General features: G+C 37.8%; 5 protein-coding genes, 3 long non-coding RNA genes and 1 other non-coding gene across 11 annotated transcripts; 5 read left to right on the top strand and 4 right to left on the bottom strand.

The window, feature by feature from the left end:
• Positions 1–20,955: 20,955 nt before the first annotated feature.
• Positions 20,956–22,385, bottom strand: LOC133801799 (uncharacterized). Its single transcript, XM_062240041.1, has 4 exons — positions 22,297–22,385; positions 21,892–22,212; positions 21,723–21,812; positions 20,956–21,648 (listed from the first exon to the last, which is right to left on the bottom strand). The coding sequence occupies exons 2-4, from the start codon at positions 22,147–22,149 to the stop codon at positions 20,980–20,982; spliced, it is 1,017 nt and encodes a 338-aa protein (XP_062096025.1). The 5' UTR covers positions 22,150–22,212; positions 22,297–22,385; the 3' UTR covers positions 20,956–20,979.
• A 9,062-nt stretch (positions 22,386–31,447) lies between these two features.
• LOC133800737 (uncharacterized) lies at positions 31,448–33,833 on the bottom strand. Its single transcript, XR_009876590.1, has 3 exons — positions 33,294–33,833; positions 31,793–31,861; positions 31,448–31,690 (listed from the first exon to the last, which is right to left on the bottom strand). It is a non-coding gene; the product is annotated as an uncharacterized LOC133800737 (long non-coding RNA).
• Positions 33,834–54,505: 20,672 nt separating this feature from the next.
• Positions 54,506–55,287, bottom strand: LOC133802078 (glutathione S-transferase 3-like). The gene is made up of 2 exons (XM_062240324.1): positions 54,967–55,287; positions 54,506–54,853 (listed from the first exon to the last, which is right to left on the bottom strand). Exons 1-2 carry the CDS (start codon positions 55,285–55,287, stop codon positions 54,506–54,508), a joined length of 669 nt encoding a protein of 222 aa, XP_062096308.1.
• Positions 55,288–61,234: 5,947 nt separating this feature from the next.
• On the top strand, positions 61,235–62,492 carry LOC133801044 (uncharacterized). The gene is made up of 4 exons (XR_009876714.1): positions 61,235–61,444; positions 61,525–61,635; positions 61,715–61,827; positions 61,911–62,492. It is a non-coding gene; the product is annotated as an uncharacterized LOC133801044 (long non-coding RNA).
• A 123-nt stretch (positions 62,493–62,615) lies between these two features.
• Positions 62,616–82,145, top strand: LOC133799405 (uncharacterized). Its single transcript, XM_062237426.1, has 5 exons — positions 62,616–62,901; positions 63,248–63,421; positions 63,503–63,607; positions 63,694–63,728; positions 81,904–82,145. The coding sequence occupies exons 1-5, from the start codon at positions 62,720–62,722 to the stop codon at positions 82,143–82,145; spliced, it is 738 nt and encodes a 245-aa protein (XP_062093410.1). The 5' UTR covers positions 62,616–62,719.
• A 4,959-nt stretch (positions 82,146–87,104) lies between these two features.
• LOC133803057 (small nucleolar RNA Z247) lies at positions 87,105–87,240 on the top strand. The gene has a single exon (XR_009877788.1). It is a non-coding gene; the product is annotated as a small nucleolar RNA Z247 (small nucleolar RNA).
• A 7,418-nt stretch (positions 87,241–94,658) lies between these two features.
• LOC133801136 (mannosyl-oligosaccharide 1,2-alpha-mannosidase MNS3) lies at positions 94,659–100,176 on the top strand. Its single transcript, XM_062239289.1, has 6 exons — positions 94,659–95,039; positions 96,085–97,010; positions 97,597–97,858; positions 98,944–99,141; positions 99,287–99,435; positions 99,566–100,176. The coding sequence occupies exons 1-6, from the start codon at positions 94,956–94,958 to the stop codon at positions 99,822–99,824; spliced, it is 1,878 nt and encodes a 625-aa protein (XP_062095273.1). The 5' UTR covers positions 94,659–94,955; the 3' UTR covers positions 99,825–100,176.
• LOC133801135 (potassium channel KAT3-like) lies at positions 100,177–105,651 on the bottom strand. 3 transcript variants are annotated; one of them, XM_062239286.1, is made up of 12 exons: positions 104,764–105,651; positions 104,380–104,637; positions 104,054–104,269; positions 103,766–103,924; positions 103,596–103,653; positions 103,188–103,505; positions 102,275–102,514; positions 101,911–102,009; positions 101,785–101,817; positions 101,431–101,616; positions 100,662–101,325; positions 100,177–100,452 (listed from the first exon to the last, which is right to left on the bottom strand). In XM_062239286.1, the coding sequence occupies exons 2-12, from the start codon at positions 104,553–104,555 to the stop codon at positions 100,310–100,312; spliced, it is 2,292 nt and encodes a 763-aa protein (XP_062095270.1). In that variant the 5' UTR covers positions 104,556–104,637; positions 104,764–105,651; the 3' UTR covers positions 100,177–100,309. The 3 variants fall into 3 exon arrangements, with proteins under 3 accessions (XP_062095270.1, XP_062095272.1, XP_062095271.1); XM_062239288.1 differs by having other exon boundaries at positions 104,949–105,651; XM_062239287.1 differs by lacking the exon at positions 104,764–105,651 and having other exon boundaries at positions 104,380–104,659.
• On the top strand, positions 101,602–102,251 carry LOC133801137 (uncharacterized). The gene is made up of 2 exons (XR_009876752.1): positions 101,602–101,638; positions 101,889–102,251. It is a non-coding gene; the product is annotated as an uncharacterized LOC133801137 (long non-coding RNA).
• Positions 105,652–144,179: the final 38,528 nt, after the last annotated feature.

Here is a 144,179-nt window from a genome sequence, read left to right as displayed (position 1 = left end):
TCTTTTGTTTGATTTTCTTCCTCATTTGCTCTTCGAAGAAGAAGCTTAAGATAATTTTTCCTTGAGCATGTTTGATAGTATTAGCCTTATTTCCTTTGCTTGGTCCACCATCAACAATCCTACTTGAAGGATTCGGTGATCATTGCATAGGAAAAATAGGAATATCTTTGATTATCACGAATTTGATGTTGTCCATAATTAACACTATGTTGATGTTGGGCAAACATTCCGTGAGGTACTCACCATAGAGTAATTTTTTAGAGATTAGAGATAGTATGTGGTGTTAAGCTTAAAGCTACGATAATCAACTAAGTAGAAATTAACTCATTACTTGACAAGCATTCATTCATCAAATTTTATAAATAGCATAACATACAAAATGTTTTGAGATAAGCATAATACTAAAACACTTATCTTCTATTTCTTAGGTACTTTAACTAGCCATGAACCCATGTGTCCCATTAGGCAAGAGTCACAGATATTCACTTAGTTAAATAGTGAAACATCTCAACTAATAAAACGTCCTAGAATTTTATTAACAACCTATCCATTCGATCAATGTAACGAAAACTCGTGTGTCCTGGTAGGCGAAACTCACAAATATTTCTTACTTTATGAGTGACCCACGATTTCGATTATTATAGACTTAATTCATATAGTAATTGTAGGGATGAGTCTATAGAATGTCCATCTATAAACATCTATCCTAAGAAATTTAACCATGTTAAGAAGTCCAGTGAACACCTTCTATAGGGAAATGAAATAAAAGTGTCATGAGGCCCCACTGAACTCTAACCTTGTTAAATCAACGGTGGAGATTGAATTCAAATTTTAAACCTCATTATTAAATCTTTTAGTATTTTATTTTTTTGAAAATTACCAACTTAGGTTTTCCAAATTATTAAAATAATCAATAAACCATAGTTTATAATTTTCCTATTAATTCTAAAATTACCATTGAAAATTAATCCAAAAATTATAATTAATTTGTTTCTAATAAATTATTAGGTGCAACTAAAAAGATTAATCTAATACAATTAAGTCCAACTTAGGTAAATGTGCCTTAACAATTCGAGTTTGCATGGAAGATAGTTGGGTTCAATATGTTGTACCCACTACGAAAGCTCCATAACTTCCACACAAAGCTCTAAAAGACAAGAACTTGAACCTTCATTTTATTAATTGTTATTCAATTTATTAGACCCAATCTAGTAATGCAAATCAAATGGTCATTCACAAGTGAAACCACCCACAAGATATGAATTTTAAGTTTACATGTTGAATTGGGCCCAAATAAAACCTATCAAGATTATGACCCATTTTATTTTATATTTGAGAAAATTATAGAATACACCGTATAAACAAAAAAAAAATTGAAATATACGATGCTTTACATTTATACAGTTTCTTATTTCAATTTTACCCTAAATTACCATTATTTTTTTTAATACAATTTTAAACCAAATGAAAGTTAAATGTAAAAGAAACTTCTAGTGTTTCCTCTCTCTTTTTATGATACCCAGCAAGTTCTCTCTCTCTCTTACTTTACTCTCCCAACCTTTTCATCTTTCCCTTTTCTTATTTTGATTTTTTCCACTCATCTCTTCTAATCATCCATGGCAGTGAGGTTGATTATTTGTGTAATGCCTTAAACTCCATTAACCGTTACGGTACACATTGCAAACAATGCTAAACTCGCTAATCGAGCCATTTGGCCATAAACGTGTAACTAAGTATGATTAGCGGTTTAGGGATTAAAAAATTTGGTTAAGATATAACGTTTCATTAGAACGTTTACTGTATGCATTGGGATCCCAAAACTATAATTTAAAGGTTTATTACAACAAAATATTTACAACCAGCCGATCTAAGCGGCAAAATAGGGTTTAACCCTAGTTCCTCTCCTTTAAACCTCGGCCGTGGCAGTCGAGCAGCTGCATATGTACACGTTGTCACCTAAGCTCTCCAACTCAAGGATGGTCCAGCTTTCTTTTGCCTTTACCTGCACCACATAGCACCCGTGAGCCGAAGCCCAGCAAGAAAACTCAATATGCTCATGAACAGTCATATCACGATATCAAATCATACCTGGCATGCCTAGAAAACATAGCTATATTCAAGCATGCAAATAAATTCAAACAATTCTGGGGAATCGAGGATAAGAAATCCTGCCCTCCTGATTGGATGACTATCAAGTCAATCCTAATCAGATGAGTGGTTTAACACTAGAGGTTCTGGTAAACCATACTGAGTGATTGACAAGCAAGTCACTACGGGGCTCAGCACCCAAAGCCATGCAAATGATGATCAAAATGATCATACTGAGCTTATAGCCCTGAACAGATGAGTGAATATCACTTTGAGGTTCTGTTAACCATACTGAGTGACTGACAAGCAGTCACTATGGGCCGATAGCCGTGTAACGAAACCGTTACCTGGGCTTTCCTGCAATGGCTCTGATCAGATGAGTGACTGATGGGTAGTCGCTAGCTTAAACAGATGAGAGATTAATGGGTAAGTCTCTAACTTAACAGATGAGTGACTGCTGGGTAAGTCACACAAGTGCTTTTAGTTTTCGTCGAACTTGAGGTCGGTCCGGCATTAATGCTCTTGTTGAGTCATCTAATGCAAAATGTCGATTAGATCTAATCTTTTATCGGCCATGCGTTCATGACTCTTATGCTGTTACTAGCTCCCAGGTCAGTAACACACGACCAATGCCAAATCTGAGTGATCAGGGCCATGCGCAAGTAAGCAATGCTACCAAACATATATCATATGTCTAATATCCAAATACAAGGCATTCAGCATGCTTACTTAACAATTACTAGCACAATTAAGATCATGCATACACACAGATGCTCAAGCTCTGAACAATCTCATATTCAATATTCATGGCATGCCCTAATCACATGTTTCTCGTGCATCACATGCATCATATTTAAACATCCAACATGCATGAAGAATAACCATGCATGTCACATATGGGGTGCAGTTTTCTTACCTCGGGTTCGAGCAAGAACTAGTAAAAGAACAACCCTTGAGAACGATCAATCCTTTGATCCTTTAGCGGTCACCTAGTCATAACCAAATATGGAATCCCATCAATAAAATAAATCATAAAAAGGTTTATAATCTAAAACCACACTCCCGGGATCCATCCCGCACTCTCGGGACTCCTAATCTACCCAAACGGGGTAAAGGAACCAACCCCCGAGCCTTAAAAATAGATTGCTAGAAAATTCACTAGCGCTGGGGCGCCATCAGCAAACTAGAAACTTTTCTAGTCTTCTCCCCTGCGATTTCCCTTGAAAAACAAACCTCCGAACCAATCCTAAACATCATCAAAACATCAAATTCAACCCCCAAACCTTAACTACATCACACCCTCATCAAAACCCAAGCAACCAAACTCAAGAACTTCCATTAATTCCCAGCTAACACATCAAAATCCTCAACTGAAAACTTATTAGAAAAACAGGGTATAACAAGATTTTCATGGCTGAATTTCCTTACCTCAAGCTTGATCTAGACCCCCTTCAATGATTGAACTAAGTTCCTAAGCTCTCACCTTTGATCTCCTAGCTTGTTATCTCAAGTTGACTCTCAAAAATTGAAAGGAAGAAGGAGGGAAGAACATGTACGGGAGGGAGAGAAAGATATGTGGATGATGCTCTGTTTTCTTATAATTCCACAGCCTTCTAAACTCAAAGGGCTGATATATATCTTAGGGGTGAAAAGACCATTTTGCCGCTAGGTCAAATAAAGGCTTCTAAAGACTCTCAAGGGTAAAATCGTCCTTTCCTGCCTATCTCGTTAGTTATAATTAACACCCTCCAATTCCCGTTATTCTCAAACACCAATAATTCATATCCCGTTACCCTCTAATTCTCGGAAACGTTCTATTCACCAAATTACCCCGAGGCTCACTCCAAACCCCGAACTTAATCCCGTTATGACTAGACCGAAAACTTGCATTCCATGATCGTCTCATGCCGAATGGCCCGAACCAATCCACATATAATGCAGTACTATTTATAATCCACCCACATGCATGAAAATACACAATCACACCCTCAACGGGCCAAATTACCAGAATGCCCTTATAATTAAAACGAACCCATATGCATGCATTTACAATCATATAATAATATAATTCACATAAACATGCATATAATCATTAAATATTATAATAAATCAATTATGGCCCTCCCGGCCTCCTAATCAAGGTCCTAAACATGATTAGGAAATTTGGGGCATTACAATTTGATTGTCAACAGGTTTCTTCTGTCATTTTCATTTTCCTTTGTTATCCCTAAAATGGCAGTCACCCATTCAGGATTTGCATGTCATGCTATGAAGGAAGGGGGTGATTGGTGGCTCAGGCGAGTCTAAGGAGGTTGACATTGGTGGTTCCGATGAGTCGAAGGAGAAACACTTGCATGGGTCTATCAAATTGACTGATCAAGTGTTGAGTACTTGATAAGCTATTCAATTACTACACATATATATATATATATATATATTTCTTGTTGGGTCTATGAAAGTGTATAGTCTTTTATGATTTTTGCTTGCTTTTAATTGTGATTTGTTATGGCTTGTTTTGATATTATATAGGATGGGTTTGTAACAAGACGTTTCAAATTTGTTAATAAATATCATAATTTGATATAAATATATTACAATATTGTTAATGTTTGTTATTATATTTGCTCTATATTATTTATTGCATATCATTTTGATTTTCCATTGCATCATTTAAGTATGATGGGAAGCTTCACTGTGTTTTTGCATTATTGTAATCTAGGGATGCTCATGCTATATTTTTTGTGTTTTTGGATTCTTTGTGCAAGTATTATGATTATTTAGAGAACATGTACTCTCTATTTCAATCTTATTAACAGGTTTTATGGTTATATAGAATCTAGGTGCTATTTGTTTCAAGTTTAACATGCATTATGGCTTGTTAAAATGTGTTACAAGTTTGTTAATATACTGACTCAAGCTGCTAGATCATGGTTCTACAAATGCTAGGTACTATTTATTTCAATCTTGTTAACACATGTTATAATTATGTAAAGATATGTAGAAAGGGGCACGGTTAGCCAATCACCTGGCGTTACAAACTTGTTAACACATATTTTGGTTCTATAAAGATATGTTACAAGTTTGTTAATATGTTATGTACAGTTTTGTAGTTATAGTATATTAAGTCTTACCAAATCTCTTTATAATCGTTTCATTGTTCTATAACAATCTGTTTCAAGTTTGTTAACACCTATTTTGAATGTGTAACAATCGATTACAAGTTTGTTGATGTGTTTGTAGTTGCAGAATGTTAAATCTTAACATATTTGTTTAATATAGAATTTAGTTACATTTTAACAATAGCAAAGTTTTGTTTTTTAAAAATTATATAATTAACAAAGTGAAAGTTCTCTCAAATATTTATGAGTATAAACATTTTTCTAAATTTTTATAGTTTAATATCTGAACAATTAAACTGAAGAAGACCAGTATAGAAATCGTGATCAAACCCAGTATACAAGACCAATTATGTAAATGATGGTTACGATATCAAAACAGTTTGTTTCAAGTGAAGCACTTTGATGTAGCTTCATCAATATACAATTGCAAGCATGTTTTTTCCAACTGTCGTTGGTTGCTATAAATTCAAAGATTTTATTTTTTCGACAACCTTCATTGGGGAAGCTTCATCGTGTAGTTGGTGTGGGTTTGTGGTTATTAATTTTAGGAATATGGATTTGGAATGGATGGTCTTTACCGTGTAGATTGTGTGGTTTTAGTGTGGGCTTTAATATATAATGGGCTGGGAAGATTCCATCGTAAAAATGTAATTAGTTGTAGTTACCGTATATTTATATATATATTTTTTAAATTTATTGTATATTTGAAAATTTCCCTTGATATTTTTCCCATTATGTAAAATAATGGACAATCACTATAAGCTCATCATCTAAGTACAAATTTACAAAAATGACAATTATAATGATGCATGACATGTTAATTAATTGGATGGGTCTAGCATACAATCTATATGTCATGTTACTAATTTATACATTGTTGACGCCGTTTTTCGTCAACAGATAAAAGAAGAGAGCACGTAAACAATTAAAGACAATGGCCAAAAGAAACAAACGAATCAAACACACGGTTTTTTACGTGGTTCAGCAGTTAAATCTGCCTAGTCCACGAGTCTCTGTTATTAACCTCAAGATTATCTCTGAACAATTCTTTAGCATGAATTCTCCAGAGTTTTCTCTCAAGGATCAGAATTTCGGTCCTTTACAATGGTGCATGGCTTCTCTATTTATAGAGAAGGATGCAGAATACTATCCCACATATTTTGGGTAGTTACTCTTTTGTGAATAAAATAAATGGCTTTAAATGCCTTTAAAAAAGGAAACGTCCATGAAGACCAGGGAACGCATAACTGACTAAATAATATCCCACGATTCTTGGGGATTTACATCAATAAATGAGGATTACATCTCATGTTTACAATACTTGTAGATATTCAAGGTGGTTATAGCATATCTCCAAGGCTTTAGCATCTCAGGTTTCATGTCATTGTGCGAGCCACTGACATCTCCCGAGCTAACATTGCTCTCGAGATAGTACATCGAGCTCAATACCCATGCTCCGAAGTTCCTGAAGATGAGGGTGTTCTCGGGGCTACCTTTCGAGATCGAAATCATTTCGAGATCACCGCATTCGAGATCATATATCATACTTTACAGGCTCGACTTACAATCCTAGATCACTCTAATCCTCGCGAGACCATTTGCTGCGAACTCAGCTTTCGAGGTCATATTTACTATGGCTCGAAATCTGGGTATAACATCTTGCCCCCTCAAAAGTATTTGTTCGAATCCTAAGAGAAGGAAACTTTTGAACTTACTCTTTCTGGGAACCATACCGTCACACTCTTGAAAATGGACACGTGCCAGATGGGTATTGCTCACTTTAGGTACTTGAGTACCTTGGGAACACGCCCACGATCGTCCGTCTGACAACTTTTCGGCGCCATCTTGTCACCGATCCCCATCCATTCGATCTGTTGAGGATTTTAATCAACGCTCCTGATTAATTTAGTTTTCCCACCTATATATACAAGACCCCCCTCTTCGTCTTCTTCTTCACGTTTGTTCATCATAAACAAGAAAAGAAAAACAACCAGAAAACCAGACTCTCTTAAGAAGCTTCTGTCCTGCGCATGTTTTCTCGACCCAAGAAACAAAGAAATCCTGGTCTGTTCGAGTCAATGAGTTCTTTCTTGCAACCTCTTCTCCACTCGACGATTTCGCTGCAATCACCATCACTGTGTAAGTATGCCATTTTGTTTTTAGCTCTTTTTTTTTTTTTTTTTTTATTCATATCGTATGGGACCAATGATTATAGGGACCTTTCGAGGTTATCACCAACTTATAGGGAAGGCACTCCCCCCGCCTCTTCTGAAGACGGGGGAATTTCATGGTCCCCAAGCTCAAGCTCGGGGGAAAGTTCCAGTTAGGTTTTTTCTACCACCACTCTATACGTGATACTGAAGTAACTTGTACACCTCTTTTACTGACTCACTGTGTTGACTTGTGCAGGCGATATGGACCCCGACCTCGACGCCCTTATCGACAATGCGGGTGCCAAGAGGAGCAAATGCCCCAGGGCAGGGGGACTGAAAACCAGCCAGCCTGGGAAAGGCTCCAAGAGATCTAAGAAAACGCCTCCTCCTCCCCCGCCGGCTTCGAGCTCTGCTGCTGCGTCGACTGGCCAGACTAACGCCCCCACGACGATGCCATCCTCGCAGGCCGTCGTCTCTGTGGTGGCACCGGCCTCGCAGGCTGGTATCCCTGCCGTGGTCGAATCCCAACCTCCTGTGGCGGGTCAAACGTCTTCTGCTCAGCTCGCCAAGAGACCTTCTGCTTCTCGAGCTCAGAAGCTAACCATCTCCACCCATATGGACTCGTATGTGGTGGATAACGCTGCCGGACCTCATGGATCTACGCTGATTTCGGATGTCATGTCCCGGATCGGCCAGAGCTACGGCAGTTTCGAGGCTCCTCAGTGGCAGTGCCTAACTGGCACCCGAGACCGCACTGTCCTGTACGAGAAGAGTATCGAACACACTGCCGCGGTAAGTATCCTTCTATATTCCTTTTGCTTACATTCATACTGTCTCGAGGCTAATGGTGGTTTTTTCCTTTTTTCAGGCTCTTGCTTTCACTGCCCAGCTCAATTACGAGCTGAACAACGAGATCCATTCGAGCAGGACTCACGCCCAAGAGGAGAGGGACCTCCACCTTAGAGCGAATGATGATCTGAAGGCGGCGAATACTAAGCTCGAGGCAGTGGTTAAGGAGCGTGAGGAAATGGCCAAGGAGCTCGGAAAGCTGAAAACTGAACTCGAGGAGCAAAAGAAAGATAACATCCAGCTTCGGGAGACCAATAAGAAGCTCGAGGAAGACAAGACCGCCACCTTCGACCTTATAGAGGATGTCAAAGCTCGTCTTACTGCCGAGTACAAAGAAAAGAAGAAAACGGCGGTCGACTCAGCCATGTACCGGATGTGGGCTTATAACGAAGAGCTGGACACCAGCTTTTTGGGTCCCCACGAGGCGTCGTTCCTTGAACGATGAAATGCTCGGCTCGAGGAGGAAGAAGCTGATCGGCGTGAGAAAGAGAAGGCTAAGCAGCTCGAGAAGGAAAAGGCTGCTCCGGGTACCGTTTCGGAGGAAGCTCAGGAGGATAGCCATGCTATTCGTCCTGAGGGGTCCGGTGCCACTGATGCTGAGAAGGCCAAGGAGACTCATCTTCACTGAATCTGATCTCGGGGAGATCAGTTATCGGGGCTGCGTCCCCTTATGTAATTATTGTAATTTATGCCCATGGGGCTGATACAATTTCTTTAACTAATTCTTTTACATGCTTTACATTTCTTGGCTCGAAATATTTTGCACATTTTTATAATTGATGAACCGGTTATGTTTATTTATGCATACAAACATAGTTTGGATTTAGGCTCGAAATTCGATGCATTCATGCATAGTTTATTCGAATTATCCGTTTCCGACCTCGTTACTTATCAAGGTCGGATATTACTTTAACCATGAACTCGAAAGTACTTATATGGTATGTAATATGAATGATTTGGTTATCTTTTAGTCACTTTTCCTCATCCTTAGTATCTTAGCTCCGAGGTTATGAGTTCGAAACTATTTTTCTTTAAGATGTTCCAGCCTCGATCTCGACATATTTCGTGATGGGTTTAGGCTCCCATTTATCATCGATCGATAATTTGGCTGGTTTGTTCCAAACCTGTTAAGCTTACACATCTGGTTAACTCCAAACGTTTTTGGTTTTTGGTAGTTCGGTAATGTCCGAACTATCTAAGCCCGCGTACTTGGTTATTTCCAAATACTTAATGTTTTTGATAACTCGGTTAAGTCCGAACTATCTAAGCTCGCTCGGTTGAGTCCGAACTATCTAAGCTTGCGTATTTGGTTATATCCAAATACTTTTTGTTTAATAATTCGGTTGTGTCCGAACTACCTAAGATCGCGTACTTGGTTATATCAAAATACTTTATATATTTTTTATTTTTTAAGCTGGAGGTATGTATACCAATGATGCCCCCTTAATATCCTATGAGTGTGACCATAGGTTATTAAATTAAGAGAGATTGCAAAAATAAAAATAAATTACATGTGAAACAAAGTAGACATTTTATTTGATGAAATTCAAAAACAAACTAACGTGGATAGAAAATCATGGTTACAGGCAACACTTTTCCTATACTATTGATAATAAGGTCTAAGGTGTTCGCCATTCCATGCTCGTGGTATGAGGCTCCCATCTAATCTCGCAAGTTTGTATACGCCAGGGCGGATGACTGATTCTATCTGGTATGGTCCTTCCCAGTTTGGCCCGAGTACTCCTGCTGTTGGATCTCGGGTTGCTAAGAATACGCATCTCAATACCAGATCTCCTACTCCGAACTTTCGACTTCGAACCCTTTTATTGAAATATCTTGTGGTTCGTTGCTGGTAAGCAGCATTTCTCAGCTGAGCCTCCTCCCTTTTTTCTTCGATCAAGTCTAGGGTTTCTTCGAGCTGAGTATGATTGGAACTTTGGTCGTAAATCTGAGTTCGAATCGTTGGAATTTCGACCTCAATGGGCAACATTGCCTCGTAGCCGTATGCTAGAGAAAATGGGGTATGTCCAGTTGATGTCCGAGCTGTAGTTCTATATCCCCAAAGGACTTGAGGTAATTCCTCAGGCCATCGTCCCTTTGCCTCTTCCAACTTTTTCTTCAAAGAACTTTTGAGAGTTTTATTAACAGCTTCGACCTGACCATTCGCCTGAGGGTGAGCCACTGACGAAAAGCTCTTTATTATACCGTTCTTGTTACAAAAGTTGGTAAATAAGTCGCAATCAAACTGGGTTCCGTTGTCAAACACAATCTTTCTTGGCACTCCATATCGGCATACGATGTTCTTTACCACGAAATCTAGGATCTTCTTCGAAGTTATGGTCGCCAATGGTTCAGCCTCCGTCCATTTTGTGAAGTAATCAACCGCGACCACAACATACTTTACTCCTCCTTTGCCAGTTGGGAGCGAGCCTATGAGGTCAATGCCCCACACCGCAAAAGGCCATGGGGATGTCAACATGGAGCTCGGGGTATCGTGGCGAATCTCTGGCATTTGTCGCACTTTTTCACGTACTCGAAAGAGTCCGTTTTAATGGTTGGCCAGAAATATCCTTGGCGTATAACCTTCTTGGATAGGCTATGCCCCCCGGTATGGTCTCCGCAGAACCCTTCATGAATTTCTTCAATAATCTTCTTTGCCTCGGGAGGAGTTACACATCTGAGCAGCGGCATGGAATACCCTCTTCTGTATAGCCTTCCGTCCAGGATGGTGTAACGAGGAAGTTGATACATTAGTTTCCGAGCCTGATTTCGATCTTTTGGAAGAATTCCATTTTCGAGATACTCAACTATCGGGCTCATCCAGGTCAGCTCTGTCTCGATCATACACACATCTTCCTCGTCAGGCTCAGTAATGCTGGGTGCTGACAGGTGTTCTACGGGTACAACATTCAGCTCCTCATTTTCGGCGGAGGTGGCGAGCCGAGCTAAGGCATCTGCATTTGAGTTTTGTTCTCGGGGAACCTGTTCGATTGCATAAAACTCAAAAAACTCTAATGCGGACTTTGCCTTCTCCAGATAAGCTGCCATTTTTGTGCCACGAGCCTGGTATTCTCCCAAGATTTGATTAACCACGAGCTGGGAGTCGCTGTAGCAATGTATAGCTTTGGCCTTGAGCTCTTTTGCTATTCGTAGTCCCGCAAGTAAAGCCTCGTACTCAGCTTCATTATTAGATGCTTTAAAGCTGAACCTTAACGCAGAGTGAAATTTTCTCCCTGCAGGAGTGATCAGAATAATTCCTTCCCCCGCTCCATTTTCATTTGACGACCCGTCGACGTAAAGTTTCCACAGCTCGTGGGCCGTGGTTGTTACCTCGTCGTCGTCTATACCGGTGCACTCCACTATGAAATCCGCCAACGCTTGTGCCTTAATGGTCGTTCTCGGATGGTAGGTGATCTCGAACTGTCCGAGCTCAACAGCCCACTTTAGGAGTTGACCAGACGCCTCTGGTTTAGACAAGACTTGCCTTAGTGGTTGATCTGTTTGTACATGGATAGGATGTGCCTTAAAGTAAGGGCGGAGCTTGCGAGATGAGTGGATCAGATTGAGGGCGAGCTTCTCCATCAGTGGATATCTTGACTCTGCCCCCAGTAATCTTTTACTGATATAGTAGACGGGTTTCTGTACTCTCTCTTCTTCTCGCACGAGCACCGCGCTTATCGCGTGTTCGGTAGTTGAGAGGTATAGGAACAGTACTTCCCCCGTCTCAGGCTTTGATAGGATGGGCGGTTCGGCTAAGTGCTTTTTGAGCTCCTGAAAGGCTAGCTTGCACTCATCTGTCCATTCGAACTTCTTACTTCCTTTTAATAAGTTGAAGAATGGGAGACCGCGGTCCGTTGACTTCGAGATGAACCTGCTCAGAGCTACCATCCTGCCAGTCAAGCTTTGAACATCCTTATGCTTCCGAGGTGAAGGCATATCGATCAGGGCCTTTATTTTGTCGGGATTAGCCTCGATCCCACGAGAATTGACAATGAAACCCAGAAATTTTCCTGAAGACACCCCAAAAGTGCACTTCTGAGGATTAAACTTCATGTTGTACTTTCTGAGCAAGCCAAAGCACTCTTCGAGGTCATCAACATGGTTCTTGTTAAGTTGAGACTTTACAAGCATGTCATCAACATAAATTTCCATGTTGTCCCCTATTTGCTCTGAGAACATCATGTTTACGAGCCGCTGGTACGTGGCTCCGGCATTCTTGAGTCCGAATGGCATGACATTGTAGCAGTAGAGCCCTTTATCTGTGATGAAGCTCGTATGCTCTTGGTCGGGGGCGTGCATGGGAATCTGGTTATATCCAGAATAGGCATCCATGAACGACATCAGACCATGTCCCGCCGTGGCGTCTACAAGTTGGTCAATTCTCGGCAGGGGAAAACAGTCTTTTGGGCAGGCTTTGTTGAGGTCCGAGTAGTCAATGCACGTTCTCCACGTCCCATTGGGCTTCGAGACCAACACTGGATTGGCCACCCAGTCAGGGTAAAAAGCGTCCCTTATGAAATTATTTGCTTTCAGCCTGTCCACTTCCTCCTTTAGTGCTTTCTTTCTGTCTTCATCCAGCTGCCTTCACTTTTGCTGCTTCGGGGGAAAGCTTTTGTCTATATTCAATGCGTGGCTCGCTACATTAGGGCTTATTCCCACCATGTCAGAGTGTGAACACGCGAAGACATCCTGGTATTTCTTCAGAAAGCAAATTAATTGCTATTTTGATTCGTCTTGGAGGTGTTTCCCGACCTTCACCTTCTTTGAGGGATCAGCTTCCTCGAGCTGAACTTCTTCGAGCTCTTCCAAAGGTTGGAGGTCAACCTTTTCCTCAATCCTCGGATCGATCTCCTCATCAATTTCTAGAACTGTCCCATCTTTATTTTGTATGACAACGAGTGCTTGAGCGCTCGTTTGTTTCTTTCCCCTCAAGGAAATGCTGTAGCACTCCCTTCCTGCCAATTGATCTCCTTTCAATGTTCCGACCCCGCTCGGAGTTGGGAACTTAAGGGCTAGATGCCTTACAGATGAAACTGCCCCCAGCCCGACCAGGGCGGGTCTCCCGAGCAATACATTGTAGGCAGATGGTAACTCTACTACCACGAACTCCATCATCTTGGTCACCGAGACTGGATAGTCTCCCAAGGTCACAGGGAGTTCGATGGACCCCATACAGGCGGTTCCTTCTCCAGAAAATCCGTACAAAGTGGTTGCACAAGCCTTCAGGTTGCGAAGGGAGAGTCCCATTTTCTCTAGTGTTGCTTTATAAAGAATGTTAACTGAGCTCCCATTGTCTATGAGAACTCGGCGCACTCTTTTGTTGGCAAGCTGCAGGGTGATGACAAGTGGATCATGATGAAGGAACTGGACATGGGAGGCATCTTCCTCGGTGAAGGTTATAGGCTGAGTTTCAACCCTTTGGCTTTTTGGTGCCCTTGGTTCGGGTTCATAAGGAGACCCGTCCCCTGTCTTCAGCTCATTCACATATCGCTTTTGAGCATTTCTACCCCCTCCTGCGAGATGAGGACCTCCCGAGATGGTTATTACGTCCTCTCCATCTATCGGCGGAGGCCTGTCTTCTTCCCGAGATCGGGAGTTATTATTCTATGCTGCTGGAAGCGCGGCTACTCTCTGGCTGGCAGTAGTCTGTCCAGTATTCTGGTTTTTGACATAGTGCCGGAAATAACCTCTCGAGATCAACCCTTCGATCTCGTCCTTCAGCTGTCGGCACTCATCAGTTGTGTGTCCGGTGTCCCTATGAAACCGGCAATACTTGCTGGAATCCCTCTTGGACTTTTGATTCCTCATAGGGTCCGGACACCTGAAGGGGACCTGGTTTTCATTAGCCAGGTAGATATTTTCCCGAGACTCGTTGAGCTTGGTGTGTACTTTATATACGGAGTAATACCTTTCTCCTTTCTTTTTCTTTCCCCCTTCAACCTCGGGGTTATTTCCCTCGCTCTTTTTCCTCTTAGAGGGATTCTCTGAGGTAGGCTGTGAAGTTACTGGATCAGCCGAGGTTGAGGCGGAGTTAATGTTTATCGTTGTAGTTTTGGTTTGCGAGGTTGCTTTTAGCGTTGACCTCACCTCCTCTACATTGACAAATCTCTGCGCCCGCTTGTTAAACTCGGTTATTGACCTCACCGGTTTCCCTTGCATGTCATCCCAAAGGGCACTTCCAGGCAACACACCAGCTCGGATAGCCATCAAGTGTCCACTGTCGTCCACATCTCGTGCCCGGGCGACCTCTCGATTAAATCTTGTCAGGTAGCTTTTCAGTGTTTCACCCGGCTGTTGCCGGACGTTAGTCAAAGTGGACGCCTCTGGTCTGACTCCCATCATAGCCCGGAACTGCTTCTTGAAGTCTCTAGACAATTGATCCCACGAAGTTATCGAGTGTCTCTTGTACTTCTCGAACCAACTCTTGGCAGGTCCGGCCAATGATGTCGGAAACAACATGCACCTGAGCTCGTAACCTACGTTACTGGCTCTCATAATAGTGTTGAATGTACTTAGGTGGCTACATGGGTCGGTTTTTCCTTCAAACGCTGGGACGTATGGAATCCAGAACCCTTGAGGAAACTGAGTGTTAGAAATATTGGGAGCAAACGGCTCGAGCTCCTCATCAGAGTCCTCGTACCGACCACTCCCTCGTTCATTCTTCAAAATCCTAAAGGCTTTTTCGAGCTGATCAATCCTTTCTTGGACTGGGTCCTTAGGTGATGCCTGGAATTGATAGTCATTAATCGCGATCCCAGGCTCGCGTCTCCGTGAGGGATCTCTACGCCCATTCAGATGATTCCTTAGATCCGGATTTGTCTGATCTCCTTTCCCCCTGCTCTGATTCAGATGATTTCGCAGGTCAGGATGACTCTTGTGATTTCCAGTATTTTTACGACCTCGGTCGTGTTTACTGACGGACCTAGTTTCTCCGGACTCATCACTGGTGAAACTCATTGATCGGTCATTTCGTGGTGGATCCTTTCTACGTCGCCTTGTCTCCGCAGTGCAAGATCGGGACGTCTGACTTCTCTCAGATGGCGCGCCTCTCCGCTCCTGGAACGTCTCCCTGTTTCCTTGTCTTTCCCCTGTACGCCCTTGATCCTGATCTCGACCAGGTTGAGCGTTTCTGCGGGGAGGTGAAGGATATCTTATGGGAGACAGAGGGAACCGTATAGGTGACGGTGGTTGTCGTCCTTGCCTCGGCCTAGAGGGTCCAGAATTTGCCCGAGATGGGCCAGTTGCGTTCGGTGCACTACCAGGAACCTGAGTCCGAGGCTCGGCAGGAGCTCGGTTGTTCTCAGTTCCTGCAGGCACTTCCACAGGTGGATTAGGCGGGACTCGAGCTCGAGTATTCCTCTGAGGCCTAGAAGGAGCAGATGGCTCTGCTGGTGCTGGAGGTTGTGCCGGCCTCCTTGTGGCAGCATTTTTTCGTGGACGTCCACGGGGCCTCCGGGGAGGAACGTGCACGTCCCTTGGAGGAGGGACTTGGTCTTCGCGCGGAGGCGGGGGCTGAGCCACCTGCGCCTCTGCGGCTATCCTAGTCAACTCCTCGTTACGTTTGTTGGCTTCTGCCAACAACTGTTTCAGCTGCCGATTCTCCAATTCTACAATAGGGACATAACGTTCAGGATTATAGTACATGTCCTCATCCCTTGGTTGTGGAGGTGGTCCCCGGGAATCAGAGGACCCACTCCTTTCATCAGCGTCCGGGTTCTCCATTGGCTGTTTTCCAGGACGCCTTGGGTAATTTTCTTCAGGAGTGTTCTGATTGTTTGCAGCCATGAATCTCTTAGGGATGGATGCTTGAGGCTCTCAATGAAAGCACCAAACTGTTGACGCAATTTTTCGTCAACAGATAAAAGAAGAGAGCACGTAAACAATTAAAGACAATGGCCAAAAGAAACAAACGAATCAAACACACGGTTTTTTACGTGGTTCAGCAGTTAAATCTGCCTAGTCCACGAGTCTCTGTTATTAACCTCAAGATTATCTCTGAACAATTCTTTAGCATGAATTCTCCAGAGTTTTCTCTCAAGGATCAGAATTTCGGTCCTTTACAATGGTGCATGGCTTCTCTATTTATAGAGAAGGATGCAGAATACTATCCCACATATTTTGGGTAGTTACTCTTTTGTGAATAAAATAAATGGCTTTAAATGCCTTTAAAAAAGGAAACATCCATGAAGACCAGGGAACGCATAACTGACTAAATAATATCCCACGATTCTTGGGGATTTACATCAATAAATGAGGATTACATCTCATGTTTACAATACTTGTAGATATTCAAGGTGGTTATAGCATATCTCCAAGGCTTTAGCATCTCAGGTTTCATGTCATTGTGCGAGCCACTGACATCTCCCGAGCTAACATTGCTCTCGAGATAGTACATCGAGCTCAATACCCATGCTCCGAAGTTCCTGAAGATGAGGGTGTTCTCGGGGCTACCTTTCGAGATCGAAATCATTTCGAGATCACCGCATTCGAGATCATATATCATACTTTACAGGCTCGACTTACAATCCTAGATCACTCTAATCCTCGCGAGACCATTTGCTGCGAACTCAGCTTTGGAGGTCATATTTACTATGGCTCGAAATCTGGGTATAACATACATGTACACATTTATTACCAAAATAAATGAACTGCTAAAAAAATAATTAATCAATCAATTTCATGAAATCAATCAATTAATTAATTACAATCAATTTTAATTCAATCAATCTTCAAACTATTAATCAAATTAAAACTAATTCAATTGTTCCAAAAAAAAAAATATTTATTCTCTTTTTAGAAAAAAAATATTTACATGCACAGAAATATACCATTTATTAAGGAATTAAATATGCAAATCCAAAATAAATATATTTTTTTAATTTCCCTCCATATAAATAAATATATTACAATATCTCTTCTATATAAAAAGTGTGTAGATAACGGAAATTCTTGGTTTTAACGGTTTTTTATTTTTTTTCCGTTAACTTTAACGGAATATTCGTAATAATTAACAGAATATTCTTATATTTAACGGTAGACTGTAAATATGACTTAAACTTAAATAAAATAAAATAAATAATTAAATTAGGACATTTTTGAGAAATTCTACAATAATGATTATTTAAAAATAATAAAACTATACATGTTGTACACCCTAAATATCCACGGGTTATTAACGAGCTGGAAAAGGGCATAATCCTATCAGCCACGTAGAAGCCACCTGCCCGGAGCAGCTGTTACGAGTCTCTACCTCTTTAGCTCGAGGTAGCCAAAGGTTTAGTAAGAATACTCGAAGGCATCGGGTAAGCAGTGTGGGCACCACGAGCTAGGACTAATCAAGCTTGAGATACGACCTAGTGCTTACACCTCCAACCCTTTATAAAGTCAACCACGCAATATAAACGTGCACGTATCAGACATCACGTGTCTACTCCATTTCTGAAATCTCGGACACGCAGCATAAACGTGTGTGTTCAGGCACCCCACGACTGGTTTGGGCCATGCGGCCCATTATCCCCCTTACCTATTGATTAGACCACACTTCACTGTCAGTTTTTAGGAATTAATCATCAGTGTCACAGAAGTGACATGATGAGTAAGAGGGTCACGGGTGACCCCCTTTGCCAATACCCAGGTGTCCTCTCTCTATAAATATGGAGACTTTGGGCATTGCAAATGGTTGGCTTCTAAATTGTAAAGAACACCCCTGTAAGGAATACCAGAGATATATCAATAATATTGACTGGTGGACTAGAGAGATTTTAACATTCAAACCACCTAAAAAGAGTAAACGAGTTATAACCTTCCTTTGAGATTATTCACATATTACGGTTCATCATTTAGCATTAATCCATCCCTTTATTCATATAATTATCTGTTGCCGAAAAACCGCGTCAACACATGTTATAGCTTAAATAAAATTTAATTAAACTTAAACTTAATATTATATTAAACAGATAATATATAATCATTTTTTTAACTACCAAATTAAAAAACTAGAACAAATATAAACTTAAACAAAAATAAATTAATTAATTAATTAATTAAAATATGATATTTTTAAGATATTTTATGATAATTTGAATAATTAAATAATATTTATTTAAAAATCATAAAGACATACATATCATTTTTTTATCTTATAAATTTGTGTGATAGTTTATTTTTTATCAAGTGATTGAAGTTTTTTTTTTCTTCATCAAATTCACCAAAGGACATTGTGAGATACATTAGAAACTAAAAATAGTTGGTGCATGTATACTACTGTCTACACTATGACTTTTTATATTCTTATTTTATTTCTATTATTAATTTCTTTTGAAATATTATTGTATTTTATATATATGTCATGTAGCCATGTAAATATATATCTATGTCAGTATTGTGTTTCGATGTCATATATGTAGAAATTATTGATATAAATATTTATATCTACTATAAAACTATAATCCATTCTATTATAAATATATTTTTTAAAACAGTGAATAAGTTTTTATTAAAATTATTGACAATAATTACAACTTTAAAACTATCTACCTAATATATATACTAATTCCCAAAAAGTGCCAAAAACGCATATTACGTTTTTTTATACGTTATATATATATAACTTTAAAATATAATTAATAATAATTATTTATGTACAACCAAAAACAAAACAAAACGTATAGCTAAGCCCAATAATACATCCAGGGCCGACCCTGAAAAAAAGTGGGCCTAAGACAGTTTTAATAAATTTGAAAAAAATGGGTCATTTTGTATATGTAATTTTTTTATGTAATTTTAAATAAAATTAAACTAATATTTAGTAATATAAATACATTCCAAACTAATAATTCATTACATGATATTTTTGGGCCCTGGGTAGGGGTGGGCCCTAGGCACGGGCCTAGCCCGCCTATGCCCAGGGCCGGCCCTAAATACATCTTCTATATAACCTATCTAACATGTCACACATACATGTATATTCAACTCACCTAATGCATTCTATAATACTAGTATATATAAGTAATTAGCTAGGACATAAAATAGGTTTTAGTTACCCATTTTATTTTAATTATTTAATAATTATAATTAATTAAATACTTATCAAAATTAATCAATTATAATTTTACCTTTATTTAATTTATTTTATTAATATTAATATCAATCTATCATTATTAACAAAATTGTCTCAATTGACTATAATATTCTCTTTTTGAGACTTTGCAATAAAATCCTCAAAGTTTCTTCTATTTCTTTTCTCACAAAATATCAATAAATAATTTAATATTATTTATTTCCATTGAACTAGTCAATATGATATTTTTATAACTAATAATTAAATTAATTATTCAAGACTACTAGGTTCATTTTGATAAGAGATGACATGGGAAATATGGATCCATGAATTCAAGCTCCAATTAGTTTACCGTGAGTTTATTTATAACAAATAATCTCACTGCCTTATTAATTTCTCGTGACTCCACTATAGACGCAGAATTACACTATTGAATTCATAAAATGTTTTACACCAAATGTAAATACGTTATCCATTGTTATAACCATAAACGTCATATAATCCTCTATAGATAATCTACTAATGAGACAGGTGAAAATTACAATTTTACCCCTCATTGGTATTTTATCCTTAACTCACACTAAGTTCCTTATAAATGATATTTCCGTAAACGTAATTACAGAAATGAGTACTCTATCATTTAGCACTTGAACCAAGCTATAAGGACATTATCGTTTCACTTCTTAAACAAAAGTTATAGATTTCATTCATGTCTATGATAAATACTCTCACTCAATTATACTACAAAATCTCAAATATCTAAGTATGAGTTAGTCCGTAAGGTAAGCTGGTAATGAACAAATCAAAAGACTTGAATAATACAATTAGCATAATATTAATCACTCAAAATTAAGATTGAATTGACCTATGATCAACATTGTGATATGATTAGATTAGATAATAAAAATATTTATTTTATCAATAATCAATATCGGTCCAGTCCAATGTAACAAAATACATCTGATCTAATCTACTTGCACTACAACAAAAATGAGTTTTAGGGGCGACGCATGTTGCCCCTAATAACCCAAAAAGTCGCCCCTAATATGTATCAGGGGCGACTTGTCGCCCCTGATTAGTCGCCCGTGGAAAAATGTCCCTGAAGGGTACATTAGGGGCGACTATAGGGTCGCCCCTGATATTCAACTATATGTGTCGCCCCTAAAAGTTGAAATTTCGCCTAAAAAATTTGAAAATTTTGAATTATTTTTGTCGATATGTCGCCCCTAATACTTAATTATTAGGGGCGACGTGTCGCCCCTAATATTATAATATGTCGCCCCAAATGGTTACACGTGGTATATTATTAGGAGCGACATTGTCGCCCCTAATACTTCTTTATTTATATAAAAATAATAATATTAATTAATTAAATAGTATTAGGGGCGACAAGTCGCCCCTAATACTATATCCTCTCGCCCCAAATAGTGCACGTGGCATATTATCAGGGGCGACATTGTCGCCCCTGATACTACCTTATTTATAAAAAAATAATAAAATTAATTAATTAAATACAATTTTAAATAATTATTTATCGAAATAATTATTTAAAATTTAATTAATTGAAAACAAATATATTAAAAATAAAAATATTATATTAAATATGCAAATTAGTATATTAAAATAACAATTGTAAATATTCATAATACATTAACATAACAAATATTCATATTATTCATCAAATTTAACAATAATTAATAAAAATATAAACTTAGTCTCCTAAGTCAGTTGCCTCGTCCTCCTCCCTATTGTCTTCTTGTTGTGGTTGTTGCGGTGGCTGTGGTTGTGATTGCTGCGGTGGCGGCATCGGCCAAGGATATTGGGGAGGTAATGTGGACGATCCAGCTCCATATATGTAGGGATACGATGGCTGGGAGGACGGTGGAATCGGACACGGATAAGGTGTTGCTCCGTACATATATGGAGGTACCATATGATAAGACGGCGCTGCCCCGCACATAGAAGGATGAGTTGGAGCTGGAGGTTGAGAAGACGAAGCCCTAGAAGTATTGTCACTATCAGGCACATGCGGCATCTGAACGTTTGGTGGACGAAATGAAGGTACAAAATATTGAGTTAAGAAATTAACTTGATCAGTCAATTTCTGTAAATTATTCTCCAGATTTTCTATATATTCTCTTGAATGATGAGGAGGAACTTGAGACTCGCTGAAGTGAGAGTGTTGGGTAGATGATGACCTCGACCCCGACCTCGACCCCGACCCCTTCAATTTGCGGCCCACTCCTCGCTCATGTCCACGCCTTTGGCCTAATACTTTTTGTAGCACCTCCTCCTGATCAACTGATGACGGACTATCATTATTAGAAGCATCAGTGGATGTTTGCTGAGTTCGTAACTCAAAATCAGCCTTCAGTTTTTCCTGTTTTCAAAAAATGTTAGACACTAACATTAAATATAACTCTATTAATATTAAAAAATATAATTCAAACTTACATAATATTGGCGAGCATCATCGTTCACGAAATCATTTTTTGATTTCTTCCAATGATAATCCTTCCATGACTCAATGAGGTCCGGGTTCGTCTAAAAAATATAACCAAAATGTTAGATAACATATAATTTAAAATAACATAATTTTGATAATATTTTATCTTTTACTTACTTTTTCAAAACGGACGGCTGCCAGCGATTTTGTACCCTGTGTTGTAGAATACTTTTGTTTCTTCCGATTTTCCTTATTCTTTATGGAGCGCGCAATAAATTGTGGACTTGTAAATAACTGACAAATCTGCTTCCACTCCTCCTTGTTAACATCATTGGTTGGGTTGTTTAGAACCTTATCCCAATCCTCCGGTCCATTGTAGTATTTCTCAAAGTGTTCGTGTCTTAGTGTTTTCCTATTGCGGTATCGGTCTTTCATCTCTCGATCGATACCATTTAAACACTTTAAGAAATCCTCGCGGCCCGCTATTTGATAATAGTACTAAATTGAAAATTAAACATATTAATAATATATGTACTATATTAAAGACAAATTTTAAAAAAATATATTTAATACTATTTTTACCTGAATTATGGCAAGGATCTGATCCTTGTATTGTTGAGGCACTAATTCCCATGAACCGTAATGTCCGGGAACTTTCGTTTTAATTTGGGTTCCCACAAGACGGAAAAAAGCAGCGTGCTCGCTCCCAACAACCTTGTACGTTCGTGGGCAAAACGTTACTTCCAGTGGTTTTCTATTTTTACGTCGCCTCTCCTCTAGATCTTTTCCAATAGCTGCGCCACGACCCTTTCTCTTAGTTGGGATTCCTGTATTTTTTTTATTAATAATACATAGAATATTAGTATATACATGATAAACATATGTGTAAATAAAATAACAAAAAAATTACCTGAGTCGCATGTAGTCGGGATCCTAGTAGGATCCGGTGGAGGATCACCGCCAGCGTCTCCACCGTGAGCTCTAGCCACATCTGCTGACATCTACTAACACGACAGTAATTTAACCTATCTATTTTAATATTTAATTATTATTTATAATTAATTTATTGAGTATTATTTCAATTGATTAGGTAATTTGAAACATGCTATTTGGAAACGAACTTTTTATTTCTCAATATGTATAATACATTGAACACTAGATACAAAACTAAGTAGAATAGTCACTCTCCTCACTAATTACATCAACATTTATCGGGCACACATCATCAGTATTATCATCACTAAGGTCGAAAATTAATTCATCCTCATCTTCTGCTTCTTCTACACTGTCTGCCATATCATCTTCATTGTCATTAATAAATCCATCATCTTCTTGAACAACTAAAGAAAGTCGCTGGTACATCAGATTGCTGAACAACCAACTCTCCGAGATCCACAGTCAAAACAAAATTCGATGAGTTGGTGTCATGTACAACATCAACATCAGCAATCATATCTGAAGCATCTGGAAAGTCCCAAACTTGCCGATGATTCACTTCTTGGACAACTTTCCAATATTGTCCTCTAACGAGATCATCGATGTAGAATACTTGTTTTGCTTGACTAGCTAGTATGAACGGTTCATCTTTATGCCATTCACCGCTAACATTGATACTAGTAATATTATTTACAGTGATGGTTTTCTTTTTTTTCGGATCTGTATTGAACCATTTACATCGAAATAATACCACCAAATAAGAACCAGTAAAAGACAGCTGGAGTATTTCTTCAAGTTGCCCGTAATAGTTAAAACCTTCTGTTCCAGCAACACACACTCCACTATTTTGTGTAATTCGATTCTGATCTCGATTGTATGAGACAAATCGAACTCCGTTCACTATACATGCTTGGTAGGAGTAAGCCAATAGATCTGACCCAGATGTTAAAGCTAGTAATTCATCAGCATGCTCTAATGACCCAAGTTGGTGCAAGTCATATATCTAATAATAAAGAAATATATTAGAATGAGAATGTAATTTGTAGTATGCAATTTGCTAAGTACAAGTTACCTTCTTATGAAACCATGAACGAAACTCTTTCTTATGTATCAATTTATGATTGGCAGCCATATCTCTTTGTTGCACCTCAGTTAGGTGTTCCCTGTTAATTAATTAACAATGTCAATATTGTTAATTAAGGAGTAGATTGAACAAAGAATAAAATGAATATTAATTATGTACTTACTCTAAATACACTTCAGTTTCTGGAGAATTATCCAATATGAACCACTCAGCTTTATTCCGAGTATTTTCATCGAGGGGAACGGGAATTCCCTTACTAAGAGGACGACATTGAGATTCAAACACTGTGAGGTGTCGATTCACATACAGTGCATCTTCGTTACGATCAGGCTGATTAAATTTTGTTTCCACACCTTTGAAATACATTGAACAAAATGTCAAAGCCTCATCTGCAACATATCCTTCTGCTATAGATCCTTCAGGACGAGCTTTATTCCTAACATAGTTTTTTAATTTTTTCATGTATCTTTCAAAAGGATACATCCACCTCATAAATACAGGTCCTCCCAATATTGCTTCATTAGGCAAGTGCAAAACCAGATGGATCATTATGTCAAAGAATGCTGGAGGGAAAATCAACTTCATCTTACATAAAATAACAATCAAGTCATCCTTAGCTTTCTCCATATCAAAAACATTCAGTGTCCTAGAGCACAATTGTTTGAAGAAATTACACAATTCAGTGATGGTAGTGGATATAGATTCTGGTAAAAACTTGCGAACACCTACTGCAAGTAATCGTTGCATTATCACATGACAATCATGGGACTTCAACCCAACAATGTTTGAGTCATTGTCTGTGACTTTTTTCTTTAGATTAGAACAAAAACCATCGGGCAACTTCACTCCTTTAAAAAATTGACAGAAATCTCGCCTCTGTTCAAAAGTGAACACGTATGGAGCATGCGGTTTCATTAACCTTTTATTGCACTACTACAAAAAAGGCTTTTTAGGACTAGCATTGCGAGTCCTCTATTTGAGAGCCTTAAAAACTAAGGTTTTTTAGGACTCGCAACGCGAGTCCTAAAAGAATGTTTTTAGGACTCGCAATGCGAGTCCTTAAAAATCCCATTGAGTGCCTTTAAGTAAGATTTTAAGACTCGCAACGCGAGTCCTAAAAGAATGTTTTTAGGACTCTCATTGCGAGTCCTAAAAGAATGTTTTTAGGACTCGCAATGCGAGTCCTAAAAAGTCTTATTTTTAATTTTTGCGAGTCCTAAAAGAATATTTTTAGGACTCGCAATGCGAGTCCTAAAAAGTCTTATTTTTAATTTTTAAAAAATTAATTGATAGCCAAAGCTCCCACCGGAGCTCCGACATTAACGGCGGTGCCACCACCCCACAGTGGTGGTTCGGGAAAATGATCAATCATTTAGTGGGTTTTGATTCCCAAAGCACAAGGAATGTATTGGTGGTGTTCGTTTGGGTCGGGGTGGCTCGAGGTGGTCGGAAAATACTCGGAAGACTTTGGGAAAAATAGCACCACCGCAACTTCGAACGACTATAGACGGCGGAGGGCGGCGCGTGAGGGCCTGGGCTCGTGGGGGTCGAAGGTCGCCGACCTTCTGCGTCCATTGCGCCGGCGCGTGTAGGAGAGGGGTGGCCGGAGCACCGCCGTTCGTTGCTTGGTTGTGGAGTTCTTGAGAGAGAGAAATGGGGGAAGAGAGCAAGGAGAGAGAGAGAGAGAATGGGCTGTTGTGTTTTATTTTTCTTAGTGAAGTAATAAATAGTAAAATTTTAGTTAAAAAAATAGGAGGGAATTTGAAATTTTTTCAAATTCAAACTTTTAGGACACACATAAGTTTTTAGGACTCGCAATGCGAGTCCTAAAAACATTATCGTAATTTTAGTTAAAAAAATTGGGGGGAATTTAAAATTTTTTAAAATTCGAATTTTTAGAAGACACATAAGTTTTTTAAAAAACACAATGTGAGTCCTAAAATCATTCTTTTAGGACTCGCAATGCGAGTCCTAAAAACATTCTCGTAATTTTAGTTAAAAAAATTGGAGGGAATTTGAATTTTTTTTAAATTTAAATTTTTAGAACACACTAAGTTTTTAGGACTTGCAATGTGAGTCCTAAAATCATTCTTTTAGGACTCGCAATGCGAGTCCTAAAAATATTCTCGTAATTTTAGTTAAAAAAATTGGAGGGAATTTGAAATTTTTTTAAAATTCAAAATTTTAGAACAAACTAAGTTTTTAGGACTCGCAATGTGAGTCCTAAAATCATTCTTTTAGGACTCGCAATGCAAGTCCTAAAAACATTCTCGTAATTTTAGTTAAAAAAATTTGAGGGAATTTGAAATTTTTTAAAATTCAAAATTTTAGAACACACTAAGTTTTTAGGACTCGCATTGACATTATCGTAATTTTAGTTAAAAAAATTGGAAGGAATTTGAAATTTTTTAAAATTCAAATTTTAAAACACACATAAGTTTTTAGGACTCGCAATGCGAGTCCTAAAAGCATTCTTTTAGGACTCACAATGTGAGTCCTAAATACATTATCGTAATTTTACTTAAAAAAATTGGAAAGAATTTGAAATTTTTTAAAATTCAAACTCTTAAGACACACATAAGATTTTAGGACTCGCAATGTGAGTCCTAAAATCATTCTTTTAGGACTCGCAATGCGAGTCCTAAAAATATTCTCGTAATTTTAGTTAAAAAAATTGGAGCGAATTTGAAATTTTTTAAAATTCAAAATTTTAGAACAAACTAAGTTTTTAGGACTCGCAATGTGAGTCCTAAAATCATTCTTTTAGGACTCGCAATGCGAGTCCTAAAAACATTCTCGTAATTTTAGTTAAAAAAATTTGAGGGAATTTGAAATTTTTTAAAATTCAAAATTTTAGAACACACTAAGTTTTTAGGACTCGCATTGACATTATCGTAATTTTAGTTAAAAAAATTGGAAGGAATTTGAAATTTTTTAAAATTCAAATTTTAAAACACACATAAGTTTTTAGGACTCGCAATGCGAGTCCTAAAAGCATTCTTTTAGGACTCACAATGTGAGTCCTAAATACATTATCGTAATTTTACTTAAAAAAATTGGAAAGAATTTGAAATTTTTTAAAATTCAAACTCTTAAGACACACATAAGATTTTAGGACTCGCAATGTGAGTCCTAAAATCATTCTTTTAGGACTCGCAATGCGAGTCCTAAAAATATTCTCGTAATTTTAGTTAAAAAAATTGGAGGGAATTTGAAATTTTTTAAAATTCAAATTTTTAGAACAAACTAAGTTTTTAGGACTCGCAATGTGAGTCCTAAAATCATTCTTTTAGGACTCGCAATGCGAGTCCTAAAAACATTCTCGTAATTTTAGTTAAAAAAATTGGAGGGAATTTGAAATTTTTTAAAATTCAAAATTTTAGAACACACTAAGTTTTTAGGACTCGCATTGACATTATCGTAATTTTAGTTAAAAAAATTGGAAGGAATTTGAAATTTTTTAAAATTCAAATTTTAAAACACACATAAGTTTTTAGGACTCGCAATGCGAGTCCTAAAAGCATTCTTTTAGGACTCACAATGTGAGTCCTAAATACATTATCGTAATTTTACTTAAAAAAATTGGAAAGAATTTGAATTTTTTTAAAATTCAAACTTTTAAGACACACATAAGATTTTAGGACTCGCAATGCGAGTCCTAAAAATATTCTTTTAGGACTCGCATTGCGAGTCCTAAAATGTCTAGGAGGTGTTTCTTTAAAAAAAAACTCAAACTTTTAGGACACACATAGTTTTTAGGACTCGCTCCGCGAGTCCTAAAAGAAATTTTTTAAGGACTAGCAACGCTTGTCCTAAAAAGTCCAGGAGTTTGTTTTTAGGACTCGCATCTAGGTGAATGCCCTAAAAAAGTGTCCTAAAAGGGTGTTTTTGTAGTAGTGTTGGCATCCTCGTAAATCCACAACGATTTCCTAACCCCCATATTCTTTAAATCATGTCTTGCGTTAGTGGTGTCCTTAGATTTATCATTATCTAACAAAGTCCCAAGGATGTTGTCGCACACATTCTTCTCAACATGCATCACATCTAGGTTGTGTTTTAACTGATTTGAACTCCAGTAATCAAGTTCATAGAAAATACTTTTTTTCCTCCAATTACTTTCCCCTGCACCTCGCTTGCGCTTCACCCCCCCAAATCTGTCATGTTTACCAGACACTTGAAGCGGTAAAGCATTAATTTGATCTAAAACTTGTTGACAAGTAAACTGTTGTGGAGGATTTCTTTTCTCAACTTTGCCATCAAATTCCTTGTCCCTTCTATACTTATGATTACTCCTCAAGAATCGCCTATGACCGACATACGATGTCTTACCAATCACTCGAATGGAAGTGGTGTCTTCATTGCACGTTGGACATGCTTTATACCCTTGCCCGCTCCAACCAGACAAGCTACTACGAGCAGGGAAATCGTTAATTGTCCACAGAAGGGCTGCACGCATCTTGAACAATTCATTCCTTGTGCCATCTCTTGTGTCGACTCCGTTAATCCACAATTGTTTTAACTCATCCACCAAGGGTCTTAGAAATACATCAATGTCTTTACCCGGTGATTTTGGCCCAGGAATAAGCAGAGTTAGCATAAAATACTCTTCCTTCATGCATAGCCAAGGGGGGAGATTGTAGTTCGTCAAAATCACAGGCCACATGCTGTATGATAAGCTCATGTTGCCAAAAGGATTAAACCCATCAGCAGCCAAGCCTACACGAACATTTCTAGGATCTTTTGCAAAATCAGGATGGGTGGCATCAAAGTCTTTCCATGCAGACCCGTCAACCGGATGACGCATCACCCCATCTTCTATTGATCTCCCAGTATGATGCCATAACATGTCATTAGCTGTATGTCTTGAACTGTACATTCGCTTTAATCTGGGAGTCAACGGAAAGTAACGCATCACCTTGTGTGGAACCTTTTTCCCCTTCTTCTTTTCATTGACCCATCGGCTACTCCCACACACATGACATGCATCTTTGCTTGCATGCTCATTATAAAATAAGGAACAATCATATTTACACACATGGATTGATTGATATCCCAACCCTAACTTACTCAGCTTCTTTTTCGCCTCATAGTGTGTTGGGGGAATTTTATTATCTTTCGGAAATGCAAATTTTAGTAACTTCAACAATTCATCGAAAGAGTTATTTGGCCACTTCCCTCTAACTTTCAAATGCATCAAATTCACCAAAAAGTTTAAGGATGATATCCAATCACAACCCGGATACAACTCAGCTTCAATCTCGTCGAACAACTCGTCATAATACTGTCCCATTCGACTGCCAGACACACCATCTGCTTCCTCTGCATTTGTCGGTAAGAGGAAATCATCAACGACGTCAACCATCTCGTCTACATCTTCATTCTCCTCAACTACCTCATTGGCGACACTAGCTTCCACCTCACCGTGGTAAACCCACTTTTGATAACTCTGTTGAAAACCCTTGTCAAAGACATGAGCCTCCACTGTATCTATAGTTTGTAGTTTAACATTCAGGCACCTCACACACGGGCATAAAATTCTCCCATCGCAGTCTACGTGTTCTTTTGCCATTCTCAAGAAGGCTTGGAGACCGTTCCAATAAGCATCACAGTTACGCTTCCTTAATGACGTCCAACTCTTATCAATCGGCATCTATGATACAAGAATAAACAATAATTAAAACTTATTGACTATGTGTGTGTGTGCCCTAATCCACATTTTCACTCCACTTCTATAAGGGTAAAGAACCTATCCCATTCAGATTTGTAGTATACATATAATTTAATCTACACTCTTAAAATTGTTTCGTTTATGTAAAAATTTCGGCAGCACCTCCCTATAGTTCTCATAAGTGGGTATACTAAAATTAAGTTTGCCCACTTACGAGAACAAATAAGGAGACACATATTGAAATCTCTATTAACGAAACAATAAAATGAGTACTAGATCAAATTATAGGTACACAACAAATCCAAACTATCCATGCGGACACATACCGTCCTGGATAATTCGGAGAAGCATATTTAAGAGTTCTTACTGACTCAGCTTCACCGAACGGGTCTAAGGCTTTTCGTGATTGAAAATAATTAATAAAACATTATCACTAAGTGATAATATATAAAACGTCTATCCAATCTTTGGTGATCAAATTTTATCACCAAAGAAAAGCAACAAAAAAAGAAATATTTTTTAACACTAGATGTTTTATGATGTCTTATTAAATCTTATGATATTAAATTATAATTTTGTAATTATAATCTTATGATGTCTTATAATGTTTTATTAAATCTTATGTTTTACTATTAAATAAAATTATAATGTTTTAATTCATTTATCTAAAATTTTAATTTATTTTGAAATTATTTATCTAATTTTTTAATTTATTTTTTAATTACTAAATTTGTTAATATTAAATTAAATTAAAATTTTGTAATTTATTTTGAAATTATTTATCTAACTGTTAAATTATTTTTAAATTATTTATCTAATTATTTAATTTATTTTTAAATTACTAAATTTGTTACTATTAAATAAAATTATAATTTTTTAATTCATTTATCTAAAATTTTAATTTATTTTGAAATTATTTATCTAATTTTTTAATTTATTATTTAATTACTAAATTTGTTAATATTAAATTAAATTAAAATTTTGTAATTTATTTTGAAATTATTTATCTAACTGTTAAATTATTTTTAAATTATTTATCTAATTATTTAATTTATTTTTAAATTACTAAATTTGTTACTATTAAATAAAATTATAATTTTTTAATTCATTTATCTAAAATTTTAATTTATTTTGAAATTATTTATCTAATTTTTAAATTTATTTTTTCATTACTAAATTTGTTAATATTAAATTAAATTATAAATTTGTAATTTATTTTGAAATTATTTATCTAACTTTTAATTTATTTTTAAATTACTAAATTTGTTAATACTAAATTATAATTTTTCACTTTATTTTAAAATTATTAAATTATTAATATTAAATTAAATTATTTATCTAATGTTTTAATTTATTTTGTTAATTCTAAGTATTCAATGTTTTATTTATTATATTATTATTTATTTAGTACTCTAACTCTACCAAAATTTCGACAGCATAACATTTCTATTATAACATATCCCAAAAATTTAAAACCCTACAAAAAACACTCAGAAAATTCCCAGAACATTCACAATATACATATTATTAATCAAATTTAAATACTAAAACATGCTACAATTTTATACACATATATAAATATATCACTAAACACATCTTACTTTGTACACACATTCACATATTAATTAAAATAATAACATAATTAAAAAATAAATACCTTGATGCCACAAAATTATAAATACTCTAGTGACCAAATTTCCAATAGATACTCCTTCAATTTCTACACAAAATCAACCCAAAAAATTAAATTTAAACAAACTTAAACCTTGACTGAGTAAAAGTACAAAATTAAACTAATAGACATCTGTAATTTATGCTCAGTATAAAATACACAAAACCTTGATTGAGTATATATATATATATTTATATATAAATACACAATTATAAGCCAACTATGAGTATTTTGGCTTAATTTGTCACCATAGAAATATGGTAATGAACGTAAAGTCGTATATTTATTTGTTGTTGTTATAAATATATATACTTAACCATTCTGTCTTGTACATTTTTTTGCTTTTTTTTTTTGTTATATGTTGAAAATAAAAAAGTCTTGATATGACAAAGTGGTTTAAAATATTTGCTTCTATATGAGTCCTACAGATTTTGAAGAAACATTAAATTGATCCTTAAAAGAATTGACAGAAAACTATTGCTAAAAAAGTCTTACATTTTGACACTACCATACTATATATTACACATTTATATATTAGACTTACAGCTCCCTGAGCGTTCTAATGTTACCAATCTCTGGAGGAATGGAACCACTGAGTCGGTTTCCCAGTACACTCCTGCACCAAACCAGCCAACAGTTAAAAAATGATGACACATTTGAGAGATACATTGTGATATTGATATAAATAATTGATAAGAAGAGAGCACAAGTAACTTACAGAATGCGCAGGAGTGCACGAGAAAGGCTTGGGGGGATTGATCCATTGAGGTAGTTGCAAGAGAGATCACTGTGTTTAGTTAAAGAAAACTGAGTCTTCTGACACTCTATAATAATATTTATTATCTAGTAATAAACTCTGAAAACCATGCTTCTACTACTACTGGAACTACCATTCAACTCTGAATGCATTGCCGTGTTATTGCATGAGTAAATTCTGAAAAGTACTATCTGATTTATATATGTGACTATGGGAATGTTTAATAATGAAGTTATGTCTCACATGCTATTTTCCATATTTGATATTGTCCTGTATGTAATAATTAACATGTTCTAGCACTTTTCTATCAAATTAAAATCCAATGTAAATGTGCACTTAAGTTTGTAATCCAATGTAACTTTTTCTGTAAAATATATATAATTCCAATATAATATGAATGTGCACTGAACTATATCAACTAATTTGAAAAACCTCATATCAGAAGTAAAAAATATAACTTTTAAAATCCAATATATTTAAAAGGTTGTTATAAGCATCATTACTTACATATATTTTATCTCTCTCTATATATATGTATATATATACATATACATATTTAAATACTTACAAACTGTACACTATGATTTGGTTCCTTCAATAAAACACATTGAATTTACAAATACAAAACTCAAACCTCAGGTTCATTTTTCAATGATCAGATATATCAACAACATTTCACAAAAGGCAATCAACATAAAAGACCAATAAAAGAATCAGACCCTTCAACAAAGCTACAAAAACTCACTAATAGACATCTGTAATTTATGCTCAGTATAAAATTCACAAAACCTTGACTGAGTAAAAGTATCAAATGCTAAAACAAGAAAAATTCCAAAATTAGGAATAGCTAAAATTAAGGCATATTTGAATCTTTCAACACAATAGTCCAGCAAAATAAATCAGAGATAAATGCAAATATCAAAGGCCCTTTAGTATATATAGCAAGTCTCAACAAATAATCCAGACCCATTCTCTGACAGACTAGACAAACACAAAGGAAGGCAGCGATGAACTTTCCTTCTTCAATATGCATATAGCCGATGATTCAAAAAATTCTTAGAACAGAATATGTACACGGTAGCTCAAATATCTAAAGACTTGAAGACTAGATTAAAAGGGGAAGAATAAAAAAGACCTTCAAGCTGAATGATTGAAATACCAGACCCCAGACCGAAAGAAGCATAAAACCCAGAAAAACCATTCCTTGACTTTCCCTCAATTCTCTCAGCAGCCAAACAGAAGACAATCAATCTTCCAAATAAACAAATATATACATATATATATATAAGAAAATAAAGAAAACAAACCAAAAAATGATCACAGAGAAAGCTCAAATGTTTATAATAGCTAGAGAAACCAAAACCGTTACTTGCATTTCCATGTGTATTCTTTTCCTCTCTTCTCAAAACCAAAACCTCAAAACTCATAACTCAAACAAAAACTTGGGTGGGTTTCGGGTTACCTGTGTTTCGGCAGAGAGAGCAACTCGTAGCCAAGAGGGTGTCGCCGACCGTTTGGAGAGAGAGCCGAGAGGGAGTCGCAGACCGTCGGCGTCAGGGAGAGAGACCCGAGAGTGAGCAGACCCGTCGGTGATCGAAGGTGAAGCTGAGAATGGCCAAGATCGTCAAAGTACGAGGCTGGCAACCTGAGAACGCCGACTGTCGTCGAAGTCGATGGCTGGCGAACTGAGAACGCCTACTAAGAACCCCAAGATCGTCGGAGTCGGAGGCTGGCGGACTGGAGACGATGCAGAGAGCGGAGAGAAGCTGGGGAAATAATCTCCTCTTCGATTTTGGAACGAAGATGCAGAGATCTCAAACTGAAAAATGCAAAAAACGAAACGAGGAGAGTGGAGGAGATTAACGATTTAGGGTTTTATTTCTTTTTTATTAAATACTGAAATATAATAATAACAATGAAATGGCAAAAATATCCCTACAACCATTTTCCATTTATTTTATATTACGGTGTATATACAATATTGTTACACCCCCAAATTTGGAGATTCATTTGTCGAATCTCTTAGCTCGCGAGATTGCAGACCGAATATATAAATTAAAGAAAATATGACCATTTATACAAATGAATATATATATCCAAAAGCTACATCATTGGTCCGGTTTGAGCATGAGCTAGGTGCGCATCACTCGGTCGCAAGTAAATCGCGTATACCTTTCGGGGGCCGCGTTCCGCCCCCGAACCCCCAAAACTAGGGCGTTTCACCCCTAGACCCCGTGAATAATTACTGAAAGGGGTAAATAGAGTCAAGGCATACTCTAATAATTTTCTCTAACCATGGGGAAGTTGGATAAACACGATAGAATTTATTTATTTTTTACTCTTTGATAAAGAATGAATTCCATACCAAAGAGTGAGGGACAAACTGTAGTGGGCAAAATCAGTGACCTTAATAAAAAAGAATCCAACAAGCAATCACTCAGCCCAATGAGATAGCCTAATTAGCCAACAAGACCCAAACCCATCCAAACGCCCAAAACCATACCCGAACATGAACCCGGATACGCTCAGTCAGCCAGGGACCTTGAAACAGTCAAGGCTCCCACCACATTCGCCAAGAATATTTCGGAAAGAAACCACTTGGAACGAGTACAACTTTTTCTTAGTTCAAGAGTAGTAGCTGGTTACGATTTTGAAACCAAAAGAAAAAAGTTTTCCCAAACTTGTAACCTGTTACCAGTTTTAAACTTGTAACCTGTTACCAGTTTTAAACTTTAAAAAGTTGTAACCAGTTATAATTTATCTCATTGCTGGTTACCTGAATAAAATTTTGAAAAAAAGGACAATTTCATATTCAAACTCTCAACTAATAAATCAATTGTTGGTCTCAATTTTTTTAATAGAATTGTAGATCGACTAATATTGATCTTGAGTAGCATAAAATCAATCGAAATTGTGAATGAAAGTTTACAATATGTGGGAATGTGGAAAATTTTGAAACTTAATTGCCAACAAATAAGAGTATAAATCCTGTAAATTTTTTGGTAGAAAAAGATAGTGATCGAGGTAGAATGACATATGAAATTATATTATTACATTAATTATCTCTTTAATTAAAATTTTAAGATGGCATATATGTAAGTTTCACTATAAATAATATTGTTTCCATGATTACAATAAAATTTGTGACTAAAAATATATTTAAAAGTCCGTAGCTAAAAGTATTAGCAACAAAAATAATAATTTATTGTGACTAAATATATTTTTGCTCAAGGACAAATTGTTACTGTATAATACTTTCAGTCACAAATAATTATTTGTTAAGATTAAAAATGACATATAGTCATAAAAAATTTATGTTATGACAAGAAATCATCAATGATAATTTATGTTATGCATGGTAGGTCGGTTCCTTAAAAACCGACCTGCCATGCTTCTCTTTGACTAACATGATAGGTCGGTTCCCTAAGTACCGACTTATGAACATATATTAAGTCAGTTTCTGCAGAATTGACCTACCATGCCTGATGTCCAGATTGTAGTAGTGATTGGCCGCAGCCAACTTGATATCCTGGACGCGGCCTCCGCGCGAACATGGCCCAGAATATGACCCGTGGCCGCGGCCATCAAGAATCACTGGCCGCGGCCGTGCGACAAATTTTTCTTTAAAATTTAAATTTTAAATGTAATTATTGGGGGCTATAAAAGGGATTAGGGTTAACTTTAATCATAACTTTGGATTGCGATTTTTAGAGCTAGAGTAGCAGAGGAGGAGGAAAAAATATCATCATCTATATTCTTTAATCTAGTTTTTCATTCTTCTCAAAACACTTTTATTTTCATTGAATATTTATGTTTATGAATATGAAATATGATTATTTATTAATTATATTTTTAGATTTTTTTATTTGAATTTCTACGACATTTTATAAGAGATGTTTACATAAATATGGGGAAAATATAAATAGTTTCTAAATTTATGGGAAAAAAAATAATTGTACAAAATATAGTAAGTTTTGGAAAAAAAGTTTAAAATATGGTAAATAAATTACCATAAACTTAATTCTCTTCTCTCCTCACGATCTCTGTCTCTTCTTCTCATTTCTTTCTTTCTCCTCTCCCATTTCTTCCTCATTTCTTATTTTCTTTCTCACGATCTCTCCTCAGATTTCTTCCGGCGATGCTACCTCCGCCGCTGCCTCCGACGACGGCAACGACGAACTGGTTTTTCTTCTTCTTCTTCTTCTTCTTCTTCTTCTTCTTCTTCTTCTTCTTCTTCTTCTTCTTCTTTCTTTCTTTCTTTCTTTCTTTCTTATTTTTCTTCTTCTTCTTTCTTTCTTCTTATTCTTCTTCTTCTTATTTGGTCTTTCTTATTCTTCTTTTTCTTTCTTCAAATCTAGTTTTATTCTTTTTCTTATTTTTCACATCTGATTTTGAACTTCATATTTTATTTTTCTGGGGTTTTTTTTTAAATCTGTTTAAGTAACTAGGTACTTGACACTTGACTTCATATTTGATTTTTTTGGGTTTTTTTTCTAAATCTGTTTAAGTAACCAGGTACTTGACTTCATATTTGATTTGATTTAAGAAATGTACTGAAGAAAAGTTGACTGCTATTATTTAATGTAGACTAGAGTAGTATAAGAAGCTAGGTAGTTGAATATTTTAGGGTACTTTTAACATATGAAAGCTTAGGTTAGCTGATTAGTTTTTTTGGTTGAAAATGGCAAAAGTTGTCAAAAGGTTTTTCCCTGTGATGTTTAGATCAATTGGATATAGCTTTAGCAGCCAAACATTCATCAAAAAAGGTTCTAACATAAATATTTATGTGTTTATTAATTATTTAAAGAAATAGAACTAGAATGTTTGCTCAAAAAATGTATCGATAGGTTTACAAAATTTATTCAGAATACAAGTACAAGAAATAAAAAAACAAGCAAACAAAACTTTTAATTTTTCTGGGTTTTTTTTTTCCAAATCTGTTTAAGTAACCAGGTACCATGACGCCTGATTCATTTTATTCATATCAGATTTTTTTTAGACCTAGGTGTAACCAGTTACAATAGCGATTAATTTAGATTCTTTTGTTTAGATTTGATTTTGTTTTCACACCTGACTAAGCAACCAGGTACCATAGCAATTGGTTCTTTTTTTTAGATTTGATTTTTTTTTCTTAAGTTTTTTTTTTCGAATTGTAAATAATATTATATTTGTAAAAAAATACAATACAAGGTAATTAATAAATAATAATTAGTATACTTAAAAATAACATATCAAGAAAATAGCATGGTAGGTCGGTTTATAAAACCGACCTACTAAGTACCTACTAAGTTGCATAATAGGTCGGTTCTATCATTGATGATTTCTTGTCATAACATAAATTTTTTATGACTATATGTCGTTTTTAATCTTAACAAATAATTATTTGTGACTGAAAGTATTATACAGTAACAATTTGTCCTTGAGCAAAAATATATTTAGTCACAATAAATTATTATTTTTGTTGCTAATACTTTTAGCTACGGACTTTTAAATATATTTTTAGTCACAAATTTTATTGTAATCATGGAAACAATATTATTTATAGTTAAATCTTGGATTTGAATTTTTTTCTTCCAAAATATGTAAGATCCTATCACAATTACTTTATTACAATGATAAAAGTAGTAATTAGTTACAACTTTTTCTTAGTTCAAGAGTAGTAGCTGGTTACGATTTTGAAACCAAAAGAAAAAAGTTTTCCCAAACTTGTAACATGTTACCAGTTTTAAACTTGTAATTGTTACTAGTTTTAAACTTGTAACTGTTACCAGTTTTAAACTTGTAACCTGTTACAAGTTTTAAACTTGAAAAAGTTGTAACCGGTTATAATTTATCTCATTGCTGGTTACCTGAATAAAATTTTGAAAAAAGGACAATTTCATATTCAAACTTGTTATCCAGATTTCCAGATAGCGTTTAGATTGATGACCTCGGGGAAGCAGAATTATCGATGTCTTTCACGGTAGGTGACCAGAGCTCGCGGATGAACAGAAAGGCTTCGCCTCTCCCGTTTAGTGTCCGGATTACTCTTCCAAGCAAACACAATACGGAAACTCGTCAACTCTCCCGGACTCCCGAAGGGGTATCCTTCGGGGAAGCTCCTTCCAGGAGAAGCTCTTCGAGTGGTCTCCGCAGAAGCAGTTCCGTGCCTCGCACGGAACAAAGCCAAGCGATCGAGTCCTGGAGGAGGCATATTTGGAATGATATCCGCCTGACACAGGATCCCGCCTGACACGCCCGTCAGGTCAAAGCCGCACACATCCCAGCACGCCTAAGGGTACCTTTTCACCTACTGTTCCGCTGACAACTTGGAAAAGACGGCTGACTTTGTGTGTTCCCCATACTTTCACGTAAATATACCCACATAGAGTCTTGTAGCCATGCTACTACAGTAATTGTATCCCTATTTATGGCTGGTGTAATTAAGACTCATGTACGTAGAGAAAAACCCTAATCCAAAACCCTAGCTATAAAGACCCCTTCATTTTACAAGAAGAGGGACGGAAAAATCATATAGCAAAAACTCTACTAAAATCTCTCTAGCTTCATCTTCTTCAAGAGAACCCGAGAGAAACACTGTGAATGTGTGAAGTTCCTGTGCACCAGCCATCTTACTGTAACCTTTCCCAAGTATAATAACATCGACTCGTGGACTAGGGCTTGTTAACGCCTGAACCACGTAAAAACACTGTTTGTTTAGTTACATTTCAGCATTTCTACAGTTCTTATCTTTTTATTATTCTGTTAGTTATTCGTTTCCGAAAAACTCGGTAAACATTTTGGTGCTTTCATTGAGAGCTGTAGGAAGTTGTTAGTCAGCTCTTTTTCTGTGTACGTTTTTTGTATTCACTTCGTGCTAAAGAGATGGTGACTACGAGAAAATCCGCTGTTGACAAAAATGCTACGGTCAACCCCGATACCGTGATGGAAGATGTGGTGCAAAGCGAACCCTTAGACTACCAAGGTGAAGACCCGACATCCCGCCAGGATCGGGTCAGTACCGAAGATACAACATACTTAGAAGACGAAGAAGAGTATGTCCAAGACGGTTATTACAAGGACGGCTACTACTATGAGAAGGACCCAGAACTGGTCCAAGTAGCCGAAGAACTGGTGGCCACTAAGGCCAAGCTTGCTGAGCAGGAGCGCGTCTCCGAAAGAATGCAACGCATGATGGAACACCTCCAAAGTAAGTTCGGAGATCTAGGCGACTCGGACGAGGATGCCTCTGTTCTAGGTGGTGCTGATGCCCCCATGCCGGATCCAGCCGCTGCTGGACCATCCAAAGCCGCCCCTAACAAGGGCAAAGAAAAAGTTGGAGAGCCTGTGCGCGCTGACGCCCCTGCACCTCCTAAAGGCGTGAATCACCAGGCTGACTGCCCCCCCCCCCCCCCCGCGCGCAGAAGGTCTCTGGCGCTCCTAAGCCCAGACGTCCTTCAGCCCCAAGGGGGCACTCTGTGCCTAAAGGGCCCGGTGCTAAGGCACCCAGGCCTAGGGGAAGGAGCAACCGCCCCAGTGATTCCGTCAATCAGGACGGTCGGGCTGCGAACTCGCACTCCGAAGATAGCTGGTCCACGGTGGACCTAAGAAGAAGGTTGGAGGCCAAGTATGAAAAGGCCAAAGGAGAAAAGGCCCGGCCTCGCGGAGATGACCTCCGAAATCATATTAATGACAAGCTCCGGGGACGTGACCTCCCGGAAAGTGATACAAAGAGGCTCGAGGAACAGATTGCTGCCTTGACCAAGCTGGTCCGGAAGCAAAGTGGGGCCCTGTCAGACTCTGAGGAGGAAGACCCGGAACCATGTATTAGGAGGATCGCGGAAACGTCCCTCCCGGATAACTTCAAAATGCCTCACATAGAATTATATGATGGGAGGACAGACCCGCGTACCCACCTAGCTAAATACAATAAAATGATGCAAGTGGCGCGTGTCAGTGAGGACGCCAAATGCATGTGCTTCTCACTCACCCTTACCAAGTCCGCGGAGGACTGGTGGAAAAGATTAGCTCCCGGATCGATCCACAGTTGGAAGGAGCTACAGTCCGCGTTTAGGAGGCAGTTTATTGCTGCCCGCGACCACGACATGGAGGTTGGTTCCTTAACCAACATCAAGCAGCAACCCACTGAGAACCTCAAAGCTTTCATTCAGAGAATGATGGAAGCTGCTGCAAAAACCAAGGTCAGCGATGACATGAAGCTGATCGCCCTTCAATCGGGCCTTACTGTCGGCTCCCTGCTATGGGGGGAAATGCAAAGGAGACGGGCAGAAACGCTGTCCGAATTCATGTCAAAAGCTCAGGGAATCATCAACCTTGAGGATGCCTACCAGCAGGCCTTTGGAGTTCCCCCAGCTCCAACGCCTTCCGTGACTGCGCCGAGCTTTGCTTCGCAAGCTCCCGCACCAGCCCTCACGCTTCCAGGAGCCCGATTCACTCCAAGTGTGTATGGGCCTTCCGCGTCTGCTCAGACGCCGAGTCAAACCCATTTCTCTGGGTACGGAGCAGTACAAACCGGATGTAGTATCGCTCCTGGCATGCCGCAGCCGCAAGCGGAAGCCCCAGAACGAAATTTGAGCCAATCGCGGAGCAAACGAAGCGGAAGAAACTCCAACCGGGGAGACCATTCAAAGAAACCCCGGAAGGACTATGAGCCCAAGTTCACGGAATATACCAGTTTGATAGACTCGCGAGAGAATGTCTATCGGGCGACCTGTAATATGGTCAACTACAGGAAGCCCCCGAAAGTGTCTCACGGAGGAAGGCGTCCGCGAGACTCCAATAAGAGGTGTGAGTTCCACGGAGACGTGGGGCACACCACGAACGAGTGCCTTCAGCTGAAGGATGAGATCGAGTCCCTGGCAAGAGCGGGACACCTCGGTCAGTGGGTGAGGATACCCATTATCTATCCCGGACAGGGGATAGTTCACGGAGCTGCATATTCCCCGGGACAGAGGGGGGCCGCTAGCGCTCCTGGAGCCGGTCACCCCCAAACTCCCGGGTCTCAGTTCCCCGCACTTCCTGCTCCACCCGCTCCGGCGCCCATTGCCTTGTTGGCTCCAGGACCAGGCAACCCATATCCGCCCGGCCTTGCTCCGCCACCCGTTGACGGACACGTCGCCACCATTTCCGGAGGACCACACCTTGCCGGAAGCACCCGCAACTCCCAGAAGAGGTACTTGAGGGAGTTAGAGCACGCCGAGGAGATGTGCGCCTTGGTTCAATCACCTGCTCAACGTCCCCGAATGATGGATCTTCCCATCACCTTCACGGAGGACGATGCTCGACATGTGCACTTCCCCCACAACGATCCCCTCGTGGTGAAAGCCCAGATTGCCAATAAGAAGGTCTCACGGATCTTGGTCGATAACGGAAGCTCCGTGAACATCCTCTTCAAAGCGGCCTTCCACGCGATCGGATTGACCGAGACAGACCTGGCCCCATGCCCCATCCAGCTTCAAGGTTTCAATGGGGACGCACTCATGCCATTAGGGAAAATTCAACTGTCAGTCACCCTCAGAGGAGAAAGCGACGCTTGTGCCTTCAAGCATAGCACATTCGTGGTGGTCGACTGCCCCACGGCGTACAATGCCATCTTAGGCCGACCGGTCCTGATCGATTGTGGGGCCATAACCTCGATACGCCACTTATGTTTGAAGTTTCCATGCGACGATGGGTGTATTGGCACCCTCCGAGGAGACCAAAGAAGTGCACGGAGCTGTTATAACATCTCCGTCTGATCCGTCTACACGGTCCAAGAGACGTTTGCTGCCATTCCTTTGGCGGAAGAATTGCCAGAAACTGGGGGTGCTCAGGAGGCATACTTTGACGAACTCGACCCAAGAGTGGGAATCGAGAAAGCAATAGAGCCGATGGAGGAAGTCGAAGAGGTGATCCTCAACCCAGGAGAACCCACCAAGGTCATTCAGGTGGGGAAAAACCTGCCGTCGGCCGTTCGAGATAAGATCGTAGCCACTGTGAAGGATAATCAGGATATCCTGGCATGGTGCCACGCTGATATGACGGGGATTAATCCCAATGTTGCGTGCCACGCACTCAACATAGACCCATCTGCAACTCCAATTCGCCAAAAGAGGAGGCCGCTGGACCCAGTGAGAGCCGAAGCCGTCAAAGCTGAAGTGGACAAATTGATGTCCATAGGCTTTCTCCAGGAGTCGCACTATCCCGTGTGGTTGGCCAACCCAGTTCTGGTCCCGAAACCCGATGGGTCCTGGAGAATGTGCATTGACTTCACGGACCTAAACAAGGCCTGCCCGAAAGATTGTTTCCCTCTCCCGCGAATCGATCAGATGGTAGACGCTACTTCCGGGTACGAACTCTTATCCTTCATGGATGCGTACTCCGGATACAACCAGATCAAGATGCATGTCGCGGACCAGGAACACACCAGCTTCCTCACGGACAAGGGTGTCTACTATTACGTGGTCATGCCTTTCGGTTTGAAGAATGCTGGGGCGACGTACCAGCGTCTGGTAAACAGAATGTTCAAGGACCAACTGGGGAGGAACATGGAGGTGTACGTGGACGACATGTTGGTAAAGTCCAAGACCTCCGGGGACCACAATGACGACCTTGAGGAAGCTTTCGCCGTGATCCGAAAGTACGGGATGAAACTAAATCCAAAGATATGTACTTTCGGGGTCTCGTCTGGGAAGTTCCTCGGTTTCATTGTCAGCTCCCGCGGAGTGGAAACCAACCCTGAGAAGATAAAGGCGTTCATAGATATGCCTTCCCCCCGGAAACATAAGGATGTCCAGAGCGTTACCGGAAGGATAGCTGCTCTTAGCCGCTTCGTATCCAAGGCCACTGACAAGTGTATCCCCTTCTTCAATGTGTTGCGAGGAAACAAGAAGTTCGAGTGGACCCCCGAATGCGAAGCAGCCTTCCAACACCTCAAAGAGAATTTAACCCGAGCTCCCATTCTGTCCAAACCTGTCGAAGGAGAGGCGTTGTTCTTATACTTAGCTGTGACTGAGCACGCAGTAAGTGCCGCTCTCGTCCGGGAAGAGGGCCGTATCCAGCTCCCTGTGTATTACGTAAGCAAGAGGTTATTGGACGCCGAGTCCAGATATTCGATGATCGAGAAACTCTCCCTCTGCTTGCTGATCGCTTCACGGAAGCTGAGGCCATATTTCCAGGCGCACACCATCAAAGTACTCACCAACCACCCTCTCCGACAAGTCCTGCAGAAGCCCGAGTCTTCTGGCAGATTGCTTAAGTGGGCCATGGAACTGAGCCAGTTCGACGTCCACTACCAACCACGCGTTTCCATAAAAGTTCAAGCTCTCGCGGACTTTATTGTGGAATGCTCGGGAATGAATGACCTCCCGGAAGATCCTGTCCCGGAACTTCCCACCTGGAAGGTCTATGTAGACGGAGCCTCAAATGAAAAAGGAGCTGGAGCGGGGGTCATCCTAATATCTCCCCAAGGGCATCAGCTCCAGAGCGCCATTCGTTTCGCGTTCCCAGCATCCAACAACGAGGCAGAACACGAAGCCATGTTAGCTGGATTACGACTGGCCAGAGAAGTCGGAGCCCAAAAAATCGAAGTATACAGCGACTCCCTACTTGTGGTAAACCAAATATCCGGGGAATACCAGACGAAAGGCGAAAGGATGGCTGCCTACGTGTCTCTCTCCCGCGACCTACTGCAGCATTTCAAAGGCTACCAAATCCGCCAGGTCCCCCGGGACCAGAACTCACTTGCGGACACGCTGGCCAAGCTTGCAACGGACCCGGAGATTGAACAGTATGGCTTAGTCCCCATCGGGCACTTAGAAGCCCCCAATACTGAGACACGAAGGATAAACGCCATCATCGACCATTCCCACTCCTGGATAGGACCCATCCTCAGATTTCTCACCACCGGAGAGCTCCCCACTGATAAAGCTGACGCAAGGAAGCTCCAATATCAAGCTCCCCGATACGTGGTTATGGAAGGAAAGCTTTACCGCAGGGGGTTGTCCATACCCTTCCTTAGGTGTGTTGCCGGAACCGAAGTCAGCACCATCATCCATGAGATTCACGGAGGCTTCTGTGGCGATCATACCTCCGGGCTGAGCCTCTCCAAAAAGATCCTTCGACAAGGATACTTCTGGCCCACCATGAAGAAGGATTGTGTGGATTATGTCAGGAAGTGTGAGCAGTGCCAGAGGTACGCCAAGGTTCCGCGAGCGCCGCCTACAGAAATTACCCTAATGACCAGCCCCTGGCCGTTCGCCGTTTGGGGCATTGACCTAGTAGGTTCCCTCCCCACTGGAAAGGGTGGAGTGAAGTACGCCATAGTCGCGGTAGACTACTTCACCAAATGGGCTGAAGCTGAACCTATGAACACGGTCACATCTAAAAAAAGCACTGGATTTTGTCATCAGGAATATAGTGTGTCGTTTTGGGCTTCCACGGAAAATTGTGTCCGACAACGGAAAGCAGTTTGACAGTGAACACTTCACGAACTTCTGTGCTTCGCATGGAATTATCAAAAGCTTTTCCGCAGTCGCCAGACCCCAGGCTAATGGGCAAGTGGAAGCTGTAAACAAAATATTAAAGACCACGTTGAAGAAAAAACTCCAAGCCTGCAAGGCTCACTGGCCGGAAGAACTTCCGCGAGTACTTTGGGCCTATCGCACAACAGAGAGAACTTCGACGGGGCACACGCCTTATTCCATGACCTTCGGTTGCGAGGCTGTCATCCCAGTAGAAGCTATGATCCCCTCTCACAGGCAAGACACCTACGATCCTACCCGGAACCATGCCCTCCTCCAGGAGTCCTTGGACATGATCGAAGAGCTCCGGGAGCAGTCGCAGGTCCAACTAAAAATGTACCAAGGCAAGATAGCCCGACACTTTAACATGAGAGTCCAGAGCCGTACATTCGAAGTTGGGGATCTTGTCCTACGGAGAGTATTTCCTGCTACGCAGGATCCGGGAGTAGGAGTCCTCGGACCCAACTGGGAAGGCCCCTACGAAGTCCAAGAAAAAGTGGGCCATGGGACGTATCACTTAAAGAGACTCGACGGATCTAATGTCCCGTGCGCCTGGAACGCGGAGCACCTCCGCCGTTACTACCAGTAGGCCCCGGACCATCCAGTCGGAAGTCCTTGGTGAAAATAGCAAAAGTGAAAAATGTGGAAATAATCCTCCCTGTTGTAAAACTCACGCCTAGCAGGCTAATTTAATGAAACACGGAGAGATTCACTCCGCTTTTACTGCACTTTTTATCCCTGTGTTCAAAGCTGCGTTTTAACAAGTGACCACGCGGTCCGGAGACGTCCGGACCCCACACTCACTTGGGGGGTATACATGGCTAAGGCATAGCCATACGCCCCTTGAACAAAACGTACATAGAACACCACTTATGTGCTAGCATTGTGTTTGAAAATTTTAAATTGTTTGAAATGTTTAAATTGTTAAGCTTAGGTTTATTTGTTGCCATGAACATGCTTGCATTACGTGTCATATGTGCATTATGTGCTTATGTGAAAATTGCCATGGAAATGCCTGCCATTATGTATCATGAGAATTATCTCCTGTGTAGCCCAGCGATGGACGGGACTGGGGGTTGAGGCACGTTCATAGAGCTACACCAAAACACCCCTAACTCCCTGACAAGTCCTTTGCAGAATTCTCCGCGAGCGCTGTAGAGCTTTGCTTCGCAAGCTCCAGCCCCGGGTCCCGCAAGGCGAAAGATGGCTAGACCCGTGATCGCTGTAAAGCTCTGCATCGCAAGCTCCAGCTCCGGGTCCAGCGAGGCGAAAGATGGCAAGATCCGCGACCGTTGTAAGCCTTGCTTCGCAGGCTCCAACTCCGGATCTCACAAAATAATGCATGGCAAGCTCCATGGCCATTGCAAGTTTCAGCTCCAGAAGCAGACATGCTCGATCCCCCCACTCACAGCCGGCTTTGCTTCGCAAAGCCCCTGCTCCAGGATCACACCTGGTGGGCGTGGCGATTTCCCCGACAACAATAAGCCTTGCCTCGCAGGGCTCCGTGCCAGGTCCCTGAAGTCAGCCACCATGAGGTTCGCAACAACAGTTAGTTTTGCTTCGCAAAGATCTAACCTTAAGTCTAGCGACGCTCACCAAAAGAACTCCCGTTCCAAACAATGGAACGACTCACCTTAGCAATCCCAGCGAACAGTATAACTACAAGTCCCGGGATTGGCTATTTGCCTCAGGAAAGCTAAAGTACGGTGAAAGGAGCCTGGTCGTTGGAACCAGGAAACCTTCGTAACCTAGAAACTACATGGGAAAAAGACATCATCCGTTAAAGCTTCAAGTGGGAAGTGCATAGGTTTTGGCCGTTGGAACCAAAACCCCATACGCCCCTACAACAGTTTCTACCGTATAAATGTCTACCCTAAGCGCAAAGATAAATAAAGAACTCGGCAGAAAAAGAAAGGAGAATGCTATGATTATGGCAAAAATGTCCGCAATGAAAAACTCAAAGTGAAAAATAATTAAAGATAAAACCCCTTCAAGCATTGGGGGTAACTACAGCTTCCACGACCGCAGCTTCGGGGGCATCGGTTTCAACTGAGGCTGGCGGAGTCGGCTCATTGGAAGGAGGAACTTGGTCATGAGAAGGTTCAGAGGTCCCCGCCTCTCCGGGATCTCCCGCCTCAGGAGCTTCAGCACGTTCGTCAATGTTGTAAGTTTGGACGTACGCCTCTGGGCCCTGATCCCACACGAGTAGCTTCTCCCTCATGGCTTCGGCATCATCTCCCAGATAGCCTAATACCTCCGGGTTCACTTTCCAGAGTTGATGCATGAGGACCACATGCGATATATTAATCGTCCTGTTCAGTATCACCTCAGCATCCTCCTTCTCCTTCAAGCGCTCCGCCTCGGAGGTTGCCAGCTGTGCTTCCGCGACAGTTAGTTGGGCCCTCAATTTTTCCATTTCGGCCTTGGAGGCATCCCGCTCCCCCTTAAGAGAATCAATCTCCTTGCGCTGCTCCCTATTTTGGTTCAGCACGGATTGCTTCTCGGTCACATGCCCCCTGGCAGTGAATTGCAAGGCCCCGATCTCTTTATCCTTCTCGGCGAGCCCCAACTGCAGCATAGACACGAGATCCCTGCTCCTCTTATGGAGTTGCTCCTCCTCGTGCAGCTTACTCTGAAGAGTGGAATATTCCTCTTGCCGCTTAAGGAGGAGATCGTTTTTTGATTGCAAGCGGGCTTCCAGGGTATCCTTCTCCACCTTGGCTTGGGACAGCTCTTCCCGGAGCTTGGAGTTTTCGGCCTTAATCCCATCCGACCGCTGTCTAAACTCATTCTCTGCCTTGGCCCGGTACTCTTGATAATTGGCAAGATATTTCTTCTCCGCCTCTTCTTCAGCCGTGCGCCGGGCCTGATCAATCTTCTCCGAAGCCCCCAAGGCCTGTTGGGTCAGTTTCTGTTTCTCCGCCTCCAAGGCCTGGCGAGCCAGTTGGCTCTCCTCCAGCTGAACCAGAGCTGCACCAACCTCCCGGAACGAGCGTTCCGCGATCATAGAGGCCTGCAAGGAAAGACAACAGAATGAGCTAAAGCCGGACCAAAAGACAGGTGATCCCAAAAAATAACAACTGACGGCTTACCCCGGACAGTTGCTGCTTCACAGCGTGTGTCAGCAACAGCGGATCCTTGCTGCTACTGATGGCCCATTTCTCAGAATTGAGCTCGCATAAGCTCAGGGCCATGTCCTCCATCATCTCAGCTCCGAACGGCGCCAATGCACGTCCGAGCCTAGGCACCAGCCTCTTCTCCAAGGCTGGACCATCCAGAACCGCTCCGGCCGGGTGAAGAGATCTCACCCCCTCGGCCAGCTCAGCTCTCTTCACGGCAGACAAGTTATCTGCCCTTCCCTGAGTAACAGCCTTCTCCGCCTCTAACCGCCTCTTCAAAAAACTATCGGCCCGTCTTACACCCTCCAGGAGGGCAGCGGGGAAACTGGTTGGCTTCCGTGGGAAGTGGAACTTCAGGCCAGGCAGAGGAAGGTTGGTTGTCTGAGAAGAAGGAGACCCCGGAAGGGTGGACCCCCTTTGAGCTGGGGGAGGAGGCAGACGGGGTATTAAGGCCCCGGTCTGTTGCTTTTGCTGCTGCGGCATCAGAAGTAATTGCCCTTGTTGCTGCTGCTGGTTTGGATGTTGTGGTTGCTGCAGCTGTGACGTTGGTGATTGTCTCTGTTGTTCTTGTTGCTGCTGTTGTTGTAGTTGTGCTTGCTGTCGTTGCTGTTGTTGTTGCCTTCGACCAGGAGAAGAGTGTCTAAGGCGTTTCTTCTTAGCACCCTCAGCATCTTCTCCCGGACGCTTGCTCACCCCAGTTGTCTTCACGGGGAACACAAGCCCTTCCCCGTCGCTGCTGCTACTCGAGACCATCATGGTATCAGAAGGCCCGTCAGCAGGAGACTTCTCTACCCTCGGAGACACTTGCGCCTCGCCACTCGTCTTCTTGGGGGAGGCAGTTTTACCTCCCCTACCAGCCTTGGTCTTCCGTCCTTTCCCCGTGGACGGGTCTTGGCTAGTGGCAGCCTTCTTAATGAGCAAAGTCACTCTCCCCAACATCTCGGCTTCCGGATACTCTGCAAGAAACGTACAAAGCAAGGTTAACGAACCAACGAGCAATGAGAAAGAAAATAAGTAAGAAGCGGCAATCAAAAAGCACAAGCAAGCGCGCCAGCAGGGAACAAGAAACGAGAAAAAGAAAAGTTTGAAAGGGACGACCATGCACGAGAAACGTGGATGGCCTTCCCCGAGCAAAACAAAACATCGCTTCCTGCTCCAGGAAACTCCCGTACTCCTTGAAGTCCGGGAATGACATGCTGAGAGAAGAAGGGTCAACCATGATGACACCTTCTGGCAGACTACCGTCACTCAGACACCAGAGGAGCTCATCTACCCTATCGCAATACCTGTCGAAAGGTATCCTACGCGGATCTAGCCTAAGGAAACGGGGATCAAACCCCATCTGAGAGGTCCGGGAAACCTCAGACAGGCTGGGGGTGTGAATCAACCGAAAACTAGTCTTACCTCTCCCGGAGGTACTAGCCCCCGGAGCCCCTATGTTAGGGTAAGCCGCGGCATGGCGAGCCTCGATCTCCTCTTCCTCCGGCTGGGGGTCGGGGAACCTCTCCGCCCAACTAGGAGATAAAGTATTTTCGTCCCGGGCTGCTTGGGTGATCACCTTAGACAGCTCCAGGGCAATCTGCTCCCGGATGTCAGCCGACACCTGAGTCTGCCCCCTGCCACTCACTGGCTCGATATTTTGGAAGGAGGCGAGTAACCCATACTCCCTCAACGATTCGGAGGTCACAAGTCCCTCCACTTTCAACTCTTCCTCAGAAAGCCCTTCGTAGAACTTGGACCTCCTTATCATCTCCGCGCAGCGAGGTGTCCGCGGAACGACTTCTGCAAAAATCAAGCACAAGCGTTAGAGATCCTCCCAAAAGGCAAATCAAACGCAAAGAAACAAGGTTGAAAAGGAGAGGAAGGAGCACTTACCAGGGATTTTGAAGTCCAAAGATAGGGCAGGCACCCTCTTTAGCGGGAAGCCAGTCGTCAGGAACCAGTATTCCCGGAGGTCTGGAACCCTCACGGTATGACAAGTGGGGCACATCACGTCCGGGTGCCTTTCTAGCCTGTAAAACCCCACCTTGTCTGAATGACCCCTCATAGGCTGAGACTTCAACCCGTAAAAGTACAGCACCTCCTCCGGGGTAGGAGCTTCCAGTCTCCGGGACTTGCAAAAGATGAACCACCCTGCTAAGAGCTTGTAGCTGGGAGGAATTAACTGGAAGGGGGCAATCCCCGCCTTCACACAGAAATTGGCAAAGTAACTCCTTAGGGGCAGGTGCGCCCCACACACTATGTGTGCCCAGCTCCAGGCACCAAAGCCCTCGTGACTCTGGCTAGCTGACTCGCCCAGCACCGACAGACGGTGCCACATCAGACCTGGGATGTTCTTCAGGCCTGCCTCAGAGGAATACAGCTCCAGCATGCCATAATTCCTGAAAAGGTTCGGCTTTTGGTCCATCTCCCAGATGGAACTATTGGAGGTTGGTGGGCTAGCCGCGACCACTTTCGCCTTTCCTTTCCCCTTTCCACCAGCGACAGGAGAGCCCTTCTCTTGGGCAGAATCAGCCTCCCCCACAGCAAGGAGTTGTTCCTTTGAGATGTTCGTCACTGGACAAAAGAAAAGAAAGAAGAAAACACTCTAAGCAGTCAGCACCCTTGTCATACCCTAGTGGTATCAAAGGCGTCGGGGAGACCCTCCCCGAAAACTGCTTGGAGAGGCTCCCACCGAGCTTACCGAGGGATTGGCACCATGCCACCCGAAGGGCAGCAAGGAACCAGACTCAGACCCCGAGCCTAAGCCCACCAAAAGAAGTGTTTTTCCAGAGAAAGACACCCTAAAGGCGTTCATGCTTATGCCCTAAAACAGCAAAACAAGGGACGACTTTCCAAACGCAAATCGCCAAAGCATGCAGAAAAGGCTACTTATCGACTCACAATCGATCACATGCCTACCAAAGCCCTATTCACGCATGCACATAAGCAATAATGGCAGAAACCTCTACTCTAACAACTACCAACAACCTAAGGTCTGGGAGGGAAAAGCAAAGTAGAAATACTTACTGATATTCGGGTAGGTGGAGGTTGAAGGAGTAACTGGATCACTGCACAGCACGATCGCGAGAAGTAAAAGCTGCAAAGACGAACGGCGATTCAAACCAGGAACTTCGGGGAATAAACCCACTGCCAAATCAAAAAGAAAAGTTTCCAGATACTTACCAAAAGAAATGGCAAGTTCGGGGGAACGTAAGCCGGGAAGCCTGAGAGTTCGAAGGTTTGGAAATCTGAAAATCCTAAAGATGGAGAATCTGAAAGCGTAAAGAGGAAGAAAGGTCCTTTCCCTCGTTTTTATAGCAGGGAAGAAGCCGTTTCGAATTCCTCAAGTGGACGGTCCCGATCTTCCCATTCCGTGTGCATCAGATCCAACGGCTGGAGAGGAAGCGACGATCCTATTTATGACTCCTCGGATGGGAATAAAGTATTTATTTCCCATCATTACACCACCTCGGGCCCTGAGTAACATTAAAAACCGTCAAATCATTAGTCAGATGACTGACGCACGCATCCTCAACCAGTCGCCTCACGCACACGTCTTGGTCGCAGAACCATTCCCAGAATGACACGTGGTCCTTGCCGCACTTGAGTACTTGATCTCAAACAGAAGAAATTCCCTTTCTTTTTCATACTAACACTCAGGCGGGAAAAAGGAACCCTTCCGGGAACACAGAAGGTGCCCCCTCGCCTAGTCTAAGAAACCGATTGTACAAGCTCCCGAATCTCTCAAAGCTCCGTGACCTTGGGGGGTAAATGTTATCCAGATTTCCGGATAGCGTTTAGATTGATGACCTCGGGGAAGCAGAATTATCGATGTCTTTCACGGTAGGTGACCAGAGCTCGCGGATGAACAGAAAGGCTTCGCCTCTCCCGTTTAGTGTCCGGATTACTCTTCCAAGCAAACACAATACGGAAACTAGTCAACTCTCCCGGACTCCCGAAGGGGTATCCTTCGGGGAAGCTCCTTCCAGGAGAAGCTCTTCGAGTGGTCTCCGCGGAAGCAGTTCCGTGCCTCGCACGGAACAAAGCCAAGCGGTCGAGTCCTGGAGGAGGCATATTTGGAATGATATCCGCCTGACACAGGATCCCGCCTGACACGCCCGTCAGGTCAAAGCCGCACACATCCCAGCACGCCTAAGGGTACCTTTTCACCTACTGTTCCGCTGACAACTTGGAAAAGACGGCTGACTTTGTGTGTTCCCCATACTTTCACGTAAATATACCCACATAGAGTCTTGTAGCCATGCTACTACAGTAATTGTATCCCTATTTATGGCTGGTGTAATTAAGACTCATGTACGTAGAGAAAAACCCTAATCCAAAACCCTAGCTATAAAGACCCCTTCATTTTACAAGAAGAGGGACGGAAAAATCATATAGCAAAAACTCTACTAAAATCTCTCTAGTTTCATCTTCTTCAAGAGAACCCGAGAGAAACACAGTGAGTGTGTGAAGTTCCTGTGCACCAGCCATCTTACTGTAACCTTTCCCAAGTATAATAACATCGACTCGTGGACTAGGGCTTGTTAACGCCTGAACCACGTAAAAACACTGTTTGTTTAGTTACATTTCAGCATTTCTACAGTTCTTATCTTTTTATTATTCTGTTAGTTATTCGTTTCCGAAAAACTCGGTAAACAAAACTCTCAACTCATAAATCAATTGTTGGTCTCAATTTTTTTAATAGAATTGTAGATCGACTAATATTGGTCTTGAGTAGCATAAAATCAATCGAAATTGTGAATGAAAGTTTACAATATGTGGGAATGTGGAAACTTTTGAAACTTAATTGCCAACAAATAAGAGTATAAATCCTGTAAATTTTTTGGTAGAAAAAGATAGTGATCGAGGTAGAATGACATATGAAATTATATTATTACATTAATTATCTCTTTAATTAAAATTTTAAGATGGCATATATGTAAGTTTCACTATAAATAATATTGTTTCCATGATTACAATAAAAATTGTGACTAAAAATATATTTAAAAGTCCGTAGCTAAAAGTATTAGCAACAAAAATAATAATTTATTGTGACTACATATATTTTTGCTCAAGGACAAATTGTTACTGTATAATACTTTCAGTCACAAATAATTATTTGTTAAGATTAAAAACGACATATAGTCATAAAAAATTTATGTTATGACAAGAAATCATCAATGATAATTTATGTTATGCATGGTAGGTCGGTTCCTTAAAAACCGACCTGCCATGCTTCTCTTTGACTAACATGATAGGTCGGTTCCCTGAATACCGACTTATGAACATATATTAAGTCGGTTTCTGCAGAACTGACAGATGCCTGATGTCCAGATTGTAGTAGTGATTGGCCGCGGCCAACATGATCTCCTGGCCGCGGCCTCCGCGCGAACATGACCCAGAATATGACCCATGGCCGCGGCCGTGCGACAAATTTTTCTTTAAAATTTAAATTTTAAATGTAATTATTGGGGGCTATAAAAGGGATTAGGGTTAACTTTTATCATAAATTTGGATTGCGATTTTTAGAGGCTAGAGCAGCAGAGGAGGAGGAAAAAACATCATCATCTATATTCTTCAATCTAGTTTTTCATTCTTCTCAAAACACTTTTATTTTCATTGAATATTTATGTTTATGAATATGAAATATGATTATGGAGTAGTTTTCTTTATAGTTAAGGGTTATTTCAAAACCCTAGACATGATATCTTGAATGCATTGATGAATTTTTTTTTTATTCCCTTATATTAAATTGCTTCTATTTTTCTATTTGAATGTCATGGATCTTGTAAAATCTTGTTTAGATGGGCATTCTATAATAATTTTAACAAATGGCAAAAATTTCAAAACATCAGGGGCGACTCATACCAATATCAGGGGCGACTAATGATGTGTCGCCCCTGATTCTAGAATATTAGGGGCGACATATAGTCGCCCCTAATAATTTTCACAAGTGGCAAACATTCAAAACATCAGGGGCGACTCATACCGATATCAGGGGCGACTACTGATGTGTCGCCCCTGATTCTAGAATATTAATTTTCACAAGTATCAAAAATTTCAAAACATCAGGGGCGACTCATACCAATATCAGGGGCGACTAATCATGTGTCGCCCCTGCTACTAGAATATTAGGGGCGACATATAGTCGCCCCTAATAATTTTCACAAAAGGCAAAAATTTTCAAAATATCAGGGGCGACTCATACCAATATCAGGGGCGACTAATGATGTGTCGCCCTTGATTCTAGAATATTAGGGGCGACATATAGTCGCACCTAATAATTTTCACAAGTGGCAAACATTCAAAACATCAGGGGCGACTCATACCAATATCAGGGGCGACTAATCATGTGTCGCCCCTGATACTAGAATATTAGGGGCGACGTGTCGCCCCTAATAATTTTCACAAATTGCGAAAATCTCTCAACATCAGGGGCGACTCATACCAATATCAGGGGCGACTAATGATTTGTCGCCCCTGATTTTTAGAATATTAGGGGCGACATATGTCGCCCCTAATAGAGTCGCCTCTAAAACCAATATTTCTTGTAGTGTTGGTCAATGCCTTGAATAAGACATTACACCCTGAATGTGTAAGTAGATCATATTATAGATTACCAGATCATTAAAAATCCAATGTACTGACTTATTCTTAGGACTTGTTCTTTTGAACATATAATTAAAATTATAAACCACTGTGACCTAGTCACTATAATTGTAATTATTTATATGTTCAGGATTTTATAAATGTTTGTATTATTCCAATAATCATGTAACAAAATAAGCAAACAACACGATTGTCGCTCTAAATAATTCATACTTTTTTTATTGACAATATAAAATTGCGTTACATGTCCGACATGATATTATAAAGGCATAAAACCCAACATGTATAAGATATCATTTTGATAATTATTAAACAAAATAAAAGTGTAAAATGATGGCAAACAAGAAAGTAGTCATAAAATGATATAATCCTTGTATTTTGTGTCGATCGAGGACATCGACACAAGGAAACAAAAAGAAAATAATAATAAAGTGCTGACAAGGATTATATATCTGTCTATCTCTTTATTCAATTCCTTGCATCTTCCTCAACATGGCAGCAAATTCATAGATCTTTACTGGGTCAGGACTAACTTTTGAAACAGTGTCTCTTTGGTAACACCTTTTGATCCAAGCTGAGAGTTTGGGGCAGTGGTCCTCCACTTTAAATCCTCCATATTGCTCAAAAGTATAGAACCAACTTGTTAGGGCGATGGCCAAGATGTCAACGTACCCAAACGAGTCTCCACCGAAGAAGGGTTTGTCGGCTAGGGCTAATTCTTCCAACTGTTTCAGAATTTCTATAAACTCCTTCTTAGCCACCTCTACGGCTTCACCTTGGCCACTCCATATGTTCCTCCCAGCGTCAAATACCTTCTCATCATATTATAGAATATTAATATAGTTAACCATAACAGTACTTTGCTAAGAAATGAGGTGTTATAAGAAAGTGTTATGCTTTGTATAGGTATATATATTAAATGAACCTTTTTGTCTATGAAGTCAGCCCAAAACCTAGCTTGAGCTACATCGTATGGAGAAGATGGGAGTAATGGAGGAGAAGTCCAAGTCTGATCGATGTAGTCAACGATGATGGTTGACTCTGCTAAGGATTTTCCATGGTGCAATAGGACAGGGACTTTTTGGTGAATTGGGTTGGATTTAAGCAACAATTCACTCTTTCCTCCAAATAAATTTTCTTCTCTGTTTTCGTATTCAATGCCTTTCTCATTCAGAGCTATCTTCACTCGTACACAGAAAGGGCTTGCCCAACAATCCAAAATTACAACTTCACCTGATTTGCTCATTTTTTTGGAGTGTACTAAATACTACTTTCTTAATGGATATATCTCTCTATATCTTCTTTTGATGGTATTCATAAAACAAAACCAGGTTATTTTTATAGTGAAGATTTCCATATAGAAGATGAGAATTTCAATGTCTTTAATCATTAATGTCATTGGAGATGCAGTCTATAAGTTCTTGTTATTTTCACAACTTAACATGTAGTGTTATATTAAATAGGATTTTTTTTAAATTAATATATATATATTGTATAGTGACAATTTGTTCTCATAGAAATTATATAGTTTATTTTCTTGGAAAACAAAAATTGTTCATATAGTTATAGTCGGCAGCCGGCGATTAGTAGACTATATATATATACATAAATTAAATGTTGTACGTTATTAAGATAAGGGAATTAGATAAAATAATTAATGAAGGTGTTATAGTGAAATAAATGAATAACTTAATTATGAGGGTTTTTAATTTGCTTTCATTGCGCTGGGAAAGTAATCAGAGAGATAAATATTTATGGCATATATATTTGGTTGGTGATATTGATAAGAATTTAAATATATTCATGCATTTCACTCCTTTATGTATATAAAAACATATATAATATTAATCACAGACTACTACAAATATAGCATTTCTCTGCGGTTTTTTTTAAACAATAAATAAAAAGCGCAGTGAAAAGGTTTGAAAGAGTCAAAAAATGTATATTTAATGTCCGCGCCCTGTTTTATTGCGGTTTTTAAAAAAAACACAGTGAAAGGTTTGAACGGGACACTTTTCTCCGCGGTTTTATACCCAAAACCGCAGAGAAAAGTGGACATTTCTCTGCGGTTTTGAGTATAAAACCGCGGAGAAAGGTGGTCTCCACCCACTAAATCCCAAAAAACCTATTTTCCCACTCATTTTTCCCATCTTCTTCTTTGTTGAAGGTCACGGCCGAAGCTCTCTCCCCACGCCGTCCCTATCCACGGTACCCACATTGTCTATTTCTTTTTGTTTTTTTTTCCATTTCTTTGCATATTAATGCTTGAAATCATGTATATATAGTTAATCTTGAGTTATTTTGAAGTTTTAGGGTAAAAATGAAGAAATATTGTGTGGGTTTAATGGTGGTTTCTATGTATGATCATATGGTTATTTTTTGTAATATTTTTGAAATTTTATATAGGATTGGAGGACATTTTCATTGTTTAAAACGTGTATTGATCACTAAAACTTGATTTATTTAATGTATATTTCGGTTTAGGGTATTTTTGTATTATTTTATTTAGAATAATGTTGTTTACATAATTTTTTATATTAAAAATTAGTGCTTGCATAATTTTGTATATTATTTAGGTAATGATTTTTTTAAAGTATATTTTTGTTAATTATATTATTTTAGGATAAATTCAATTACCATATATTTACTAATGTTTAACTTTTTATTGTAGGAAATATTTGTTTGAGTGTGAGCTCCCACTCAAGGTTGAAATATTTGTTCGAGGTTGAAATTGGTGAATATTAATTTTTAAGGTAAGTAGTAATTACTACTTAATTTTTTTTTTTTTTTTTTATATTTACAAACTATTGTTAGAGGAGTTTGAATATATTAGATATTCATCCATAGTGAAGTAGGTTCTGAGATAAAATTGTGTGCTGCGGAGATAACAGAAGGTTGAGAACATGTGTGCCTTAGTGAAGTAGGATCTGTGAATTTTCTGTGTGCTGCGGTGACTTATGGTTGAGAACATGCATGTTGTTTGTTATATGTTTTGTTTGATGTGAATTTATAGGTAGATAACTTGGGAGATGCTATAAATACAGAGGAAACTCTGCCCAATTTTTTTTTGATGATATTAGTTGAACATGTTTTATAAGTTACTATATATAATAATAATGTTTTTGTTTTTGTTGAAATTTTAAATACATATGAATTTTGGATATGTCATAGAAATAAATGAAACTCTGTCCATTTCATTTTATAATTTAATAATTGAACATAATTTTAGAGTATTACTATACTAATTTTCTTTTCATTATCAACTTAGGAATTAGGTAGATATTATCATTATGGATAAGTCATGGATTCTTGAGAATAGAGAAACACAACAATTTCAAGACGGATTCAACCAATTTTTAGAATTTTGCCAAACAAATTGTAGTGATCCGGAAAGAATTCATTGTCCATGTATAGATTGTGGTAATGGAACAAAAGGAAATATTACCATGATAAAAAATCATGTATTTTGTCGGGGATTTGATACAAGTTATCGTACATGGTATTGGCATGGGGAATCATTGAAAAATAATAATCCATATCCATTCGGGAGGCGAGGGGTTGATGATTTGGGTTATAGTGATTTTGACGATCATCCTATGGAATTGCTCGATGAAGCACAAGAAGAGTTTGTTGATGATCCTTCAAAATTTGATAAATTGGTTAGAGATGCAGATAAACCATTATTCAATGGTTGTCTGAAACAAAGATTACCAACGATGGTAAAATTTTACAACATAAAAGCAGAAAATGGAGTTAGTGATAAATGTTTTAGTCAATTTTTAGCTGCTTTTAAAGAGATTTTGCCGTTAGATAATTGCTTCCCTGAGTCTACGTATGAAGTGAAGAAAACTTTAAATTGCATAGGCTTGAAGTATGAGAAGATCCATGCATGTCCGAATGATTGTGTGTTATATCGTAAAGAGTATGCAGACATGGACACTTGCCCAGAATGTGATTCACCCCGCTACAAACCTAACAAGAGTAAGGAGATCAGGAAACTTATTCCTCAAAAAGTGATGTGGTACTTGCCCTTGATTCCGCGGCTAAAGTGATTATATCGAAGTGCAGAACACTCTGAAAACTTAATATGGCATGAGACTAGGCGAGTGAAAGATGGTAAACTTCGACATCCTGCAGATTCGCAGGCTTGGAAAAAAGTTAATAACTTAAATCCAGAATTTAAAACTGAAGCAAGACATCTTCGTCTAGGTCTAGCTGCCGATGGTGTAAATCCACATAAATCTCTAAGTAGTAGGCATAGTTCGTGGCCTGTCTTCCTTGTTATGTACAATCTTCCTCCGTGGTTAGTGATGAGAAGAAAGTTTTTGATGCTCACGTTACTGATTTCAGGCCCAAAACAACCGGGACACGAAATAGATGTTTATTTGGCACCATTAATTGATGATTTGAAAGATTTGTATGAAAATGGTGTTGAGGCATATGACAGTTTTAAGAAAGAAGTCTTTAACTTAAAAGCTGTTTTGTTGTGGACTGTTAATGATTTCCCAGCTTATGGTAATCTATCAGGGTTAAGCACAAAAGGTTACCATGGATGTCCAATATGTTGCACTAACACAAAGGCTATTCGTCTGTCTAATGGGCACAAAATTTGTTATATGGGTCATAGACAAATCATCATTATAGGGACAAAAAAAAAGCATTTGATGGTGATAAAGAACAAGGTGTTGCTCCTTTGCCACTTTCGGGGCAACAAATTCTTAAAGAAGTAGAGAAAATTAATTTCAAGTATGGAAAAATGCAGAAAAATAAGAAAGTAAGTGGATGTTTCCAAAGGAAATCAATTTTTTTTCGTCTCCCTTACTGGAAAGATTTACTTGTTCGACATTGTTTGGATGTCATGCATATAGAAAAAAATGTGTGCGAAAGTATTATAGGTACATTACTTGATATTCCCGGTAAAACTAAGGATGGTTTAACTAGTCGTTTAGATCTTGTTGAAATGGGTATACGAACTGATTTAGCACCTGAATAGAAAGGTAAACGCACATATTTACCTCCTGCTTGTTTCACGTTGTCCAGAGAAAGAGAAAAAAGTTGTATGTAAATCATTTGCAGAGATGAAAGTGCCTGATGGCTATTCATCCAACATTCGAAACTTGGTATCCATGGGAGATTTGAGGCTGATGGGTATGAAATCGCATGACTGTCATATGTTGATGCAACAATTACTTCCGATTGCTATTCGGTCAGTATTACCGAAAAAAGTTCGAGATTGTTTAACGAATGTTTGCATATTCTTCAATCATTTATGCGGAAAAGAATTAGAAATGAAAAAATTGGATGAATTGCATTATAAGATAGTGGAAACTCTATGCAACCTTGAAATGTTTTTTCCGCCATCCTTCTTTGACATTATGATTCATTTAATGGTTCATCTAGTAAGGGAAGCCAAGTTGTGTGGACCAGTTTGGGCGAGATGGATGTATCCATTTGAAAGAAGTATGAAGGTGTTGAAAAGTTATGTGCGTAATCATTATCGTCCTGAAGCTAGTATGGTTGAATGTTATATATCGGAAGAGGCAGTAGAATTTTGCTCAGAATACATGAGTGGGGTTGAAGCAATCGGAATCAGCAAACCACGAAATAACTCAGATGGAGTTGATAAAGGACTACGAGGGAATGAAACAGTGACCACCGTGTCTAGGGCAGAATTAGATCAAGCTCAATTAGTTGTGTTGCAAAATAATCCCGAGATTCAATCATATATAATGTAAGTAGAAAATATATTTCAATCATATATATTAGAGTAGTGTTTTTCTTTTTGTTGTTTAAACTTTTTGTTATTTCTTTTATGTTTCAGTGATCACATAGAGTTATTACGGTCGATGATTCCAAACAAGATTAAAAATAAACAAAAATGGGTTATATATGAGCATAATAAAACGTTTTGCCAGTGGCTGAAGAATACAATTTTGACGAAGTTGGGAGAAAAAAATCATGGACTGTCGACTGAGTTGAAGCGCATATCTCTTGGAGCAAGCATTGATGTAATAAAGCATCAAGCTTACATTGTTGAAGGGAAACGATTTCATACTAAGTCAAGAGATGATGCGCGTCTGGTTCAAAATAGTGGAGTAAGTGTAGTCGCAGAAGCTATGCATTTTGCCAGTGCAAAAGATAAAAACCCAATTTCAGGCACAATGACATACTACGGGGTTGTTGAAGAAATATGGGAGCTAGATTATTCATTATTTCGTATTCCTCTTCTTAAATGTTCTTGGGTGGACAACAATACTGGAGTTAAAACTGACGAACTTGGATTCACTCTGGTTGATTTAAGCAAGAAGGGAAGCAAGAACGATCCTTTTATCATGGCTTCCCAAGCGAAACAAGTGTTTTACATTCTTGATCCAGTTAATGATAAATGGTCCATTGTTTTATCAGTTCCCGAGCGGAAGTTCTCAGAAAAAGAAGAGTACGATGAAAATTATGATTTATATCATGACTGTTTCATTGTTGGACAACCGATACATGAACAAGTTGAGAATATTCAGGAACATGATAATGAAAGTGATAGCGATGATCGTGATTATCTTAGAACCGACATCGAAGAAGGAATATGGGTCGATTGTGAATCGACCAGAAATAAAATAAGAAAAAGAAGAAAACATGTTTAGTAAGTTATATAATTCATTAATACTTGTGATTATTTATTTGTATAATGCATTAACACTTGTGATTATTTATTTGTATAATGCATTAACACTTGTAATTTGTGTGATGCAGATGGCGGATAAAAGAGATGACAAAGAGAAACAACAAGGTCGTGGTAAAACAAGAATGAGTTACATGACCCAACAAAAAGCCAAAGGAATCAAGAAAAATCTTCAATGGAACGATTTGGGACAACCAATAGGTGATGTGTATACAAACATGATATCATATCTTAGATCTAGAGTACGAGCCACGATTTCTATCAACTCAGGTGATTGGAGGAAGGTCCCACAAGATTTGAAAGATGGTCTATGGGAGGATATCATTGTAAGAAATTATCATTATGATATTTATTTATTTATTTATGTGTGATATCTAAATTTAATAATTACTTTTCTTAATTATATTCTCAGGGTGGTCACAACATTCCTCAAACCTTCAAACGTGAGATTTTGAAAAAAGCTGGTCAAATAATGAGAGATTTTAAAAGTGAATTCACTACCGAGTACATCAAACCTTTGGCTGAAATGGGTATGATGGAAGAACTCAAATTTCCCCCAAAGAGGTATAGCGATATAATTGACGAGAGAGAATGGTTACAATTTGTAACTAGTCGTCTAAGTCCAGAGTTTCAAATAGTGCATCAAGAACAAAAAAACCGTGCATTACTAATGAAGTCAAGGCATCGAACCTCTCGTAGAGGAATGGCTAATATAAGAGAAGATTTGGTAAGTATATTTGATATTATAGTTTAAATAATGGTTGATATTATCGCAACATATAACTATAATTATCTTGTACAATGCAGAAAAAAGAACGAAATATTCAAAATCCAGAGAGGTATCAAGTTTGGCTTAGATCGCGTGAAAAAAATAAAGTTCTTGTGACAGAGCTAGACCGACAAATTGCCGAAAAGATAGTAAGTTTTCTAAGGTTTCAGAATCAATATATTGTTTTTATTTATATAAACTAATTTAACCAAATAATATCTTGAGTAGGAGGACGTCAAAGAAAAAGTGATTCGTGGCGAAATTACAGCTCAGGGTTGAGATGACATCTTGACTCAAGCATTAGGGACACCAGAACACCCAGGTCGTGTTCGAGCTGGCGGGTATGATAATTTATAATAGTTGTTTTCTTTTAAGAATTATTTAGATTGGTTTATTGATGGACTTTATTGATTTTTTTTTGTAGGTTCACTGCGACCGTTTCCAAAATGTTTGGAAAAAAAACATAAAACAATGACTGCAAGAGAGGAGATTGCTCGACTAAAAGCTGAGATTGAAGAGCTAAAAAGACATAAATTTAGCACAGAAGAGGAATTAGCTCAAAATGAAGAATATAATGAGGAAAACGATGAGTGTGGATACAACGATGAAGGGCAATTTGATGAGGGACAATATTATGAGAATACAAGTGATGAAGTCTATCGACCTGCCCCCAACGCAGATGATCATTTTCATCAAACCGAAGACTATCCTTTTGATGAAGATGATGGATCATCAATTTATGAGTCTCCGCCACCACCGACCTATGAAGTTTATTTGTGTTCTGATAATATTGACAATGTGGTGGCTAAAGGTGTACTCATTGTACCAAACATGGGTAGCCAAATTACCGTCCATGGAAATGTACTTGATGATTCAGTTGCGAGGGTTTGGCTTATAGATGTCTTACAAGAAGAAGCTGAGATCCCTATTCCCTTTGGTAACGTACGATATGTTGGGGACGCACGAGACACATTCTTGCCTTGGCCTAAAAATTTAATTGTGGCTTGTCAGGTATAAAATTATTTGCTTAGATATTAAAATTTTATTTTTAAATGGGTACACTATACTGATATGTTTAATGCTATTATGTAGGGTCCATCTTCATCTAATCACAAATCCTTATCTCGAAGCCCACATTTATCATCAGTTGGATCTCACGTAGTCATCCCCGCTGAAATAACTCAACCAGAACCTTCAAATTGGTTAACAGATAACCAATGGGACAAAATTGATATGAGTCTAAAATTCATAGTGAAGGAGTATTATTCCAATAAAGGAATAGATGGGGTTGTACAAGTTCCCGTTGACCCGGAGTTTATAGGAGAACGCGAGGCTATCTTCATCACTTCGGAAGACGTTTATCAAGCAGCCTCCATGGATAATATTGGATCCTCAGCTATGCTGTTTGGTATGAGGTATGTATCAATCCGTTATGTCATTACAAACTATTAGAGGAGTTTGAATATATTAGATATTCATCCGTAGTGAAGTAAGTTCTGAGATGAAATTGTGTGCTGCGGAGATAACAGAAGGTTGAGAACATGTGTGTCTTAGTGAAGTAGGTTCTGCGAATTTTGTGTGCTGCGGTGGCTTATGGTTGAGAACATGCATGTTGTTTGTTGTATGCTTTGTCTGAATTGAATTTATAGGTTCTAATAATTTTGGATATGCTATAGAAACAGAGGAAACTCTGCCCAATTTTTTTTTGACGATATTAATTTATTAATTGAAAATGTAATATGAATGATTGATTCTCTACAGATGCATTTGGGAAAGCATGCACCCAAATTCACGACAATTATATAAATTTTTTGACACCGAACATCTTTCTATTGGCAATGATGAAAGTAAAAACTATACGGTGGATCTTATAGCCAAATGGATGATGACTATGGATAGACGAGGCCAAATATATTTCATTCCTTGGATTGTTGAGTAAGAACGAACTACTTAAACATTATCACTACTATGGTTGAATTTTAATTTTATAATAATCATATTTTATTATTATTTTAGTCGACATTGGATGTTGGTGCTCGTGATGATGCGGGGGATGACCATAATTTTGGACCCTTTAAAAAATCATAAATCTCCACCAATAATTACGGAGGTTATGGAAAAGTAAGTTCTTCATTTGTAATGTATGCATTATTAATTTTTAAAAGTTGAGAGCATAATATGTATTTAATTAATTTTAATTTTTGTAGAGCATACGCACAATGTTTGGAAAATGAATACATTGGCACATTTACAAAATTGGTGAGAGGTTCTTGTCCAAAACAAGCTGAAAGTCATGAATGTGGTTATTATGTACTAAGATACATTTATGATCTTGTAAATGCACCGAATCCAGCAGAAGTTATCAAGAAGAAAGTATGTTATATTTTAAACTCTTTTTTGCTTAAGAAAAACTAGATATTGTATTTAATTATCTAATCTATATTAACTTTTCAATTTTGTAGTAGTTTGACAAAAAACAATTCAATGTCAAAGAGGATCTACTACCACTACAAAGTGATTAGTTAGCTAGATTAATGCCATTTGTTTATGAAAACTAAATTTTTGTATGTATGTAAGATTAAAGTGCTAACTTATATTGGTTAGAATGATTAAAGTCTTTAATTCATTACTAGCCATTTATTGTGTATTAGATATGAAATGTATATATAATAATTTAACAAATTAGTTATACTATTGAAAATAATTATTTATTAAAATTGAAAATTAATTTTTTTTTATTAAAAATGCTCGGTTATCAACCGAAATTAAAAAAAAAATTTATTGAGAAAGCCCTTTTCTCTGCGGTTGTAGTAAGCCAACCGCGGAGAAAAGAGAGCTTTCTCTGCGGTTCTAGTAAGCAAACCACAGAGAAAGCTCTCTTTTCTCCGCGGTTTGCTTACTAGAACCGCAGAGAAAGCTCTCTTTTCTCCGCGGTTGGCTTACTACAACCGCAGAGAAAATCACTTTTCTCCGCGGTTTGCGTATCACTTTTCTCTGCGGTCGAATACACTGCGCTTTTCAATACTCTCGAAAACCGCAGTGTATTGAGTAAAAAAACCGCAGAGAAATGCCTTTTTTGTAGTAGTCACACTTCAAATTTAAACAATTATATTGGACCACATATTTGAAATTATATAACGTCATCAAAAGCCTTTTTTATTCTTTAATAATATGTATCATCATTTTTGGGCTTTTTATTGGAAAAGAAAGGATATGTTATTATATTTATTTATGCAATTATTGGCTATTTTAGTTGCTGACTAATGAATGTGTACACATAATTTACACTAAAGTATATTAAACACACTTATGTCGTAATAAGTTTTTTTTTTAATCAATCATTTGATTTAAGAGCACTAATACAAAAAAGAATTTTTGAGCTGCAATATGCACATATGGTCAGCTTTTTAGAAGAGCTTTCTTTAATATTTAGGAATAGAAGCTCTTTTTATGAGTGTTTGGGTTTAATACGCAAAAGAAAAAGAAAAAAAAACTATTTCTAGAGAAACAACTAAGGGTAGCTTCTTGTAAAAACACTTCTGTATAAACCAAAACTAAAAGTTGAAGTGATGGCAACCAAGAACTATAAGCCTTTTTGTGTCGCTTGGTCTAATGGTGCAAAAAGCACTGGCATAGAAAGTAATAGTACAATACTTAATATTTCACCATTGTTACAGTTAAATACCTAATTTTTTATTTTACAGTAAAAATATCTAATGTTCAATATATGTTAAAGATAAATTCTTAATTTTTTTTTTGCAGCAAAAATACGTAAAGTTTCTAAAAAATTGTTTCTGTAAGTACCTTATCTATTAGAACTATTGAACATGTTGACTAAGCAGACATTTGTCATTCTGTAGTCAGTCAATTTCATAATTTCTTTTTAAAAAAACATTTTAAATTTGAAAAATTAATTAAAAAGATATTTTAAATTAATTCTAATTTAAAAAATACATATTTCGCGGACAAAAATACTCAAATTACGGAGGTATACATATCTGGCGAGTCAACACTTAACAGCTCCAATAAATGAGGTACTGATAAAAACAATGTTTTAGCAACTTTGGATATTTTTGCTGCAAAGAAAAAATAATAAGTTTTTATCTTTAACATATATGGAATATTTTTGCTGTAAAAATAAAATATTAGTTATTTATTTGTAAAAAGTGAAAAACATTGAGTATTTATGCCGCAAATATCTCTTTTTTATTTAATTTTTATATTTATTATTAATTTATAAAGTTTATTCATTTCATTGATTAAATCTAAGTCTTGGGTACAAACTAAAATTGCATATGGCATCAAAATCAAAACTCTTCCTTACAACTTAATGTTTAATATATATATTTATATATATTAGATCAAACTATATTACATAATACAACTTCAACAAAAAAAAAATTAAATCAAACCATATTCCAAAAATTTTTACATCATAATCTTACAAACAAATTAAAATAAAAAATATTTAACTAAACCAAATATTAACATGTACAAATTAATATCCAAAAATAGATTATATATCCACAACCCCAAATTGTCAGCGTCCATAATCAATCTTTCTACACAGAACAATATCAGTTTTTACCATTTGTAATATTACATAATTGTTCCTCGCACTAAGTGTTTTATGATTGAAATTTCATGAACAATTTTATGCAAAAAAAAATTCAAGAAAGACTTAAATTTTAAGGAAAATTAAGGCAAAGAGAAAGAAAGGTCTTAACTAGGAAACCTAAAGTAACAAAATAATCACAATATATCTGTTATCCCAAAAATTTGAAAAGAATGACGTGGCAGTAAAATTGACACATGACATGAGTTAGTGGGGTGATCTGACTTAGTAATGGCCTAATACATCAGTTAAGGAATTGGACAGATAGTCAAGCCAAATACGCCCGATCGAAGAGGATATTTGGATTGGGGGTTGCTTGGCTCAGACCTCAGTTTGAAGACCCTTATAATTAAATTGGAGCCAAGTCCAAGAAGTTGAAGGGGAGGTTTGAATTTTGGTTCAAAGTATAAAAGCAATAGGTCCGATCGGACCTAAGCTTAGGGGACCTCTTGTTAAGTTTGGCTCGAATGAGTTCAAAGAGAATGACCAAGGCTCAAGTTTTACTCAAGGGGAAAGCCACATAAAGGCCGATCGGGTATGATGTGGAAGAGGTACACTTGGGCTTGAATGAGGTGAGGAAAAGTATACCTCGGACCACTTTGGTCCGAGGAGAAGATGTTGAAGTCCGATCGAGCTTTGGTTGAAAAGGAGAGGACTATGTCCGATCGGACATACTCATAGGAGATACCTTGGGTCATTTGGGTCCAAGGTGATGGTATGTAAAAGAAGGCTCGGACCCTTCTGATCCGAGGTGAAGAGTCCAAGGTCCGATCGGACCTTGGTTGAACAAAGAAAGGCTCGGACCATGTTGGTCCGAGGAGAAGAAAGTTGTGTCCGATCGGACATGATGCTTATGGGGTACCTTGGACCATTTTGGTCCAAGGAGATGTAAATGGTGGCTCGGACCACCTTGGTCCGAGGAGAAAGGTCCAAGGTCCGATCGGACCTTGGTTGAATGAAGAAGGCTCGAACCATTTAGGTCCGAGGAGAGGGGCATTGTATCCGATCGAACAAGACGCCTATGGGAGTGCCTTGAACCATCTTGCTCCGAGGAGATGGCAAGAAGAGATGGCTCGGACCACCTTGGTCCGAGGAGGAGAGTGCAAGGTCCGATCGGACGTTGACTGAAGGAGCCAAAAGAGGGTGGTTTGAACCACCTTAAGCCAAAGAAGACAACCATTGTGTCCGATCGGGCACAATGAAGGAGGATGCCTCGAATTTGCCCGAAGTAAGAAGCAAAGTAAGTACCTTCGGACGACCTTGGTCCGAGGAGAGCCATGCACATACCATCTTTGACCTACGTAAAGCTTGAAGAGTAGTCAACATGCATGAGAGACTACGTCAAACTGCCCGAAACTACTTCAGTGAGAATTGGTCCAAGCATCCGGGAATCTCTCAATCCTCATCTGAATTTAGGGATCAGTTGTATTTTGAATATTTATTTTGTAATATAAATATTAGGAAAATAATGAAATATCCCTATCTAAAGGGGATATCAGTTGAGAATCCCAGGTCTATAAATAGAGAGTTGGGAGGATCGTAAAGGGACTTTTTGGCAAAATCAAGAGTTAACTTGCGTTCTAGAGAGAGAAAGTGTTTTCCCTGAGAGAACCCCTTTTTGTATTCTGGAATATTTCACATTGAAGAAACTCAGTTGACACGGTTCATCTGATCTTGAGCGTGAATACATAATAAAATCTCTAAGTGGATTAGGCTATTACCGATTATCGGGGCTGAATCACTATAAAATATTGTGTTATTTACTTTCATTGATAAAAAACTGTCTGTTGTCGTTTATTATTCTCTTGAAGGCTTGTCGTAATTGACGTTCTTACGTCGTTGGCTAAATTCACAGTCAACAATATCAACACAAAAATAAAGTAAAAAAATAAAGAAAATGGAGCAAACTACTTAACAATTATTTATCAAGAAAGTTTTAATTTTTTTTTTTTTTTGGTAATTTCTAATGAAATAAAGATATAACAACAACAATTTTTTTTAGGATTACAAATATTCACTAAACTAAAAAAAAATTAAGAAAAGGGAAAAAATAGAATTAACCAAAAAGAGAATAAAATTAGATATAACTATTTTTTATACATATATATAATCAAACAAAATAAATAAAGAAAAAGGAAGAAAGAAAAAAATTCTAATAAATATATATGCTTTTTTTTTACGTTTTTTATATGTATATATATATTTTTTAACCGAAAAATATATATAAACTTTTTTCTAACAATAATATTCAAATTAACCAAAATTATCAAATAGAAAGAAAAAAAATAGTACAACACACAAAATAGGAAGAACATTATGCTAACACAATATTAATACTGACAAAAATACAAATAAAGTTACTAACTCTTGAAAAACTACCTCCCCGACAACGACGCCAAAATTTGTTTAACGCCCAAAATATGACATTCACTAGCGGTAATTGTAACATAGATGAGCGGTCGATTCCATTGGGAGGTAACAAAGAACAAAAATATTAGTAGAAAAATAAACACAAAAAAAAAACTAGTTCAAAGTAATGGAAATGGATTTGTGACTTTTGGACTTTTAAGAACTTGATAGTAGAATAAAACAAGTAAATATAAGCTTTAATCAAATGATGAGAGTAGAAAGGTATCAAGAATCTCCTATATGCATTGTTTATTTATTTGATTTTTGATCCACAAAATATATTCAAATAACTAGCTTAGGAGATTTACCATTGGAGCACATGTATATATTTCATCAAAATGCTATTTGAGTAACAAAGTTCCTTATCTTTGAAGCACAATATTAATCTTATGAAATACCTAAAAATGACACCATACCTATAAGTAATAATGCAATAAAAGATTGATCATAAAATTAACTATTGATATTATTTTTACAAATTAAAAATATATGGAGAGAGCATGACTAAAATTCTATATATATTGTTGACGCGGTTCTTCGGCAACAGATAATTAAGAGAAGAAGAGAAAGAGATTAGTACTAAAAGTAGAACCGTCACAGATATGAAATCTTTTGGAAAGAACTAGGTGACTCAAGACACGTTTTTAAGTGGTTCGAAGGTTAAAATCCCTCTATTCCACTAGTCAATATTATTGATCTTCTCTGGGTATTTGGTTTACAAAGTATATAGTTCTTCAAAGACTATTTTTTCCAACCCCTATCAACTCCCAGGGTCTCCCTATTTATAGGAGAAGGCACCTGGAAGTTGGTAGGGAGGTCATCCCGTGACCTTACCATTTGTCATATCAATCTGTGACATTCATGATTAATTCCTAAACCTGACACACAAGTGTGGTCTAATCAGCATGGAAGGATATAATGGGCCGCATGGCCCAACCCGTCCGTGGGTGTCTGAATACGCACGTTCCTGCTGCGTGTCCGAGAAGTCAGGGGGATATCGGGCACGTGATGGCAGGAATATGCACGTTTATCTTGCGTGTTGACTTCCCATAGGGTCGGAGCTTCCTGAGAAGCTCGTGACCTGAGCAGTTCGTAACCCGAGCTGCTCCCGTCCGTGGCCTTCGGATGTCACTCTCAGCTCCTGGGCAACAAATGCGAGCTGGAAACAGGACCCCCTCGAGCTGACAAGGGTCCGTCCTGGAAATAGAACCTCCGGCCTGCGGGAGCCTCGGACTAAACCTGATTAGTCCGAGGCTCGTCCTGCTAAACAGCCCGTGGGAAAACCAGGGCGTACATCTGCCCCCCAAGCTCCTGCTCGTGGTCTATGACGTCATATACAGGAGACCACCGTAGGGGCTTTTAGACTTCCCCCACAACCCTTCGCATTCCATTCTTTTCGCAGGCGTCTGATACGTGGAACGCCGTGGGTGGCGACGGTACACTCTACGAGAACCGCATTAAATGGCCTAGCCTACTGTCCAGCCGTCGTTTCACATTTCGAGTGGAGGGTCTCCCAAGAGCCTTTTACACGTGATCCTTCCCTTGTATAAAAGGGGGTGGTCATCCCACGCACGGGCCACCTTATCATTCAAAAAATTCCCAAATTTCCTTCTTCTTTCTCTGACCTTCCAAAGAACGAAACCCTCATCTCTGCTGTTCTCATCTTCTCCGTTCACGAAGCTTAAGCGTACGAGTTTCTTCAAAGCCTTGGAGGTCACTGTACCAACGAAGCTCCTACCAGCGCAGCAATCTCGCTCACCATCCAGCCACATACTGTAAGTTCTTCTGACCCTGTTCACTTTGAAAGCATGCCACTGTAGCTTAGGTAAAAAATATTACTGTAGCCACATGCAGGGGTTTTCTGAGTTGCGTGAATACAGAGGGTGACAGCCCTTCTTAGGTTAGGGCACGCCTGCCATGGGACATCGTCTTAGAGTATGGGTTCATGGTGCTTCTTCAGGGACAATTTCTGGGTAGGACCTTTAGGAATTTTGGGTGCAAAACCGGGTAGCTTAGGGAATACGCCTCAAAGGCGGTTTTGCACGTTTTGCCTGTTGAAACTTTCCCCCCAAGGCAAATTTTTACTCTGAGCCCCCTAACACACGAATTCCGAGTAATCTGGGATCTGTTGAGGGCATAGGCGCGTGTTCCTTGGACCGCGTGGCACCACTCTCCACGGGCTGGGCTTACCCCAGCTCGTGTACTTAATACTTGCTTCATTCTCCTGCTTGGGTCGTCTTTTCTAAAGTGTTTTCTTTTGTTCGATAGGCGACCAGATGGCTCCAAAGAGAAATCTGCCACAGAAGAATGTGGGAAGTTCGTCCTCCCAGCAAGATAAAGGAAAGGCGGTGACGCCCAGCTCGCCAATTCCTCACTTTGGGCCGGCCGTGGAGAAACAGGCCGAGGTGGCCTCTGACGCGTTTTTCGAGGCGGAGAGAATCGTCTCGAAGATAACTGACCAGGCAAAGATCACCAAAATCTTCCTCAACCACAACATTTCCCTGGGGAGGGCCTCCGTGATTGCCCGACCTACTGCGGAGGGTGAGCGGAGCTGCACGCCGCTCGACGAGTCATTCGCGGCCTGGAGCGGTGAACACTTCAAGGCGGGGGCCTTCCTCCCCCTGGACCAGTATTTTGCTGATTTTCTGAACTATGTGGGGTTGGCCCCATTCCAGCTCCCCCCCAACTCATACCGTCTGTTGGCGGGGTTGAGGTTTTTGTTTCAAAAGCATGAGTGGGAGGTCCCCACTCCTGCTGATATTCTATACTTCTTTTGCCTCAAAGCCAGCCCGGACCAGCGGGGGCGAGGCGACAGGTTCTATTACTTAACCCGCTTCCCTAATACAGCAGCGGTCGTCGAGCTGCCGAGCCATCCGAACGACTTCAAGGACCAGTTTTTTATGTCAACTGGGTTCCGCAACTGCGATCATCACTACTTCAACCGTCCTCGTAAGTGATCCTTGATTTAGCCCGCCTTTTAAAGGTTATCTTATTTTAGCTCTTCCCTTATTCCACTTCTGACTTCAACCAACCTTGCAGCCATCTACGCGAGGACCGAAAAGTCTGCGACCCTCGGGGGTCAATACGACACACTGGCGAACTTGCCTCCCAGTGAGAAAGATTACCGCGTGCTCGTGACGGACGAGACGATGGTATTCTGCAAGCTGATTTTCCCAAATCAGACTTTGAATTTGAAGAGGCCCCGAGGGCCTCCCCCAGCCCGCGACAACAGACCGATCGTCGCGGAGGGGATCGCCGACGACGAAGGCGAGGAGGAGGGTGACGAAGTTCCCCTCGTGATGAACAGGAAGAGGACCTTGGAGGTCGCCCAGGGTATGGGCGAAGAGAGGGTCCAATCCGAAGCAGCCGCGGGTCCTTCCGTCCAAGGTAACCCTTACTTATTTAAGAATGTAGATAGGGCCACCGCAGACCCCCAGCTGGTTAGGTTCAATCCTAGGCAGATCGTCCATCGTCATCAGAGGAATCCAGACCTGGATACGCTCCTACTCCATTGCGTTGACCAGCTCGTGCTGGACAACCAAGAGAGTCGGCCTAGGGGTACCGTAGTAGTAGATAACACCCTAGCTTTTAGGTCGATCCATTTTGAGGAGTATGGGACCAACTTACGCACGTGGCTAGCGCTCCAGAGGGGCATCTATGCTCCAGGGACTAGGCAGTATGTAGAAGAGTCCAGCCCCGAGTCAGAACCGGACCTAGAACCTGCGCCAGTTCGCGAGATAATCGTCTTAGGCTCTTCCAGCTCGGGGGGTAGGGCTCCCTTAGTATTCGCTTACTTTATTGCCTTTAAACCTTTTCTCTATTTCTGCATGATTGCTACCTTGTAATAACCATGTTTTTTGTTCTTCGCAGAAGAGATGTCTCAGCCCGGAGGTAGTCTGCGGGGCGTGGTCTTCGGTGGGAACCCCCCAGCGGGGCCGAGGTTAAAAAGGCTCCGCGAGTCCAAGAGCTCGGCTGGGACCTCCACCAAATCCTCGGCTAAGGAAAAGGAGAAAGCCCCTCCATCCCAGGGCGCGGGGGCGATCCTTCCTGTTGCCAGGACAGGACCCATGCTCCCGCCACCCCAACGATCTCCATTAGCCGTCCAGGACGGGGTAATGGAGATCGGGAATCCGGCCGCGGCAGCCCTGGATGTGCGTATCCCGGTCGATCCCCAGGACCTGGAGAAGATGCCAGAAGCATTCCGGGGGACGGTTTATGAGTCGGCGAGCTATGCCGTCAGCCATTTCTACAAGATCAGGGAGAAGGAGCTCTGGGCCATCGAAACAACGAGCCCGGTCCGAGTTATAGAGTCTTCGATGGACATGACCCTAACGGTAAACTGCCCCCTTCTTTTAAAGCTTTAACACTCACACGCTGCCTTTTTTCTTCCAGTTAGTTAATTTATCCTTCCTTTCTTGCAGGGCATTGCTGCCGCATACAGAGGCATCGCTAGGACCAAGGCCCAGCTCGAGGGTATGGAGGCTGAGTGCCAGACCGCCCTTCAGGAGGCCCAGGAGGCGAAAGACGCGCTGGCGGCCTCCAAAGCCGAGCTAAAGAAGATCCGCTCCGAGAACCAAGAGCTTAAAAACTCCCTGACCGCATCGCGGACGGATCTCGAGGCAGCGAAGACCGAGGCCCAGGCCGCCCTGGAAGCCGAGCAGGCCGTCTCGGAGCAGTCCTTACAAGACCTGTTCTATTACTGCTGGTCCCACAATCCGGACGCGGACTTTTCTTTCATGCCACCGAACCTCTGGGCGTTTTTGCTGCCGAAGCTCCAAGCTCGCCTAAATAAAGAGGTACCTCCCTCGGAGACTGGAGAGGGCTTTGTCGCGGCGGAGCAGGACGAGACCGCGACCTCCAAAGGGCCAACTGATGGGGCTTAGGATACTTCTCTTTATGCATTTTGAACTATCTTACTTTCTATTGTATTTTTTTTTTTTGTGAGGTGTTTCCACCTCGATACAATTTGCTCAGCAATTTTAACATATATATATTTTTATGCATTTGGCTACAATTCATCCCTTTATTTTTATGAACTTAGTTCGGGTTAACTGTTATTTATATCCTGGGCTTTTAAAGAAGAGCCACGATCTATAAATTTTTAGTTAACTTCTAAGTTTTATGACCTGGTTAAAACCAGGAACTTATTTTAAAAACTTAGTTCGCGTCAACTTTTATCCATATCCCGGGCTCTTTAAAGAAGAACCACGGTCAATAAATTTTAGTTAACTTCTAAGTTTTATGACCTGGTTAAAACCAGGAACTTATTTTAAAAACTTAGTTCGCATCAACTTTTATCCATATCCCGGGCTCTTTAAAGAAGAACCACGGTCAATAAATTTTAGTTAACTTCTAAGTTTTATGACCTGGTTAAAACCAGGAACTTATTTTAAAAACTTAGTTCACGTCAACTTTTATCCATATCCCGGGCTCTTTAAAGAAGAACCACGGTCAATAAATTTTAGTTAACTTCTAAGTTTTATGACCTGGTTAAAACCAGGAACTTATTTTAAAAACTTAGTTCGCGTCAACTTTTATCCATATCCCGGGCTCTTTAAAGAAGAACCACGGTCAATAAATTTTAGTTAACTTCTAAGTTTTATGACATGGTTAAAACCAGGATAGGACTTAGTTTGTGATAACTATTATCCATAGATAAAAATTAACACCTAAGTCGTTAAGGAGACCTGGTTATATCCAGGTACCATATGCCCCCCAAGTAACTGGGAAAGGGTCTTTCGTGGTTACTTTAAAATCACACTTGAAAATAAAGAGAAACATTTGATTTTTATTTATACATGGAAGGTGACCTTCTAGGCCTTACAAGTGGATCATTGATAGTATTTCTTTAGGTGGATAGCATTCCAAGTCCGCGGGACCGCCCCTCCACCAAGTCGAGCTAACTTATAAGTTCCCTCTTTGATGACTTCGATGACCTGGTATGGTCCTTCCCAGCTTGGTCCCAAAACCCCATCTTTGGGATCTTTCCCGGCCAGGAAAACTCTCCTTAAGACCAAATCACCGACGCTAAAGGCACGTCTTTTGACCTTAGTGTTGAAGTAGCGAGTGATCTTCTGTTGATAATGGGCAAGCTGGAGTTGTGAATCTTCTCGCCTTTCATCTACTATGTCTAGGGAATGGCATAGGAGCTCGTGGTTCCTGTCTTGGTCGTAGGACTGGACCCTATGTGACAGAACTTTAACCTCCACGGGGAGGACTGCTTCACTCCCAAAGGTTAGGGAGAAAGGAGTGTGACCCGTGGGAGTCCGATGTGAGGTCCTATATGCCCACAGGACTTGGGGGAGCTGTTCTGGCCAGATCCCCTTTGCCTCATCTAGCCTCTTCTTGAGGCTCGCCTTCAGAGTTTTATTGACAGCCTCGACCTGGCCGTTCGCCTGGGGATAGGCCACGGACGAGAAGCTTTTCACAATCCCGTGTCTTTCGCAAAATTCGGTGAACAGATCGCTGTCAAATTGAGTGCCATTGTCGGAGACGATCTTTTTAGGTAGGCCAAATTGACATATGATGCTTTTAACCACGAAGTCTAGCACCTTTTTCGATGTTATTGTCGCCAACGGCTCTGCTTCGGCCCACTTGGTGAAGTAGTCAATGGCTACTACGGCGTAACGGACCCCGCCCTTTCCGGTAGGCAGGGCGCCTACCAGATCTATCCCCCAAACGGCAAATGGCCAGGGAGACGAAATCATTTTTAGCTCGACCGGAGGAGCTCGGGCAACCGCAGCGAATCGCTGACACTTGTCGCACCTTTTTACATATGAGATCGAGTCTTTGGACAGAGCCGGCCAATAATAACCTTGCCGGAGAACCTTCAAGGCCAGGCTTTGCCCCCCAGTGTGGTCTCCGCAGAATCCTTCATGAACTTCTTGCAGGATGGCCTTCGCTTCACTTGGAAGAACGCATCGGAGGAGAGGTAGGGAATACCCACGTCAGTACAGCACCCCTTCGACTAGCGTGTATCTCGGAGCTTGATAAAGGACTCGCCGTGCGTCGTTGCGCCCTTCGGGTAGCTTGCCCTCAATGAGATACTCAACAATGGGAGTCATCCAGGTCGGCCTGATGTCAATCATTTCAATTTCTGCCTGATCCCCGTCTATGCTAGGTTTCTCCAAGAACTCAACTGGCACAACCCCAGGGTTTCTGTCTCTCCCGAGGTGGCGAGCTTGGCGAGAGCATCTGCGTTGGCGTTCTGCTCCCGAGGTATCTGTTCGATTGACCCTCAACCAAATAGGCGGCCATCTTGGGTCCTCGCGCCTGATATTCGCCTAGAACCTGATTCACCACGAGCTGGGAATCGCTGAAGCATTGGACAGAGCTCGCCTTTAGCTCACTAGCTATCCTAAGTCCAGCCAACAAGGCCTCGTACTCTGCCTCGTTGTTAGACGCCTTGAACCCGAACCTTAGCGCCGAGTGGAATCTATGCCCCTCTGGGGATATCAGAATGATTCCGGCCCCGGAGCCGTTCTTGTTAGATGAGCCATCAACGAAGATCTTCCACGATGAGCGTGAGGGGGCGACCTGAGGTGAGTCTTCTGATGGAATCTCCTGGAATCCTGCGCATTCAGCCACGAAGTCGGCCAAGGCTTGAATTTTTATGGTAGTTCGGGGAGTATAGAAAATCTCGAACTGACTGAGTTCGATCGCCCACTTTAGCAAGCGTCCCGATGCTTCAGGCTTTTGCAAAACCTGCCTTAAAGGCTGATCGGTCATGACGTGTACAGAGTGGGACTGGAAGTACGGCCTGAGTTTTCGCGAGGCCGTGATTAGGTAGAACGCCAGTTTTTCCATCATTGGGTACCTTGATTCAGCTCCGAGGAGTCTCTTGCTGATGTAATATACCGGTTTCTGAGCCTGGTCCTCTTCTCGCACAAGAACGGCACTAGCTGCGTCCTCAGTGACGGCCATGTAGAGGAAAAGAGGTTCTCCTACCTTGGGCTTTGATAGCACAAGCGGTTCAGCCAGATGCGCCTTCAGATCGAGGAATGCGCTTTCGCACTCTACTGTCCATTCGAACTTCTTATTTCCCCGGAGCAGGTTGTAAAAGGGCAAACACTTATCGGTCGATTTGGAAATGAACCGGTTCAGTGCTGCCACTCTTCTTGTGAGGCCTTGGACATCTTTCCGCGACCTGGGGGAAGGAAGCTCGAGCAGTGACCTGATCTTGTCGGGGTTTGCCTCGATTCCTCGGGTATTGACTATGAAACCCAAGAATTTCCCCGATGCGACACCGAAAGTGCACTTCTGAGGATTGAGCCTCATGCCATATTCTCGCAGTATGTCAAAGCATTCTTCCAGGTCGGCGACGTGGTTGCTGGCAGTCTTTGACTTGACGAGCATATCATCGACGTACACTTCCATGCTTTTCCCGATCTGGTCCGCGAACATTCTGTTAACTAGCCTTTGGTAGGTAGCTCCGGCATTCTTCAGACCGAACGGCATGACCTTATAGCAATAGACATTAGTCGGGGTCATGAAGCTGGTATGTTCCTGGTCTGCTGGATTCATCGCGATCTGATTGTAGCCCGAGTATGCGTCCATGAAGGACATGAGCTCGTGCCCTGCCGTGGCATCCACCAATTGATCGATCCTCGGCAATGGAAAGCAATCCTTAGGGCAGGCTTTATTCAGGTCGGAGAAGTCAATACAGGTCCGCCACTTCCCGTTGGGCTTTGGAACTAACACAGGATTGGCAACCCAAATGGGAAATTTGGCTTCGCGGATAAAGCCACACTTTTTGAGCCGGGCCACTTCTTCTTCAAGGGCTTCGGCTCGGGTTGTCCCTAAACGTCTCTGCTTTTGAGACTTGGCAGGGACGCTTTTATCTAGGTGGAGCGTGTGCATGATGACGCTCGGACTGATCCCTGTCATATCCTCGTGCGACCACGCGAATACGTCTAGGTTCTTCTGCAGAAATGTAGTCAGCTCCGCCTTTCTTTTATCGCAGAGGTTCTTTCCGAGCTTAACCGTCCGTGACGGGTTTTGTTTATCAATGCTTACCTCCTCGAGCTCTTCAATAGCTTGGAGCTCGGACCTGTCCTCGCCTACTCAGGGGTCAATGTCCTCGCTTAGGGCGAGCTTTTCGCCTTCGGGAATCTGAGGTTTTTCAATCTCGGGAGCCGCCTTGGGTCCCTGAGATTCCCCTTCATCCTGAATGGCCATCGTCATCTGCCCGGGTTTAGATTTTCCCTTCATGGAGATGCTGTAGCATTCCCTAGCAGCGAGCTGATCGCCCTTGATAGTACAGACCCCTGTTGAAGTAGGGAATTTCATGGCGAGGTGCCGGACGGAAGTGATAGCTTCGAAAGCAATGAGCGCAGGTCGGCCCAAAATGGCATTGTAGGCAGCGGAGCAGTCAATGACCACGAATTCGAGTAGTTTGGACACTGTTCGGGACTCGTCTCCTAGGGTGATCACCAGCTCAATCGTCCCTATCGCTGCTGATCCTTCTCCTGAAAAACCATATAGCATCATCGAGGTTGCCTTCAGCTCGGAGACGGTCAGACCCATTTTTTCTAAGGTGGACAGGAATAGGAGGTTCACCGAGCTCCCATTGTCCACCAACACTCTCCTTACTCTCCGGTTGGCGAGCTGGACTGCTACGACCAAGGGATCGTTATGAGGGAATTGGACATGGCCTGCGTCTTCCTCCGTGAAAGTTATCGGTTGTTTCTCTAATCTTTGCTGTTTTGATTGACGCACATCCGGGGTGAACTCCGCTCCGTTGTGGGCCTTTAATTCATTCACATACCTCTTTTGGGCACCTCTACTCGTGCCAGCCATGTGTGGCCCTCCAGAGATGGTGGAGATCTCTCCCTCGACCACGGGGGGAAGGACGTCCTGATCTACCCGAGGTCCGGGCTGACTGGCTGGGACCTCCGGAGCGGGTCGACTTGTCGGGACCCTGTTCCCGAGTATTGCGCCAATGGACCTGCTCGGATGAGAGTCTCGATTTCATGTTTGAGGTGCCTGTAGTCGTCGGTGTTGTGCCCGACGTCGTTATGAAAACGGCAGAATTTGGAAGCGTCTCTCTTTCCCTTAGGGTGTTTCAATGGCTCCGGCCTCTTCCAGGGGACTCGAGTAGCGTTGGCCAGGAAAATATTTTCCCTGGTTTGGGTGAGCTCGGTATATGTTGTGAACACGGGCTTGAATTTATCCACAGACTTATTCTTCTTTTGACCGTGCTGGCTGTTTTCACCATTTCCTTTTCTTTTGCCACCACCGGGCTGGTTATTCTGCGCAACGTCGGGAATCGCCACTACGATCTCTGTTCCCGTCCCAGCGGGCTTCTCGAGGGCCTGGCTGGTCCCTGCGGCTGAAGCTTTAGCTTCTTCCAAGTTTATCCACTCTTGGGCTCTGTTAAGGAATTCACTAACCGAACTGACCCCCCTCCTTTGAATATCCTTCCACAAGTCTCCGCCGACTAGGATCCCGGTCCTCATGGCCATGAGTTTGGAGCTATCGTCAGCGTCTCTGGCTCGAGCAGCGACATTTGCAAATCTGCTCAAGTAGGCTTTCAGCGTCTCACCAGGTTGCTGTCTCACGTTAGCTAGGGAGTCGGCCTGGACTCGGGCGGCCTGAGAGGCTCTGAATGCCCTCTTGAAGTCAGCCGAAAATGTCTTCCAGGAGCTGATTGACTGCCTTTTACTCTGCTTGAACCACTGCCTGGCGGGCCCAGTTAGGGTGGAAGGAAAGATCAAGCAACGAAGCTCCGGTCCGATGTTATGGGCCATCATTAGGGTGTTGAACATCCCTAAGTGGTCAGACGGGTCTCCATCCCCGTTGAACTTTGACAAGTGGGGCATACAAAAGCCAGAAGGGTATGCCGTCACTGCTATATTGGGGGCGAAGAGTTCCATCTCATCCCCTGAATCATATTCGTCTTTTTCTTTTTCCGATAGGAGCTTCTTCATCAGCTCCTCCATCTGAGTTAGGCGCTCTAGGGTTTTGTCCTGAGATCCTGGGTTATTCCGGGGCTGTTCAACAGCTCCGGACCCGTTGTACATATTAGGCGGGTTGTTGCCCCTCCTATCTTGAGATAGGTCATTTGGGGCATTTCCACCGTTATGTACTTCGGATCAGACCCCCACTGAGCGGGCCTGGCTACCATCCCTAACTCGACCCTCTCTGTGAGAATTGAGTCGATCTCGAAGGTCGCCTCCCTGGGTAGTATGGTGACTTTGTGCTGAACTTAGTCGCTGGCGCAGGTCTCCTCCCGAGAGATCACTCCGTGCACTGCCGGTCCAGTGACTCCTGCTGGACAGGCTCGGGGTGTGTCTTTGGCGGCTCCGACCTGATCCTTCCCCCGGCACCCTGCTGCGCCGGGAGGGCCCGGCTGATGGCTGGTCCCTCCTACTATTTCCGTAGGTCGGGATGTCTCAGACGGGTTGAGGAGACGGATATCTGATGGGAGAAGGAGGATGCCTGACCGGGGAGGCGATCCTAGTTCCGTCCGGTCGGACTAAACTCGGTGGGGCCCTCTCGGCCCTGCCAGCTTGCTGGTCCCGCGCTGGGCGAGCTGGACGAGGAACTGGACGTTCTTCGGGGACGGGCTGACGTCTCTGGCTCTCCTCGGCCCTTCTCCGAGAATTTCCTCGATCTCTTCTGGGCGTCCTCGAGGAAGGCTGAGAGCTGGGGGTTGACGTCCTAACCGAACGGTTGTACTGCTGTTGTCCGGTCCGAGGCATTTCCCTGAAGTTCGCCTCTTGATGGTGTGATGAAGGGGCGGAGTTAGCTGCAGGAAGTCGACCTGAACGGCTACGTCTGGACCGATTACTCCGGCGAGACTTAGGAGCCTCGCCTTGCCTCTCTCCAACGTTACCGTTGGTTGTGAGAGGGGGTAGTCGGCTCAGAATATCCTGGAGTTGCTGACCAGCTGCTGCTAACTGGCTCCTCAGCTGAGCATTCTCCATCTCCACCGCAGTGTAATAACATGGATTCGGATTAGGCGGCCGGGGCGCTGAACTACCAATGTCGTCTTGGCCCGCCAGCTGCTTCCCTGGCCTCTGCTGGACTTCAGGATCTTGCTCATCAGGGAGGGCAACCTGGTGGGCCTCCTGCCCATCATGCTGCTCTGTCTCGTTGCCATGCCTGGATCGAGTGGTCACCATAGTTGGATGTTTGTGGTAGTACTAATCGAACTTGCTCTCAATGAAAGCACCAAACTGTTGACGCGGTTCTTCGGCAACAGATAATTAAGAGAAGAAGAGAAAGAGATTAGTACTAAAAGTAGAACCGTCACAGATATGAAATCTTTTGGAAAGAACTAGGTGACTCAAGACACGTTTTTAAGTGGTTCGAAGGTTAAAATCCCTCTACTCCACTAGTCAATATTATTGATCTTCTCTGGGTATTTGGTTTACAAAGTATATAGTTCTTCAAAGACTATTTTTTCCAACCCCTATCAACTCCCAGGGTCTCCCTATTTATAGGAGAAGGCACCTGGAAGTTGGTAGGGAGGTCATCCCGTGATCTTACCATTTGTCATATCAAATCTGTGACATTCATGATTAATTCCTAAACCTGACACACAAGTGTGGTCTAATCAGCATGGAAGGATATAATGGGCCGCACGGCCCAACCCGTCCGTGGGTGTCTGAATACGCACGTTCCTGCTGCGTGTCCGAGAAGTCAGGGGGATATCGGGCACGTGATGGCAGGAATATGCACGTTTATCTTGCGTGTTGACTTCCCATAGGGTCGGAGCTTCCTGAGAAGCTCGTGACCTGAGCAGTTCGTAACCCGAGCTGCTCTCGTCCGTGGCCTTCGGATGTCACTCTCAGCTCCTGGACAACAAATGCGAGCTGGAAACAGGACCCCCTCGAGCTGACAAGGGTCCGTCCTGGAAACAGAACCTCCGGCCTGCGGGAGCCTCGGACTAAACCTGATTAGTCCGAGGCTCGTCCTGCTAAACAGCCCGTGGGAAAACCAGGGCGTACATATATATATATTTGTTTAGTAAATTTAGATAAAGATAGTAGCAGGAAGAAGATAGAGAAAGAACATATATTACTTAAATATTTAAATAATTAAACCATAGTGAATCAAAAGTTGCAAATAAATTATCTTTGCATATAGGATCATCTCTAACCCTCCAATGAGAGTTAGCCTATTATGCTCATCATTCTCACAATAATCTAAAGAGAAAATATCAGAAGAAAAAGTGACACAAATTTTTTTTATAGTTTTTCTACTCTAAAATTACATATCAAACTATAAGAAAATAAACTCTTACTATAAAATACAATTTAAACTAAATTTGAGGTTTGCAAAAGAAACTAAAATATTAGTAATAAAATTTGATTTAGAAATCAGAAGTATTATTAATATTAGTTTTAGTGTTATCATTACTATTATGTTGTAGACATTTTGCATGTAGGTGGTGTGGGAGGCTTGGAGTGCTTCAAATGGCTCGCACACAGATTGAGGCACACACAAAAGGCAACTGCAACAGCTGGCGCATCAGGCAGGCGCAAGTGGCCAATTGCGAAGCTCCACATGGCGCGGCTGGAAGATGCAGATGGTAGGTGGGTAGCAAATCGCGGAGCGCCATTTGGTACGCTGGAAGCTGAAGGAGAGCAGGGCCATGCATGCGTTGACTGGGCAGAGCCACAAGCGTGACATGCTGCTATTGGAGGCTAGCGCTGACAGGGTGCTGAATGAGCGTTGGAACAATGGGTCGGGCTGTACACTTGGGGCTTGGACTGCATTCTTTCAAAAATGTCATTTTCCCATTTCTTTTTCAGATTTAATTATTTCTTTCTTCTTACTTTTTATTTATGCCATATACATTTTAATCCCTACAAATTAATATAAAATATTTTCAATTGTAAAATATATCACAATAAATCCAAGAAAATATTAATAAAAACTTAATTTATTTTAAACTTTACAACTTTTAAAATGACACTTTTGAGCACTAATCAGTCACTCTCACCGTCACTGTTCCGGATCCTAACACCCCAACAGCACCATCCCACAACCCTCATTGTCCCCTAAGCTATCCCCGACCCCATCATGTCACCTGCAAAGCAATAGAGATAGATAGATAGATAGATAGAGACACACACACATACACACAGAGTGAGCTCTTACCATTGTAACACCAAGCCCCTGCCACGCCTGAAGCCAGTGTTAGAGAATATATATTTAAATGGAATAATAGAAACCAAATTTACAACTCAATACAAGAATACGAATACAATTGGGCAATAGGATTGATAAAATAAAGTTACAACTCTAATACAAAAGATACGAGTAAAATAAATATATGAAGAAGTAGAAGATAAGGAGATCACAAACTCAAGACAATAACAATACAAATAAAATAATAATAAAGAAAAACAAGATATTGAAATAAAAACAATATAAAAATATGAAGAACACTCTTACACTCACACAACCTAAAGTGAAGAGTAGTAGGGATCACTAGACTTGAACAAGGTTCAAAACTTTTGTCTAAAAGCTTATTGCCCCATATTCTCTTAGCACTAAAGGACTTTCAAATTTAGAAAATAGCTCTCTGAAATTATGAAGCCTTTTGTTTTCAGCCAAGTGTTAAAATTGATGAAAAATTACCATTCACAAGTGACCAAATGGTCTCTATTTATAGAGTTTTGGATCACCATTTAATTTTCAAACTCCACCAACCTTTTGGATGTTACAAAATATTTATTAGTCGTTCATGGTGATAAATAATGGAAGATTTGGAAGTTTTATGAGTTGTTTGAACTGTTGGAAATGTTTCAAACAGCTCAAAATTTGAGTTGCTACATGCATCGCCTGGTGTGTATTTTTACTCAAAATAGTACCTGTGATGCGTCGCCTCATAATAGGTGATGCAACACAGGTACCTTTATTTTGCTCATTCTTTTTGGCACCCAAAATTGGCGGAAACCTCCAAATCAAAATCATATGATTTTATAACTTTCATACTCTTTATGGCAGTCAAAATCACACATTAACAACTATAAAATATTATGGCTTTATGAAAATCAAATTCAAAGTGTGTAACTCTAAATTGCCCACTTAAGTATGGTGATTTTTTGGGAGTTACAAAATTGTAACCAGATTCTGTACACCCAAATGTATGTTATAAGATTTGACAAAATAGATTTGTCATACACTATTTTATTTGTCACATTTATTTAATCAACATTATATTATTAAAAATAATAGAACAACCAGATCCCTGCAACACCGGACTTCTATGAATGGTCCTCCTCCGCAACGTCACACTTGTAAGAGTGGAGAGATATAACGAGAGAGAGTGAGAACGAGCGGCTATGGAAGAGAAGAAGAAGAGAGATGAAAGCAAAAGTGGGACGAATGTGGAATTGAAATGAGGGTGATGATTATGTTAGGGTTAAGGTTATTAGTTCAGATAGGTTGGGCTAGCCCTAGGGTCGTATATTATAAATCCTTTTACGCTACTAGACTCATGGAGCAATAAGTTATTGCTCCACTATACGTGTGGAGTAATAACTTTCTAGTATAGGTTTTAGAGTGCAGAGAAAGGTGTGTGCCCTAAATTTAAGGCTATTTCTGTAGGAATGATTGGCTTCACTAGGTTAAAATAACTTATCACTTTAGTGTGTGTAATATTTTGATGTAAATTGTGTGTGCACATATCATTACTCGTAAAGATAGGAGAAGATGAAAAGGATAAATGTTTAATTATAAGGCACCTTAAAATATCCAACACTATATGATATGACATTTCTGTGTAGAATTAAAGACCAAGTCTCATTTATTATAATTTAATAAAGGGAAATTTATAAAAATACCTAAGATTTAAAAAAAAAATACTAAAAATACGGAATCTGGAAAAAATTACAAAAATATGGAGTGAAATAATTGTAAATACGGAGTTTTTTAAAAAAAGACAAAGTTTACAAATTTGTAACAATACAGTTTTTTTTAACCAAAATTTACAAGTTTGTAACTAAAATTTGCAAGTTTGTAACCATATGTTACAATTTTGTAAACAATATTTACAGACATAATAGAAAATTATAATAGTCAGTTACAAAACTTTTACAAACAGTTATCCGTAATTTGTAATTTTTTTTAAATTCCGTATTTTTCAAAGTTTAGTTAAATTTACAATGCCATGTGTAATTTTTCTTTCAAAGTCAGACACAATATTAATTATGGAGTCAATAGCCTAATTGATGGCATATTATATATGGTTCCCTCATTTATGAAGTTAATGGCCTATAAATTTTTCTTTAATTAATATAGAAACTGTAATAATATGCAAAATTACCATAATTTTTATATTTTGTAAAAAATATCATTGTTTGTAACATTTGCAAAATTACCAAAAAACAATTTTGCAGACTAAATTAATTGTTTCCCTCATGAACACTATTAAAGTATGGTTGTTCACTTACAAAGGCAAAAACAATTATTTCACAGTACTTTCTCTCTTCTTACTTTCTCCCTAGTTAGTTTTGTGACCAATTCTCTAGTTCCAAATTTTAGTTTAACGCTTCAATTTGTAAAATATTATGATACATTACACCACAAATGTGATTTGATGGCTAAATCACACAATGCAATTTGATTTTATTACACCAAATTATAGTCAAATCACATGATTATTTTGCGGTACAATTTTTTTAGTTTGACTGCAGTTTAATAATATTTATTCAAGAAAATATAATTTTACCATGTTTGATCCTGTAAATTATTACGAAATAAAAGTTAACCAAACTAATAGGATCTTTTATTAGAAATAAAAGGTCCAATTATAAGTCTGCACCATAGAATAGGTTGACATATTTTTATTTTGCAATGTGGTTCGATTATAACCAAGTTTTCAAGGGTTGTTTTTTTATAAGCATAAAACTATTATAAAGAAACCATAATAATGATACATTTTTTTCTAAACATTATTAGTGCAAAAATTTGTCAATCATTGTAAAAAATTACAAAATAATGGTTGGCATTAATAAAAATAAAAAACTAATCCTTACCATAAATAAGGTATCCCATCAATAGTATTTTGTTATTCAACCCAACTAATAACACAAAATAAAATCGCTCATTCAAGCATTTGAAATTATAGAGCAAGAAATAATTATTTGTTTATTATACACTTCTCACCAATTGCAACATAAACCAATATGTTTATAATACACTACAATAATTTACACCCAATGTTTATATTATTAACAGTTGATCAATAATTTAAATATGAATGTTAATAATTATGAAATATATATTTAACTAATTAGTTTATATTTAATGTAAGCAAATAAAAAAATTGAATATTATTTCAAGAAAATAACAGCTTTACTTATATTTTATAAAGACTAAAAGAAATTATTTCAAAAACGCTTACAAATAAGGAGATTGTTCTAAAAATTTTATGGTTTGTTAAATGATTTATATTTTTTTAGACCCTGTGTTTTGTCACATTACTTGTTTGGACTTTGTGTTTTGATTTTTTGGACCCTATGTTTTGTAAAATGGTTAAAATAGAACCCTAAACCTAATTTTGATGAAGAAAAAATTGAATATAACAACACAGTTTTTAAGCAGAGTGATTTTATTTTTGTTCTGAATTGTTAGTTTGGTAAATTATTTGTGATTTTAGTGGAGAAAACATTTACCAAAATCGGGTATAGGGTTCTATTTTAACCATTTTACAAAACATAGGGTCCACAAAGTAATTTGTCAAAACACAGGGTCTAAACAAGTAATAAGACAAAACACAGAGCCCAAAAAAAGTATAAACCCTTCGTTAAATAACGATATAAATCAAATAGTTTATAAGAATCTGTTTCAAAGCAAAAATAAACCATGAACATAAATGATAACCAACACACTAATTAGTTAGTTAGTTGGTAATTAGTTAGGCATTAGTTGTCCACTTGCTGTAAGTTGTAACAGAATTGTAATAACAACTATTGTCTATATATAGTGAAATCAAATAAAGCAAACAGATGATTCCTTTCAAGTATTATTTTTTTAAGAACGTTCTTTCTCTCTTTCTCTCCTTTGTTCAAATTCTACATGGTATTAGAGAACACTTGACTAACGTCCATGGCTTTTTCCGGCGACCACTCGTCTCAAGCTGGAGCTACCGATCCAACTCCTGTGCCGACTCCGCTCTCCTCGACGGCTCAGACATGGAATCCCTTTTCGAATTCTCTTACTGCTTCTCTGACTTTGAAACTTGATCGTACTAATTTTCTTTCTTGGAAGTCTCAGGTCATACCTACTGTCATAGGTCATGATCTTGATGAACTCTTGTTCAGTGACACTACCCCACCCTTGAAGCTCGTTAATGGCACTGATAACCCGATGTTTCTTCAGTGGCGGCGCAAGGATCAACTTCTCCTCTCTTGGCTTCGATCCTCGATGACTGAAGGCATTCTTGCCACCGTAGCTTCTTATTCGACATCACACTCAGTTTGGAAGGCCTTGGAACAGAAATTTGCTAGTCAATCTAAAGCTCGACTTCTGCAACTTAAAGGTCATCTCACTAGTCTTCAAAAAGGTACCCTGTCCATCTTTGATTATGTTGATAAAATCAAGTCTTTATGCGATTCTTTGGCCATTGCTGGGCATCCTGTGAATGATTTTGATATGGTCATGCATTTTCTTAATGGCCTCGGTCCCGAGTTTGATCCTGTTGTGTCTGGAATTACGTCTAGGAGTGATGTTCTTTCTCTTGAAGAAGTTCAAGCTCTCTTGATGTTCCATGAATCTCGTCTTGAGCGACATGCCACTATGATGGATCTCTCTACAAAAATGGCTACCAACCTTGCTGTTGGATCAAGAACTGGTCCTTACAGACCTTATCATGCTTCGGGTAGGGGTGCTACTTTAGAACCTTACTCAAGATTCTCAAATAGGGGTGCTGGTTCCAGATCTTCCAATTTTAATAGACCCCTATGTCAAGTCTGTATGCGTTTTGGACACACAACTGCTATTTGTCATTATCGGTTTGATCGAAATTGGGTTACTCCGAAGGCTTCCTTGCTCAACCCCAAGCGAATCTTACTGAACAAATTCTTGATTATGACCCTCAGGCCTTTATTGCTCAAACTGTTCCAAACTTTGGTGATGATGCTGGTTGGTATGTCACTACAACAAATTTGATATACAATGACTCCCTACAATGTCTTACACCATTGGTGTAAGACATTAAAACTTATCAGGGGTTTTAAATGTCTAATGGTGTAAGACATTGAAAGTGCATATTAATGGCTACAATTGAAAGACATTAAAAATGATGGAAGATGTTGGAAATAGGCTGGGGTAGTGTTTAAGGGTACATCCAACGTCTCCCATTGGGAGACGTGGGACACGTGGCACGTCTCCCAGTGGGAGACGTTGGATGTGCATGGGACTACATCCAACGTCTCCCACTGGGAGACGTGCCACGTGTCCCACGTCTCCCAGTGGGAGACGTTGGATGTACTCCCATGCACATCCAACGTCTCCCACTGGGAGACGTGCCACGTGTCCCACGTCTCCCAATGGGAGACGTTGGATGTCTCCCTTTTATAATACCCATCTTCTTCCTCTTCCTCCCCACACCAACCCGAGAGCATGCACAAACCAGAGAGGCGAATTGGGGCTGCGATTTTAGGGTTCTAAGGTAAGCTTTTTATTTTATTTTATTGATTTTTAGTTAATTATTTTGCAAATAAATCATAGGTTTTGCATTAGGATGAGTAATATACATGATTTTGTGTTAGTTTTACATTTTTATGCATTTTTTTTATATACATTGTAGGATTTTGTGGTTTTTCCATGGAAGTTTTTAGGGATTTATGATTTTTTAGTTTTTTTTTTTAATTTAACCTATCACATTGTATAGATTTCATTAGAGTATATATGTTCATGATTTTTTAAAATTTTTATCATTTTTTATTTTGAAATTTAGATATATTTTTGTATATATTTGAATTTTTTTTTAAATTGTAACTATTTTGTTATATATATAGTTATGTTAAAATAAATTTATTAAATAATTTATAAAATATAAATATATGAAAATTTTTATGTTTTTGTTTATTATTAAGTTTTTAGGTTATGAAATTTTATATTGATTTTTTGTTGAGGTTATAATTAGCGGCACATTGAGATTTTTTTTATTTGTTTACCAATATCATTTACTATTATTAGATATTTAGTGATATTTGTTTAGTAATGTTTAAGATATTAATTAATTTAATTTCATAGGTTGTGATTTTTGTGGTGAGATTTTAGAGAGTATTTTGCATCAAAATTCCTATATCAATCACACATTTGAGGTAATTAAGTTTCTAAAATTACAATAATACGGTATATATTGCTAGATATTTAGTGATGTTTTATTTATTATTTATTAATTTAATTTTATTGGTTTGTGGATTTAATAGCGAATTTGATTACTAAGTGAAGTAATTTTGCTAGCTTTTGGATTAAAGATTGCAAGAGGTACACATATATTCTCTTATACTTCTCCAAGTTCTTGGCTCCAGCTTCCTCAAGCTCCTGCACTCGTTTTCCGAGTTCCTCCGCCTCCTGCCTGCTGGTGATCAGATCAAGCTCGAGCTGTACAGCTTGTTGATAGTTGAGCTTGGCGCTTTTCCTGAACTTTTCCCTAGATTCGTTGGATTTCTTTAGGGCGTCCCGGGTTTCCAGCAGCTCCTTGGTCAGAGTAGCTTTGTCCTCGAGCAGTTCATCTTTCTGCTTGGACAGCTCCGTTTTCTCCCCGAGCAACTCGTCATTCTGTTTAGAAAGCTCGTTGTTTTTAGCTTCGAGTGCTTGCTTAGCCTCGACGAGCCTGGTATCGAAGTTCCTGCCCCGAGACACCAACGCCCCAACACAGGGCCAGCCAGCGGTTATGGTCAGCAGTCTCTGAAGTCAGATAGAAAAAGATAAAGTAAAGGCAGGGGATCAAAAATAAATTTTACATCAGCAGGAGTTGACTTACGCTAACTATCTCATTCAGCCATCTATTGAGAACCTGATCAGCCTCCATGGAAGCAGTTTCAGTAATAGCTGCCTGGCTGCGTTTATGCTTGGAGAGCTTGTATATTCTCTCCCTGGCAGAGCTGACCACGAAGCTGGGCAGGGAGCCTTCGGGCTGAGTGTGCAATGTTTGGCTGCTAGGAGCCTTAGGAGAAGGCTGCTGGTCGGCGGGAGTTGAGGCCGGCTGCTCAAGGGGCGTTGGAGGTGGTGAGTTCTCCTTCGAAGGAGCGATAGCCGGAGGATCGTCGGTTCGGGCCTTCTTCGAGGCAGTCTTACTGCTCTCCCCTCGAGCCCTCTTGCTATCCTTCTTTTGGCTAGAAGAGGTGGCAGCAGCCCTGTAATGCTCGAACACATCCTCGGAGTCCATATCTGCACAAAAGGAAACAACACAGGCAGTGAGACAAGATGGTCACACAGGGCCAAAAAATGAAAGTGAAAAGATTACAAGTAAAGTACCCGCGCTACAACTATTGGTCGCTACATTATTTACTGAACTACTTACTGTTTGGAAGAAATCTGAATTTAAGATGAGAGCATTCTTAAAGTTGCCATCCCCGTCGAACAGATGACAGGGAATTGGCAAATGGTTTAAAAGCGAAATTACTGTACCGTTATCATCCGATGAGTCGTCAGATAGTTCGGTAGGCTCGGCGGCCTTTTGCTTTCCTTTTCCTTTGGGAGCCAAGGGCCTCTCCACTCGGTGAGTGTCGGCAGGTTCCCTGATCGTAACCCCAGTTGGTCTCCTCCGCGGAGGAGACGCTTGGGGTTGCTGCTCGGGTTCCGCTTCGGCGCGAGCATTCCCCGCCGAAGGCCCACTCGTAGTTGGTTGAGGGTCCCAGAGGCCAGCCAACCTAAGGTTAACCTCTGTAACTACATTTTTGACACTCTTCTCAGCATCTGACACGCTAGCTAAGAGTGTCGCCCTTGACTCCATCCCTGGAGTTGGGTTCGGTCGCAGCCATGGGCCTGAAACACATTGAAAGTTCAAGACATTGTGGTGGAAAAACACTAAGTGAAGAAGCCAGCGATGTGAAAGTTTTACCTCCTCATGTGAAAGCCAAGTTGTTTGTGACCAGGTCAGGCGTAAGGAAGTAATCCTGGTAGTACCTCCCCACGTTGGAGATATGGGTGGTGTCAGTCAGGAAAGTGCGCCCAGTTTCTTGATGACAAAGATGGAAGAACCCCGTGGCTTCTTGGTTAGGGTTAGAATTGAGGTCGAACATGTAGTTGACCTCATGTGGCGATGGCGCAGGGCATTTTTTCTGGCTATACAGGATATAGAGTGCAGCCAACATTCTATATCTGTTTGGGGTAATTTGGAAGGGGGCAACTCCAAAGTAATTGGCTACCCCCTGAAAGAATGCATGAAGAGGCAAAGTGGCTCCTGCCTCAACATGAAACTGCGACCAGACGCTGTAAGCACCTCCAGGAAGATTAGCCATTTGGTATGCGTTAGGTTTGACTAGGGTCACCCTTGTCAGATTGTATTTTTTCAAGTAGTTGGCGATCATCCTGACCGTCACCTTACTTGCGAAGACAACACGCCACTCGACATCCGGCTGAATAGCCTGTCGGGGGCGGGCATGACCTTGAATGTTTGGGTCAGGAATATTTTCGTCTCGACCACTGGTCGAGGGGGCATCAACAGTAGGCTGAGAGAAGTGTTGGAAGTTTTTCTTTTCTTGGCTTTAGTTTTGGTGCAAGCCATATTTTGGGTCGAAACTGGGGAAGTGTTTAGGTTAATGCGAGAAAAAGAAATATCTGGTATCAATGTAGAAGGATGTTCTTCGTCTTCAAGCAGTTGAACTAGGAGGTCGTCATCAATGGGTCTTTCTCCTCCCCATGGGTCTTGCATATGAACTGCAAATAGACAAAGGAGGAGATAAGACACACAGTCTGGGAACTTATGTTGAAAGTTGGAATAACGTTGCTCGCGTCTTTCGACCAGCAGTATTCTAACCGAACACTAAGTTTTATGCTAGCAGTTTGAAAAACGGATCAAAAAGGAAAGTAAAAGGTTTTATGAAAGGAAGCTTTTTCAACTCCTAAGGGGCGGGAAAAACCCAGTTTTTCAACTAGCCTAAAAATCAAATTTTTACCTCGATTTTATGCCCTAAACCTATGATTCTGACTATCGAACTGATTCCTAACTTATGTATAGCAAAAGTACACTACCTTATCAAGCATCAAACGGTATATACAAAATCCTCACAAATTTCTACTCAAGAACGCAAAGAGTTTCAGGGCATAGAGGCATAATACATGGCATCTCAAAAGTCAAACGTCAAAGAAGATTTACTTGAATGAAGGTTGGAGATTCTGAAAAATAGAAGCTTTGGGTTTGTAGGATCCTCGGCAGGGCGTCTGAAAACTTCGAAGTTCTGGGCTCTGGAATATGGTTCTTGAAAGTTTTTAGCAAAAAGATGGAGAGTAAAAGGTTGAAAGAAGAAGGTGGGGGTTACTTATAGAAACCGAGGTGTGCCAAAAAGGAGCAATCATGACTTACCTTTTTTCGAGGTATGGGAGAGTGTAACAGCCGTCAGAATGGTTTCTTGGAAGCCGAAAAGGTGCGATTGGACGTGGTTGGTTCACAGTTTCCGAGAACACACGAGGGACTCTGACAGATCTCGTGGGGCATATGAAAGGTTTTTTTTTCCTAAGTTTACTTATTGCTGGTCGCAATAAATAAACTTAGGGGGCAAATGTTATCCAAAGAACAGGCGTGGATGACGTGGCTGACACCCGACAGAGGTTCTGTTCGACCATCGACCATGGAGATTCCCCTAGCGTAACATTTGGACTTTATGTACGACCAGCTTGGTCGTATACTCCAGATATTTTGAGAAGATCATGTGCAATTATGATCATATCCGAGATTATCTCCCATGATTCCTGAGTATCCGATTAATTAGGAAATAATATCTGTAACAAATTTATGTAATCTTCCTTGAGCCTATAAATAAAGAAAAATAGCTCAAGGAAGGGGACCTCTCTTTTTGGCTAATTTGAGTTTATGCTTTACAAGAGAATTATAGCTATTACCTTCCGATTGTATTATTCATCCCTCTAAGGCTGGTGAAACCCGAAGAACCCTAGTTCTTTGATTACTCCTTTGAGAATCAATATCAATAATAGCTTAAGTGAACGTAGGTCATTACCAATTCTTGTGGCCGAACCACTATAATTTCGTTGTGTCGTTTACTGTTCTTTCCATTAGATCTACTTCAATACCTTCTATCACATCAAGCATTTGACTCTGTGTCAGTTGACCAAAACAAGGGTCAACAAAAACAAACAAAAACCTAAAAACTAAATAAAATAACTATACTATTAATTAAAAACCTTTCTTATTCTCCCTCTCTTTCTCGTATCTTTCTTCTTCCCCTTCTTCTCTTACCAGCCCAGCAGGCCCTAGGGATTGCAATCGGACCTTTCACAGATGACCATGGCCGACGACTGGCGGAGGTGGGGAGCTGCGACGAAGGCGAGTTTCAAAGATGGCTAGGCTGCGAAGAAGGCAAGGTGGGGAGCTGCAACGTACGGACGATGAAGGCGAGGTGGGGAGCTGCGATGTGGCTTTTGGCTTTTGTGATTCTTGCTCTTCTTCTTCCTTGAAAGCCCTTTCCTCTTCTTCTTCTTGAAATTTGGGGTTAGGGTTTCAAATTCACAATTCGGGATCGGGGTTAGGATTTGTATTAATGATGATGATGGTGGTGATGATATTTCTGAGTAATGAGTTTGTATTTTGTTTGGATATTGAACTCATTTGTTGGCTGATTTGGGTATTGATTGAACCAGAGTTGTATTTTGGCATCAAAATATTTAGGTTTACATTTGATTTGGGAATTAAAATATTTTGGTTTGTATTTGATTTGGGTATTTTGTAATGTGTTCTTGAAGAATTCTGGATGGTTAATGGTTTAAGTGTTGTTGATGATAATGGAAAGTAACGTTTTATTTTTGTTTGTTTTAGTTTAATTTAATTTTAATTTTTTTAATTAGTAAATATTTTAAATTAAATCAGATTTAATATTTTTCTTAAAATTTATTCTTATATAATTTTATTAAATTTTAATGTTTTTTTAATTTTAAAATCAATTAAAATATATATTTTAAAAAAATTATTAGATGGACCAATAAGGACATGACACGTGTTTGTCCAATCGTCACCCAACGTAGCTAAACGGATGGAGACGGGCATAATTACTCTTTTAGCGACTTTATGTACTTTTCCTGCTAAAAAAAAGATTGGGTCTATGCCGGGTACAAACCCAAAACTTTAGGTACTTATATCACAAATATCCTTTAATTTGATCTTATTACTAAGACATGCAAGGTCTAACCAAAGGATATTTCCAAATAAAAAAAACCTTATCTTAATAATATGTTTTTTTTTTTTAAAGTTTCTTATAGGAGTTAGTTTTTTTGTGATACATGCTTTTGTCGGCTTTTCAGGCAGAGATACTTGCACTTTTGGTAGGATTAAGATGGACTCAAGATATTGGTCTACCAGTAAAAACATTCTTCTATGATTCCTTGTCTTTGGTCTGAGTTCTGGGTGACAATACATTATACCAAAATGAACTAGGGGTTTTCTTTTATGACATAAAAGCTTTATTGTCTAGCTTTCCAGTATCATTTATTTCTCATGTTGATCGTAATTTTAATGTGGCGACTCATGAATTGACTAAGCATGTCTTTAGGATAGACGATGAACTTTGTTGGTTAGAAGAGATCCCTCCTCCCATTTGTAGTGATGTAATCAAAATATCATATTTATATTTTTTTTTTATAAATTAAGGTGACGTTTAGTTAAAAAAAATAAAAATATAAGAATATAAATAAGAATGAGAAAATAAATAAAATAAAAATTAACATGAATAAAAAAGTTGATAAAATTATTATTAATTTTTTTTTTTCAATCTTGCATTAGAATTATCTTTCTCTTCATTTTTAAATATAATAGTCATTCCATGAAAAATCATTCCATTCCAATAACATTCTAATTCTGTAAAATAAAAATTGATCTTTTTTTACGTTACAGTCTATTTAATTATTCCTACTAAACTTCACATAACTTTGTAAATTTAAAAAAATAAAAATAAAAACCATTAATTTTGCTGTGGGCACAACAAAAGAAGTGATGTATTAGTAGGGGGGAGCATGGAGCTGATCGTCGTCATCTTCTTGAATAGCAAATCCAGGTTGAGAATATTTACAAATTTGCCACAGCGTTTCCAATCCAAGGTGTTCGTTGACTTGGAAAAACAAGCCAGAAGAGACGACCTTCCTTCAATCCTTATAAACCATCACCATTATTACAATCCCCACCCCTAAACCCAAACCAAAATCAGAACCGGAGATTTTTCCGTCACTTTCTCGCGAAAATCCGATCCCAATTCGCCACGTTGCGGAGGGTGGAAGCCTTAAGCTGACCGTTCGATCCGATCGAGTATGTCGTCCAAGTACTTGCCTTACTCCAAGAAAGATATCAACCACTACGACAACGCCAAGTTCCGCCATCGCTCCTGTTTCAAGGTTTCAACATTAGATCTTTACAATTCCGTTGATGATTGATGTATTTTTTGTTTTTTAAATGTTCACTGAGTTGTGTCGATTCTATGTTTATATATTGAACAGATTGGATCTTTTGGTTGGTTTTAATATGCTTTTTCATGTTTTGCTTTGTTAAGTATAGAGCTTTGGCTATGGAATATTGGAATTTGTGGTGTTTCTCATGCTTTGGAGGTGTTTTTTTTGGTTAGAATTTTGGAGATTGATTTAATGCAGGTTTGCTGTTAATGGTTTTACGAATGAAAGGACTTTACTAGTTGATTATGACTAGGAAAATAACAACTTTAGGTTGTTTTCTTGTTTTAAGCGAGAGAGACTTCGGATTCCATTGTTATTTTACTTAGATTAACTTATCTATTGATTCGAGGTGTATGTCTATGGATTAACAAATATTTGGAAAAATAGACCGAAGACTTAACCACATTTCTAAATTCTGTGTTATTGGAACTTTTACATAGAAATGTCTATGTCATTTGCATCCTGCTGATTCTTTTACTATGATTTGTGAGTTCAATGAGTAATAAAGTAGAAATAGTGCAATATATATTTGTATAAATTATATAATTTTATATGTAAATGATAAAATGATTGTTTAGTGATCTAGTTAGTATATATTAGCATGTGGACGGTTTATCAATTAGGGAATCCCTAGTCCCTCAAGTGGAGGGAATGTGAATTTCATAAGATATATGCATAAATAAGGCAATTAATTAGAAGCTGATTCTAGTTGGACTATTTGAGGATTTCACCCTTTTATAAAAGAGTCTCCGAGAACATAGTAATATGATGAACCTCATGATCAGAATTAGCCTTACTCTTTCTTAGTGACAATATTCAGCAAAGTCAATTCATTATGTCAGGAATTAGACATGACAATAAAGGATATCTATAGCGGCAATCTTTCAATTTTATTAATTTGGCATTATATATTTTTTTAGCTGTTTCTTTTCTTATGAGACTATGGTAATTGGATTTGGCAAGAATTTAATATCTTATTTTGATTTTCCAGGTCATTACACAAAGCTTTCTTACCAGCAATATGAAGCATAATTGCTTAAGCTGTAGTACAGGCAAGTTTCTAGTGTTACTGATGATATTTGGTGTAGCATGTCTTATGCTGACACATTCAAGTCCTGCCCAGTCTGTTGATAGACTAGCAAACGATATCAGTAATAAAGGGGAAGGCAAGGTTACTGCCTTCGGTGGCAGCAGACTAGGAAGGCTTTTGAGAAAACCACCCAGGCTTCCTCCTCGTTTACCTCCCGGAAATAGTAAAGGTGGCCATAGTCCAAATTTAGATCCCAAATGGATAGATAGGCAACAAAGTGTTAAGAAAGCCTTTCTCCATGCATGGTTAGGCTATAAAAAGTATGCAATGGGTTATGATGAACTTATGCCTGTGTCTCAGCATGGAGTTGATGGATTAGGTGGGCTTGGTGCTACTATTGTGGATGCCCTTGATACTGCCATGATAATGGGTGCCAATGAAGTTGTTTCTGAAGCAGGCACATGGGTTGAAACACAACTTTCAAGTAGGTTTAGTCAAAAAGGGCAAGTCAATTTATTTGAAACTACCATTCGTGTTTTAGGGGGTCTCTTAAGTGCATATCATCTGAGTTCTGTGGAAGCAGGGACAAACTCAACATCTAAAGCTATTTACCTTGAAACTGCTAAAAACCTCGCAGATCGTCTGCTGTCTGCTTTTACTTCCAGCCCGACTGCTGTTCCCTTTAGTGATGTTGTTTTACGCGATTCATCTTCGCATCCTGCTCCTGGGGGGTTGAGTAGTACTTCTGAGGTTTCTACTTTACAGCTCGAGTTCAATTATCTCAGTACTCTTTCTGGTGATCCAAAGTACTCTATAGCAGCCATGAAGGTTTTGGAACACTTAAAGACTCTCCCAAAGGTGGAAGGACTAGTCCCCATCTACATTGAGTATGTTCCTTAATGAAAGCTATTATATTCTTACTCATCCTACTATAGTACCTTTTTCTAAAAAAAATTAAAATGTTGTTCTTACATTTCTGGGCTCTGAGAAGCATTTTATCTACACAAAAAAGTCTTGCAAAATAACACGCAGTTTTTTCTTTTTAAAATCATCATTTCTATAATGTGTTTCTTCATCTTAGTTTATTGTTAAATATTCAAGTTTCATGGATACTGGCTGTCATTTGGTCCTTTTGCTTCTAGGTTTTCCCTATATGTTTATCCTTCCTAAAAAGGGCTTGAACATAAATCATAATATGTTTTCTATCACAATACATGTAAGAATATGGGTCTGTCAGTTCACTAACAATGTATATATTCATTATTCAGTATCATGTCATATTTCCTGTACTTTATCAGTTTGTTAATGCTTGTGTTCATCAGCGCATTTTTTGTTGATTTACAATGCAATTTGTAGCTCATTATAATTTATGTCATCATATGCAATTTGTATTATCATAAGGAATTTGTAATTAATAATTTGTTTTTCCTTCATTTTTTTCATTGTTCTTATCTCGTTATTTGATGTATGCAGTCCTCATAGTGGTGAATTTAGTGGAGATAACATAAGGCTTGGATCTCGTGGCGATAGCTACTATGAGTATCTGCTCAAAGTTTGGCTTCAAAAGGGAGCTAGCAGAGACAGTAATTTTACATATCTTCATGATATGTATGAGGAAGCAATGAAGGGTGTGAGGCATCTTCTTGTTCGGAAATCAATCCCCAAAGGACTGGTTTTTGTAGGGGAATTGCCTAATGGACCTAAGGGTGGTTTTAGTCCAAAAATGGATCACCTGGTATGTGGTTCTTTCTCAACTCATCACTGTTACATAGTCATGAGTGAACAAAAATGTTCTGTGCCACTTCTTAGATTTTAGTTCGACTTTGAGATGTATATCTTTATGTGGATTGGTGATTTAAGTGATTCCAATTTCTAAGCATATATTGTCCCGAGCAATTGGCATATACACTATAAGAGAAAACAAAATTTTATAAGCATCTCTTAGCTATGTGCTATTGCTTCTCATGACACTTTCTTGAACAAGAGGCATTACTTGATTTATCAATTTCCAGCATTCTGAAAAAATACATTCCAATTTTTAATTACTGTATCGTTGTTAAACACCTTATCTCAGTGTTCATGATGAAATTGACCCCCATATTAAAATTTGGAACACTTCTAATGTTATGTTTGGTACATTTTCCTCCTAGATGCACTGGAGCTCAATAGATTCGCTTACTTGTTCTTATTCACATATTTCTCCTTGACTGGGAGTCCGCTGCTGTATCAAAGATATTGGGTTTCGTACTCACAACTTTTTTTACGATAGTTTCTCATGCATTGGTTCTTCCTAATTTTAGAAGTATTAACTTTTCTTTGTTACAAAATTTTTTGTACATGCTGGTTATTCATTTGTTTTGTTCACATTTTTGTGGTGTGGACCCTGCTTGATTAGAAAAATAACAGATACACAACTTGCAACATGCTAATGTAGTATGGTTTTCTGCCAGAGTGCATCTAATATGTTATGATGCTAAAGTTGATAGAGTATTACATTGTCGTAACTACACCATAGTAGCTGAGTTAAAACATTGTCCACATGGTTTTATGATGCAGAGCAAAAACTTCTCTTTCCTAAAAATAAAATGATTTTTTTGAATTTCCTGCTGGCTTGCTACTTTTGATACCACCTCTATAATCAATAGATGAAGCAGCTGAGTTAATGGACCAAAGTTTTTGATGTAATTTTACTTGACCAATATGTGGACTTTTTTTGTCTTTGTAAAAATATTCATTAAGCACTTGATACATCTGGATTTAGTGGGTTTTAATTTTGAATTTTGATTTTTTTTAATGTAACATTGTTATTGTTGTTTTCAGGTGTGCTTTTTGTCAGGTACTCTTGCCCTTGGTGCCACTAAAGGTCTTACTAAGGAAAAAGCTATGAGAGACAATTTGCTCAACTTTGAAGACCTGGAAAATTTAAAGCTCGCAGAAGATTTGGCCAAAACCTGCTTTGAGATGTATTCAGTAACCTCTACTGGTCTTGCTCCAGAAATAGCGTACTTTCACACGGAGGTTAGTTTTAGTTATGAATATATGAAAACAGTATTTAATCACAAAAATATGTGCATGGGTTATGTGATCAGATTATTATTTGTTTTCTATAATTCATTTTATCAAATACTGTGTGGGGAGTTGACACATTCCTGGAATTAAGCAGGAATTCTCTGAAGGAGGTCATGATGGTGGGAACAAGAAATCAGAATACGTGAATGACATAATCATCAAACCGGCTGATCGTCATAATCTCTTACGTCCTGAAACTGTTGAATCATTGTTTGTTTTGTATCGCATTACAGAGGATCCAAAGTGAGCTTTTCTTTCTTGTGATTAGCTTTCTAGTATTAATATTTGTTATTTTGGTTCATCACACATTTTGAGTTGTAGTTTCTTTTATTTTTCTATTCTTTCACTTATATGACAATATTCTTTACTGTAGATATCGTGAGTGGGGTTGGCAGATTTTTGAAGCCTTTGAGAAATTCACAAGAGTTGATAGTGGTGGATACACTTCTCTGGATGATGTTACTACGGTTCATCCTCCTAGAAGGGACAAAATGGAGACGTTCTTTTTGGGCGAGACGCTAAAGTATTTGTATTTATTGTTTGGAAACAGCTCTGTTATTCCATTGGATAAGTTTGTATTTAACACAGAAGCTCACCCCATCCCAATTGAAGGTGCAATCATGAAAGAATAGTCCTTTGATGTGTAGATAATGGCCGAAGTGCATGTTAGTACAAACAGAAAAGCTCTTTCTGAACTTGCTGCTTAATGTCTCTTCATCATGTCTGAATGATATCAGCGAATGACTCGGTTGAAGAATTAGAGGCAGCGTAACTTTATTTTTGCTTTCTTGTATGATGCATCAGAAATTTTAACATGTATTCTTATTTTGCTATAAAAAGCTTACAGAAAGGAAAATTTTCCAGGACTTTCCTATACTTTTTCCAAGTGCACAATACGAAGAATGTAACATATATTTGCTTTTTATAATTGTTGGTTGGTCAGTAAATTAGATTGGCGATTCAAAATTAAGTGCGATTCTGTAATTGATTTTCCTGGTCTTCCAGCCGAAAACTTTCAATTGATTTTGTCAAAATGTTGTTAATTTTTTTTTTTAATTTTACAAAGCCTAGAAGTTACAATCTACTTAGCATATGCATCTACATTCCTCTTGTAACATTAGGCCATCTCAACATCTATATTCTCATAATCGTGATTAAGGAGAAACAGGTGATCGCCATCCCTGATGACACTTACGTCATCAATTTCTGCATTCTCTGCATTGGTGATTTTAATAGGTTTGCTGCTTCCGAACTTTTCACCTGCAGTTTTACAAAGAGTAAAGAGTGAGAAGGGAACTATTCATATACCTAAGCAGTTTGGTGAGCATGTTCAAGGTTTGTATTTTTCTTATTATTGATTTCCACTTTAATTCTCAATTTCTTATTTAATATAAATCAATAGTGAATAATTAAATCTTCCTATTCAGGTTGGCAATACTTTTCTTTTCTCGGATCAGAAAAAGGCTTACCGGCAACCTTGAACAGCTCGTCAATTGAGTCAGGTAGGATTATTAACTTTCCATGTTGCCGATGATGCGTACTACTGTTCTGAAACTTCATGTGGATAGTGACTCTTTTCCTCATTGTTCCCTTTCCCTTCTGGTTTCCAAAAGAGCTAGAAGTTCTTATATGTGAGTCTGTCTCTGCCCTTTTCAATTGGGAAGTGCTTTCACCTGCTTCTGGCACCAAAAATTGTATTCTATGTTCGTTTGCTTTTCTATTTTCATAATTTAGTAAGAGTTCACATATGCTCTTATTTCCTTGCTGTTCTACTAAAGCTTTAGGCGTCCATCCTTTGGTGTCCGATATGTTCGTACTTGACCCTCCAAGTAAATTCCTAACCACCTCGAGATGCTCCTTGCTGACAGCTGCTTGATGAGCCATTCGACCACTATCAGTCATAGAGTTCCCACACAATGAAGAGCCTGTAACACTCTTCTCTTTTTCCTTTGGCCCTTTGAAATGCCCATTCATTTCCTCCTGTATTAGTACATCCTCTTGTATTATATCGCGACACCCCATGTAAGAACAGCATCCTTCTGTTTGTCCTGCTCCTTCAGTCCACTCGTTGATGATTGATTCAGGATCTGAATGTGGGTTTTCATATCCCAAGCCTTCTTGCCCTTTCATTTTCTGTGGAAATGAAAAACAAATTAACTTGGAAGATAACCGTAACACTCACACTCATAAAATCCATTTTCTGTTTCTAGAAAGGTTTCCTAATAAAAAATTTCTTACCAGAAAAAAATTATTCATGATGATATGCCCATCTTCTGTATTTGCTTGTATGATGTTCATCAGTGGTGTTATATTGAGCCGTAATATTTGAGCAAGCTCAGTTGTCCTAACTGTAAACGGCTGTGGCCTGTAACATAAAACTCCAATTTCTCCAAACGTTTCTCCTGCACGTGCTTTTCCAATAACCTGCAGTGAAGGCATTTAGAATGTGAGGGTCGGGACTATTTGGTCTCTTTCATAATATATATATATATATAAATATATATGTCTACTATTTTTGTCTGTACGTACATATGAACACACAAACACATAAATGCATTTATACATTTGGAGAAAAGTAATAACAATACGTACTTGATCATGCCCAGAAGTATTGGATATGAAATCCTGTGGCCAAGATTTTGTCAAGTAAACTTTATGTTAGAAAAGATTATTTAGGATTTTGTGAATCCATGCAGGACTGAAACTGAGTTAACTTACCACTGCTCCCGAGACCAGTATATAGAGATCGGTTGGAGCCTCATTCTGCAAAATTACGTCTTCTTTAGGTGGGAAGTACTCTGCCTCCATCTCTGAAACCTTTTAAAGTAAAGAATGATATTACTTTCACTCTCTTGAAACGTATAATACATATGATAAATCATGAATTAAATATTGTATATGTGTATATCTTGTATTTATTCAAAACGATCAAGGCACGTGCTTTATTGTTTTTGTGGGCCCACCAGACCAGTTAACATGGTTGTCGATTGGCTTACAGAAAGACTCCATAAAGAAAGAACGAAAAAAAAATGATGATGATGATGATATTGAAAAGCTAAGTGAAAGTCATGTTGTTTGTTACCAATTGGAATAGGAAATCTTGAGAAACTCCTTGGAAGAGATATGCTTTCTGCACTATGGGTAAGAATAGATGGTATGCAATACTTGAACGTATGGCCTTTGGCAAACTGTTCAAGGTTTCTTGCTGCTTTAGTCCTTCTGTTTTGAACCTTAGACATAAGTGTGACAACATTTGATCCTGTACTCGAGGAGGCAAGTGATTTCGTTGAGCAAATTCCGAAGCTGCTCTGATTGTTTCTCTCTGCATCAACATAAAGTACTTAATAACCACATTTTGTTTCAGCTAAATAATTCTTATATTGAAAATAATCCTCGAAACAACCAATAATAGTTTCAGGTCAACTTGAGTCAATAACGTGGGGCGGTTTAATGGTTGTTTCATTTTATGAGTTGTAAAATTTTGGTTTAGATTTTTCTATATGACACTATCAGATGTGGGGTAGAGAGTAATACATGTATGTATGAGTATATATTCAGAGAGAGAGGGAGAGAGGGAATATAGATTGTATGGGACCAGAAATATTTGAAGGGCCCAGTAGTCTTCATTGCCTAAACAGACAGAGCAGGGCCAAATAATTGAAAGGCCTAGTGCCACCATAATTAAGGACCATTACTGCATGTATGTATTTATTTAAAGCTCATAACAATCCACCTCTAATATTGTCCTGGAGAAAAAGAGAAGAGATTAAAAAAAAAAGAAAATTCATTGATTTAAAAACTTGTGCTCAAGGTAAACCTGTTTATACTACATAACATGGGAGATGGGACCACTTAAGTAAATACTGATTGGGACAAGTTTAGTTAGAATCTGTTTTTTTTTTTTTTTAAAAAAAAAATATGAACATATTTTAGCAGGTGGAAAAAGATGCACAAGTTGGAGCAGTAAAGACCAAAAATAGAGACAGGCAACTCACGAAGTTTCTGGTGCGGCTGGTCCAGTGAACAACCAAGTTTGTCATGTTCCCAATGAGGTAAGATGTTAATCCCAAATTAAAGAGCATGTATAGGATATAAAAAAGCATTTCCCTTGGATTCTCAGCATGCAAATCTCCATAACCAGTGGTGGTTAGTGTTGTAATTGACCAGTAAATTGAAGCTACATATCTGTTCCAAAGACTATCTCTTTTGAAATTTGGGTTCACCGCACCTATCCATGTCTGGCTTGGATTCGGATATCTGTCTGCTATCAGATAGTTAATACATCCGGCGAAGTGTACTGCGAAAAGGGTCACCTGAAAAGCTCACAAGAAATGGAGTGAACTACTGTTTGAGGCTTTTATAACATAAGCTGAATGAGATGTTTTGATGTTTTCAGGGCATACAGAAATAAGTTTTGTACAGCGAGTCCAGAAATAGTTGAAGCGGATATCCTTCTCAAGTCTGAATTTAAGAAAGGAAGCAGATTATTCAGTAGTTGTGATATTTGTTCATGACAGAATAGAAGGATTATAAATATATTGGATTGATGGACTTGGTATGTGTGATCATGGACCTTGCAAACAGAGAGCTGACTCGTCTGAGGCGCCAGAGCCTGAGCATGTTGAGCAGTTTAAACCCAAGTTCACCACCATGATGATTCGAGAAAAGAAGGCTGATGGATTGAAATGGTGCCGTAGAGCAGACATCAAAAATGAACCAGGTACATAGGTACCTGAAAGTTTGGATTAATAAGGTTAGTTTTTTCAGTTGTAAGGAATAGATAATATAGCTCTTTATTATTCATGTCAACTGAATAGAACGTAGTTAAAAACAACGGTTGGAGAAGGGAGAGTTTACTCACCTAATTGCAATCTTCTTTGGATTGTCAATAAGAAGATATGTGTGGCTGTCGAGGTACGCCACGAAGAAGGTAAGGACGATGTCAATGGCGAAGAAGCCATTGATAATGTTATCTATTATGAAGAGAGCGTCTTCTTTATACGGCAGAAATGCGAACTCAAAGGGGCATAACCAGGCAGAGTAAACGACAAGAACAACCAGAAATATCTCCCAAGCCCTGCTCATGAAAAGACATGAGAATAAGGAAACATTTCAGAGAATAATATATAGTATTCATGTGTGTACAAAACACACATATATTATGTATATATATATATATATAATCACCTATAGTGGGGATTGAAAGGGGAAACAATGTATTTGCGGAGTTGGGTAGTCTGGTTGATTCTGGCTCCAAGTGATGGCAAGAGATCACTGGAGAAGAAGCTGCTCTGAAGACTTCCCATTTGGAACTCGTCGGTATAGAAACGCCGAAAGAAGTTTTTTGTGCATGAAAACGACATTTTCTCTTTTGTGTGGTGGTGTGTATGTGTCTTGAGATGAATTGCTCAAAAGCTAAGCCAAACAGTTGAGTCTGCAGTTAAACTGATTATTTGGTTGGAGAGTAAGTCTTCTGAGGATGAAGAAAAAAAAGGACTATATATAATAATAATAATAATATAGGATACGAGCGAGAGAGACACGGGTTGAACTTGTATTGTAATTTATTACCTTTGCTTGATTTTCATGCATAGCTTAGACAGTAGTGGTTGACCAAGGATTGAGAAAAAGAAAGTGGCATGTATTAAAAAATAATATGTACTTTTCTCTCCTTGGTGCTCTCTCTAAAGAAAAGAGTGAATATTATATATACTAGAAAGGATATGGAAAAAGAGGTGTGTGAGAACAACACGTACGGAAAGACTGAATGAGATAAGCGGGAAAGTGGCAGACATGTGAGTCTTTCTGTAGTCTGTAATGCAGTTGAAGCAGATTGTATGTGATCTTGTGTGTGTGTGTGAGAGAGAGAGAGAGAGAAGAGGGTGGAAATGGTGTCTCTGGTTGGTGGTGGTGGTGGTGGTGGTGGTGGTGGTGGGAGCTCCATCATAGATGCATGTATGACTATGGGTTGGGCATCATCATCATAATCATCATCATCATCATCGCATAATACACATATATATGTTATATATAGCCTGGACTTGGATTAATTTGTCAAAACAAAGGACAAGTTATAATATTGGTGTCTTCCTTTCGAAATACACAAATGGACCAGACAGCTATGGGGTAGGATGGGGAAGAGATGGGGGGCCTCGTATCATACATAGGATGACACGTGGACCAATAGGAGGATGTTTTAGAGGTGAATAGTACACTTCATGTGCCTGTCCAGAAAAAAAAAAAACTCCCCACTTTGGCCCCCAAAAACCAAAAACCAAAAACCAAAAATCAATTTTTACTTCCCCATTATATCAGATATAATTAAACTTATATAGTTGTTTGTTTATGTAACGCAATAAGAGCCATATAAGTGTGAAATTGATTCCTGCCATATATAATATCCAACTCTCTTTCTCTTTCTCTCTTTCTCTCTCTGATTCTGATATAGTTTTGACCCTTTTCTAATCAGCCGACGCTTTGTTGTGTATAATAATTATAATCTCCTATTTTATGAAAAAGAAAGAAAAAACAAATTGTTATCTAATCTAATCTAACTACCTATATAATACTTTCTTTTTGGCTAACTTTTGTTACGTGGTCCGTGAGTCGACTATATACTTGTCTTAGTTTGCTATAGTTTGATCACTTATACGGAAAGCTACTACATACTATTATATATATATATATATATATATTCACTGCTTGTAGTTATTATCATTATAATAATAAGCTTATTATAAATATATGGTGAGAATCATAGGATTGTTTTTCATCAAATGGTATTTTTTTTGGTATATATCAGCCGCAATATACATGTGGTACTCATATTGAACACGATTGGACATGATCATAGCATTTACAAGGTTTCAGGGATCTTTTGATTATATATGCAATTTGTATATTGATGGAAAATAGAGAAATTACAAAAGTTTAAACATTCAAATTAACATTTATATAAGTTTGAATTTCTTGGATTTTTTTTGTTAAAGTGGAATTTTTTTTAGGATCTTATTATTTACCTGTTATTCCAATATTTTAAATTCATATTCCAAATGATCACCGTCAATTTTTGAGCATCAACGTACGGTTTTCACATGCGACTAAACGAATTTTGGGGACTAAGGTGAAATGAATTGCAAAGGTATAATCCATGATGAACAAGAGTACTTTGGAAACCAATAATAATGACTTTTTTTTTTAAGAAAAAAATTGTGTAAAAGAATATTTTTATAAACACTATATCAACTTAAAAATCATACGAGATAAATACAAAAATATAGAGTTTGGAATGAGAATTTTTGTCAATAGCTACCGCATAACCCTCACTTTTTAGCCATGAAAAACCTCATCAAAATCATGAGTAGGTAATGTTTTATTATCTTTAAGAGTAGAGGTGTAAATGTGGGCCGGGCCCATGTCGGCCCATTTTTGAAAGAGTAGGCCCAGCACGGCCCATGGGCCCGACCCATGTCGTGCCGTGTCGGGCCCACTTTTAGGCCCACTTTTTTTTTGCTAAAAAATGTGAGGATGGAGAATTGAACCCTCCACATCCTCTTTAACCATCAATGGACTTACCACCAAACCAAATACATTTCTTTGTTTAAATTATAATTTTAGATATTTTTATATACTTTTTAACAATATTTTACACAAAATTATATCAAAGATAATTATTAGAATTTTAATACCTACTAATAAATGCTAAAAATTTATCTAACAAATCTTAAAATAAATTAATATAATTATAAAAATATAAACATTGAGAAAAATAAGACATATATTATCATTTTAATTTATTAATTATTGACAAATAAAAATTTATTATGATTATTAATGTCAAAATATCGGGTTTTTTTATCGTGTCGTGCTTTCGGACTAGTTTGTTCGTGCTTTCGTGTCGTGCCTTCGGGCTTGTCGTGCCGTGCTAAGCCCGTGTCGTGCCGTGCCTGGTCCAAGCCCATATTTTTTCGTGCCGTGCCTGGCCCAAGCCCATATTTTTTTCGTGCCGTGCCGGCCCAAGCCCATATTTTTTCGTGCCGTGTCGTGCTCGTGCCTCCCGGGCTCGTGCCGTGCTCAAAAGCCCGGCCCGTATTTACAGCTCTACTTAAGAGTAGGTTAAATAATATTAATATATATATATATACAGTTATATGTGTCCAAAATATACAAAAGTGATAAAAAAACGATATAATCATAAAGTATTGTACTATATTTCTTGGTTAAGTATGAAGTTGCATCTCAAATCTAATTAGTGATGCGTGATTTATATTTTTATAAACAAATAAATATTTTCCTACATTTGAGAAAATAATTAATAAACACTATCAATTTTTATTCAAAACATAGAGTAAATTCTTTGACAAAAACATGTTCATGTTGTTTTAAAAAAGACATTAGAAACATCATTCAATTCTAGCTAAGGTCTAATGAACAAAGAAAATTAATAAATATCTCAAGAATTCGTTTACAAAAGTTTTTTTTCTTTCCTTTTTCTACAAAAAAACCAATTTATGATTTTATTAAAGTTATTTTTTATTCTTTAATAAGAAAAACTTTTTAGTTGGGAGATGTTTAAAGGAAATATATATATGTATATAAATATATCATATATGTATGTGTATGTGTGTGTTCACGCATTTTGAATATAATAAATAGTCATTAACTTCACTTATCAAGAAGATATTAGCTACTAGCTATCAAGAACTAGCTAGGCGCCAAAAGGATTATCTATATAAATATTTCCACCATATGGGATAAATGGGAGAGAACACAATTAATTAAAAAAAAAAAAATTGCTGCTAGAAAACACAATAATTGATCAAAACAAAACTCAAGTAATTAATACTTATTATTGAAAGAAATGTATTTGTGGCCACCAGAGAGCTTGAAACCCTTTTCATCATGATAATTATTTAGTATTTTGGATTTATATGAATATATATATGGTTCCAAATTTATGTAGTTACAAGATTGTGCAAGTATATATACAATTGTTTTTGGACTAAAAACAGAATTTATTTAGTATAAATAAAAAACTTATTATTAGCTCAATTGTTTGTGACATCCCTACTGAGTTGGCAATCACCCATATATATATATATATATATATATATATATTAGGTAAAAGCAACGTGCAATGCATTGAGTTAACAATGCATATTTGCTTAGTTTCAAAATTGTAAATATTGTCTATAATTTTAATAAAAACTGATTTATTTTTAATAAATATTTATATCAATAATTTCTACATATATGATATCTAAACATAACGTGACATATGTATATGTTTACATGACTACATGACATATATATAAAATACAATAATATTATAAAAAAATTAATAATAGAAATAAAATAATAACAGAAAAATTTATAGTGTACATAATAGTATACATGCATCAATTATTTTTACTTTATAATGTATACTACAATACCCTTTGGTGAATTTGATGAAAAAAAGAGCCACAATCACTTGCTAAAAAATAAACTATTACACAAATTTATAAGATAAAAAAATGATATGTATGCTTTTATTATTTTTAAATAAATATGATTTAATTATTTAAATTATCATAAAATATCCTATTTTAATTAATTTATTATTTATGTTTGTTTAAGTTTATAATATATAAAATAAGATTATATATTATATGTTTAATATAATATTATGTTTAAGTTTAATTAAATTTTATTTAAGTTATAAAATATATAGTTTTATTATTTTTAAATAATTATCATTGTAAAATATCTTATTTTAATTTGTTCAATTATTTATTTATAATATTTTATTTAAGTTTAAGTCATGTTACAATCTACCGTTAAATATAAAAATATTCTATTAAATATAAGAATATTCTATTAAAGTTAAAAAAATTAAAAAACTTTTAAAACAAAAAAATTTCGTTTTCTACACACTTTTTATATAGAATAGATATGGAAAATGAACTATTATAACTGATAAGCCAAATTGTAAATAAGATCACTATCCAAAATTGACATCCTCATAAATGTGTTATAGAAAATTTGTAAGAGTAGTGTATAGCACCACTGATCTTTTTTTTTTTCTTTTAAAAAAATATAAACTCATACATCAAGGGTTAAAAGGGATCCACTAGACACTAGTGAGTAACCACTAAATATATGAACAAAATAAAGTTGTGAATTAGTGAATAGAAAAATACATAATAATAATAAAATTATAGTGACGTTTAGTTAGAAATGTTATTAACTGATGTTATTGTAGCAAGGTGTTATTTAAATATTTAAACTATTTGTAATGATAAATTAATTTAGTACTAGTAGCAATTTACAAATGCAACTGAAACTCATATATATCACTAGTGGCATTCCATAAAATACAAATGCCTCAAACATTTTGATTTGATAATATTCAAAATGCCATCTACAGCTGTAAATGTGGGCCAGTCTGGCCTGACACGTCCTACATTTTCGTGCCTCCGAATAATTTGGGTCGGGCTCGTATTCAAATTCGTGTCGGGCCAGGCCGATCCACTTTCTTTATTCGGAATCACTTTATTATTGCTAAAAAATGTGAGAATAGGAAATTGAACCCCTACCTCCCTTTAACAATCAATGGACTCTCCACCAATCCAAATATATTTCTTTGTTTAAATTATAGTTTGAGATATTTTTATATACTTTTCAATAATACTTTACACAAAATTATATCAAAGATAATTATTAGAATTTGAATACTTTTTAATAATAAACGCTAAAAATTTTAACTCACAAATCTTAAAATAAATTAATAAAATTATAAACATTGAGAAAAATAATAGACTTTTATTATCATTTTAGTTTACATATAATTGACAAATAATTTTTTTTTTTATCATTATTAATGTCAAAATATTGAATTTTTTATCGTGTTGTGCTTACGGGCTAGTTTGTTAGTGCTTTCGTGTCGTGCCATGCTTTAGCTCATGTCGTGTCGTGCTGTGCCAATTTTCAATTCGTGTCGTGCCTGGCTCAATCCCATTTTTTTCGTGCCATGTCGTTTTCGTGTCGGTTTCATACCGTGCTAAAAAGTCCCACCCATATTTATAGCTCTAATGCCATCACAGAAATGTTTTTTTAAGGTAATATTTTAAAAATAATATATGTAGTAGAGAGATAAAATTTAATTGCCACTAAAATTAAGTAATTTAATAAAGATATTAACAATCAATGTCACATTAATTAGTTATTAATATTGTTATGTAGTGGGATAATAAGACGAATAGATATTTGACAGAATGCACTCTTTAAAATAGTCAAATTAATAGTTTTATTTGTGGTGGGATGCGATATATAATCACACACGAATATTCTTAAAATAGAAAACAAGTGTGTTTAATAAAATAATATTATTACATGCATAATAATGTGTTATAAAAGCTCCATCAAAAAAATCCTCCATAGAAATCCAAAGCAATATTATATAATATATTCCTAATTATAAAGATTAATTATTTGGAATTAAAACTTACAAGAAAGTGACTAATAAAAAAGATTTGATAAAATATTTGTCAGTGATTGGAGTGAGAAAACCAAGGCTAAGAGCACTCCCATCTCGTGAGCTATATTACAAAAAACGGTAAAAAATAACTAAAATTAAGAAAATAGATATCCATCGGATGATGTATTTTATAAATATTTTTAGATAAAGTTACAGTAAAAAGCTATATCTAATGTATACTATTCATCATTCAACCCAATTTTGTAACATTAAAATATATAAGGATATTATTTATAGTTATAGAAAATATTTCAAATAAATAAAAAATGTTTGAAAATATAATATTTAAATGATATAGAGAAAAAAATAAAGAATCTGATGTATGGTAAAATATAAAACTTAGAGGTAAAATAAAAAATTGTATATTTTGGAGAAATATTTAAAAAAATAAAGTAGAGTACGGAGTGTGTGTGTGAGTGCTCTAGGTTGTGTGTAAAGCCAACATTGCATTGCATACAAAACAAAAAAAGATTAGCCGTTTTGGTGCAAATGCAAAGCTATAAATATAATATAGGTCGGGGCATGTGAATCACGTGCGTCATGGGTGCAATTGAGTTGAGTATGGACCCATAGAGAAAGCCAAACCCTACACTACACACCATTATTATTATTTCTTTCAAAATTAAATGAATTAAAGTAGGTTGTCTCTCAACTCCTCTCCTCACCTCTTGGGAGTTTTATTTATTTATTAGTTAATGTTATTATTCTTAAATATATATATGTATATATATATATTGTTTTTTTATTCTCTTCAGCTCTTGGGAGAACCAAGAGTTGCATGTGCATACTAAAGGGTGTTGTGTATTATCAACCAACAACCAAAGAAGTTATGATATGGTTCTCAAGGGTTATTAGTCCCCACATGCATGTACACTAGGAAAAAAAAGTGGTGCACAATTAATATTGGGTCATACATATTGGACAATATTGTTTATTTATATATAAAGAAAATGGGGATAAGAGACAACATTATAATAATTAGAGATATTTCAACTGAATACAAATATGTGATTCATATAAACATATGAGATACAAGCAACACACATTATAAAAAAAAGAGAATTTACCCTATATACGATATATATATATTTTTTCATTTTTACTATCTAATTGATTTCTTTTCATTACTATATATGTCATTTAGCAAAATTACAGCTTTATTAGTTTAATCATTTCATTTTTTTACTGTTTTCTCTATCAATTAACCAAAGCCTCTCTCACATGTCTTTTCTCTCTTGTACATAAATTCTTATTTACATTTAATAAATATAACTTTACACCTAAATGCAAAATCCATCTAGTATATATAAATATATATATATATATATATGGGCACTCTTAATTGTTACTATCCATGGATGATGGTTACTTTAATATTAATTATTGGATTAAGATCAATGATCCATATTTATAATTGTTAATTAATATTTCTAAAAATAATTTTTGACTTTTTCAAATTTTTGAAAGGGCTACCTGATGACATAGCGGTCACATATTTATTAATTAAATAATAAAAAAATCTTATTTAACATTCATTCTTTATTCTTTTGATTCATTCCTTTTATCCATTCCATGAGAAAAAAAATTCATTTTGGAATTAATGGGAATAACTAATGTGACCATTATCGTTCCAACTAATGTTTATTGCCTAATTAATCGAAATTTTTTAAATTATTGATTTTATATATTTTATTTATTTATTTTCATCATCATTATAATCATTCCTCATCAAAAATTTGTTTAGTAATTTGTGGTAACCATCCATGGGTAATAACCATTGAGAAGTCTTCCGTTTATATATATATAAATATATATATTTATAGACACACATATAAATATATTTACCAAAGTGTTTGTAAATTGGCAACACCAACAACACATAATTCTTTTGTTAATTTGAATATCTAATTTTATTTTTCTAGCATTAAGAGATAATGATAGAAGATTTAATATATATCATCAAACATTTCAAGTACATCCACTAGTTGCAATAATATTAGAGTGAACAATCTAAGCTTGACTTTTCAAGGAGAAGACTCCTGCTCTCTTAGCTACTCACATGACAACTGCAAAAGGCAATGTGCTTCTACTTGATAGTTAAATGTATTGGTGATGATTTATTTTTTTAAGTCTAATTCTTTTTATGATTTTTCAAAAATTTATTGTCTTTCTTTGATAATTTTCAAATTATTATAAAAAAGCAACTTAATTAATTTTTTAATGCAACCAAATCAATTTGGATAAACAGCCAAATTAACTTTAAAAATCCTTAGCAACCTATAATGTATCTCATAAAACTTATAAGCAACCCATAAGGCAGCTCATAAAACTCCTTAAGAAACTCTCATAAAACTCTTGAAACAACTTGTTAAGCAACCCATGAAACTCCTTAAGCAATCATAAATCAACATGTTAAGCAATTTATAAAACTACACACTACAACAAGAAAAGGCATTTGTGTCAGTTTCTAACTGCCACAATTGAGTTTTTGCGTTAGTTTTATATGTGACGTGGAATCTCATGACGCAAACCAGGCTGGCATTTGCGTCAGTGGGGAACTACCACAAATCTGACATTTGTGACAGTTAGGAACTAACGCAAATGCTACATTAAAAAAATGCCACGCAAATACTGACCCAGCTCCCAGCCAGCCCCTATACGACCCCTGCCCCCAGCCACCCTCTTGACCCCCGCGACCCCAGCCACTCCCACGACCCCAGCCACCCCCCACGACCCCGACGACCACCGTGATCACCACCAAGCGCCTCTTGCAAAACGAAACCCAAACAGAGAAAACAAAAGAAACAAACCCCAACCCCCATCAAGAATAAAAAATCTACACAAAAAATTAAAAAAAAAAACATGTATAAGGTTCATAAACATATCACATTCATCAGTTTAACCTTAAATATGAAAAAAACTCACCAAAATGGGTTAAGAAAGTCGGAGGCACCGCTGACGTGAAGGGTTTTCGCGTAGAGATTTTTTTTTAGAAGTTTTTAGGTCAAATGGAAATTGGGGATGAAGTTGTGTATTATTGGGGTCTAAGAGCGTTTGCGTCAGTGCCTAACTGACGCTACCGGAAGGTTTGCGTCAGTGGGGCACTGACGCAAACCTTCCGTTAGCGTCAGTTAGGCACTAACACTAATGTCCCCATTAATAGCGTCATATTGCCATTGACGCAAATTTTTCCTATCAACGCCGTCAGTGTTAGTACTGATGCAAATGCTCTTGCATTTGTGGCAGTGCTCAACTGACACAAATGCTAATTCTTGGTCAACGGCGACTGGCGCGTTTGACTGACACAAAATGGGCATTTTGGTGTAGTGACATAAGCATCCCATAAAACTCTTCAAGCAACTCGTTAAGCAACCCAATAAAGCTACATGTTGAGCAACCTATAAAATTACTTAAACAACCTATAAAGCAACCCATAAAACTTCTTAAGTAGTCTATAAAACTCCTTAAGCAACTTGTTAAGCAACCCATAAAGCAACATGTTAAGCAACTCGTTAAGCAACCCAATAAGCAACATGTTATGCAACTTATAAAATTGCTTAAGCAACCTATAAAGTAACTCGTAAAACTCCTTAAGCAACCTATAAAACTCCTTAAGTAACCTGTTAAGCAACTTATTAAACTCCTTAAGCAACTCATAAAACAACTTCTTAAGCAACCCATAAAGCAACATGTTAATCAACTTACAAAACTACTTAAGCAACTTATAAAACTATTTAAGCAACTCATTAAGCAACCCATAAAACTTCTTAGTTTTAGTCTCTCTAAACAAAGTTTTTTTTTTAAAAAAAATAATAGAAGTTATATTTTAATGAAGTGATGAGTTGCTATTTTTTTCTACATAAAGTATTTGTTTATATGTTTTTACAAGTACTGTATATATATAATTCGAAATCTATATATGTATAAAGAAAGACAAAAGTAGATGAATTTGGTATATGTAGTTGAATGGTTAACAAATGCAGTAATTCATAAAGTACAATACAACCTAGCTTCTAATATTCTCTATATATGTATAAATATACATGACTAAAATAGTGCATAAGGCAATCAACTTTGCTTGGACTTAGGAATTAATGAAAAAAAATGTAATTTGAGATTAATATATATATTTATATGTATAAATACTCTACATAGTAATTAATTCATAAGTGAGAAAATAGATAGCAACAAAAGTAGCTTTCTAAGCTAAGTCGTAATCTTGAAAGGAAAATCTAAATATATATATTAATGAAAGAAAGTTTAAATCATTGTATAAATGAAAAAAAAAACTTTGTTATAGATATATTAATGAAAAAATCCTTATTAAATTTGTATCATTATTCTCATATAAATTTCAAATAAATAAATAATATTATATATAAAAGAATGAAATAAACATGTTAAATAAAAAATTAAACCAAAATACTATTTATGATTTTTTTTAAATATATATATATATAATATGATAACATTTTTAAACATAAATGATAATTTTTTAATAAAAATTAAGATTATGTATTATATATTATTATAATGATGTTTTATAATATTTAAATTATTAAATATCTAGTCTTTTATTAAATATTATTATAATATTTGAATTCATATTAATATAATTAGTAAAAAATTAGGATTATATATTATTATCATAATAATATTTTATAACATTTAAATTTAAATTAATATAATTATTAAATATCTAGTATATTAATATAATTATTACATTTGTAGACTTATATTAAATATTATTATAATAATGATATTTTATAATATTTGAATTTATATTAATATAATTGATAAATATATATTTTTAAGTTAATTTTAAAAATATATTATGCTAAATATTTAGAATATTCCATTAAAGTTAACAAAACAAACTGTTAAAATTAAGAATTTCGGTTTTCTACACACTTTTTATATAGAAAAGAAATACTAAACTCTCTGTAAATTAAATAATCTCGGGAATATCAAAATTTATTAATCCAAATATTATTTTATAAATAAATAGATAAATTAGTTTTTTTTTTTTTTACAAGAAATGAATAAATTAGTTGATAAAATATCAATATATTAATTATTAATACATTGAGTACATGCATGTAAGTACACATCAAAAAATTGATTAGTGCACTAAGAAAACTTATTAGAGAAAAGATTCAAAGAGACATAAATTTTAAGATAAAACAGAGGGTAACATCATATTCATATTTTACAAAGGCCTTCATATAATTTATTATTTTCATAAATAATGAGACTAATAATTTACATATTAATTGAGACTTATATGTGTGTTTTTCATAAAAAATATTATTTTATGAATTTAGCGAATTATTAATTGGTCCCGAATTCAAACTGGACAAAAGTATATAATTTAATCGAGGTTATAAATAAATTAATCGTGTATTAATTTATTGAAGTTATATTGTAGGATTTATTAGTATCATGATATATGTAGTTTGCATGTATAGTACGTATGTCATTGGATTAATATAGAATTAGTATGTAGTACTTAATATATCTTATAGAAATTTAAATATATTTGAGATTTATTTTGTTAATATGCTATTGAATTTTAAGCGACTTTAATTTGCTTATAATATGACAAAATTATATTTTAGAGTTATAAGTTAATTAGTTATTGTAACAGTTTTATACTTTTTCTGTTGTAACAGTCTCTTGTTTAAAACAAACTCTTGTTAGCCTATACATATATATATATATAGCTAACTCTCTTCTTGTACTGATATTGAGTGAAATACAAATAACAGAGAGCTTTCTTCTAATATGGTATCAGAAGTCACTACCCTCTTTGATTGATTGCTCTTTTTTTCTCCTCCGGCGTTGATGGCTCGCACCAGACGAAACCTTCCTTCAACCGGTCCAGACCTCTCTAATGGTGCCACTGAAAATCTTGGTCATGCGAGCTCTAACTCAAATCGCTTTGACCCCATCGCACCAGAAGAACCAGAACAAACTCAGCCACCGATTGCCAAATCTCCGGTTGCTCCGTCTCCGATTGGACAACAACCACCGATTGTTCAGACTCCAATTCCACCCATGCTCAGTACCCCTCTGCCTCGTCCAACTCATGAAGACGATCCATATTTTCTAGGGACTGGTGATCATCCCGGTCTTATTCTTGCCTCACCTCCTCTCACAGACAAAAATTTCCTCCAATGGCGCCGTGATTTTAAGATTTCTATTGGGGCAAAGAACAAGACTGCTTTTCTCAATGGCTCCCTCCCACAACCTTCTCCATCTGATTCTCACTTCAATGCCTGGCTTCGTTGCAATCAGATGGTTATGTCGTGGATTATACATTCTGTCTCTCCAGAAATCAAGAGTAGCATTATGTTCTTGGATACTGCAGCAGCCATGTGGATGGAGCTCAATAACAGATTCGACCAAGGCAATGGCCCTAGAATCTTTGAACTCAATGAAAGTCTCATTAGTCTTCATCAAGGTGATGATTCTGTAAGTGCTTATTTCACTAAACTCAAATCAATGTGGGATGAAATCAATCAATTAAGGCCTAGAACTCCTTGTACTTGTGCTGCCTCTGTTGATAACTTTCATTTTCTGAATCAAGATCAAGTCTTACAGTTTTTAACAGGTCTTAATGAATCATTTCATGCTGTAAGAGCTCAGATTTTGTTGATTGATCCCTTTCCCCCTTTATCCAAAGTTTTTTCCATGATCATTCAAGAAGAACGCCAAAGAAAACTTGGTTCTTCTATTAATCACAACTTGGTGGTTGCTGTTCCAACTACCAATACCCGGCCCAAGAAAATGCGCCCAACATGTTCTAATTGCCACAAACCAGGACATCTCAAAGAAAAGTGTTACTTCCTCCATGGCTTTCCTCCGGGATAAGGTGACAAGAGGCGCACTGATGACAACCCTAAAGCCAATATCAACTTGGCTACTGTCACTAACCAAACTGGTAGTACCACTATGACCCCTCCCATAATTGATGCTACTGCCAGCAATGCCTCAATTCAGAGCCTTATCTCTCTACTCAGTCAACAACTTCAGAAGAGTGAATCCTCCACCCCCCAAACTCAGCCAATGGTTTCCAACATTACTGGTAACTCATTTTCTTTTCCATCATCTCATTGGATAATTGATAGTGGGGCTACCCACCATATTTGTTATGATCTTGCTTGTTTTTCCTCGTTTAATGATACTGATATTGCAAACACTGTCTCTTTACCCACTGGTTTGCATATTAAGATTCACAAAACAGGGACAATACACTTGAATGACCAATTAACTCTTCATGATGTTCTATATGTACCAGAATTTAGGTTCAATCTATTTTCTGTTAATGCACATCTGAAAATTTATGCTCATTCTTTCTTGTTTACTGCCTGCCATTGCATCATTCAGGATCATACTTGGATTTCCAAGATTAGGATGGCTAATCGAGTTGGCAATCTCTATATAATTGCTCAAGACAAGTCATCTATTTCCTCTTGTTCTAATGTTTTTTCCAATAATTCTGTATGTACTAATGGAAACCTATGGCATAATCGCCTAGGTCATCCTTCAATGTTAATCTCTAATAACATCAAGAAAAGTCTGAGTTTTTCTACTGATAAATCTCATGATAGGCATTGCTCAATCTGTCATTTTGCTAAACAAAAGAGACTGCCATTTATTTGCAATAACAATATATCTGATACTCCCTTTGCTTTAATTCACATTGATATTTGGGGTCCATTTCAAGTCACTACTACTGAAGGGTATAGATATTTTCTCACCATTGTTGATGATCATACTAGATTTACATGGCTTTATATGTTAAAATTAAAATCTGATGTTCAAACAATAATTCCAGCTTTTTTTGCATTTATTTCCACTCAGTTTTCTACTACAATTAAAGCCATTCGTTCTGATAATACTAAGGAATTCAATTTGACATCTTTTTATGCTATTAAGGGAATTCAACATTACCATTCATGTGTTGATAGACCTCAACAAAACTCAGTAGTAGAAAGAAAGCACCAACATATTTTGAATGTAGCTCGTGCCCTTGCTTTTCAATCAAATCTTCCACTATCATATTGGAATTATACTGTCATTACAGCTGCATATCTCATTAACAGGACACCATCTTTTTTTTAAAAATTCAAAACTCCATTTGAATTACTTCATAATAAAGTTCCTAACTATACACACCTTCGAAGTTTTGGTTGTCTTGCATATATGTCTACTCTTGACAGCAAAAGACATAAATTCACCCCTCGATCTCAAGCTTGCATCTTCATTGGGTATCCTACAGGTATGAAAGCTTACACTCTTCTTGATATTGAAACAAAACAAGTTCACCATTCACGAGATGTTATTTTCCATGAGGATATTTTTCCTCTATATAAGTCTAACCATAATGTTGATATCACCAATTATTTTCATAACTCCTTGCTGCCAAAATCAGAATCTGTTTCATACAGGCCTCCTCTCATGCCTTCCGCTTCATCTCCTCTGGCCAACAATAATCCTTCCCAGCAGGATGACACTTCACAAGCTTTACCTGTACACACAAAATCTGGCCGTCTTACTACTCGACCAAGTCATTTAAATGACTATATCTGTACTCATAGTGTTTCTACTTCATCTACTGCTCATCCATTACATAAATATCTCTCTTATGACAGATTTTCTCCTTCTTTTCGTGCAGCCATTCTTACTGCTCATACTACTACAGAACCCTCTACGCATGCCAAAGCTTCTACCATGCCTGAATGGCAACAAGCTATGATGGACGAACTTACTGCCCTTGAGCTTAATAATACTTGGCAAATAGTTTCTCTTCCTCACGGCAAACATACCATTGGAAGCAAATGGGTTTATAAAATAAAACATCAACCCAATGGAGCCATAGACAGATATAAAGCTAGACTAGTTGCAAAAGGATATACGCAACAACAAGGTATTGACTACATTGACACTTTTGCTCCTGTTGCAAAATTCAATACTTTAAAACTTCTTCTAGCTCTTGCTACCACTTTTAATTGGTCTTTACATCAAATGGATATTAATAATGCTTTTTTACATGGTGATTTAGAAGAGGAAATTTATATGAATATTCCCCAAGGATACATACCTAAGGTGAATCTTCCTCCTAATTCGGTATGTAAATTAAACAAAAGCCTATATGGCCTAAAACAAGCCTCTCGACAGTGGTATGCTAAACTCAGTTCCACTTTAATTAAAGATGGCTTCAAACAATCACATTCAGATCATTCTCTTTTCATTAAAAATATGTCAGGTGTTTTTATAGCAATTTTGATCTATGTTGATGACATTGTCATCGCCACTAACAATGATCAAGCTATTCATGACTTCAAAATTCACCTAGACTCAAAATACAAATTAAAAGACCTTGGTCCTCTTCGTTTTTTTTCTTGGTCTTGAAATAGGCAGATCTAACTCTGGCATTTCTGTTTCTCAAAGACCCTTTCTCTTACAGCTCTTAAGTGATACAGGATATCTTGGCACTAAAGCTTCATCCACACCTATGGAGCCTAATCTAAAGTTAAGCAAAGATGAAGGAGATGCCCTTACCGATCCTACATCATACAGAAGCTTAATTGGCAAGTTGATTTATCTTACCATTACACGGCCTGATATATCCTTTGCTGTTAATCGGTTGAGTCAATTTTTATCTTTGCCTAAATTACCTCATCTAAAGGCTGCCCAAAAGATTCTCCAATATTTGAAAGGAAGTCCTGGTCAAGGCCTTTTCTTCCCATCAAATAGTCAGCCTCAATTAACTGCTTATGATGAATCCAATTTTACTGCTCATGATCTCCATCTTAAAGTTTTTTCAGATGCTGACTGGGGTTCTTGTTTAGATATTAGACGGTCTGTCACAGGCTATTGCATATTTCTTGGTAAATCTCTTATTTCCTGGAAATCAAAAAAACAAGTCACAGTATCTAGATCTTCAGCTGAAGCCGAATACAGGGCCATGGCAAACGCAACATGTGAGCTCACTTGGTTACTCAATATTCTCCAAGACTTCGGCATTCATCACAAACAGCCTGCCATTCTCTTTTGCGAAAACAACGCTGCCTTTCACATCTCCGAAAATCCTATCTTTCACGAGCGTACAAAGCATGTTGAAATAGACTGTCACATTGTCCGAGAGAAAGTTCACAATGGCTCCATCAAGCTCATTCATGTTCCATCCAAAAATAACATTGCTGATCTTCTCACAAAAGCTCTATTTCCAACTCACTTCAGGGAATTGTTATCCAAGATGAGTGTCAGAAATCTCTACACTTCATCTTGAGGGGGAGTTTTAGAGTTATAACCATTATTGGTTAATTAGTTATTGTAACAGTTTTATACCTTTTTTGTTGTAACAGTCTCTTGTCTAAAACAAACTCTTGTTAGCCTATATATATATATGGCTAACTCTCTTCTTGTACTGATATTGAGTGAAATACAAATAACAGAGAGCTTTCTTCTAATATTATATTGTAAGAAATTAATATTATGAATGCATCATTATTTTATAGTTAGACGAGACCGTTTATGGTCTATCGTTATGTTGGGAAAAAATATAATTTTCAAGTGTAGTAAAATAATAAAGAAGTAAGTAAATTCACTAATTCAGTAAAATTACCACACTCACATAACCACTACACCAAAATGCCATTTTCGTGTCAGTCAAATGCGTCAGTCAATACAGTTGACTGACGCCGTTGACCGAGATTGAGCATTTGTGTCAGTTGGGCACTGCCACAAATATGCTAGACATTTGCGTCAGTGGAGAACTGCCACCAATCTGACATTTGTGACAATTAGGCACTGATGCAAATGCCAACCTGATTTGCGTCATGAGATTCTGCGTTAAATATAAAACTAATGCAAAACTTAATTGTGCCAGTTAGAAACTGACGCAAATTCTCTTTTTTGTAGAAGTGAACGTCGAATCTATTTCACTTATAACTTCAATATTATATATATTAAATTCTGACAATCTCTCTACCCAAATTCGAATACACTATATTTGCTTCTCACTCTTCTACTCTTCAAAGTTCATAGTTACCCTCTCCACTCTTCAAGCTTGATCTCTCATAGTCTTTTCAAAACCCACACATAAATAATACATAATTATATAGTTATACAACTTAAGTAACAAAACAACTTGGCCAACAAAACTCTCATTTTTCACAAATTAGTAATTACCCAAAATTAAAACTCCATAATTATAAACCATAATAAATTTTAGTCAATATTCTAACATGTCATATATATCTTTGTCTTATATATAATTATATCATCTTATTTACTTAAATACGAGTTTATATCCCTTTATTTATTTAATAGCCAATTACCATTTTATATTTTTCAAATCAATATAATAACTCTTGATAACAAAATTTTGGCCAAACCTATATTCAATATGACCACAGTATCTCAATATATATTATCAACTTTATCTAAATATTAAAAAAATATTTATTTTCTAAAAAAATCAAAGTTAAATATATGCAAATCCTTTTAATTAATTAAAAGCTAAATTTAAAAAAAAAATTCTACTTTTGTCTTCTTAGTCTTTTAATTAATTTAAATAATTTTTAGTTTCATATTTTGTCATTAATTATTATTTTCTAATAATTTTTAAAAACATAATTAAGAAGAAGAAAAACAAAATCATTATTAACAAAAATCCACTAAGTGATGAGACACACAGAAATAGTTAATCCTCAAAAAATTGTTCTTAAGTTTAAAATTTTTTTATTATTTCAAGTAATTAAAAACCTAAGAAGGAAAAAAATTATTAATTTTTTTTAAAGTTTAGGTTATTAATTAATATAAATTATATAAATATTTTTAATTTTAGACATTCATTTTAATTTTTATATCATTAGTATTAATTTTTTTTATAATATATTAGATATATATCATGTAATTAAAAGAGATATTTTGATAATATTAAAAAAAATTGATTCAAATTATGTTAAAGAATGTGTTTATACTGATTTAATAAAAATAGAGTAGTATTCATAAATTATTACTTGCAAATTAGATGGTAGTGAAGTGTTAAGAATAGTGATTTATTACCTTATATATTTATTGATTTATCTTTTTTTGGTCTCTCTTTCCTTTCTGTACAAAAAAAAAAAGTTTAATTAGTTTGAAAAAAAAAATATCTTGATCGTAGAATAAGATGATTTAACTTGATTTTTAAACTATTAGCTGGTGGGTCAGTTAAACTTGAAAGAAATTTATACACACATATTAAATTATACATATTTATATATTGGGATGATGTCTGATCAAACACCATTATAAATAATGTTATGGTAGGTTCCTCGTGGCAAAAGTGCTTTGAGCTTATTCTACGTATTCATCATGATTATCATTTCAAGAGGAAAAAGAACAATTAGGAAAGTGTTGTTTAGTACTTTTGATCAAGAAAAATAAAATTTACATAATATATATCAAGAAGGACTCTTTTTGTAAATAGTTTGAAAGAATATATAAATATATATTTATAGCTATGGCATGTTTGTGGTGATATATCAATATAGCACGCTTGCTTTCTATATGGACATGTGAGGTATCTCTTGATCCTAGTTTTTTCCATGACGATATTCATTGTGGTTACAATGAATCTCTTGCAAGTTTTCGAGAAATTCTGATTATTTTAGTACAGTATCAAAAACAGAGTTTAAAAACTTTGTTGCATGCATGCTTTTATATATATATATATGTGTGTGCATTTAAATGCAATTGCTTTGAGTTTTATTTTTGGTACGGCTAATTATTCAATTTTTTTTCGAGAACTTGTAGGAAATTCGCTATAACTACAATGAACATTGTCATAAAAAATTGATATAAAAAAACCTCCACATGTCTATATAGGGGCATGTTACACATCACTTTTGCATGATGTACCACATACATTCCCTATATTTATATAGTATATGTTATATCAAAAAATCACTTTCTAAAACTATATATAGGGAAATTCTATATATACTATATAGAATTAAATATAGTATTCTCATATATGAAAATTCTATGATGCACCCCAAAAGGGGGTGCCATGCACCCCTCTCATGTTTTTGGTTCCTAGATGATTTTTGACGTAATTTTTTTTATAATCGTGTACATTGTAATTATAAAGTATTATGCAAAATTTTTAGAAATTTTGAATAATTTACAATGTCGAAAATAATATTAAAATAATTTATTGCACGCGCGACTATTTTTTTTATACGTGTAGAAAGTAACCAGTTTGAACACTATTTTCAACACTGTATATAGTTCAAAATTTTCCACAAATTTCTAGAATACTCTAAATTTCAATGTACTGAAGGAGTGCACCGTGGACCCAAAAATAGGGCTGCACTCTAAAATTTTCTTTAGGTAACTATTTGGTACCCTGTGTTTTTACAAAGTATTATTTTGGTACCTTGTATTTATAATAATATTCATTTGGTACCCAGTATTTTGAAATCGTACATTTTGGTACCCTGTATTTTAAAATCATACATATTTGGTACCCTAAACTCAAATTTAATTAATTAAAATTGATCAACTTAATCAATTATATAAGATTCAAATTTAAATTTAATTACTTAATTACATATAACTAATGACAGTTTGATAATATTGACAAAATTTTATCTATAAAATCTGTGTCTAGGGTATCAACTATGTATAATTTTAAAATGCAGTGTACCATATAAGCATTATTGAAAACAGAGAGTACCAAAGTGATACTTTACAAAAATATAAAGTACAAAATAAGTAAATTCCCTTCAAAATACAATAAAATAAACTGAGACTGATTTGGAAAGCTCTTAATTTATTGTCAAAAGAGGAAAAAAAAAAACCAAAATTTGCATTTTCACGTGACAGTATGAAAGAGCAAGTTTATCTTTTTGATCCCACACACGGTTTCATGGTGCATTTTAGACAAAAAGGTTAAAAAGAAAAAGAAGAAAATGTTTATGATAATTATTATAAATAATGGCAAAGGAGTTGATAATAATTGAAACAAACTCGTGAGATGGCTGAAAGGCCACGGGCAAAGATTGATTTTGCAAGGCATATATATATAAATTTGTGTGTATATATATATTTATATATAGGTGGTCCAGTAAAATAATGATAGTTCATTTATATATCAGCCAATATTAGCCGCTAGGGTTACCCAAAGTTGATGATGCAGCTACCAATTTCTCCATCATCATGTGGTCCTAATTTTATATGAACTGAATTGATCAACTACTAATATTAATACCAAATTCAATATCTATTAATATATATATATATATATATATTCTTTCCCAGTTTTAGATTTATACCAAACTTATAGGCCTTAATGTCATTTCACTTTATATATGTGATAAAAAGAATCATTTTATTACTTTAAAGAAAGTGACCATTATTATTATATAAAAAAAAAAGTTTCACCATAATCCCTTTTGGTACGTTGTGATTAGAAGTTATCTTAAAAAATGTACTTATTCTAATTAAACAGTACTATAGTAAGCATATTATATATGTCATCAATTAGTTAATTAATTAATTAATTTATTATATACATGTACAGCACCGACACTAATTATCTTTGTTAGAGATGAAGATGAATTATATGAAGGTGATTATGGTATATATGATTGCAGCTTTGAAAATATTGTCTTGTTGACTCAAATAAACATATATGATCTTGTTGATTAGACTAGGAGACAGATTTGTTTCTGGGGTTTTTTTTATTTTTATTTTTAATATGCCTGAGAGTTCAGACACTTATAATAAAGAAGAAAAGACTAAAAGAATTAAAAGTTAATTAAAGCAAGTATTGGCCTGGATGGATACCCTTTTGATGAGCATGAATTAGACTCTTTATACTATTCTTTTCCAAAAGATTTGGATTCAATTGTGTAAATATATATTATCATTAAATATATATATATATATTTTAGGGCACATATAATCTTGATAACGGTTGGTGGGATTAATAGATGCTAATTCCTTTACAACCTCAAAATATATCTTACACCGAAAGCCCTACAAATAAAACTTAATAATAATAATAATAATAATAATAATAAAGGATATTAATGCTCATTATTATTTAAATATATACATATCAACGATTACAAGACAAAACTCACAAAAATGTAAAATAGACTCATGTAATTGGAGACTTCAAACATGGGTGGTGTGTTCCCCTTTTTATTATTTAAAAAAAAAGAAGATATATTCGTGATTTATATTTATTTCTTGGTTTCGTTTGTTCCAGTATAACTATTATGTTTCAATAAAATACTTATTTTTAATTTTATTTTTCACACCCGCAAAATTTATTCTTTCTATCTTATAGTGCGGTACCCATCCATAGATAGATATAGACCTACATAGTGATGAGGGTGGGAAATTGCCCTCCTCAAATAATTTTTTTTGTGATTTTTTATTTGTATGTCTTAATTTTATTTTATTTTTGCTTAGGTTTATTTTACTTTTATATTTTCATTTATGCTCCTCAAATTTTATATAAATGTCCACCCTAAAATTCAATTCCATGTCTATTCGTGGTTGTACCCAAGACTATATAAAAAGGCAGAATATTAAATTTCTTTGGAAATGGACACTTTGTATTAATTATTATACTAAACACTAAATGGTATATTGCTATACGACACCTTATATATTCTATTTTAATATACCGTACTAATATTGATATTAGAATATATATATATATATATCTCTTCTATATAATAAATGTGTAGATAACGAAATTTTTTGGTTTTAACAGTCTTTTATTTTTTTAATGTTAACTTTAACGGAATATTCTTATATTTAACCGAATATTCTTATATTTAACGGTAGTTTGTAAATACTTAATCTTAAACTTAAATAAAATAAATAAATAAATAAAAAATTAAAATATGATATTTTTGAGATATTTTACAATAATAATTATTTACAAATAATAAATAATTAAAATAGAGTATTTTTTAGATATTTTACTATGATAATTATTTAAAAATAATTAAATAAATTAAAATAAGATATTTTTGAGATATTTTACAATGATAATTATTTAAAAATAATAAAATCATACATTTTATAAATTAAATAAAATTTAATTAAACTTAAACTTACTTATTAGAATAATATCATATTAAACATATAATATAATCTACTGTCAATTAACAACAAATTGTTTTTAAAAAAAAATAGCAAGAAACTTAAATTTAAAATCCAAGTATAATATTTAATATTACATTAAACATATAATAAATAGTCTATTGTTATCACTCCCAAATTTAAAAACTAGAATAAATATAAACTTAAACATAAATAAATAAATTATTTAATTAAAATATGATATTTATTTGAAATTTATATGACATTAATATAAATTTAATAAAAATAATTAATAAATTCTATAAATAATTTAATAAAAATTTATATGACGTTAAGATATTTTACATTTGCACGTTGTTTGTATCTAGTATATATATATATATATATATGAGGACTCGATATTAAATTATACTAATGATAATATATTGCATCAAGTGATGCCACATAACAATATTTAGCACTATATTATTTTTCAATTTTCAATATATTTTAATAGAATTGTTAGAGTTGATTATATGCGTAATTTTCAAATATAAAGTTAATTTTATTTTTTTTCTTGAAAATAAAATATTTTAACCACAAATAATATATTTAGTGATTGTTGACGTTGTTTTTCGTCAACTTAAATAAGAAGAGCACTAAATACTAAATTAAGAAAACAACTAAAGAAGAACAATCAGAATTTTACGTGGTTCAGCAGTTAAAATCTGCCTAGTCCACGAGTCAATATTATTGAGTGGTGGAATTCTCCTTAAAGCTTTTAGAAAGCAATTTTCGCTGAGTATTCTCCGTACCAAATTGTCTGTGTTTACAAATGAAATTCTCTAGTCTATTTATAGACTGGTTTTGAAAAATATCTTCCCTCTTATTTCGGGAAATTACAATTCTAATTTGAAATAAATACAAATAAATACATTAACTACATAATATCCCATGATAATCGAGATTTATTATCAGATTATAACAAATCCCCAAGAAATAGGGATTTTCAAATAGCAACCATATTCAAACTGGATTACCGACCTCGAACATACAACTTACACACTTTTGAGATCGACCCACGTCATGAGCTCGTCATTTTGATTAACCTCATCCTTAGCCAGTGACTTTACCGAGCTTAACCATCGGAAATCAACCTCCTCGAGCTTGCCATGAAGGTTCGAATTGCACTCAGACTTCGGAGAAGATTCATTTTCGAGCTTGATGCCTAAGCTCGAGCTTTCTTAACTGGTGCTCGGTCGCTAATGAGAACAAATCAGGAAACATGATAATTTATACAAGTGCTGAACCCTTACTTGCTATTTTCGAGCTTACACTTTACGAGTCTACATTTCGATGTCATAAATTCTATTATCGAAATTTGGGTGTAACATTTTTCCCCCTCAAAAGTGTTGGTTCGAATCCTATGAGAAGGAAACTTTTGAACTTTTCCTTTCGAAAAACGTGCCACCTACCATACTCGAGTATGGACACGCGTCACTCGGGGATTGCACACCCAGAGTACTCAAGTACTCCCTATACCTGCCAACGTCCTTTCATATATCCCTTTTTTGCCGCCAATGCTATAACTAAACATCATCCGTCAGATCCTTTTTCAACCCAAACCAAAGGCCGAGATCAATTCGACCTGTAACATCCCACTGGGACATATATATATATACATATATATGCCTTGTAATGCCCTGGTTACCCCAAAACAGTTATGGTGAACGGTGAACCAGAAATTTAACTCGCTACCCGAGTCCTTTGGTTAAAAACGTGCATCTAAGTGTTATTAACAGGCTAAGGTGGAAAACCAATCAAAAGGAAAGGATATATTTTATTTAACGCATAAAACTGTTCATGGGCCCATAAAAACATTTACAAGTTATTTACAACTCAAAATGGTCATTACTGTTTCAAATTTACAACCCGCCGACCTAAGCGGCAAAAATAGGGTAAACCCCCTAGTTCCTCTGAGAACTCCTTGGCTATGGTGGTCAAGCGGCCGCATATGTACACAGCACCACCTATGCTCTCCACTCAAGGCTGGGTGAGCTTTTCTTTCCCTTTACCTGCACCACACAACACCCATGAGCCAAAGCCCAGCAAGAAAACACAATGTAGCAAACATATAATATCAAATGATGATCATAATAATCATACAGAACTTATAGCTCTGAACAGATGAGTGAATATCACTTGAGATTCTGGTAAACCACACTGAGGATGATGGGTAAGTCTCTAATTTAACAGATGAGTGACTGATGGGTAAGTCACTAGCTTAACAGATGGGAGACTGATGGGTAAGTCTCTAACTTAACAGATGAGTGATTGATGGGTAAGTCACTAGCTTAACAGATGAGAGATTGATGGGTAAGTCTCTAACTTAACAGATGAGTTATTGATGGGTAAGTCACTAGCTTAACAGATGAGAGACTGATGGGTAAGTCTCACAGGCTCAACACCCACAGTCATGTGACTAAATAGTCATTGTGGCTCTAAGTGACTAGCCTTTGGCTAGACAAACGCTTATAGTACTCATCGAACTTGAGGTCGGTTCGACATTAATGCTCTTTTGAGTCATTCAATGCAGATGTCGATTAGATCTAATCTTTGTTGGCTTGCGTTGAACATGCTAAGGCCGTTCCTGACTTATGAGTCAGCACTGTGTGACCAGTGCCCGATACCACTGCCGAACTTGACTAATGAGTCACAGCTTCACAGTTGGTACTGACACCTTTGCCAATTCTGACTAATGAGTCAGTGCCATACACAAATGAGCAAGATTTGCTAAGCATTAAATAATCAACCCATGTCCAAATTTACACATTCAACATGCCTCATGAATAATCATGCATGTCACATATGGGGTGCAGTTTTCTTACCTTTGGTTCGAGCGAGAAATGTAATAAGAACGACTCTTGAGAACGATCGACCTTTTGATTCCTTAGCGGTTAACTAATCATAACCAATTATAACCTCCATTAATGAAAATCAACAATGAAAGGGTCTTCACCTAAACGCCACTCTCGGGATCTCGAAACGTGCCCACACGGTGAGTAGATTCGATCCCGGGCCTTAAGGATTGAAACCCCGAGCCAAAAACCCTTAAAAACACTCAAAACGAGATTCTGAAGGAACAGAGTAGTACTACAACGCTGCTCACTAGCGCCCCAGTGCTATACTTAGAACCCCAAACCGCCCAACAGAGCACTGGGTAGTGCTATAGCGCCCTCTGGTGGGTGTTGTAGCACTACACCCAGCCAGAACCTCCCCTGAAACCTCTTCCTTTGACTCCTTCTATTCTAACTCGATTCCAATGCTTCCAAACCTCATTTTTGGTGCCAAATGAACCCAAATATCATCCCCACATGCCCTAAGCATCAAAACCTCAAGAACCCTAGCCAAAAACTCCCAACAAAACCAATCATCCAACCTAGAAATCTTAACTGAAAACCAAAGCTAAAACAGAGCAAACCAGGGGTTTTAATGGCTAGAAACTTACCTCAAGCTCAGATTATGATGCTCTTCAATGGTGGAACACACTCCCAAGCTCTCAAGACTTACTTCCCAACCTTGAATCCTCAAGTTAGGCTCAAAAATCCAAAGAGAAAACAAGGAAAAACAGGTACGGGAGAAGCTCTTAAAGTTGCTCTGTTTTCTCTTCTTTCTACAGCCTTCAATGGCTTAAATCTATCCTAGGGGTGAAAATACCAAAATACCCCTAGGTCAAATAAACATTTCTAAAGGTTCCCAAGGGCAAATTTGACATTCCCCACCTATTTCGTTAATCATAACTAACGCTCTCCAATTCCCACTGTTCTTGATATACTCAAACACCAACAATTCATATCCCGTTACCCTTTAATTTCCGGCAACACTCTAATCATTAAAATCACTCCGAGACTCACCCCGAGCCCCGAACTAAACCTGTTATGACTAAACTGCTAATTAATATTCAAGGATCGTCTCATGCCGAATAGCTCGAACAAACCCACATTATAATGTGGTCTTAACAATATGTCACCGACATGCATACAAATATACAATTACACCCTCAACGGACCAAATTACCAAATCACCTCTGAAATGAAATGTGGACCCACATGCATACATTTAACATCATATTATAATATAATTCACATAAACATGCATATAATCATTTAATGGCATAATTAAACAATTATGGCCCTCCCGACTTACTAATCCAGCCATTAAACTGCATTACGGATTTTGGGGTATTACATGCCCTCTCTTCTCCTTCATCACTTTCATTCTAATTTTCAGAGAAAAGAAAAAAATGAACCAGGGCCTTATTTCTTCCTTTGCATGTTCTCTAAATCGAAGAAGCAAAGTAACTCCAGTGCTTTCGGCTCCGTGAAAGCTTTCCTGCAACCGCTCCTCCAGTCAACGATTTCATCATTCCCATGAACAACTTTGTGTAAGTTCATGCTCTTGATCCTTTTCTTTGGCATATATATATATTTTTACATGTTCCTTCTATTTTGTGAGAATATCTTCACTGGTTTTTACCAGTTTTTTAAGGCTTCACTCTGATATTAGGCAAGCTTTTGATTTGAGTAGTTTTGATGTAGTTAGAATCACGGTTTTAGACCAAAAAATTTATGGCATAAACATGTAAAAATGGGATTTTTTCTGGTAAGGGGGGGGGGGGGGGGTTCATTTAGCTTAAGAAATATAGGTTTTTGGTTTAGGGTTTTAAACGCACGATCCCCAAAAATATCACCTTTTTGGGTAACTGCTAACTTTTTCCCTGAAATCCGAGATTCTTTTAAATTGGTATTAACCTCCCCACTCTCGTGTGGGTGCATCCTTGATGCCCGAACTTTTCAATATTTCGGGAATGACAATTGAATTAATCTCGCCCTTTTGAGCCTTCAGTCTCGATTGAGGCAATCTTGTTATCTCGAGCTTTCGAGCTCGAGTTATCAAAATTATAATTTCCTTATGATTTCCTATATAATGGGCCCTCACCTTTTTCTTCCTTGTTAGATGTCGCTGTACTTTGAGAATCGGTGGGGGCTCGAGTTCGCTATCCCTTACCACCCATCAACACCCAGTCTTGAGTTACCTTTTACCCAAAATCAGCGACTGATCCATGAGTACAAAGAAATGTGTGAGCAAGAAGATATACGAGACTGATTTCGATGTTAGATAGACGAGGTTGAAGAGAAAAAGAGGAAGAGACTCTGAGTGGCGGCTTATCCTGATCCAGACCCCGAGATCAGGCCTATCCCCTTAGATCCCAAACTCAAAGTCACCGTCGCCTTCACACCTGGAGCACTTTCCTTCTCCCTAATGGAAGACTCTTCAACACGTCCTTCCACTTCCCAAGCTCTTTCAGTCTCCATCTCGAAGGAGGAGTTTTTCGAGGCTGAGCAATACTGGAGCTCAGTCACTTCCACCAGCCATATATCTGAGTTGCTGGCTTATCATGGCCTTAAGCATTCTGGTACACTGATGTGCCGATCGGCAACCTCGAATGAAAGAAGCTACTACGCCCCGGGAGATGGCAATCCCCACCGTAAGATCAAGCTCACCGCATGGATCCACGAGCATATGAAGACTGGGGCTCTGCTACCCATAAAGACATACTTCAAGGATTTCTTGGACTTTGTCGGGCTCGACCCCTTCCAGCTCCAAACCAACTCCGTCAGGGTCTTGTTAGCCCTCAGGTCATTGTACCATGAGATGAAGTGGGAAGGGCTTTCAGCACAAGATATATTATATCTCTTCTGTTTTAAGAGCAACCCTTCTTGAGCTTGTGGAGGAGACGACTTCTATTATTTATCAAGCTATCCGAAGGAGATACGGCTATTCGAGGATATGCCAAATCATCTTCCAAACGTCAAGACTGCATTCTTCTGGACGGATGGGCTCGCTCCTTCCCGTTTTTATTCATTCCAACGCATCCGTAACTATTTCAACGCACTTGTCCATTTTTTCATTGAATAGTCAACCTTGAAATATTCACACTTGTCCGTGCCTACGACCAACTGCCACCGCCCCACTCCAACAAAAGCGATGATGGAACATAAGACAGCCATTCTCCGGCTTCCTTATGGTCGAAGGTCCCTGACCTACCTTCTCCATGAAGACAAGCTTCGAGTTTGTGGTCTTTTAGGCGAAGGCGAATCCATCGATGACTCGGAGATTCGAAAATACCAGTGGTGGGAAGATCTGCCACTCCCCACAGCCAAACTTCCCCCCAGGAGGAGACCTTTAGGCTCGCGATTTCACGCCACTGCCTCCCACCTACGTGAGCGATTAGTCTCGGGAAACGAAGCCCATGGTGAGGCCTCACCGAGCTCGGCTGATGGAGGTTAATTTATGCTAGACCACTCCATGTGGTCAAGCCTGATGTGATAGTCGTGTGTGAAGACCCTAGAAATAACTTTTTAGCATGGTCAAGTGTAACGCCCCAAACTCCAGGGACCGTTACGGTGTGCCTTGTAAACAGTGCTAAACTCGCTAATCGAGTCATTTGGCCAAAATCGTGAAATAAGTATGATTAGCGGTTTAGGGATTAAAAACTTTGGTTAGGATGTAACGTTTCACTAGAACGTTTAATTTATACATTGGGATCCCGAAAATAAGTCTCAGAGTTTATTACAGAAAATATTTACAACAGGCCGTTCTAAGCGGCAAAACAGGGTTCAACCCTAGTTCCACTTTAAACCTCGGCCGTGGCGGACGAGCAGCTGCATATGTACATGTCATCACCTAAGCTCTCCAGCTCAAGGATGGTCCAGCTTCCTCTTGCCTTTACCTGCACCACGTAGCACCCGTGAGCCGAAGCCCAGCAAGAAAACACAATAAAGCATGATATAATATCAACAACGATCATAATAACCATTCAGGACTATCAGTCCAAACAAATAGGTGACAATAGCCAAAATTCACAATACTGAGCATCGCTCCTTCTAGCCATGTGACGATAAGGTCACCAGGGCTTAACTGACAAGTGATCCTTTCATGAGTTTGATTAGGACAGGTGCATGGTGAATGGTCACCAACATAACCTTCCTCCCGACCCTAGAGTCGTGCAATGGACAGCATCCCTTGGCCATGTGACAAACAGTCACCGGGGTCATATACCTTGGCCATAAACATCTGGTCGTAGACCCGGCAAGCGCTTAATAGTTCTTCGACATTAGGGTCGGTCTGGCATTAATGCCATAGAGCCATTCAATGCATGATTCTCGACTTAAGCTTGATTAGGACAGGTGCAAGGTGATTAGTCACCAACATAACCTTCCTCACGACTCTAGAGTCGAAACTATGGACAACGTCCCTTAGCCATGTGACAAACGGTCACCGGGGTCATATACCTTGGCTATAGTCATCTGGTCGTAACCAGGCAAGCGCTTATAAGTTCTTCGACCTTAGGGTCGGTCCCGCATTAATGCTATAGAGCTATTCAATGCGTGATCATCGACTTTAGAGTCGGTCCCTGACTAGTCAGTGTCGTTCACGAGTAAGACATGCCACCAATCATATATCACATGTTCAATATCCATAAACAAGGTATTTAGCATGCTCACTAACAGATACCAGTACAATTAGGACCATGCACAACCACAGAGGCTCAAGCTCTGAACAATCTCATACCCAGTATACAAAGCATGTCCTAATCACATGTTTCTCATGCACCGTATGCAATATATCCAACAATCCATCATGCACCTATAACAACCATGCATGTCACGTTTAATAGTCAACCAACACGCATCAAGAATAGCCATGCATGTCATACATAATAATCAACCGACATGCATCAATGATAACCACATATGTCATACTCATTAATCAATTAACATGCATCATAATAGCCATGCATGTCATACTCATTAATCAACTAACCTGCATCATAATAGCCATGCATGTCACATATACACTGGGTGCAATTTTCTTACCTCAAAGCCGAGCTAGAACGATTAAAAGTACGACCCTTGAGAACGATCAACTTTTAGTCCTTTAGCGGTCACCTAGTCATAACCAAATATAAGGTATCATTAATAAAAATGATAACTGAGGGTTCCCAAACCAAATCCCAGCCCCCGAGACCTCAAATACTACCCAACCGGGTACTAGGTCCAACCCCGAGGCCTATGGTAAGAATCCCTAAGCTAAAAACCACTTTTTAGCAAATTTGGCCTTAAGGGCCGCGGCCCCCAAAAGCTGTGCCGCGGCACGCCCCCAAGCCCCATCTGCCAGACACGCTTGGGCCGCGGCACGCAAAAGCCGTGCCGCGGCACCGAGCTCAGTTCAGCCTAAAACCAGTACGCGAACTCAGAATTGCCCCTGCGTTTTCCCTTAGAACCAGCCCCTCAAATTAGCCCAAAACCCCTTCCAAACACTCATTCAAACCTCTAGACACCACCCATAACCTCCCCTCATCAAAACCCAATCTAATCACCCATTAAAACCCCTTTGAATCCAAACTTCTCACAAGAATCAAAAGTTGAAAACCAAAACTTGAAAACAGAGCACACCTGAATTCATTGGCTAGAACTCACCTTAAACACAGTTTTGAATCCCCTTTGATGATTGCTACAGGTTCCCTAGCTGCCACCTTTGATTTCCAAGCTTAACTTCTTGATTTGGGCTCTCAAAATTCAAAGAAAAGAGAAGGGGAAATCTTGTACGGGATGGAAGAGAGAATGAGAGGATAGGCTCTGTTTTACTCTGCCTTCTACAGCCTTCTAAACCTCATGCATATCCAAGCCAAATGACCTAAATGCCCCTAGGTCTTTTAAAGGCTTCTAAACACTCTCAAGGGTAAAATCGTCCTTTACAACCTATCTCGTTAATTATAATTAACGCTCTCCAATTCCCGCTATTCTCAATATTCCAAAATACCATTAAATCATATCCCGTTACCCTTTAATTCCCGGTAACGCTCTAATCATTAAATTCACCCCGAGACTCACCCCGAGCCCTGAACTTAAACTCGTTATGACTAGACCGAACACTTACATCTCATGATCGTCTCATGTTGAATAGCTCGAACCAATCCACCTTATAATGTGGCTATATTAGTCAATCACAAACATGCACCCAAAATATACAATTACGCCCACAGTGGCCAAATTACCAAATTACCCTCATAATTAACATATGAGCCCATATGCATGCATTCACCATCGTATAATAATATAATTCACATAAACATGCATATAATCATTCAATACTATAATAAATCAATTATAGCCCTCCCGGCCTCCTAACCAAGGTCTTAAACCTTATTAGGAAATTCGAGGCATTACATCAAGGATGGACCTTAGAGTCCGTAGGTTCGATAGCTGGTTAGGATAGTACCAAACCATGTATAGTTTAAATATAGTCTGGGATGGGGTAACCGTTCAATATGGGACTAATGATTATAGGGATCTTTCGAGACTGTCTCCCACTTATAGAGATGGGGCTCCCCCAATGTCATCAGAAGATAGGAGGATTTCTTGGTCCCCGAGCTCAAGCTCGGTCTAGAGTTTCACCTTCTATATATATAAATCTATTAATATTTAGAGTTTAGGAGTTAGTGTTACTGTCATATCACCAATACTAGTAATTAAATGAAACTTTCATTGATTCTCATAAAAATGTTTATCCAGGCCTATCAATAGCACCTTAATTATTCTAAAAAAAATAGCACCTTAATTAAAAGTACCATAAATATAATGTTTATAAAAAGATACTGTTTAAATTTGTGTTTATTTATTAATATTTTTTTGTGCTAAATTTGACACTATATAGATCAAAACATTAGTTCAATATTTGATTATATATATATACTAGATACAAGCAACGTACAATGCACATTGTTTGCTTAGTTTTATTTATATATTTTTCAATTATATTTATTAAATTTATATTCCTATCATATAAATTTCAAATAAATAAATAATATTATATATAAAAGAATGACATAAACGTATTAAATGAAAAATTAAATCAAAACATTGTTTATGATTTTTTTTTAAATATATATATAATATGACAACCTTTTTAAACATAAATGATTAGTGGTGAAAATACATATTTATTGATCTTAATGGTAAAAATAAATTAAGTTTAATTAATATTTTCATGGAATTAATATCATTTATTTTATAAATGAAAATATTTGATTATAATTTAATTTATTGTTATTTTGTAGGAATTAAAGTTGCATTTTGGCATAAAGAAAAAGAAAGAATCAAAAGTGAAAAAAAGAGTTGAAAAAGTGGCATTTTTGAAGGAAATAGGCCTAGAATTCGGCCCAAAGACCCCAGGCCCGCCAGCTTTCCCTTCTCCCCAGAGCGCCACTTGGCGCGCTCCTGGCCTACCACGCATCCAAGCCATCCAGCCTGGTCTCCCGGCCGACCCGCGTGACCCGCCTGCTGACCAAGTTCAGGTCCCTTTTCCTTTCAGCCAGCCTGCCCATGTGGCGCCTCCCCATTGGCTGGGAATGGGTCAATGGACCAGCTACCACCAGCCACCTTTGGCCCAATTTTTTTTGTGAAAATATAAAAGTAGTTTAGTAAATTAAATCTCTAATCAATTAAACTTTAAATAAATAAAAAAGTACTACAAATGTGTATTGCTCTCCTCATCATCCCCGCCCCCGTGAGCATCATCGTCCTCGTCCGGATCCTCTTCTGGTAAGTCGACAATAAAACCAGGAGCCAATACACCAACTTGCTTTAACAAAGCACTGAGCAGTACATCTTGACGCTATTGGCGACTCTCAAGTTTAGTCGTATACTTCTTTAGGTTATGATTTTCCTGCATAATGTCCCGAGTTTGCTGCAAAATGGTGTCCACTTCAAGTGGAAATTGCCCAGACATTTGAGAAGTTGATAAAGATGCTGCCCTCTTTGCACCAATTTCCCTAAACCTAGGCAACCCCCCAAACCCTTTCTTATAACGCGAGCGGGGCCCAAGGACATCCGTGGCAATATCCATATCAGGCGAGAACTGACTAGCAACATTATCACCGACACAAGAAGCAGCAGATGATACATGGGTCATACTCTACGATGCTTGACGCTCGGTCATCTCAGTCTGCATAATAAAAAGCACATATATCACATTCCAATATAACATTATATGAAAACCTAACTTAGAAATTTTTAATATAACTATATATAAAGTATAACTTTATTATCTATCTGCCAACATCCTATCATTAATGACTGCAGACCAGTGATTGAAAAAGAATGTAATTAATTTTGTTCCTGTATCAGGGACCAAATGGGCTAAAGTTAATTTGGTCATGAAAATCCATATCTAAATCACAATAATGAAGATATTGTTGATATATACAGTAAGAGCAGTTAATTCCATTAATGGAGAATTTACGTCTCTAAACATATACATCAACAATATTTGCATGTTTGTGATTTAGATATGTATTTTCATGAACAAACTAACTTAGCCCATAAGCTCCCTGTTACGGGGACAACAGTAGTCCACAATCATTAATCATAAAAATATTGGCACATAGATTATAAAGATTTAATTGTTATAAATTTAATTAATAATTAATAAATAATTACTAATTGACATCAACCAATTAATAATTAATATTTATTAATTATTTACTAAACTTTTTTAAAGTTAAATGATCATAAATTAGTTAAGGTTAGGCAGCTTACATGTTTTGTCACTGCTTCATCGCTAATCCACTTATCCTTCTTTTTGAGGAGGTGCTCGAATGTGTCGATCATGCTCGGAAGCTGGCCAGTAGATGGGCCCATCTAAAAGAAAAAATTATTTAAACATTGTTACCTTTATAATATTTTCATAACTGTAAAGATATAAGTTATTATAATTTACGTGATCATAAACATGGGCAACGTGGATTTAGAACCGTGTCCTCCTGGTATGGTCATTTTTGCTCAAGCTTATTTATTTCTCTTTGATATACGTTTCAAATAGAAAATAATACTCATTAATCTAGATTGTTATTTTATAATTAAACATTAATGTAAAAACTAAGGCATACCTGCTGAGAATCAGAAGCCCAAAAATCGCATAGAATTTCCCAATCAGAAGAACTAATTGATCCAAAAGGTTTCGAATTCGCTCTCTCATTGTCCACCTCTCCTCCAACCTCTACCCAGTGTTTCTTCATCGTGTGGCGCCAATCACTCAGATGCTTTTGCATTTGTCTTATCATGGCATCGTTGATTACTGGATTGTCTTGTGGATAAATGAATTTGTCCTAAAATCACAATTAAATTTGGAATTTGTAAAAATATTATGAAGATAGACAAAATCTTTAATAATGAGTTATTAAAGATTTAAAAAATGCTTACAGATAACCTATGCCGAATAACTTTGATATCAGCTGGAGTTACTTGTTCCCAAGCTAGTGTAGTTGGGGGTACGATGTCACGCATATAACGAGCCATGGAATTACTGAACCACTTGCCGTACGTTTGAATAGCTTTTCCAGTTTGTGCATCAAACTCTACTTTCAAATGGCTAACTTTTTTGGTGGCCAGCTCCTTCTCGATATTGGCACCGTAATAAGCTCCCCAGCCCCTCTTAGAGCCACCACCGGTGTCATTACTTGGTTCGACCATTTTACATTAAAATATTCATTAATTAACTAATTCAAATTATCAATGTCTATTGCTTTTTGATATAAAATTAACATTTTATTGCTTATGGTCTTTCCCAACCTACCATATTCTGACCTAGTGGATCCCTTGGAGATAGTAAGCAGTCATGTATTTCTCCACATTTTTTCAAGATGTTTCTCAAATGTCTTGAAAAAATGAGAAGTAGTACATGAATACATTGACTATCCCCAAGGCATCCACTAGGTGCATGTCTATTGTTTTTTGTTATAAAATTAACATTTTATTACTTATATGGTCTTTCCCAACCTACCATATTCTGACATAGTGGATCCCTTGGAGATAGTAAGCAGTCATGTGCTTCTCCTCATTTTTTCAAAATGTTTCTCAAACATCTTGAAAAAATGAGGAGCAGTACATGAATACATTGGCCATCCACAAGGAATCTACTAGGTGCATGTCTATTACTTTTTTTTTTATATATATAAAATTAACATTTTATTGTTAGGAAAACTTATGCAGGATCTTTATTTATTTTCATGTAAATCTAATATTAAACAAATTAATATGAGATAACCTAGAAGATGTTTCTAAAATTGAATTCAAAGAGATACAAAGACAAGAATACCTACAGTATACGCAGCGGAATGAAAGAGTGTTTCCTTCAGTTTCTCTAACTCTTGTATCCTTTTTGTCGCAGATTATTATCAAGAAACAGAATCGTTCTTCTAATTTCTTCACGGTCTTCCAATGTATCCTTAGAATCACCTAGACTACAGTGGGAAATTCTCAAAACATGAGATCGATATAGAGAGAAGAAGAGAAAATAATCAAAGAGGCTTAGAAAAGGACTTGTGTTTAGAGATAATCTAAATTTTTCAGAAATCCAGTGATTAAACTTATCTATCGTCTGTCTTGACTTCTCTCTAAGCACTCCTTTTATAAACTCAATTATGTCATTTAATTTAATTAAAAAATAAATAAAATAATAGCCAATTTGAAGCCCTAGGTCGAAATTATCATGGGCTTTAGGCCCGTGAAATTTCCCATTTGATTATAAGTCCATTGGACTTAAAATCAAGGCCTGTATTATTTTCTATTGGTTTAATTAATTAAATAATCATTTAAATCCTTTATAAAATTAATTATTTATAATTTGAACCTTGATTTAAACTTATTTTTTAATTTAGATACCAATTTATCTTAATTAATAAATCTGCCATAATTTCTCTTTTTTTCTCAAAATTACATAACTCTGGGAAACTATCCAAAATTGACCTGATCAACTTTGATAATTCTAATTGATAATTAAATTAATTAATTGAGACTATCTAGATGATTTTATCCAAGGTACAATGGGGACCATGGGCCTATGAAATCAAGATCCAATAAGTTATCATAAATCTAACAAATAAATTTACTAACTTATTAATTCCTCGTGACTCCACTATAGACTCGGAATTGCACTCTTGAATTCATAGAACACTCTATAACAAATATAGATACGCTATTAATTATCCATTGTTACAACCATAATTATCAATCAATCCTCTATAGATGGTCTATAATGAGATAGGACTAAAATGTCGTTTTACCCCTCATTGTATTTTATCCTTAAAACACTTAGTTCCTTGTAAATGATATTTCAGTAAACTAATTTAATTACTGAAATAAGATCTCTATAATTTAACACCTTGAACCAAACTAAAAGGAAATCATCGTTTCACTTCTTCATCAGAAGCTATAGATGTTCATATCTATGATTAACACTCCCACTCAATTATACTACCGAGTTCCCAAGATGTAAGTATGGGCTAGTCCGTAGGGTAAGCTGGTAACGAACAAGTCAAAGAACTCAAATAATACAATCAGTTAGAATACTAACCACTAAGAATTGAGATTGAATAGACCTATGGTCAACTATATGATATGACTAGAATAGATAATAACGGTATGTTTACTTATCTTATCAAATACATCCGATCTTATCTACTTTGCTAATATTCTGGAAAAAACATAACACTGTAATGTGTAAGTAGATCATATCATAGATTGGCAAGTCAGTGTAAATCATGTGCACTGACTAATCTTTGGACTAACTTATTTTGAACATATAATCATATTTATATTCCACTGTGATTATGTCACTATAAATAAGATTAGCTATATGCTCGGGATTTAATAGAAGTTTATATTAAACAAATAATCATGAAAATAAAACATGTGAGCAAAGTGATTGACCAAGTCAAAAAATGATTTCTATTCTTTTATTGACAATAAAATGAGATTACAAAGAATTTGGGTTTTAATTAGGGCATAAAACTCCAACATTGATTACTTATTATCTTTCCCAACCTACCCTATTCTGACTTAGTGGATCCCTTGGAGATTGTAAGCAGACATGTTCTAATACTCATTTTTTCAAGATATTAGATGAAATATCTTGAAAAAATGAGTACCAGTACAAGAATACATTGACTATCCCTAAGGCATCCACTAGGTGCATGTGTACGGATATCTTATACTACCATTAATTAATGATAATAAATAAAGTTTTCATTGAATTAAATAAAAAGTTACATATATTTGTTCAAATTACATATCACTGTCCTCATCATCACTAACTATAACATCATTACGGACACCACTATCACTATCACTATCGACTAGAACATTGTCGTCATCCTCATCGTCTTCATACTCGGCCAACGTGTCGTCTTCAAATTCAACTTCATCATCGACAACAAATTCATCTGAACCTTTGCCAACCAAATCATTGACGTTGTACTTCAGTGGGATTGACATCAACCCGATCATACTGAAGATTATAAAAAATTGGAAGTTCTACCCACAACTGAAATGAAGAAGAATTAACTTTTTGCAATATTGGTATATCATTTGTGGTCTCAGTATCATCAACATCAAAATTTGAGGAATCCCATACGTTCCTCAGAATATATTCATTAACGAGCCTCCAATCATCCCCATTTTTCACATCTCGAAGATAATAAACCAACTTCGCTTGAGATGCGAGAACGAAATGACTATCTTTATAACATTCTCATTGACATATACACTCGTAAAATTGGATTCCACTTTAATTCTACTTGTATTGAACCATCTACACTTGAATAGGAGAACATTGTAACCCATCAAGTAGGACAATTCATTTACTTCTCCCAGAATTCCATAGTAGTTCACCCCTTCCTCACTTGGCACCATTACACTGCAATTTTGTGTTTTAAGCTTCATATCACGACCATGAATCACAAATTTGAACACCATTTGCTATCATCCCTGGATAAGAGAACACAGTGCTGCTTGATTTTTTTGCGAGAGCATACAATTCATTATTAACTTCAGTAGGTGTTGACTCATGCAAACTGTTCACCTATCAACATTAACATTGAAAGTTAGTTTTGGATTGATTGAGTGGGGTTTTGGAAAATAATCGAATAATATACATACTCGTTCTTTGAACCACCGAGGAAACTCAGCTTCTTGTCAAACTTCAAGATTCAAGCCCCCCCGTATTCTTAATTCATCCATATGCTCAATACAAACAGAAAATAATGTTATGATTTTTGCCTTGACATGGTATATAAACCAAACAAATTTATTGAAAAAGACTAGAAAACACACCTAAGGTAATCCTTAATTTCGGCACAATTGTTCAAGATATATCACTCAACCTTTTGCTTTAACTGCGGATTGAGGAGCATACTTGATTTCTTACCAAATGGACAACCAACAGCCTTATAAAGAGAATATTCCCGATTTGGTTGGGATTCAACACGATCTTCATTCCTCTCAGGTCGATTGAATCGAGTCTCAACCCCCCAGAGGTACATTGAGCAAAAGGTTAAGGCCTCGTTCACCACGTAAGCTTGTGCAATTGAACCTTTCGGACGTGCACAATTTCTTACATACTGTTTATAAACCGCCATTGAACGTTCAATGGGATACATCCACCTAAAGTGCACGGGACCGCCAAGAATTGCCTATTTCGGAAGATGCAAAACCAAATGCACCATAATGTCGAAAAATGCAGGAGGAAAAATCATTTCCAACTTGCATAAAATGGTGATAATGTCTGTCTCCATCTTCTCAAGATCTTTCACATTCAAAGTCCGTGAACACAGTTTTTTGAAAAAGCTGCACAACTCAATAATTGGCTTCTGAACTTTAGGAACCAAATACGATCTAATTGCGGCGGGCAACAACTGCTGAAACAACCACTACTACAAAAAAAGGCAATTGTGTCAGTCAAACGCGTCAGTCAACGCAGTTGACTGACGCTGTTGACCAAAAATTAGCATTTGTGACAGTTAGGCACTGCCACAAATGATGGGGCAATTGCGTCATAACATACACTGATGCTGTTTAATGGGGCCGTTTGCGTCAGTGCCCCACTGACGCAAACGGGCCGTTAACAACGTCAGTGGGGCACTGACGGTAACGACCCGTTTGCGTCAGTGGGGCACTGACACAAACGCCTAAGTGAAACGCGCGTTTCACTATGGAGCGTTTGCGTTAGTGCCCCACTGACGCAAACGGCCGTTACCGTCAGTGGGGCATTGATGCAAACGGCCCGAATAACCTAAATAAACCCTCATCGTCCCGTGTACAGACCCATTTACCTAATGTTCAGAAACGAAAAGGCTTGAAAAACCAGAGAAACCAGTGGCGCCTCCTTCCACATTTGCTCACCTAGGTACGTTTTTATCAATTTTTTTTTTAATTTTAATGTAAAAATAGTGATTTATATATGTTTA

The sequence above is a fragment of the Humulus lupulus genome, chromosome 9, assembly GCF_963169125.1.
Source record: "Humulus lupulus chromosome 9, drHumLupu1.1, whole genome shotgun sequence".
Taxonomy (NCBI): Eukaryota; Viridiplantae; Streptophyta; class Magnoliopsida; order Rosales; family Cannabaceae; genus Humulus; species Humulus lupulus.
The sequence above is the reverse complement of the archived record's forward strand: the minus strand, read 5'-3'. Positions and strand labels throughout refer to the sequence as shown.

Bases quoted from the DNA above. Each gene is read 5' to 3' on its own strand.
- LOC133801136 (XM_062239289.1), top strand. From the start codon at position 94,956: ATGTCGTCCAAGTACTTGCCTTACTCCAAGAAAGATATCAACCACTAC. The intron at 97,859-98,943 runs GTATGTGGTTCT...TGTTGTTTTCAG, and splicing joins GTCCAAAAATGGATCACCTG to GTGTGCTTTTTGTCAGGTAC. The intron at 99,436-99,565 runs GTGAGCTTTTCT...TCTTTACTGTAG, and splicing joins CGCATTACAGAGGATCCAAA to ATATCGTGAGTGGGGTTGGC.
- LOC133801135 (XM_062239286.1), bottom strand. From the start codon at position 104,555: ATGTCGTTTTCATGCACAAAAAACTTCTTTCGGCGTTTCTATACCGAC. The intron at 103,925-104,053 runs GTGAGTAAACTC...CCAAACTTTCAG, and splicing joins CCAAAGAAGATTGCAATTAG to GTACCTATGTACCTGGTTCA. The intron at 103,506-103,595 runs GTATGCCCTGAA...TGAGCTTTTCAG, and splicing joins GCTGTACAAAACTTATTTCT to GTGACCCTTTTCGCAGTACA.
- LOC133801799 (XM_062240041.1), bottom strand. From the start codon at position 22,149: ATGAAAGACCGATACCGCAATAGGAAAACACTAAGACACGAACACTTT. The intron at 21,813-21,891 runs GTAAGTAAAAGA...TATATTTTTTAG, and splicing joins CAGCCGTCCGTTTTGAAAAA to ACGAACCCGGACCTCATTGA. The intron at 21,649-21,722 runs GTAAGTTTGAAT...TTTTGAAAACAG, and splicing joins ATGATGCTCGCCAATATTAT to GAAAAACTGAAGGCTGATTT.
- LOC133799405 (XM_062237426.1), top strand. From the start codon at position 62,720: ATGAGTCTAAAATTCATAGTGAAGGAGTATTATTCCAATAAAGGAATA. The intron at 62,902-63,247 runs GTATGTATCAAT...GATTCTCTACAG, and splicing joins GCTATGCTGTTTGGTATGAG to ATGCATTTGGGAAAGCATGC. The intron at 63,608-63,693 runs GTAAGTTCTTCA...TAATTTTTGTAG, and splicing joins ATTACGGAGGTTATGGAAAA to AGCATACGCACAATGTTTGG.
- LOC133802078 (XM_062240324.1), bottom strand. From the start codon at position 55,287: ATGAGCAAATCAGGTGAAGTTGTAATTTTGGATTGTTGGGCAAGCCCT. The intron at 54,854-54,966 runs GTTCATTTAATA...TATGATGAGAAG, and splicing joins CTGACTTCATAGACAAAAAG to GTATTTGACGCTGGGAGGAA.